Raw genomic sequence first — 141800 nt, forward strand, 5'->3', positions numbered from 1 at the left:
CAGCCTCCTGAGCTGTTGGATTACAGGTGTGCACCACCATATCCAGCTAATAAACACAAGCTCTTAATGAATAAAATAATAACATTCTAATGAAGAATATAAAAGAAGATCAATAATATAATACTGTATATTACTCAAATATATAAACTCTATGAGAGCAAGTTTTATTTATTTATTTATTGTATCCCCATTGCCCAGAACAGTGCTGGCAAATAGTAGGTGCTCAGTAAATATATGTTGAATGAATGAATATGTATGGATGGGAAGGCAATATCATACAGATGTCAATTGTTACCAAATTCATGCATAAATTCAATGCAATATCAATAAAATCTCAACAAAATTTCTCATGGAACTAGACAAACATTAAACAATCCTTAAGAAAGAATGTTTGAATGTTGAAGATTCTTTTGAAAAAGAAGAATGAGAAAGGGGAATTCAGCTTACCAGAAATCAAAACATATTAGAAGATTATAGAAATTACACGGATGAGGTATTGATGCAGAAATAAGTAAATAAATTAGTAGATTGGTAGACTAGAATAATCTAGAAATAGCAGTTTAAGGTAGGTGAAAAAAGTGGTGTCTCAAGTCTGTGGGAAAATGATGAATTATTCATTTAGAAGCATTGGGACAATTGATTTTCTGTTGGGGGATAAAAATTAAGGTAGCTCCCTATCTCATATTATTCATACACAAAAGAAATTCTAAACGGATTTAGCAAATTGCATATAAAAAATAAACTATTAAGGTCTTGTAAGAATGTGTAGGAGAAGTTTCATGATTTTGAAGAAGGGAAGATCTCCTTAAAGAAGTGAAAAAGGCAAAATCCATGAAGAAAAACATTGATGTTTGACTACCTCAAAATTAACACACTGTAAGCCAGGCACTGTGGTGCATGCCTGTAATCCCAGTGGCTCAGGAGGCTGAGGCTGGAGGATCGTGAGTTCAAAACCAACCTCAGCAATTTAGCAAGGCCCTAAGCAACTCAGTGAAACCCTGTCTCTAAAAAAGATACAAAAAAGGGTTAGGGATGTGAACTCAGTGATTGAACCCCTGAGTTCAATCCCTGGCACTAAAACAAAAAACAAACAAACAAAAAAAAACCCACACTGTAAAAAAATAGAAAGTGATAAAGAAAATATTTGCAACATACACTACTAAAGTTTTAGTGTTTATTCAGAATATAAGATAACTTTTATAAATCTATAAAAGAATGACAATCCAATAGAAAAATGGACAAAACACAGGAAATTCCATAAGTTGTAATAAAATAAAATAACATCCAAGCCAGGCACAGTGGTGCATGCCTATAATTTCAGCAACTTGGGAGGCTGAGACAGGAGGATCACAAGTTCAAGGCCAGCTTGGGCAACTTAGCAAGGCCCTGTCTCAAAAATGAAAAATAATAAAAGAGTTAGGGATGTGTCTCAGAGGTTAAGCAGTAGCCCTGCTACCAAAACAACACAACCCCCCCAAAAAAATCCTCAAAAAACATAACAAAAATCAGATACAACCTCATTTTTCATCAAAGAAATAAAAATTGAGAATTGAGCAAACTCTGTGATATTCTTCTTCTTCTTCTTCTTCTTCTTCTTCTTCTTCTTCTTCTTCTTCTTCTTCTTCTTCTTCTTCTTCTTCTTCTTCTTCTTCTTCTTCTCCTTCCTTCCTTCCTTTCTTTTTCTTTTCTTTTTTTTTTTTGTTACTGAGAATTGAACTCAGGGGCACTTGACCAATGAGCCACATCCCCAGCCCTATTTTGTATTTTATGTAGAGACAGGATCTCACTGAGTTGCTTAGCACTTTGCGATTGCTGAGACTGGCTTTGAACTCCACCTGCTTCAGCCTCCCAAGCCGCTGGGATTACAGGCATGTGCCACTGAGCCTGGCTGGTATCTCTCTTCACCCATGGGACTTTGACAAAGTTTGGAGAGCAGTTTGACAATATCTAGCTACTCAAATTTTAAATGCACAAAACCTGTGGCCTACTTTCCAGTTTTTACCCTGGAGAGCATTCGTGTGTGTGCATGTGCAAGGAGGCTTCCTGCTGCATTGCTTTTAGTAATAAAAAAAAAAAAAAGAAAAATGTCAACTTTCATTAAGAGAGGAATGATGACATAATGGAGGGAGAGCCCAACTAAAGAACATTATATAATTGTTAAAAAGTGAGATTGTTTTTTAAGTAGTTCACCAAACATCTGCAAGATGTATTTTTTTAAATTAATTAATTAATTATTTATTTATTTATTTATTTTTAAAGAGAGAGAGAGAAAGAGAGAGATAGAGAATTTTTTAATATTTCTTTTTTAGTTTTTGGTGGACACAACATCTTTATTTTATTTTTATGTGGTGCTGAGGATCGAACCCAGCACCCAGCGCATGCCAGGCGAGCGTGCTACTGCTACTGCTACTGCTACTGCTACTGCTACTGCTACTGCTACATCCCCAGCCCATTTTTTAAATTATTTTTGAACTCTAGGTGGACACGATATTTTTATTTTATTTCTATGTAGTGCTGAGGACCGAACCCAGTGCCTCACGGGTGCTAGGCGAGCGCTCTACCTCTGAGCCACATCCCCAGCTCTTGCAAGATGTATTGTTGAGTGAAAGAAGCACGTAGCAGAACAATACATACAAGGTGATACTATTTATGAAAAACTAAAGGCAGCAGAATATTTCCCACATGTCCAGACACATGAATGAATAGAAAGCAAAAAGTTTGGAAGGACAAACCCCAAAATGACAATAGTGTTTATGTCTACAGGGGGGGGGGAGGGGAGTGGAATTGGGGATGATGTAATAACCTAATTTAAAGGGAGCTTTAATCGGATCTTTAATTTTACATTTTGTTCAATATTCATCGTGTGTAGAACTCAAAATTAATTTTAAAAAGATTTTAAAGAGAGACCAGCAATTGGGGTGTCTAAATAGCCACTGTTCTGTCTCATCCTCAGCTTCCACAGCCTTCTGGAGATACCTCCTTCTCTCCAACCACATGCATGTCTCTCTCACTCTCTTCCTCTCCCTCCCTCTCTCTCTCTCTAACACACACACATACACACAGGAAATCTGGCATAATCTCAACTGACTTTCTTTCTTAAACAGCATTAAGAAAGAACAAGCTGTTTTTGCAAGCAGTAGCCTTGAGGGCTGTTATCCCACTGGCCGTTGGGCTAACCCCTGGGTGGGGGGATGGGGGTGTTTGAGAAAGCTGCGTGGGGAGCAGGGAAGACAGAGTGTGCTCCCTCCAATGACTCAAGTCATAACATGTGGCGGTTCCAGCAGTGCTCTCCAGAGGCCACCCCTCAAGGTGGAGAGCTGGAGTGTGACTGATGGCACAAGGCTTGCTTGAGACCTCTTCCCAGGGAGCAATATTTCTTGGTTACTCTTTTTTTTTTTTTTTTTTTTTTTAGTTGTAGATGGACATCATACCTTTATTTTATTTGATTGATTGACTGTGGTGCTGGGGATTGAACCCAGGGCCTTATGTATGCGAGGCAAGCACTTTGCCAACTGAGCTATATCCCCAGCCCCTTTTTCTATTTATTATGTGGTGCTGAGGCTTGAACCCAGTGCCTCATACATGCTAGGCAAGTACTCTACCACTGAGCCACAACCCCAGCCCCTCCTGGTTACTCTTCATGCTGAGAAATCTTTGAGTGTCAAACATACCTGGGCCAAATAGGCCCCTGGTGAGGGATCAACAGAGGTACCGGCAAGGGAAGATGCTGGCCTTGCAGGGACCACAGTTGGGTTATTTTTAACTGTTTGGAAACAATTTTAAGTCTCAGAGCATCTCCAGCCCCTGCCTTTGTGGCTCCCGCAGGATATGAACTTCTCAGCAGGTTGTCAAGTGTGTTGGGTCCCAAGCCCCTGTCTGCCTCCCCAGCCTCCTTCCTGCCTGTTCTTTGAACTTGCAGTAGAACAGTCTGAATGAAGCTTTATTGTGTCAAGGCCTTTGCTGTATCATTCTCTGGACCCAGAATGCCCTTTCAACCTGGGTCTACTTGGTCAACTTGGAAACAGTCTTAAGAAGCAACTCTTCGAGGAAGAGTTGATCAAAGTGAATTTTGTTATTGTTTTTTGTTTGTTGTGGTGTTGGGAATTGAATCCAGGGGTGCTCTAACACTGAGCTACATCCCCAGCCCTGTGTGTGTGCGTGAGTGCTCGTGTATATATACATATATTTAATTTTGAGACAGGGTCTCATTAAGTTACCCAGGCTGGTCTTGAGCTTATGATCCTTCTGTCATAGCCTCCTGAGTAGTTAGGATTATAGGCTACCATGCTGGCTGATCTAGGTGCCTTGACATTTCCTAAGTACCGTGCACAAGCTCATGCTGTGCCATTTGTTTGCCACTGTGAGTTCCTTGAGGACAGGCTCATGCTTTGCTCGGTGGAATATGCCCACTGCCCAACACAGTACTTGGCTCGTGCAAGGTAGGTTTAACCAATAAAGCATATAAAATATGTAAACCCTGGGAATGATATTGACCAAATTCTATTATTTTGTTGTGTGCATATATGAATATATAATCATGAATTCCATCATTATTGTAATTATAAGGCACTAATAAAAATACAGGGAAAAAGTCCCTTCCACAAATATATGCAGACATAAAAATGAAGTACACCTGCAACTTTTTAATAAGTACTAGGGATTGAACTGAGGGGTGTTCTACCACCGAGTAGACCTTTTTATTTTTTACAGAGTCTCAGTAAGTTGTTCAGGCTGGCCTCAAACTTGTGACCCTCTTGTCTCAGTCTCCCTAGTCACTGGGATTACAGGTGTGGGCCACCACACCCATCTATAAACCTGTTTATTGATGTAGGTGTTCAGGCTAAAACTGTTAAGTACTAAAAGTAGGTTGCAAAATAATAGTTAAAGTTGTTCTTATCACTGTTTAAAAATACATCTAAACATGATATATTGAATTACTGAGTATTGGTGACTGGTGGGATTATGGGAAATTTCTATGGTTTATTTATATGAAAAACAACAACAAACTTTGAAAGAAAATGGCCCACACTCTAACGTGGGTGGTTATAAACTTAATTTACTTTTACTTTTTATTGATTTGTATTCTCTAACTTCTCATCCATGAAAATATATTACTTCTAGCCAGGCATGGTGCCCCACACCTATAATTTTAGCAGCTCTGGAGGCTGAGACAGGAGGATCTTGAGTTCAGCAATTTAGCAAGCCAGGCTCAGCAATTTATCAAGGCCCTAAGCAACTCAGCAACTTAGTGAGACCCTGTCTTTAAATAAAATGTGATAAAGGGCTGAAGATGTGGTTCAGTGAGTAAGCGTCCCTGGATTCAATCCTTGGCCAAAAAGAAAAAAATATTATTTGTAGGCAAAGAAAAAGTATTTCCAAAGTCTATTAGAATTCTAGAACCTGATTCACACAGAGCCACTTGACCAAGTTACATACAAAAAAAAAAAAAAAATCACTGGCAAAGCAAGACTGGAAAATTGGTCTCCTCTCTCATAAGCCTTGGGCTCAGTTTCTGGGCAGGTGACCGAATCCCTGGGCACTTTGGGAAGATGTTCTGGGTTTGTTGTTGTCCCTTGTTCCTTGCTCAAGATGTTGTCTGGTCCTAGAAGAAAAGAAAAAGCAGCAGGAAGGTGGCTGAAGGTAGGAGGCGTGGACAGACCAAAACAGGACCTGGGGGCCATGGTTGTTGGCAGGAGCTCAGCCAGAGGAAGGCTCAGAGGGTGGACAAACACAGATAGAAGTTACAGGTGCTCTTATCCCTGAGAATGGCAGCCCCTCTGCCAGTTTTTCTCAAGGGAGAAACTCCCTCCTCTTCTATTTCAGAAGAATCTTGAATCATTAACCCAGTTCCTCCCAACTACACTGATCTTGTCCCAGAGAGGCTCTGGCCGTGTCATCCAACTGACCCACTAACCACAATTAGCTTGTTCTTTCCTGGTTCTTGAAATCCAGGAGCAGATGGCCAGGGTGTTGGAGACAGCCCCTCACCATAAGCCAAAAAGAAAGCAGAGGGAAGAGGGATAGAGGAAGTTAACTTGTCTGAGCCTGTAGCTCCCAGAGTCCTTCTGGTGAAACCCAACGGTCTCTAGCCAGACTTCCTGTCCCCTTGGCCCCACCAAGAACTGGGGGCTGCCTCCTAGGCTGCCCACAAGGCCAGGTGACTGTTGGGATGGGAGTGGCCCCCGGAGGCTGACTTGGTCAGCATCACTCCAGGTTTCCCCTTCACCCTCCCTTGGGGGTCACTGCATCCTCTATAATCCCTTAGGCTGTTGTTCCTGAATTTTGTTTCTTTCAAAGGAATCCTGGATACTGCTTAGCCAGAATTTTGGAGGATTTAGCCATTAGTTTCTCTCTGGGACAGCTGTGGTATAGGCATACAGTTAGGGAGCTGAGAAACCCTGGGATGAGGGTGGTAAGTTCAAGAACTGGGACAGTCCAACGACATGGCCTACACCTGTAGTCTTCTGCTAGGAAGAAGAATCACAAGTTCAAAGCCAGCCTGGGAAACTTAGCAAGAGCCTATCTTTTTAAAAACTATTATTTAAAAAAAAAAAATATATATATATATATATATATATATATATATATATATATATATATTTAGTTACACACACACACCTATATATATATATAGTTGTTGATTGATCTTTAATTAATTAATTAATTATTTTTTCAAAATAATTTTTAGTTGTTGATGTACTTTATTTTTTATTTATTATTTATATGGGGTGCTGAGGTTCAAACCAGTGCCTCACACGTGCTAGGCAAGCACTCTGCCACTGAGCCACACACCAGCCCTTAATTTATTTATTTATATGCGGTGCTGAGAATCAAACTCACATGTGCTAGGCAAGCACTCTACCACTGAGCCACAACCCCAGCCCAAGAGTCTATCTTAAAATAAAAAATAAAATAAAAGTGGGCTGGGGGTACAGCTGAGTGATAGAGTGCTTACCTAACATGTACGAGGCTCTCACTCCCAACACTATAGGGGAAAAAAAATCTGGGGGCAACTCTGGTCCCTTCTTTTGTCCTTCTCCCCCATTTCAAGGGCTTCTGAGGGAGGAGAGAGTTCAGTCTCTTGGGATAGACCTCCCTCTGCCCTGCCCCGCCTCCACCTTAGAGAACATAAAGGCCAAGATTCAGTGAGAGGAGTTACCAATGTCAGATCAACTGTGGAGTTGAGGTCCTTGGGGGCTGGTGACTACAGCTGGCAAGGGGGTGAAGGTGCTGTGGACCCTCTCTCAAGGAGGCCTGGCTTTGCCCATACCAGGCCCTTTGAGATGGGGCTGGAGGGTGAAGGTGGGATGAGGGGCCTGGGAGTGGAGGTGGGGCTCTTATTGGTTGGGGGTCTCATTGCAGAGATGAAGCTGCTCCTGACTCTAGCAGGGCTCCTGGCCATTCTGCCCATGTCCCAAGCCTCTGACAATGCCACTTCAGGTAACAGTTCAAAAAGAAGGGTAAGGTGTTCCAGGGGTGAGTCCCAGGGACTCCTTGTTCTCAGCACATGCCTCCTAGGTTCTGAGGCCTGATGGGGCCTCCATTCCTGACTTTGTGATCCTTGCTCTGGTCAGTCCTCCTGGGAGAGGTGGAGACCTCAGTGGTGCTGACCTGCATGGAAGAGGCCAAGCGGCTTGTGGACAAAGCCTACAAGGAGCGGCGGGAAAGGTGGGATGTGCAGCACTGCTCAGCTCTGAGCAAAGTTGTCCCAGGCCTTTCAGGGAAGGAGTGGGCAGCAGGGAGTTTGTGCAGGGAGGTGGGGAGCATGGGGGGGGGGCGGAGCTGGGCTGTCTGTCCCAGGGTCTCTGGGAGCAAGAACATCTTGAAAGCCACCCTTCCCATGGACTTGTTACCATCTGGACACCCACATCCATATCATTTTTATCAAAAGAAACCTCTTCCTGCCTGCAAGTCTATCTACATTGTCCTGCCTATCCACCCCCGGGGAAAGGGCTCTGCTGAGTGTCTCTGTACCCCTTCTTTGGTCCCCCCTTTTCCATGCAGCATCAAGCAGAGGCTTCGCAGTGGCTCTGCCAGTCCCATGGAACTCTTATCCTACTTCAAGCAGCCAGTAGCAGGCACCAGGACGGCTGTGAGGGCTGCAGACTACCTGCATGTGGCTCTAGACCTGTTGAAGAGGAAGCTTCAGCCCCTGTGTCCAGGGCCTTTCAATGTCACAGGTACTGCCCCCTCTCCCACCTCCACTAGGATCTCTCCTAGTAACCCTGGCCAGGTCCTGTGATCCCCACAAATCCTCCCTCTAAGGAGTCTCAGAGGTGTCTGAGCATCCCCTTCACTTCTCAGCCTGTGCCCCACTAGGGTATTCAGGGCTCCTCCGCCTCAGAAGAGGAAATGGGGGCTTGGTTCCCACATCCTGCTTCTCCCTTGCAGATGTGCTGACACCTGCTCAACTGAATCTGCTGTCCAAGTCAAGCGGCTGTGCTTACCAGGACGTGAGGGTGACATGCCCTGAACAGGACACATATCGCACCATCACCGGGCAGTGCAACAACAGGTGCAGCCCCAGGGCGGGACTCGGGGAGGGTTGGGTCAGGCCAGCGGAGCCACTTGGCTTTAGCGACCCTGCGCTTTTCTGCAGACGCAGCCCGACGCTTGGGGCCTCCAACCGCGCCTTTGCACGCTGGCTGCCAGCGGAGTACGAGGACGGCTTTTCGCTGCCTTTCGGCTGGACTCCAGGGGTCAAGCGCGGTGGCTTCCCCGTGCCCCTGGTGAGCACCTGGTGGGCAGAGGGAGAGGCCCAGCCTGGTGCGGCGCCCCCTAACGCCCCGGTGTCCTGCAGGCTCGCGCAGTCTCCAACGCCATCGTGCGCTTCCCCACAGAGCAGCTGACCAGGGACCAGCAGCGGTCGCTCATGTTCATGCAGTGGGGCCAGTTTCTGGACCACGACCTTGACTTCACCCCAGAGCCTGCAGCACGGGCCTCCTTCATTACTGGCCTCAACTGTGAGACCAGCTGCCTGCAGCAGCCACCCTGCTTCCCGCTCAAGGTGCTGCTTCCTCCCACCCACTGTTGGGCTGTGGGTGGAGAGGGGACATTGCTCCTGGAAGCGGCCACCTTCTGTGTCCAGCTTTCTTTTCTCAGCCCCTGAGGAGGGCAAGGGCTGCTTCCTTGTGTCGTCCAGAGCCTGTGCCTGTCCTGGCTCTGACCAGTCCCCTCCTCAGGACCAACTGTCAGCCAGGGCATCTCCTTTGTTTACTGACTCCCCCAGGCCAAGGGAGAGAGCAGTGGTTCTGCCCTAGCTAACAGAAATTACTGCCCATTTGTGAGGCTGCAAAAGAGTTCTGGGATGAGGACCTCTGGTGTCTCTCAGACCTCCCAGCATAGATGCCCTGTGCACAGTCTTGTTTTTTCCCCCTCCTCCTGGGCCATTCCCCATCCCCACATCACAGAGAGCAGAGAGCTGGGGGGGGGGGAGCTCCCAGAGAAGTCCCATGGAGTCACAGGCTGAATAGGGAGGGAAGAGGAGAGAAAGAAGAGAGTCTGAGAGGGAAGGAGGGAGAGGGATGGGGCCAGAGTGACAGGAAAGGGACAAGGAAAAGGGGAAAGGAAAGAAAGAGGAGACAGAGTAAGAGTGAAGGGACCAAGTCCAGAGAAGAGGAGGGGAGGAGAGAGAGGGGAGATTTAGTGAGAAGGGGTCAGAGGACTGGCACTGCCTACCCCTGGGGGGTGTCCCACATTCCCAGTTCAGTGTTCCGGGCCACTCCTGAACCTCAGAGGCACTCTGCTGGTGGAACCTCAGACTGATCCCGCTGGGGCCTTGAGAGACCCACCTGAAGATTCAGGGGGCCAGAGGTCCAAAGGTTAGTTTCTCTTGCACGGTCCCTCATGAACCCACCTAGCCTTTCTGTGCTGCAGATTCCACCTAATGACCCCCGCATCAAGAACCAACGTGACTGCATCCCTTTCTTCCGCTCCTGCCCGGCTTGTCCTGGGAGCAACATCACCATCCGCAACCAGATCAATGCGCTCACCTCCTTTGTGGACGCCAGCATGGTGTACGGCAGCGAGGACCCCTTGGCCATGAAGCTGCGCAACCTGACCAACCAGATGGGGCTGCTGGCCGTCAACACCCGCTTCCAAGATAATGGCAGGGCCCTGCTGCCCTTCGACAACTTGCATGATGACCCCTGTCTCCTCACCAACCGCTCTGTGCAAATCCCTTGCTTCCTGGCAGGTCAGCTCTGGGGTGGCATAAGAGGTGTTCCCTGCAGGAGCTATAGTCAGCCTGCTTGTGAGCAGCGGGTGGATCTGTAGTGGGAGACACTGTCTTCACCAACTTCAGAGTCATTAGTCCAGCTGCCTTGGTCACAAGTTGGATGGAGACACAGGGATGTCCAAGGAGCCTCTATCACTTTCTCTGTTTCTCTTTTCTCCTCTGGACTCTGGAAGAGAGGAGAGTTGATTCCCTTAAGGACAGAGAGCACAGTGGTGTCCATATCCTGTCCAATATGAAGCCGATAGCCACAGGTGGCTATTTTAATTTTAATTATTTTAAATTCAATGAAATTAAAAAAAAAAAAAAAAAAAAAAAAAGCTTCTCGGCTGCACTAGCCACATATCAAGTACTCAGTAGCCTCATGGGCTAGTGGCTCCCCTAACTGGGCAGCACAGAGGTAGATGTTTTTCATCATCTCAGAAAGTTCTAGTTGAAAGTGCTACTGCCCACCTTGATTACCCATAATTATAGAGGGTGGGATTTCAACTTTAAACACCTGAGGGTTTGTAGGTAGGGTTGAGACAGTGATGGAAGAAATTTTCCAGTGTGTTTTTTTAAAAAAAATATATATTAGTTGGAGTTGGATACAATACCTTTATTTATTTGTTTATTTTTATGTGGTGTTGAGGATGGAACCCAGCACCTTGTACATGCTAGGTGAGCACTCTACCACTGAGCCACAACCCCAGCCCCATCCAGTGTGTTTTAATGAAAATCCAATGGTGGGTTGAAGGCCCTTTCCTCCTGTTGCTTCCCCCTTCTCCTGGTGGCTCCTGGTGATCTCTTCCTGGGCTCCTGGAAGAAGAATCAAGGTCAGTGCCCAAGTGATCTTTCTCCTGAGGAAGGGGCCACCCTTCTTGCTACTGAAGCAAGAGCAATGATCCTCAGGAATGACAAGCTGTATGTCCCAGTCCTGGATCACCATGACCTCTCACTGCTCATGGGATGGAGAAATCACTCTCAGAGAATATCCTTTCCTCCTAGAATTTCCTTTCTAGAGTTGGCCAGGGCAGAAGCCTGTGTCCTGCTGAAATGGCCCTGACCTTAGCCCTTCCAGAGAAAGTTTTGGGGCAGACTAGTGGAACCAGGGGGTCTTGCTTAGTTTTCTTGAACAGAATCCCAGGCTACACCAGTCTACACTCCGCCCATCCCGTGCCCTAGCCCACCCTGAAGCAGGCTGCAAAATTGGCATGTCACGGGGTGATGCTGTCAACTCTGTTCCAATGGTAGTGTTCCTCTGGGGTTCTGTGTTCAGGAGGCTTCTGAGGTTGCTTGCATTCAGTGTTAGCAAGAGTGCTGTAATCGTTAGTGGTGTCTGACACAAGCATGGAAACAGTTTGTGCCAATATGCACGTTACTTTTTGACTTTCCTTGAATCAGGAGAACCAGCTAACTAGGAAGCATCATGGATCTTACACTTGGTACCAGGCACGGTGCTACACCCCAGAACACCTCTTATGCCAGGGGTTGATGGGAGGGAGGATGAGATGCAAAAAGGCACAAGCCTTGGGCCCAGTCTTGGAAGAGCTCCCAGTTTCAGCTAGGGTAGTCACGTGTTGGATCCGAGGTCTTACTAAGCATCTCTGGCTAGCCATGTCCCTAACAGGAGAAAAAGCTATTATGGTGAACAAGGGCATCAGAGGAGGACCCATATAGAAGTATAAACTCAGCCTCCGGGGGAAGAGATGGGTGGAGAGGAGGGTAGGCAGGAGACAGGGAGTTTCAGTGGAGCAAATCTTTTCTGGGATGAAGGTCTCAGGAATGACAGTGGCTTTTGCCTCCTTAAGGGGACACCCGTTCCAGTGAGATGCCTGAACTCACCTCCATGCACACCCTCTTTGTTCGAGAGCATAACCGGCTGGCCACACAGCTCAAGAGCCTCAATCCCAGGTGGAATGGAGAGAAGCTCTACCAGGAAGCCCGGAAAATCGTGGGGGCCATGGTCCAGGTAGGCTGTCCTGAGTGTCACACTGACTTGGGATCCAGGTTTACCTCTGTGACAGCCTAGCTGTGTGATCTTGGGCAAGTTGCTAACTCTCCTAAGCTTTGAATTCTTCATCCATGATGCCATTTGGATTAATGGACCTACTGCAAACACCTGGCAGATGTGAAATGCTTGGCAAAGGCTACTTCCCTTCCCCCACTTCCTGCCTTGTTTCCCTCTTTGCTGTGGGCCTGGCAATGGTGTTGGGAGAATCCACCAGGGGGGTCTCTGATGCCCAGCAGCAGTTCAGTGGACATTTCTCTCTTCCTCTGTTTCATTGTCACTCTTGGCTCCTTTATCTACTTGCCTCTTCTTTTTGGCCACTGTCACCCAACCAAACTCCTTGGCCTCATTTAACAGCAGCCCCAGCAAACTTCTAGCTGCCAACTGATTGGCTCCTCTGTGGTGATGCTCATTGGGCTGTTTCCCCGCCCTTTCAGACCATGGAGCTGCTCCTTGGGGAACTTTTTTTGGCTCCGCCCAGGAGACCTAGCCAATTGGCCTTAAGAGCAGGAGGAGTGGGGGAGGTGGAGTGGCTTGTGGGAAGCCGGTGGTGGCAGTTGGGCTCTGAAGGTTTTCCTGAAGAGCTGTGTGGTTTGGCGAGTGTGTTCTAAAAATAAAGTTTGTTTCTTTTGACAAGTGGCTCCTGAATTGTGCCCAGCCAGACTGTGGCATTCACACACATACATACACACACACACACACACATATATAATTATCCTATATAATTATCTCTAATTTACAATTGAGGCTCAAAGAAGTAAGTAAATGGCCCAAGGTCATAGAGCCAGCAAACAGCAGAGCTCTGCTTATGCTCCTTAGTGCCACTCTGAGGTGTTGGATATGTGCAGCCTTCTTTTCTAACACCCTTTCCCCACCTGGACTGAATCAGTACTGTGGGATTCATTGCACTGACCTAGATGGATAGGAGCGATCACCCAAGCCTGAAGCAGGTGGACACTGCAGTGACCAGTGAGTGGAGAGACTGTTCCAAGTGACTTTTTTTTTTTAGATCATCACTTACCGAGATTACCTGCCCCTGGTGCTGGGGCCAGCGGCCATGAGGAAGTACCTACCCAGATATCGCTGCTACAACGACTCGGTGGACCCGCGCATCTCCAACGTCTTCACCAATGCCTTCCGCTATGGCCACACCCTCATCCAACCCTTCATGTTCCGCCTGGACAGTCAGTACCGGCCCATGGAGCCCAATCCTCGAGTTCCACTCAGCAGGGTCTTTTTTGCCAGTTGGAGGGTGGTGCTGGAAGGTGAGTGGGACTTGGACCAGCAGAGAGGGCGCTGGCAGCTGCGGGTGGGAGAGGTGGGCTGGGGTGCAGGGAGCTAGGGTAAGGGGAGCTCTTTCTTTCCTTTTTTGGGGATCTAGTCTGATCTTCCATTCTCAGTGCACCTGACTCTACCTCCAGATCCAAGAATAAAGAGTGAGGGTGGAGATAGTTCTCAGATAGAGCTGGCTCCTTCCTATGTGTTGGGACTCTGTGAGTCAGGAGGCCAGGGAAGGGATGCATCCCAACCTTGCAAACCTGAATGACATCATCTCCTGAGCCCTATATGCCCCTGGGATCATGTAGTGCCCAGTGAGAACCTGCCCAGTGGGGCCACCTTGGCACCAAGTGTTGCCTATGGCTGTCCCTCTTCTCCAATCCCCTGACCCCACCTGGCCTTGCTCTGGCTCCAGTCTGATCTTTGATACTGAGCTAATCCTTGTCTCTCAACCTTGCTCCTCTTGCCTTCAGGTGGCATTGACCCCATCCTCCGGGGCCTCATGGCCACCCCCGCCAAGCTGAATCGCCAGAACCAAATTGTGGTGGATGAAATTCGGGAACGACTGTTTGAGCAGGTCATGAGGATCGGGCTGGACCTGCCCGCTCTGAACATGCAGCGCAGCAGGGACCACGGCCTCCCAGGTGAGGGGCTGCAGGAGTCTCCCTGGCCACCTGCAGCCCCCATCCTACCATCCAGGGAGCCCACAGCTCCCCTTCCCACTTGGGGCCCTGCCCTTTCCATGCCCTGAGCTGACCAAAGCTTCCCTCACCCTAGCACTTTGTCCTCAGGAAGTCATCTGAGGTCAGGCACCTCCCTTTCCCTGGACCCCTCTGATCAAACTCTAGCTTCTCTCAGGCTCCTTTGCACGTTCCAACCTGCAGGAGCAGCGGCAGCAACAGTCACCCACAGGGTGGAAATGTGTCTCTACCATCATTTCATTTTGACCTGTTGTTCGTGAACTTGGAGGGGAAGAGATTGTTACTTCCGCTTGACTGATGAGGAAACTGAGGCATAGAGACAGTCAAAATCTGGCTAGGTTCTCTAGCCAAATCAGTGACAGATCACAAACTTGGACCCAGATCAGCCTGACCCCAAAGTCTGTGCATGGGTTATGGGTGGCCTGTGTGGCTGAGCCTTTGAGACGCCCTTTACCCATCATGGGTCAGAGATAGACACAGTGGGTTGCTCCAGGGGACAATGAGATGCCCCGTTCTTGGACCTGGCAGGAGTTATGGCAGTTTAGTGTTTGCCTTAGGGTGGGAGAGCAAAGGAGAGACAATGAGGGTCTGGGGAGGCCTAGCTGTCCCTCTTGTCCTGAGTCAAGGGGTCAGGGCTCCCTCTATGGCCTTGGGATGTGGAGAAGTTGGGTTTTCTGGGTTAATGGCATACATCTGAATCTTCCCTGCTGTCCCAGTGTCCTCCCCACCTTGTAGCAGGTGGACCATCCAGAGCTCACTGCCCCCTCTCCCATGCAGGGTACAATGCCTGGAGGCGCTTCTGTGGGCTCCCACAGCCCAGCACAGTGGGTGAGCTGGGCACGGTGATGAAGAACCTGGACCTGGCAAGGAAGCTGATGGCACAGTATGGCACGCCCAATAACATTGACATCTGGATGGGTGGCGTGGCTGAGCCCCTGGAGCCCAACGGCCGTGTGGGCCAGCTCCTCGCCTGCCTCATTGGCACCCAGTTCAGGAAGCTCCGCGATGGAGATCGGTGAGGAAGTGTTGCAGCAGCTCAGGCTGGCTGGGTGGGTGGCCACGGGCCTATCTTTGAACCTGTCAGGGGCCTCAATTTCCTCCTGTCAAGTTAAGGGCTGCAAAGAGTCATTGATTTCCCTCTGTGTCTCAGGGAGCCTCCAGGTCATCTTTAATGTGTCCTGAGCCTGTAGGGGTACAGCAGGGAGGAAACTGGAGTCCTGATTTCAAAAGAAGGAAGACAGAAAAAAAATGCCATTCTTACTACTTCTTTGGGTTTCTCTGTGCAACTATGGAGATGTCAATCACCATCAAATAGTCCCAGCATAGCTTTCCCATGGCTTCCCTTTGTGTCATTTCATCGTGGTCATGACACCTTCATGTCCAGTTCTTACCTGGTCCATATTGCACCTTTGGGAATATTAGAAAGTGTCCCCATTCCCCCTTCCTGTGGATGCAGCCCTGGGCACAGGACTTCATGAAGGAGGGTGGGCTCTGCTCCCTCCTTTCTAGTATGAATGGTGTCCTGGAGGCTGATGGGCTGGGGCCAGAGCAGGTAACCAGAAAGCTGGGCTTTACTCTGTTTTGTGAGTGGGAGACCCCTAGTCTTCCCTGTACTGAAAATCCCTGTATTTCTCAAGGGCCTGGAGCTCTCCTGAGCTTCAGAGTGGAGTCTTGCATCCAGGGAGCACTTCAAGCTAGGTGACACCCTCCAGCCCAGAACATGCCAGCCTCAGGCACAATGTCTATGGATGCCCCCGTGTAGGTTTTGGTGGGAGAACAAGAATGTGTTCAGCACGAGGCAACGGCAGGCCCTGGCCAGGATCTCCTTGCCCCGTATCATCTGCGACAACACAGGCATCACCACCGTGTCCAGGAACAACATCTTCATGTCCAACTCATTCCCCCGTGACTTTGTCAACTGCAGTTCTCTCCCTGCGTTGGACCTGACTTCCTGGAGGGAGGCCTAGAGCTGGGTAAGAGTCTACTCCAGTGAGGGGTAAACCTGGGCTGGCTGATTGGAATGACAGAGAGCTCCCTTCCCTAGGTGAGCCCAACCCCGTTCTGGGTGCCAGTTGAGAAAATGACTGAATATTCACTCCTATGTGTTTGTGTGTGTACATGTGTGCAATGTATGTAAATCCAAATGTCAAATATTTGTGTTGTCTGTGAACATGGGCAGTGTTGTATGTGTATCATTCATGTGAGTGTGCTTGCTGCTTATAAGAGTATTAAGTATATGGAAGAAGCAGAGCACAGCCCAGGAGCCAAGCCACCTGGATTTAAATCCTGGCTCTGCAGCTTGTTAGCTTCATGATCTTGGGCAAACCACTGAATCTCCTTAAGCCTGAGTCTTCTTTCTTGTAAATGACAGCTCCACAGGGAGCCTGTTTGCATTCTCTAATTCTTTTTCTTGTTGTTTGTTTGTTTGTTCTAATCAGTTATACATGACAGCAGAATGCTCTTTGATTCATTGTTCACAAATGGAGCACAATTTTTCACTTCTTTGATTGTACAAGAAATAGGGTCACACCATTTGTGTACTCACACATGTATCTAGGGTAATGATATCCGTCTCATTCCATTATTTTTCCTAACCCCATACTTCCTACTCTCCTCTCCCTCCCCTTTGCCCAATCTGAAATTCTTCTACTCATCCCATACCCCCCACCACCACATTATGGATTAGTATCTACTTATCAGAGAAAACATTCAACCTTTGGTTTTGGGGGATTGGCTTGCTTCGCTTAGCATGGTATTCTCCAACTCTATCCATTTACCACAAATGCTCTAATTCTTCATTCATTGAGCACCTGCTATATGCCAAGCACTGTACTAGGCATGCGAAACAGAGTCAAGAAAGGCAGATACCATTTTTGCCCTCAAGAAGTTTTGTCCTCCATAGCAGAGGTGAACCAGCCTCTTCTGGAGGACCAAGCCTTTAGCAGTTGAGTGATGACTCAGGGCAGCTAGGATCAGTCCATAGCTCTCCTTTTCCTATCTTACTCTGTTCTCTTGCTTATTCACAGGAGCCTGCCTGGAGAGGAAGGAGGGGCTGTTGACCTTTCTGTACCATTTGTTTATACCTGATGTTTATAATAATAAACTGTCACTGCTGGTGATCTCCCCTCTGTTTGTGTCTGGGAAGGAGCTGGAGCCCCAGCAGGAGGCCCATTCTGGGCCCTAAATTGGAGCCAGTGTGGTTGGTGCCTCGGGGCCTGGTTTTCTGATCAGCTGGGAGGGCACCAGGGAGTCCTCTGGCCAATCCATACCTGGAGGGCAGTCAGTTCTTAGAAGTCTTGGGGCCAGGCAAGGCTGAGCAGGTCCTCGTCCCTCACCTTCCACCTCTGCCACCTGTGGAACAGGAACACGGTCCCCAAGCCCTGATGTTCATTCATTATTCCGGCAAATGTTTACTACATGATCTGACTGTGTCAGGTGCTGGGAAACAGAGGGAACACAACCCTGTCCTGTCGGGGAGAAGGATCAGAGGGCTGGCAGGAAGACCCTCCCCAGATGACAGGGCACCTCCGGGTCCTGCATCCTTCAACCTGGGACAGTGATTCAGAGGCCATCGAGATGGTGGAATCCTCTTTCCAGATTTCAAATCACCAGGCCCCTAGAGCAAGGACAGCAGATGGCTGTGTCTGGAGGACAGGGCCAGTGCTGAGGGAGAGGAGGCATCCCCCACCCCAGGATCTGGACCCCTGTATCCAACTGGTGGAGCCCCTCTCCTGCCCTTCTGTCTTTCCACATATAGGGAGGGGCACCTGCTGCTGGAAGCAGCCTAGTGTACTTGAGGGCCCCCCAAGTGAAGCTAGGCCCTCACTGTGGTGAGTGGCAGGATGAATACCAGTCACCCCCATGTCACTGATGAAGAGAGGGCTGTGTGGAGAGGGGAAGTGGGCATCAGTCAGGACCTCAGCCCAGGTCTTCTGCCCTGGGCTCTTCCTACAGGACAGCTGAGTGTCTCATACTCCTACCTGTCAGTCACCTGGGCTGACCTTCCTTTGGAGGGCCATTTTTTTTTTTTTTAAAGGATGTATGAATATCCACTGGGTAGCAGCTCAAGGGATGTTCTGGAATTGCCCCTTCAGAGGCTTGACAGGCTCTTAGGACTGCACAGGAAGAAGAGGGTATTTCCCATAAGGTAACGAGAAATTAATTCTAGCTGTAGGGAAACCCAGGCTTGGTTTCCCTTCCTGTTTTGTCCCTGTAACCCCTCCCCCACACATCCCCATCCTGAGGCCTTCTTCTGCTACTCCGTGGCCATTGCTTCATGTCCCCAGGAGCCCCCTGCGGCCTCCCTTCTTTGAGAGTTCTTGGAAATCCCACCCAATCACTCCTCTCACCCCACACATCCATGCACAAGACAGTGTAGGGCCAGCCACTCTGGACTATAAGCATCTAGTTACTTATCTGGCAATGTTCCAAGGCCTGCCTTCAGAAAGGAGCAGTGCCTTTGCTAGTGCCTTTCATCCACTATCAGATGTTTATTGAGCACATAAGTGAGCTGAACACCATGCTGAGTGCCTTGGGCTCTGCGTAGTAGCAAGAGGAAGTCCCTGGCTTGGGAAGTTCACAATCTAGTCTGGGAGGAAGGAGGAAGGATCAGAGTCCAAGGCCCCAGCCCCAGCCCCAGCAATGATTGTTCAGGGGAGAGGATGGGTGACATCAGGCAAGCTGGACTGGCAGGCCATCATGGGGGTCTGAGTCTTGATAGAAAGACAATTTCCTGGGGCTGAGGGAATGGGCGTGGAAGTGGTGGGAGCCAAGTGGATGAGCTCCGGAGGCTGAAATGGCGCCCTTGGGCTTGAGTGAGCTATTCATCTGCAAGAGAGGCCTGGCTAAAGGAAAGGGCAGGGACTGGGGTGTGGAGTTCTAAGGACCCAGGACATTGAACTTGCTTGAAATGGCAACATGGGCCAACGGGAGAGTTACTGGGCAATGCGGGAGGCCATGGCCCCGGGCCACCTAATTCTCCACTGAGGCCCAGGGTGAGAGGTCCAGCGTATCAATGGCTGAGCAGTTTACAAAGTCTTGGGGGTAGCTGTTGGCCTGGAATGGGTTCGGTGGGACTGTGGTGATGTGAGTGTTGTCACAGACAAGGCGTGAGAAGGACATTTTTCGCAGAGAGTCTTGCTGCTTCTCTGTGAAGACCCCAGGGTTTTCCCACCAGAACCTGCAGAGACAGAAGCAGGGTCACTCCAGGGTCACGTCCACCTGCTGGCCTCTCCCCACTCTGCCAAAGGAGGTCACTGGGCACATGAAAAGCTCCACCTGTGCTGGAGCTGGAGTTAGTCCTCCCACAGGATGGTGGCCCAGTCACCTCAGAGAAGGGCTCCATCCAGGCCTCCCTGGGTGGAGGTGTCACTTGCCTGTCTCCATCGCGGATCCGCTGGAACTGCTGGCCCAGGAGGCAGGCCAGGAGAGGCCCCACTCGGCCTCCTTCTACCAGGGGCTCAGCAATGGCCCCTATCCAGATGTCGATGTTGTCAGGGGTCTTGTAGAGATCTAGTAAGCTTCTGGCCAGCCTCTCGTTCCTCAGCACAGCACTCAGCTCCTCTAGCGTCCGCGGCTGTGAGAGGTCACAATAGCCTCTCCAGGAGTTGTACCCTGGGGTGGAGAAGCTGGGGCTGTTTCATCCCAGGGACTTCCTGCTCATTTCCCCTTGGGAATAGACCCACTCCAGCTCCCTAAGCCTCCAAAGTCTAGACTCACAGTCTTTGGGACAGGGGAAGTAGTGAGCTGTGGTTTTCTGTGTGTGGCACTGCAGTTGGGGAATAACTAGCAGCTTCCCTGGTGATTGCTATGGGTCCAGGCCCTAAGCTAAGCACTGTACAAATGTGTAAACTGAAGGAGAGAAATGGCCCAGAACTAGTAAATGGCACAGCTGGGATTTGAACTTGGGCAGTTTGATTCTTAACTACATTAAATTGCCATTATGGGTATCAAAAAAAGTTCCAGTGGTCATTGGCTTCTCTCTATTGTTTTCTGGGATTCTAAGCTCATTTACAAGTTAGTTGTTGATCTCCTTTACAGCAGAGGAACTCCAAGATGGTATCAGGTATGTGCTCCTGTCTCTGCATTAGGGAAAATGAAAGATTCCATTTCAGGGATGAGCAACATGGGTTTTAAAAAACTGGCCTGCCTTCTGTTTCAGAATCGATCAGATGCTCAGGGTTACAGAGGAGAATCTCCAGGGACCCTAGAAAGTAGCTACAAGTGCTCCAGGCTGGGCCAGACCCTTGGCCCACTTACCAGGCTGCCCGTGGTCCCGGCAGCGCTGGATGTTGATGGCAGCCAGGTCGAAGCCATGGATGGTGTGTGTCGGCTGGAAGAGCTTGTTGCGTACTTCTCCTGTCATCATTTTATTCTGATTCATCAACTTGGCCTTCTTGGCCAGCAGGCCCCGAACCAGAGGATCAATTCCACCTGCAAAGGGAGACCTAGAGGTCATCCTTAGGATGGAAGAGGAAGAGGACGTCTCCCACAGCCAGCCCCTCCCTCCACCAGACAAATTACCTGTCTAAAATAGGGCCAACTAAACATCCCTGGCTGGAAACAGCAAGAGAAGAAGACAACACAGGTGAGCTCAGGGAAAGGGGAGTCCAGATTGCCCACTCCTGGGGTGGTAGGAAGGGCCATTCATGGGACAGTGGCATGAATATAAATATCAAGACTGTTTTCAAGTTCTAGTTCATTGGGTCAGCTCCTTCTCTTTCCATATATTGCCCTGAAGAACACTGCAGCACAGGAAGACGGGGGTGGGGGGGGGTGGGGGAGGGGGGGGGAGGGTGGGGGTCGGGGGGTGCACATCTTTAATAAATGGCCCTGGCTTGCTAGGCCCTTACTAAGCTAGTTTCAGCACAGAACAGACAGGGGTAAAGGACAGTTGCATGTAACCTCTGGCACCTCATGGGGTGGAAGGTTCTAGAAGAGAGCAGAGAAGAGCTATTTGAGAAGACCATGAACTCTGTCTTCAGAGGGCAGAGAAGCCCTAGGTCATAGAGAAGAGGTAAGGAAATCCCAGGCAGCTTACAAGTTAGAAGGAGGAAAGGAATAACTGATAACCTTTTGTGTGTTAGGAATCATTTCAGGGTTCTCTACACATCTATTTCCTTTAACTTTTTGGATATCCTCACGAGATGGGTACTATTATTGTCCCTATTTTACAAACAAAGAAAATGAGGCTCAGTTAAGATGAATTCACTTGCCCAAGGCCCCACAGGAAGTGCTTGCAGTCTGACTTCCAGGCCAGGTGTCCCTAACAGCAAGCTGCAACGAGGGGGAGTCAGGAGAGGGAGGGCACTTTCCTGATTGGACATACCATCTTTGACCATCCTCCAGGTGTTGAAGAAGAGCGTGTGCAGGGGGAGTTCCGGTTCTGGACCCCATGGCTGATAATTCTCATCCAGGCGGGACACAGTAGGGGGGATCTCCAAATGACCAAAGCGGAACGCAAATGTAAAGACGTTGGAAATTCGGGGATCTACAGATTCATTGTAGCCTTGGTATGGGGGGATCCACTTCTGCATCTCAGCACCTAACACGATGGGTAGGTAGTCCCTAAAGGTGATAATCTAGGGGGAGAGGCAAATTAGGAAGAAAGAATGTGAGAAGGCTTAAGTCTCTACAGAGGGAGGCTGAAGAGGAGCTGCCACCAAGGGGCATGAGCAGTCAAGGGTGGCAAACAGCCTTTGTACCTTGTTTCAATTCCTATGACCGTGGCAGACATTGTTAATCAAACATGACATTCTTTCTGTGATCTCACATGATTTGTTTCCACATAGGCAAATCAGTCATTTGAATTTGGCATTTGATATATACTCTCTATGCATCTTTGCTCTAAGTTTATGACCTTGGTGCGAAAATGGCAGTGCCTATATGTCATTTAAATGTAACAATGTCATATTATTAAACTTTTCCTCACAGGCCAGCGTAAGAGGGATGATGAACCACAGAAGTGAGTCAGGGACCACCAAGGGAACTTCATTCCATCCCCAGTTTTGAAAGAAGTGCTGCACCATAGAGAGGCTGATTCCTGGTTTGGTTTTACTCAAATACAATGAATTACTACAAAAAAAAAAAAAAAAACTCAATATTTATCCTTTCTTTCTTTGTTTATATGATGCATATTTTGACACAGTTTTACTCCTAGAGAGCATTTCCTCTTTGTCAATTAACATTTTCCACATTTCGACCTAGTTTTCACAATTATTTTAAATGTGTGCAATATTCTAATGCATTCATTGAGATTTACCCTCAGGTTGGCTTCCAGTCTGTCCATGGCTTAGCCTGTGGGGATATCATCCATCCAGCAGGCACTCTGCTCCCCAGGCTGTAGAGGATGCAGGAGACAGAGCCCTGCCTCTGGCCACAGTGACTGGCCCATCTGTGGCTCCAGAACAAGCTGGTATGATTCTGTCTCAAGAATTTAGGTTCTGGATATAGCTATTTCAGATGGTGCTTAATTTGAGAGGACAGATGAGATCACATGGGTGGTTATTTTTTTTACCATCTGCTGGAAAGCAGAGAAAACCCATCTGCATTGAGAGTGGAGAAGTAGAGAGAGGAGCAGGGAGGAGGGAGCTAGCAAGAGTAGTTGTCCTACTTCCAGATGATTTCCATTGTCTGATTCAACCCTGGATGAGGCTTTAACCACTCTACTGACTATGGGGGTCCCAGGAGAAACCTTTCTCATCTTCCATTTGACACTTGGATGGGGTTGAACCTAACTGAACATCTGAACTAGACTGAGTTGTTTTCTTGTAGGCCCAAAAGCCTTGTTATGGATGAACTTGTGTCCCCTGCTCATCCATATGTCAAAGCTTCCAATGTGTGCATATTTGAAGGTGGAGTCTTTAAGGAGGAAACTGAGGTCATAAGGATGGCACCCTAATCCAGTAGGGCTGGTATCCCTATAAAGAGGGGAGAGGGAGACAGAGAGGCAGAACAGGAATGAGAATGAACAGAGAAAAGACCAAGAGAGGACATGGGGGAAAGATGACTATAAGCTAAGGAGAAAGATCTGAGGAGAAACCAGACTTGCCAACACCTTGATCTTGAACTTGGCCTCCAGAACTGTGAGAAAATTCTGTTGTATAAGCCATCCTAAAATATTGACACTCCAGTGGCAACCCTAGCAAACTAATACAATATTTAACTCATGCAATCTTTAGGCAGACATTTTTTTTTATTCTCTTGGATGATTTCCTACAAACATCTCCAGCAGCATGATTTTGGGTCCTTTTTCTTTTCTTTTTTTTTTTTTTTAAATATGAGAATAGATCTCTTTGATAACAAAAAAATAGGTGCATGAGACGTCTGGTTTTAGAGTGGAATAGACTCATTTTACCTTACTCTGCTCCATTGAATATAATTAAAAACCCTGGAAATTATTCATCAGGCAATAGTAAGAGGGCTCTAAAAGCTGACAAAAAAGAAGATGGACTGGTTGGGAACCTCAGGACTTGAGGAATGTCATACCCACAGACTGGGAGCAGAAGAGGCTGTTGGAGAACAGGAACAGGTAGAGAGAAGCCAAGAAAAGCCTCCTGTCTCCTTCTAAAGCACTAGGATGGGGGAGAGCCAGTACAGACTCAGAGGAAAGCTGCAGTCCCCACTTCACACCTTGAGTCCTGGGGAAGCCCTGCCATCCCAGCCTTCCATCCACAATCCAGGCTGGCGGGTGGTCTGATCAGCCTGCAGCCGTGGCAGCAGTGAACACTGTGCCCCTTTGCTCTTTACCTTTGATTTTCACCAGGGATACCCAAGTATGTGGCTTCTGCTTCCCCAGAAGGTTGCTTAGCAACGGCTGACAGCCAGGAAAGAACCTTCTTGCACTGTAGACAGGACCAGCTGGGGCTAAGTGGGGAGCTCAGAAGCACCAGAAGAATGAAGCAGACCAGATCAGCATAGGAAGGGCTCAAGAAACTAAGCTGTCACTGGAACTAAAACTCTGAAAGTAGATCAGAACCTACGTGCTAAACCTAAACAAGGTACCTGCATGCTAAAACAGATTTTTTAAAAAATATATATATTTTTTAAATTGTAGGTGGACACAATACCTTTATATTATTTATTTTTATGTGGTGCTGAGGATCGAACCCAGGGCCTCACATGTGCTAAGCAAGCACTCTACTGCTGAGCCACAACTCCAGCCCCTAAAACAGATTTTAAACAGGATCAAGCGTCTCCTAATAGAAAAGCCAAAATGCCTTAAGGTACAACTGAAAGTCATTCATAACACCAAGAACCAGGAAAACCACACTGGTGAGCAAAGACAATCAACTGATGCCTCTAGCGACATGAATGTTGGAATTATCTGATAAAGATTTTTAAAGCAGCCACTTTAAAAATGTCTCAATAACTAATTATCGATTCTCCTCAAGAAAAGAAATGAAGGACAGAATATCTCAGCAAAAAGCAGAAGATGAAATAGAATGAAATGATGGGACTGAAAACATACTACCTGAAAAAAAAAAATCCAAAATACTTGAATAGACTCAATAATAGTAGAGTGGACATAACCAAGAATAGAAATGAAGACAGATTAGTAGAATTTACTCAATCTGTACATCAGAGAGAAAATACACTGATTAAAAAAAGGAAAAAAATAAATAAACCTCCAGCAAGACAGAGTCACTGGTTCTGTAGGACAATAACAAACTATCTAACCTTCATATCAGTGGAGTCCCAGAAGCAGAGGAGAAAGGGAGTGAAACTGAAAAAGGATTTAAGAAAAAAATGCCTGAAATTTTCTCCAAATTGGTGAAGGACATACATTTACACATACAAGAAGAGGAATGAACCCAAAACAAGATAAACCAAAAAGAAGTTCACTCCAAGACACACAACAATTAGATTTATGAAAACTAAACACACAGAAAAAGTTTTAAAAACTGTCAAAGAGAAGCGACACATTACCTAAAAAGAAATATCAATTCATATAATAGCAAAATTCTCATCTGAAACCACAGAGGTCAGAATGAAGTGGAACATTTTTTATGTGCTGAAAGAAAAGAATTGTCAACCCCAAATCTAACATCTGGTGAAACTGTTCCTCTGGAACAAGAGGAAAATAAAGACATTCTCAAATAGAGGAAAGCTAAGAGAATTTACTGCTAGTCCATTTACCCTTAAAGAATGGCTACAAAGCTGGGTGTGGTGGTGCATGTCTGTAATCCAAGTGGCTTGGGAGCCTGAGGCAGGAGGATCACAGGTTCGAAGCCAGCCTCAGCATCTTAGCCAGGATATAAGCAACCTAGTGAGACCCCATCTCAAATAAAAAATAACAAGGGCTGGGGATGTAGCTCAGTGGTAGAGCACTTGTCTAGCATGCACAAGGCCCTGAGTTTAGACTTCACAATCACACAATACACAATGGCAAAAAAAAAAAAAAAAGTAAACATAATCAATTATTTTCTATCCTATAGGTTTCTTTAATAATATTTTATGACTGAAGCTCTATATGAGGTGGTGCTAAATCTATATAGAGAAAATACTTAAGAAGAATTAAACTTAAAAAGTGGGTCAAGTAAAAGGAAAGCATTCTGACATTTGCTACCATAAGCACAATCCATAAGAAGAAAAACTGACAAAAATGAGCCTCATTCAATTTAAAATTAAAAGTTCTTGGTTTGCAAAAGACCTGTTAAGAGGATGAAACCCCTCTCAATAAAACCAAAACCAAACCAAACAAATTACCGCGCAGGTGGAAGAAAAAATACTTGCAAGTCATATGTCTGACAAAGGACTCGTGTCTAGAATATATAGAGAAAACTCTCAAAACTCAACATTAAAAGACAACAGCCCAAGAATACATGAACAGAACATTGAAGAGGCTATACAAATGGCAAACAAGCACATGAAAATATGTTTAACACCACTAGCCAATAAGGAAATGCAAATTAAAACCACAATGAGATATCACTACAGACCTATCAGTAAGGGTAGAATAAAAGATAATAAGGATATCAAATGTTGAGCAGGATGCAGAGAAACTGGATCATGCATACATTGCTGGTGGGAATGTAAAATGGTACAGCCAGTCTGGAAAATAGTCTGGCAGTTCCTTTTAAAGGTAAAAATGGACTTACCATATGACCCAGTAATGGTAATCTCAGGCATATATTCCCTCAAAAAAAAAAAAAAAACTTAGTTTCACACAGAAACTTATACATGAATGTTCATAGCAGCTTCATTCATAGTAACCTTAAACTGGAAGCTATCTAGATATCCTTCAATAGCTGAATGGTTAAAAAAAAAATGGTGGTGGGTCTGGGGTTGTGGCTCAGTGGTATAGCGCTTGCCTAGCAGGCATGAGGCACTGGGTTTGATCTTCAGCACCACAAAAATGTAAAATAAAGATATTGTGTCCAATTAAACCTAAAAAATAAATATTAAAAAAATGGTGGTAATACACACCATGCAGAAGGAAGAGCTATTGATATGCACAACCATTAGAATGAACTTCACAGAAATTATGCTAAATAAAAAAGCCTATCTCAAAAGGATATATACTGCATCATTCCATTTATATAAAATTTGTGAAATAGCATAATTATTGAGATGGAGGATAGATTAGAATTTTGCTGGGGTTATGGACATAGGGGTGAGGGCGGAGATAGTTCTAAAGGAGTAGCATGAGATGGTGCAGTATCTTTATTGTGGCAGTAGTCACATAAAGCTATACCTGTGCTAAAATTGCATGGAGCTTCACACACACACACACACACACACACACACACACACACACACACACACGATTCCATTTATGACTCGTAAAACCTGAACAATGTTAACTTCCTGGTTTTGCTACTGTACCATGGCTATGTAAGATGTCAGCACTGGGAGAGGCTGGGTTAAGGGCACATGGGCCTCTCTGTACATTTTTGTTGGTTTGTTGGCTTGCTTTGCAACTTCTCAAGAAGCTATAATTATTTGAAAGTAAAATGTTTAAAAAGTTTATATAGGGTAAATATCAACCCATCATTCCAAGTCTTTCTAGTTAGATGATCAAATCTGCAATACCAGCTGAGTGTGCCCATGACACGTGGATTAGGTGTAGACAATTAAAAAGGAAGAGAATCAAATCAAAAGAGTCCAAGTCACTGCTCTATAGCAGTCCCAAGAGGAATGGCGCCTACAGTCCCAATGCTGGCACCAGGGCAGGCATGCTGAGGCACCAAGGTATGAACAACTCTCTGACACTCTGAACCCAGGGTTTCATTTTGGGACAGAGAAGCTGAAGAAACAAAAGGGGGAGGATTTTAAAGAGCAAGACAATGGAAGAGAAGCAGTAGTGGAGAGGAAGGGGCAGGGAGGTGTGGAGAACAGCAGAGGTGGCTTGGGGTACCACAGTGAGCAGAGGACAGAGCCTGGAGTAGGAACCGGGTGCCTGGCAGTGGGTTCCTGCACTTCTGTACCTGCATGAAGGCTCCCAGGATTTTTCGGGCTTCCTGGTACAGCTTCTCTCCATCCCATTGAGGGTTGAGTGTCTTCAGTTCCCTGGCCAGCCGGTTGTGCTCTCGAAGAAACAGGGTATGGGAAGTGGCCAGCAGGATCTGCTCTGAGGCTCGGGCATCTCCTGAAAGCCCAGAAGGCAGGAAGATAGGTTCTCCCTGAGCAGAACTCGGTGACCAGCACGAAGATATGATAGTGCCCCAAGGTGCTCTCCTGGGGGCCCTCCATCCAAGGGAAGCCAGGTGGAGAGGGATAGGAGAGGGTGGAATCATAGCTTTGCATCTGAATTCTATACACATATTCTTTAGCTGGGTGATCTTGGGCAGATTACTTGACATTTCTGAGCCTCAGTCTCATAATTTAGGTGGGAAATTTTTTAATAAATTATTACCCAACTTTCCAAGAAGGGCAGTTCAAATAAACAAAGCTAGGGGCTTTTTACTTTGCAGAGTATCTTTGAAAATTTTATGAAAGCAGGTTTGAGGGCAGGAGCCTGGGTAAGGCTGAATTCCTCTGGGTAGTAGAGGGAGAAGAATCTGGAGATGGGGCCTGTTGGGGAGAAGGAGAGAAGCAAGGAGGGGGAGACAGTCAAAATGGTGAAGATCAGGTGTCTCACCAGGGGATTTCTCTCTGTGTTCTTTAGGCTTAAGAAAGGCCTGTTAAGGGGCTGGGATTGTGGCTCATCAGTAGAGCGCTCGCCTACACGGGTGGGACCCAGGTTCAATCCTCAGCACCACGTAAAAATAAAGGCATTGTGTTGTGTCCATATATACCAGAAAATAAATATTAAAAAAAGAAAGGCCTCTTAAATTTGCTAATGCTTGGCATTAGTGGCTATTTTTATGAAAAACAGGAAAGCACTTGGTTCCATGTCTGGATTGGTGTCGGGTGTATGTGGGCACACAATTAAAAAGATCTACCAAAAGTCCTTGGCCTACGGGCTGGCCTTCTGCTTTGTTAGGGTGGCCAGAGGTTTGTCCTGGGAGAGTAAATTCTGGAGGGTATGTTTCCAGAAGCCAGAGACACAGAGGACCAGGAGAGCATGAACCCCTGGAAAGAACAGAATCAGGAGGGCTCTGGTTGTGCACAGATTGTATGGAGTGGTAGGTTTGGGCTAAGGTTCTTCTTAATCTAGAACTTTCTCGTTGAGGAAAATGCCTTAATAAATGTATTAAAGATGAGACCAAAGATTCATCAACAAGACTGTTCACTGCCTAAACACTAAGAAAACAAAGAGAAACTAGAATCGCCTCCAAAGAGGATCCAAAAAAAAAAAATTTTTTTTTGGTTAAGATATACCACAGAATATCAGGCAGCCATTAAAAATCATGTTGTAGAAGAACAGATAATGATGTGGGATATGTTAGGTGAAGACATCAGATTATAGAGCATAATTTATTTATTTATTTTTTAATTTTTTTTAAATTGTTTTTTTTAAAGAGAGAGAGAGAATTTTTTAATATTTATTTTTTTAGTTTTCGGCAGACACAACATCTTTGTTTGTATGTGGTGCTGAGGATCGAACCCGGGCCGCATGCATGCCAGGCGAGCGCGCTACCGCTTGAGCCACATCCCCAGCCCCTAGAGCATAATTTATAGTGTGACACATAGAACGATGCAGAACTATGTGAGAGAAAAAACTGGAATGATTGGCATTAAAATATTAATGATTGTTGGTAGGTGGTGGAATTATATGGATTTTGTTTATGCTTTTCTGGACTTTCGTACTTGTTATACAGTGAACACATGTTCCTAGATTTTTTTTTTTTTCATCTGGGCCCCTCTGCCAGTCCTGGATCAGTGCCACAGACATTGGTGCCTTCTTGTGCATTTTCCCAAAAGGATGTTGAGAAGGGAGCAGTGGTAAAGCTTCCCTGGATAATCCCTTGTCCACAGGCCCATCATTCTCTTCCCAGCCTAGACTCACCTGCCAGGAAGCAGGGCACGCCGGCTGTCTTGTTGATTAACTCGCAGGGGCTAGGCTTCTTGGTGACAAAGGGCAGGTAGGGTAGCCCGTGGTCTGAGAACTCCTCGTTGACAACCATGAGGCCCACGGGGCTACTGAGGTTGCGCAGATTACTGGCCAGGCTTGGCTCAGAGCCATACACGAAGCTGGCATCCAGAAAGGAGGTTAGAGCATTGATTTGCTCTCGGGCTAGTGACTGGTAGGGCGGAGTGGGGCAGATGAACCCGGCTCGGAAGAAAGGCATGCACTTCCCTTGAGTCTCCAACTTGGGGTCATTGGGTGGGAACTGCAGAGACATTGGGAGTGGGTGACTAAGCAGGAACAGCACACTAGACTGACAACCTCTCCCTAGGGTCAGACTGGATGCAAAGATGTGATGGTACCCTCCTGGAACCCTGGTGCCAGACACTGACCCCAGATGTCTCCTCAGGGACTTTTCACATCCCTGGCCCAACATGTCATGAAGTTCATTACATCCTGTTGTGTAAAGAGCTGAGAGCAATAATTCATTATTTCACAGCAAGGGCTCTGAATTTCTGGTGGGAAGGATGTCCTGGAATCCCTAGACAGGGAAGCAGCACATGAGATGGGAAAGGGTTTTGTTAACAATTACTACCAACAAAAGTAACCCTTTGTTTATTCTGGACCTACCAGATGCCAGGCATTAGGCATACTTTATCTCACTTCAGTTCTCATAAAGTAGACCATTCAGACCCTTTTTATGCATAAGAAAAGTGAGACTCAGAAAGGTTAAGTAACTTGCCTAGGCACTTACAAACTGGAAGGGAAAGATGTGAAATTCAGATCCAGATTGACCTCATTCCACAGCTCCTGTCCTTTATACCACAGCATGGAGCCTTGATTTGTTGTCTGAGTGAATAAATAACACTCTAACTGCAAAGCCCACAAATAAGAAGAAAGGACACCATTACAAGCTCGTCTCCCTGTCTGCTGGACATTGTCACCAATCCTTGCTGCTCACTGACTCATACATCAAGTTTCAGTTCTTTCTGGGAGATAAAATCATCCTTCAGGATTCCACTAACTTTAAATACAGGATGAACCTCCTGGGATGTTGGGAAAATGTAGAATCTATTTTCCAGTGTTTGGAGGAGCCTTGAGATTTTGCATTTCTAATAAACCCTCAGGTGATACTGATGCTGTTGGGTAGGGGATATAACCCCCCACCCAGCTTCCCAATTTTGCAATTAGTAGTTTACTTGTCCATTTCCCACACTGGGCCTTTGTCCTTGAGAGCAGGAACAGTGTCTTATTCACCTTCAAATCCCAGTGCTTGGTGCATTGTCTGGCACAGGGTAGACGGTTAATGTCTACTGAATAAATGAATGCATGAGGGAGGCTTGGAAAGCTATTAAATCAGCATCCAAGATCCATCATGAGACCCTGGCCGTTAGGCTGGGAATGTCTGTTACATGGGGTCAGTACGGGGCTTGTCAAGGACGTTCACCTGCTGGGGCTTACCATGATGGGGAAGCAGTTGTCTCCCTGGATACAGTACTCATCACACTGGGTTTTGGAGTACTCGCTACTCCCCATCTCTGTATCAGGGGCAAAGTCCAGATCGTGGTCCACAACTTGACCCCACTGCATGAAGAGCAGGGACCTGTTTTGGTCCAGAACACCATCCTCGTTCAGATAACCAGCAATCTGATTGGATACCTCCCGGGCCTACAGATGCAGAGAGAAAGGGAGGGCAGATTGAAGGAAAAAGTGCTTTGAGGATTCAGAGTCAATTTATTGAGCACAGTGAGCTTGTGAGGTGGGTAGCATTAGTCCACTTTGTAAATAAGGAGAGTAAATCCTAGAGAGGTGAAGTCAATGCTCTCAGGTCCTGGCAGGCATGGTGCTGAATCCAGGTCTGTATCCCTTGACCATGCACAAGGTCAGTGCTTTCTCCACTACTGAGAGGGGAAACAAAAGCAGGCTGCCTCTGAAGTAAGTGCCACAGAGGGGCCAGGTGTCTGGGCGTAGGACGGGGGCTCTGGGGAGGTGCTGCCAACTCAGTTGAGGCCAAGAGATAGGACCCCCCCCAGGCAAATGACAGCTGATGCACCCCAGGGGCTGGGGCAGGGTAGGCAGGAGCAGGATGGGGCAGGGAAGCCATCTGCCTGGAGACCCCAGGGTATCTGGCCTGTGGCAGCTGGGACGTGACCATCACGTGGCTGGACCCCAGGCTCTGCTGCCCTCTAGTGACATTTTGGGGAACAACCCAAATCATCTCTACTGGTGACTCCGCCGCGCATCCCTCTAGCCCCCCACCTATTTCTTTTCGTTTCCCTTGCGTGTTTGAGGGGGTGCATCGGTCCCCCTCCGACTCCCATCCTTCACCCGCATCCTCGAGGGCGCGCCCCACCCTGCCCGTCGGCGCTCACCAGCGGGAGCGGGAAGCCGTTCCGCGTCCTCCCCGGCGTCCACCCGTAGGGCAGGGAAAGCCCGTCCTGGTACTCGGCGGGCAGCCAGCGAGCCAGAGCCCTGTTGGCGGCGCCCAGCGCTGGCTTCCTCCTGGAACCCAGCAAAACGGTCTCAGCCCTGGCCTTCGGTTCTGTAGCACTGAGTCCCTGAGGCCTGGGGTTCCAGGACGCACGACCCCGATGGGGACGAAGCCGGGAGCTCTGACTCAAAAAGGGGACGCGGAGGAGATGCCTCTTAAATGTGGGGCCCTGAATCCCCACCCCCAAGGTGCGGTCCTCCTATGACCTGGTGAAAGGGGACACTTCCCGAGGGATACCGTGGCTCACTGGAGACATGCAATCTTTAGAAGGATCCAGAAGGACAAGGCAGTGGGAGTTCTGCCTGGCTTGGCGGGGCTGGGCAGGTGGGCTGGGCGTGGTGGTTGGAAGGCTCTGTCCCCCACACCCACCCCCGCCCAGTCACCTGTTGTTACAGTCTCCCGTGATGGTGCGGTAAGGACTGTCCATGTCGCATTTCTCTACAGGAGCAGGGGCTTCACAGCCCACCTCCCAAGAGAGCAAAGTCAAATTCAGGCTGGAGCCTAAAACAGAAGGGACACCAAAGGGACAGGGTTCTTTTTCCATTCTGAGGCAGGAAACAGGGTGTCAGCTCCCTGTTACCCAGAACAAGATAGAGATCTCATCACTTGCTAGATAATACCAGTAAATCCACCTGACACAGGAGGCTTAAATGTTGCCTCCACTGACAGAAGTGGTGACACCGGGGTTTGGAACAGGGAGCCTGTGTTTATTGACCTTAGCACTTCCTCTAAGTAGAGGCCTCACAGATGGTATTATACAAAGATCGCCCACACCCCCTCATTAGGAGCTGGCAATGTGACCTTGGTAGGTCTGAGTTCATTCATCTGCAAAAACAGCAGTGGTCTAGCTGTCCTCTAAGCACCTCCTCGCTCTGCCAGTCTGGCCTATAGCTCTCAGGGGGAAAGGAATGCCAGCTTCTAGCAGGAAGTGCAACTCTTGGCAGCCTCTGCTATTTTCTGTGGGGAGATGATTCCTCCTGACCCCAGAGGGCTAGTGAGTTTTTTGTACCTGTGACGTTGGTCAAGGACGACTCCTGTCTCAGTCTCTTTAAGGACTCCTCCCACACCTGCCCACTGCGAATAGCTACTCGGGTTCGGCCTTTGGCTTGCTTGAGGTACTGTGAGAGATGTCGGGTGGTGGGAGTCTCAGAGCTCAGGGAGGACTTCAGCCTACAATGGAGAGCAACAGGGGATCATGTAGAAGGAAGTTGGTGGCCCATTGGAGGAGCATGGAGATGGTGTGTGCACAGGGAGGAGCCCCCCGGGTGTGGGCAGCACATAGGAGACAAATATTCTGTGCTCTTAGGATCTTTTCTTTATTTTTCTTCTAACACCTCTGGAAAACCTCTTCAGAGAGGAGGAAGCTACTGTGGTCTTTAGGTATGTGTCAAGCTCTGAGGGAAGGTGGGGAAATGGATGAGAGCAGTCCCAGAGGGTAGCACTGGGCTGGCCTGAAAACTACCTAGGACCTATGACATAGACCTGAGGAACCCCTTGTTTTTAATTAGGTGTATATGACAGCAGAATGCATTTTGATTCATTGTAAACAGCTGCAGCACAACTTTTCATTTTTCTGGTTGTACACAATGTAGCATTGCTCCATATGCGCAGTCATACATGTACCTTGGGTAATGATGTCCATCTCATTCCACCATCTTTCCTGCCCCCATGCCCCAGCCCCAACCCTCCCTCCCCTTTGCCCAATCAAAGTTCCTCCATTTTTTCTATGCGCCCCTCTCCCATTATGGGTCAGCATCCACTTATCATAGAGAACATTCGGCCTTTGTTTTTTGGGATTGGATTACTTTGCTTAGCATGATATTCTCCAACTCCATCCATTTATCTGCAAATGCCATAATTTTATTCTTTTTAAATACTGAGTAATATTCCATTGTATATTTATGCCACAGTTTCTTTATCCATTCATCTATTGAAGGGCACCTAGGTTGGTTCCACAGTTTAGCTATTGTGAATTGAGCTGCTGTAAACACTGTTGTGGCTATTACTATAGTATACTGATTTTAAGTCTTTTGGGTATAGACCGAGGAATGGGATAGCTGGGTCAAATGGTGGTTCCATTCCAAGTTTTCTAAGGAATCTTCACATTGATTTTTAGATTGTGAACTTGCCCTCCCTTCCCCCAGCTCAGCCACCAAGGAGGAGGAAGAGGGTAAGTCCAGGAAAGAGGGAGAAGGTCACTGAGCTCCCTCCCCAAGGGATTGTGGGCTGAGGGAAGTGAGCAGCCTGGGGCTTTGTCTCATGCTGACCTTTTAATTCCTGAAATGGTACTGTTCTGGGACCAGAAGTGACTAGAAAACATTTCATCATCAAAAAGTCACCCAAAGAGTTATGGGACTGCTTCAGAGTTCATTCAAGGGCAAGGAGGAAAGAAGCCCTAGATATAGTATTAGGGACAGATTAAGAGGAAAGAATAAGGGTATTTCTGCTGGGTGCATGGTCCCTCTTTTTCTCTTGTTAGCTCTCAATGGAATGTGGGTGTCCTGAGTGCAGGAACCCAGTCTGCCTTGTATATGTCATGAGTCTCAGTTCCTTCATGGGTGGAGGGTGGCTGATTGTGCTGGTGCCCTGGGGGATCCCAGGCTCTCTTGAGTGTGTTCTTTCCCTAGTTATTGTCAGTGCAGCCACTAATAGCTGACCCTGTGACCTCGTTGGGCACTTTTTTCTGAGCCACTGGAGCTCCCTGGCTGGAGGTCCCCAGGAGTAACACGAGTATGTTCCAGTACCTCCCTGTAGCCCCTAGCCTGCAGCCACACCTGCATGATGTGAGTAGGCAAAAGCCTTGCTCCTATTCTCCAAGCTGGGACAGGCTTTGGGGTACACCTTATACTCCAGGTTTCCCTGTGGGTCAGGCTGAAGTCAGACCTGAACCCACATCCTCACTTAACTTCTTCCTTTTACTTCTCTTCCCTTCTCTTTTCATTGCAGCCTCCCTGAGAGACCTCCCCTTCAGAATTACCTACAAGCAAATCCAGGCCTTGGTTCTGCTCCTGGGGAACCTGACCCAAATTAGTCCATATTCATTAAATGAATGAAGATCTTCTGGCTAGGCCCAGTGGCTCTAGCCAGGCATGGTGGCACGTGCTTATAATCCCAGCTACTCAGGAGGCTGAGGCAGGAGGACTGCAAGTTAGAGGCCCACCTGGGCAATTTAGCAAGACCCTGTCTCAAAGTAAAATGAAAAGCATTGGGGATGTAGCTCAGAGGTAGACTGCTCCTGGATTCTATCTTCAGTACTGCAAATAAAACAAAGCAACAAAAAGACCTTCTACTTGGAGTCTTTCTGAGATGAGCACACATGACCCAAGAGCAGTCCCAGAGGGTAGCACTTAGGCCACACAGAAGGAAGTCTCTATAGGACTAGATGAGATGTCCCTTCAAGATACCTTAGAGGCTGAGGATTTTAGGAGATGGGAGCTATTGTTCCTCCTTGACACCTGCTGCAGTCTGGCTGGGCACAATCAGGAGCCACTTGTCAAAAGAAACTAACTTTATTTTTAGAACCACACACGCCAAACAAAACAGCCTCTCAGGAAAAACCCTCAGAGCCCCAACTGCCACCACCGGCTTTCCACAAGCCTCTCTCTCTAACACAAGCCTCTCTCCACCTCCCACAATCCTCCTGCTCTTGAGGTCCATTGGCTGGGTCATGTGGGCGGAGCCAAAAAAGTCCCCCAATGAGCAGCTCTGTGGTCTGAAAGGGCAGGGAAACAGCCCAATGAGCATCACCCAGAGGAGCCAATCAGCTAGATGTTGCTGGGGCCGCTGTGAGCCAATCATCAGCCGGCAGCTGGAAGTTTGCTGGGGCCCCTTCAGCTGTGGCTCTCAACAGACACCTACTTGGGGGTGAGGGGCAGGCGGAAGGACAAGCTTTATAATTGCTTTGGCTCACTGGCTTGTCAGAGCTGACCTAGATACGCTGGTTGTTACCAGGAATCCTTGAGGGGAAGTACACATATGCATCTCATACACATACCTGGTTCGGGAATCCAGGAAGGCCTTGTTGACTTGGACCTTGACCTGACTCACAGCATCAGAGATGGAAGCAGTGCTGTTGAACTGAGCTTGGGGGTGGGGAGGAAGGAAGAAGCAGAGCATCAGATACCACTCACTGGAGAACCTCTCGCTTCTGTCTCCCTCTTTCTCAGTCATTATCTCCACCAATCAAATCTGAGCAGTCAGAAGACCAAGACTAAGAAACTTTGAGAAGACCCTTTAAAGGATGGAAGCACAGAATGGGATGAGTACTCTCTAATCTTCAACAAGATGTCAAAATTACTCTTCCAAATTCTTCTTGAACACCCAGTGATGAGATTATTGAGTATCTGGTGTAACCACCCAAGTTGTCTTGGGCTCCCAGGCTAGGCGGATTTTTTTCTGGCTCCTGGGGTGATGGTCCCATGGACCATTAAATAAGTCTGTCAAAAAATTGACTGAGCTGACATGGTGGCACTGTAATGCCAGATTTGTGGGACCCCAGTAGACCTCTGGGAGCCGAATCCAATGCAGTCACACAAGAGTCTTTATTGCAAGCTCGAGCCTGGACTCACAACCGTTTCTGACACAGCCGTCCCAGGGAGTGAGTCCCAGTCCTTTATCCAGTGAGATCTTACAGGTTTGGGGGGATACTCTATGCATCACAACATCACACAGCAAATCATTCCATACCGCGGGAAAGTCAAACAACAACTCTTAACATTGATTAGCACATTCACTGGGGGGAACAAGTTGGGTAGGGGTGATTGGTTAGTACAAGATGGGGATTCCTTTGAACTGATTGGTTTAGGCCACGAGGGGTGTACGTGCTAAACTACATGGTTTCACAACATGTTATCAACCACCATAAACTACTTGGGGGTCATCTGGCATCCCAGGTATTTTCCCTGTCTCATGCTGATTGGAGGTGGCTAGGGGGGTTGCTCTGAGTCCTCACCTAGCCTTACTGAGTCAGGGACACCTGGAACAGGCAGAGCTCTCTTGTTATTTACAGACAAATAACTCAGCAGGGTGGGTATGTGCTTAGGAGTACTCTGTGGGTTTTTCCCAGAACAAGGGTCACACCCTCTTCCTTAGGACAGGCCTTGAGCTAGAAGCTGCTGTTATTTATTTATTTTCAAAAATGGAGTCACATCAGTTTCTCAGCACACACAGTAATCCCAGGGACTTGAGAGGTGGAGGCAGGAGTATTGCAATTTCAAAGCTAGCCTCAGCAATTTAGTGAGGCCCTAAGCAACTTAGCAAGACCCTATCTCAAAAGAAAAAATAAAAGGGCTGGGGATGTGTCTCAGTGGTAAAATACCCCTGGGTTCAATTCTTAGAACAACAACAACAACAAAAATTAACTGATCACCAAGACTCTGAAGTAGGGAAGGGAATGGCATGAAGGTAGAGGCAGGATTCCTTGTTTTCATTCCTTTTGGGGTCTGAGTGTAAGGGGTAGTCTCCATTCTCTGAACAAGGAGAATATGGTGGATTGAAGATCCGTCCAAAACTCATGGCCACTTGGAACCTCAGAATGTGATCTTACATTTGCAAATAATCTTTGCAGATATAAAATGAGGTCAAACTGGAAAAAAGGTGAACCCTAAATCCAGCAACTGGTGGGTTTTGTGAGTAGAGAAGTGGACACACAGAGCAGGCCATGAGAAGGCTGAGGCAGAGACTGGAGTCATGCAGCTGTGACTGGAGGACATCAAGGATGCCTAGAGCCACTGGAAGCTGCGAGAGGCAAGCTAGAATCCTCCTTTAGACTCTTTAGAGGGAGCATGACCTTGCCATCACCTTGATTTTGAATTTCCAGCCTCCTGGATTGTAAGAGTATAAATTTCTGTTGTCCTCAGTCACCCATGTTTGCTGCTGTATTACAGCAGCCCCAGGAAACAAATACAATGTGGCACTTACCACTTGTGTTAGATGCTGCAGCCTGGAGCAAGATCAGGAAAGTCAGGAAGGCTGGGAGCCAGAGAAGGACCCTCATCACTAAAAGAGATTCAGGAATATAGTGAGTCTCTCTGGAGCTCTAGTAGTGGGGACCGAACTGCAGAAAGGAGAGAAAGCTCTGGGGAACACCAGACACCCTATCATGGGAACAGGAAAGAGAGAACCACACGAACTCATTAAGCATCTATTGTAGACACAGGCTCATTGTAGGTACTGAGAGAGATGAAAGAGGCCACGGTGGGATTCAGACTTAAGGCCCTGAGTTGTAGTTCTACATTTGATCTGTGATCTTGCCCAGTTACTTAAACATCTCTGGGCCCCTGACCTGCCCAGTAAAGGGTGAGACCGAGTGATCCAGGATGTCTGATTCTGCCCCGACATCTGTGATTTGAGATCCTATACCTGTTTTGTGCTTGATCCTATATGAGAAATGTTGTTACAAACCTCCTAGAGAGCTCTCTCCTTCCCTCTAGGACATTTTCTTTCCTTCCAGTTAGTTTCCTCTGGTATAGCACCAGAGAGGTGTGCCTAAGAGGCAAACACTCCATGCCCCTCTTCAGAAACCCCACAGGGCTTTCTCCTCCTGCAAAGAGTCAATTTGATGGGAAGGGTCCCCTGAGCCCACAGCTGTGTCCCAGGCTTCTTGGAGAGATTCTAGTTCCTGAACTAACCCCTTCATCATGACATTTAAATCTGAACCTAAAGCACCAGAGTAAAAATTTGACAAACTTTTTCTTTTTTTTTTTTTTTTCAGTGCTGGGGATCGAAGCCAGGACTATAAGCTAGGCAAGCACTCTGTCACTGAGCTACATCCCCAGCTGTATCCCTAGCCCTGGGCAGCCTTGTCTTCTAATGAGGGCCTTCATTGGGCTGAGTGAAATTGACCTAAAAGGTCTTTTGAGGAGATTCTGGCTGCACCCTGGGGTGGAGGGTGCCATGGTGTGCAGATGGGATATGGTGTCAATATACCAGGCTCTTGACAGGATCCTCAGCCTTCACAAGAGAGTCTGGCTTTTCTCTTCATCATGGTGTTCCCTGGTTGGACTCCAGAAACTGTCCAGGAGAACAACCTCAGATGGGCCACCCCCTCCATATCTGTGCAAAGCTCCCTGCAGTTCTGAAGCTTTGCCTCAGAGCAGCCCAGCCCACCTCCCAGACACTCCCCAAAGCGCCTGCCTGTGGGCCAGCCCGGACCAGAGAAGGAGAACCATGTCCCTGGACCATGTAATTTTGGCCTCCTTCACATACCTCAATCTTCCCCTCTGCCCTTGTCTCCCCAACCCCTGAGTGATCTTTATTTGTTGAATATATTTTTTTGTAAACAAACTTTAGAAAGAAGGCAAGATAGGAGAAAATACCTCTCTGGCCAAGAACTCCCCCCACCCCCCAGGGTGAATTCTCCAACCAACCCCTCAGTGGGCTCTTGTCTTTAGATGTGTATGGCCCTGAGTTGGAAAAGCTGACTCTGTGACCTTCTCTCCCTGTTTCCCTTTCTTTGTGGGTGGGAGGACCACTTGAGGGTTCGCTGAGTCAACAGAAATCTGCCCTTTTAGGCAAACAAAGATGGTGGTTTGGAAGTAAAAGGTTTGGTTGGCTTTCAGAAGAAAAAAGGTATGATTAAAACACACACACACACACCACACAGCAGGGCTGTGGTTGTGGCTCAGTGGCAGAGCACTTGTCTAGCACATGTGAGACACTGGGTTCCATCCTCAGCACCACATAAAAATAAATAAATAAAATAAAGGGTATTGTGTCCATCTACAATTAAAAATTTTAAAAATATTTCTGACATTAAATTATTTAAAAAGAATCACACAGCATAAAATTTACTATCTTACCCACTCAGGACAGTTCAGAGCTCTAGAATATTTATTTATTTATTTACTTACTTATTATGATACTGGATTGAACCCGATGCCTCATGCTTGCTAGGTAAGTGTTCTACCACTGAGCTTCATCCCAGCCTTTTACAATTTTAATTTGAGACAGTTTTGCTAAGTTGTCCTGGCTAACCTTGAACTTGCAATCCTCCTGCCTCAGCATTCCAGAGTAGCTGGGATTACAGGTGTGCATCCTTGCACGTGGCTAGAACCTTTTCATTCTGCAAAACTGAAACTCTACTCATTGAAACCAACTCCCCATCTGTCCCCACTCCAGTCTCTGGCAACCACCATATCACTGAACAAGGACTGATGGTCACGTGAGCATTTGTTATATTACTCTTTGAGTGACTAAAGGACACGAATTATGATTAAAACATCAAACTATGAAAAATGGCCTCATCAGAGACTGAGGAAGAAAAAAAATAATCACAGTTGAAAGATGAAATTTGAGAAATCTGAGCAGGAAACAAAATTGAGATACTTGTTTCTCCACTCCTTTTCTTTGAGACATTTTTCATGCTTTCCTCACTGGAAAATTAGGGAGGGAGGAATTCGAGGTCAAAGCTGAATAATTTTCTGTGTTTTGGCCATGTTCCTGATTGGTATGAAGGAAGGGTGTGGAACAGAAAACAGAACCAGGCAATTTGGGATCATGCCACTGAAAGATGGGTATGCAGGAAAAATTATGGAAAGACACTGTCAGCAGCCAAAACCAAGCAGGGCAAATGGCAGGGGCCACAGGGTTTCAGAGTATACAAGGCCAACAAGAGGCTTCTGTGATGTTTGGATCACATTCTTATCCTCACGGTCAAGGCAGAAAGCTTTTCTCAAGTCCCTGGGTTTTTGCCAAAGCCCGCAGCCTTTCTAGTGCCCCAGTCTCTGCCCCTCAAACGTCAAGTTGGTCCACAATCCCATGACTTGACTTATTCAATGTCCTCCATGCCTCATAAACTCTGATCATTCTTTAAAACCCACACCAAATGCCTCTGTGAAGTTTACCAAATTCTCCAAACAAGGTCATACTTGTTTCTGCACCTCCTGGTACTTTCTCTTACACTACTGTTTTCATGCCTGTGCCCCTATCAGCCCATAGCTCCTTAGGGCAATATCATGTGTGTTTCCTTTTCCAGTGCCTAAGCATAGTGTGGGTACATAATAGGGGCCAGGTTGGTGCTGAATGAATGACAGAGCAGAGAAGTCTTCCATCTGGACATTACCAAGGGAGACAGTGGTGTGTTCTCTTAGCAGGCTTATCACACCCTAGTGTACCTCAGAATCACCTGGGGATCTTGGTAAATGCACATCAGCAAGCTCCCAGGGGAAGCTGCTGGTCTGTAGAACACACTCTGAGAACCATGCCTTTTGAGAGTTAGGCTCCCACACTACTGAGCATTCACCAAAAAGACTGGAGGAAGGCCCGAGAAGGGAAGGAACTGGTGGGATTCTTTTTCATGAAGGGTTATAACTCTGTTGAAGGTGGTAAATGAGCAACAGGAAAGCCAAAAAATACCAACTTGCCCTTTCCCCGCAAAACACTCTATTTGATCCTTTGAGCAGCTCCAGAATCAAGAGGAGGCTGAAGAGGAGATAGCTGTGATATGATGCATGCTTTTTGGTTTTCATCCATACTTCCTGGCTCAAAATGCCCTTCCTAGGTTAGGCCATATAGAACTTATTAGAACATATGAGAACATACTAGAACTTTTTTTTCCCCCAAGGCAAGTCACAGAAGCTCTGATCTTCTGCCTTTTTTGTCTTAGAGCTTGTGATAATAAAATTCTCCAACCTGCTTTGTCTGATAGATAACAGTCCCATGTCAGAAGGGGTCCTGCCCCATGTTTGGGAGGGTGGAATGCTGCCCAGAGAGGTCAAGAAGAATCTGGACAGGCTTGCTGGGTTTACCCACTCAGCCTATCAGCATTAGATCTATATGGTTGTCTGGGCTTCTGATATGCTTATCTAATAAATATCCATTAAAAAAACCCCAAAAGGACAGAATTCAGAAAGTTTCTAGTAGTTGAACCTATGGAGGTTTCTGGAAGGTAGTTTGCCCTGAGAGGGCATGGAAATTCCATGTTTCTTTCCTTATTTCTTGCCCTATTGCACCTCTTCATCTGTATCCTGTCCAATATATTTTATCATAAATTGGTTAAACATAAATGATTGTTTCCCTGAGTTTTGTGAACAACTTTAGCAAATTAATCAAACCTGAAGAAGGTGCTGTGGGAACTGATTTTATCATAAATTGGTTAAACATAAATGATTGTTTCCCTGAGTTTTGTGAACAATTTTAGCAAATTAATGAAACCTGGAGAAGGAGCTGTGGGAACTGATTTATAGGCTTGTTGTTGGCACATGGAGCAGCTAGGGGTGCGGTCCTGGGGCTGAGCTTTCAACCTGTGAGATCTGATGCTATCTCCAGGTATACAGTGTCAGATATGAATGGGATCAAAGGGTATACAGCTGATGTCCACTACTACTGCACTGTCTGCTTGGTCAGTGGAGAAAACTCACACACACCTGGTGCCAGAAACATGTTGTCAGAGTATAGTAGAAGAAACTGAATTTGAGTTTGAATTTGTTTTCCTTCTATAGATCAATGGCTCTCATCAAGCCCTGTAGAGCAGAAATAATCTTCTACTTCTGCTGAAAGTGCTGGTTACATGCATCTGATTGCATAAAAAACAATATGGCTTAATCATCCAGTCTCCAAAAGTGAATCCCAACTAGCACTGCCACAGGTCCTGCACCTGATCATTTAAGGTCATTTAAGGCACTAGGGACTATTCAGGGATAATTAGATGTTCAGATCTGCTGCAGATTGCAGGCAAGAGATGCTGTAGAAGATATGAAGGTCTGCAAGCCCTGGTTTAGGGAGCCCCTTAAAACATTGCGGAATTTTCACTATAGCGAAGGGTCATACTATTTTACACTTATCTCAAGAACACCACATGGACCACCATTCTGTTACTATCCCCCCAACTTTCTGGGTGATCCTGCATACCAATCTTAAGCCTCAGTTCCTAAGCAGGATGGGTTCTAGGAGGTATACGGTACCTTCTAGCCCTGAGAGTTTATGATTCTATGACTTAGTTTTCAGGAGCAGAAAAACTTCCTTGCTCTGTAGATTTAGACACATTTTCTCTCACACCAAACAGGGACGATAGCCAAATCTGGCGCACACACACAAAACCCCCAGGAAGACAGATCTAAATTCTGCACTAAGCTTTCTGAAAAGTCTTTAGGAAATTTCACCAGCAGCTTTGCAGAAATCAGGAAAGATTAATGTGAACAGGTCTTACCTGCCAGTGCCTTGGCCTCCTGTGGCAGCCAGGAGAGTTGCTGTGCTCTGAGGAGCTGGTCTTTTATACTTTCTTGCGGGAATTTATTTCTGGGAAAGGCCCAGAAGGAAAGATTTTGAGGGGCTGAGGTGGCTTGAAGGAGACGCTCAGGTTGGACAGGAAACACCCTTGTGACTCCAGGCAGGTGCACGAGGAAACTGCAGAAATGGTAGGATTGGCTGGTACAATATTGTTGACTCTGAGTGAAGCAACTCCTCTTCTTCCCATTTTCCAGTTTAAATATACCTGGTGTAGTCATGGAAGGCAAAACTCCAAGACGGAGCATACTCGTCTCTTAACCCCTAAGGTTCCGAATAATTCTTTAAATTGCAAATAATTAAATGGCACTCTTTTCCCATTCATTTTTTTTTTTTTTTACTGCTTTTTGATTCCTCCTTTGCCTTTCATCCAATCTATTGTACAATCAATGGATTTAGTTCTGGGGATTTAAAGTGATTAAAAAACATTAACTTTTGATGGTCAAAATGGTAGACAGCTGATATTTTGGAGGAAGCCACTGTCTGTCGAGGTGAAAAGAGACCTAGGGTTGTCATCAGGCTGGTGGATTTCAGTTCCTACCTTTGTCACCATATGGCTCTGAACAAATCACTTCACCTTTTGATGTCTTCAATTTGCTAGTAGTAAAATCAATGGATGTTTAGATTTTTATTCTGATTATAATTCTATGGCTTTATGCCTTCTACAGTTTGCCCCATTAAAAAAATACCAGCATCCTAGAAATTAACGATCTAATGCCTGGGTATTAATGTTATATATGTCTTCTACCTCAATGGCTTTAAAAATTCAAATTCATTAGATCCATACCAAATGAAAACAGGAAGAGTTAAAAAAATGTCATGAAAGTATATTTTACAGACAGACATTTTAAAACATAAGCCTCTTTATGAAATGATACTTTGAATTGGAAATACTCTGGGCATCTAGACATTCAGAAACTTGTCTAGCTGAACCCAGACCCTTTGGCTTACCTTAAAAAAAACTGATGTCCCTTTTCCAGGAGATGGGCTGTATCTAAAGACAGTTTCTCTTGCTATGAAGCCAGGCAAATGAGGTGGGCATCTCAGAAGGCAGCTATCCAGGGAAGGTGAATGAGACCTCAAGCTCTTCTTTGAAATATGTTTCAGTTCCTTGGGCAAGCATTGTTTATCTAATCATTCCCTGAATGTTGGAATCTGCTTCTGGGTTTCTTAGGGTCCAGGAATCAATATCTTTAGATGACTTGGGTTTGTTTGTTTGGCTGTTTGGTTTTGGTGGTGCTTGGAATCTCACCCAGAGCCTGACACATGTTAGGCAAATGCTCTACTACTGAGCTATATCCCCTGCCCCTATAGAGGGATTTTGATCTCATTGAGTCTGGATTATTTCAAGACGGAACTTCCTTCTAGAAGATCCCATAATACGACTTCCTGTGGGCAATGTACTATGAGCTACCAGAGTTAGGGTTACAGCAAAATGAGGGTCTGACTGTCTCTGGGTCTTTGTTATGTTATGACATCATGTGGTATGTCCTAGCTTGGACTTTTACGTAATGCTAGAGAAGGAGCAGGTCAGCTCCAGCCTAGTATGGTTCATCCAATGATCTTGGCATGAAGTATACTAGTGGACATGTTGCCATCTTACAGTTTATTTGTATTTTCATAAATGTGCTGACACGACATGGATGACATGTTTTTGTGGGCTTCTCTCAGTCTAGTTAAATCTGCTCAGCACAGGTATTAGATGTCTTCCCAGTAGGGAATGGCAAATTAGTCTGGTAAAGGAGATTGGGAGACAGAACAGAAAAACTAAAAAAAATCAGCAACTTCTCATAAGGCAGCACAGAGATTCCAAGGTATTTTAGCAATAGCAGCAGTGGTGTCAATGGAGAGTGCCCAGTGAAGATAATGTACACACACAAAACATACACCCAAGACTGTACACACACACACACACACACACACACACACACACTTTCCAGAAATTCAGACATAGTTGGTTTACCTCTGTTGCCTTTCAGAATTAGAATGTGACAGGCTGTACACATGCCTTCAGCTGATCAAGGGACACTCATGGTCAGTGATAGAGTGACCCATCTGTTTGCTTGAGGTGATCGTAGCATTCACAATGGCTCATGGCCTCCCAGCCATCCCCACCACCACAGGTACCATCTCCCTTGGCAGCCCAGCCAGTCTCTTCCTTAGCTGCCTGTTGGGCAGTTATTCATCACTGGGCAGGTTATTTTTTCTTTCTGAGCTAAAATACATTTCCTCTTGTTGATTTCCTAGAATACCAAACAAACAGACTTCTTATCCTGAGTACCGCTCCATATGCCAATGTAACCTCTTTGGAAATCATCTACTTGTTCAACCTACACCAGAGAATGGAGAAACCCAGATGTCGTGGCTTATGCCATCCCGGGCCTCTGGAGGGGTTTGCAGATGACAAAGTGTCTCTGAATGACAGCTCTGAGCAGTGCAGGCTCTGGAGAGGGATGGGGACACTTCCAGGCAGCCTCCTTCAGAGTGAGAAAAGATTCATGGATAAGAAAAATTAATGCCTGGGGTAGATTGTGTTTCCTTTGGGACACAGGAAGAGGCGCTGCTATTTTGCTAACTTTTTTTTTTAAATTTTTTTACTGGGATGATTGATCTGGTATCTAGTGGCTTCTGAGATTGGCATAGCATAAGGGTTTTGAGGGCAAACCTAGTGTTCAATTAGCCATAGCATATAGGGCCTGAAGAGCTTATCTCATACAGGTGCTCCCTGGGAACCAGCCGAATGGGGAGGAGGGTGAATTCCCAAGAACCACCCTGGTGGGTAGGTAGAATGCTGTTCCTCTCTGCTCTTCATTAACGGAAAACATCTTTTTCTAGTCAAGGCCATTCTCCCATTTCCCATCAGTGTTCTGTCTCTCCTTTCTTCCTCTTTTCCTCTTTCCCTTAAATATTCATTAAGCACTCAATATTATGTACTTCTTATTTTTTTCTTACTTTCATTCCTCTTTCTTCCCAATTAGCTTGAAAATTATGAATTTTAATAAGTTTGCTTCAAACGAAAAAGGTGTCAGATCTGTTCCTTGTCTTGGCAGGGTAATACAGAGATATGGCTGGGAAAAGTGACAGATCTCAGAGCTCATCCAAGACAACTCGGCCCAAAATAAATCCTGAAATGGCTGGGCTGGAGATGGGGTGATAAACGAACTAATCAAATAAGTCACAAATAAACTTAGGATTTTAAACCAAAACCAATCTCGAATTATTATTGCTACTCTCTAGGAGTCTGAGGAAGCAGGCTTCATGGTAAATTCATAGAGAAAATGTCACCTCAATAAAATGTCAGGTTTCTCAAGCAAGCACATGTGTGCACACCCCCTCCCCGAGATATGACAATGAGCAACTAGTAGAAATGCACGGAACACTGAAGTATTAAAGCTCCACAAGCCAGGTTCTAACCCTAGCTTGCTGATCACTGGTGGGAAGTCACCCTTCATTCAAAGGCCTCAATCTCCTTATCTATGAAGAGATGTGGGTCCACTCAATAATAGTGGTGGTTCTCTTGGGCCCTAGTGGATAGAATTCTTTCATGAACCATCAACTAGATCTGTGAGGTCCTAACTCCAATCTGCCTCTGTTCCATTGTACCATCTTGTACATGTCACACATCCTCAGGCTGCCTTTACACAAGAGGGATCAGAATCCTGTTATTACTGCTTGGACCAGCTAGGATGTGGTAAGAGGACCATTTTCCCAAAGACCATTCTCCTTAATTCCAAGGGCAGCCAGAAACAGAACAACAGGAGAAATCTTGTTGAGAAAGAGGAAGAAAAAATTCATGTGTGGTCATCCTCTGAGTGGCTGGAGTTGGAAACCTGGGAATGATCCTGGGCTATCCACTTTTCTTTTCTCTTTCCTTTTTCTCATATCTCCCCAGTCACCAAGTGCTGCCTATTTTTCCTGCATAAATCTCTTGCCTCGGTTGCTCTACCTTCCCCCTCATTTGGGTTCTGCCCAGAATCATCTCTATCTCACTCCAAATCCCATCCCCTTCTCACTGGTCTCCCTGCCAGGCTTCATTTCCACCCCATCCCACTACACTAAAGTTTTTCCTATACAGCCTTCTACTACCCACAGAACAAATCTCAAGTGTTAGCCAGAGGCTTCTACACTGCCTAAGCTGTTATCTCTCTAGCCGGTCACATGTCACTCTTCTTCCTTTCAGCCAAACCAGCCTGTCCATTAGCCATGACATGGCACACGCTATCCTCCATCTGTGTCTTTCCCTCTGCCAGCCCCCATGCTCGAATCGTTCCTTCTTGTTCAAGTCTAATATCTAGCTCAAGTGTCCATGAATCCTGTTTGCCAAGCTCCAGATAGTTTTGTATATTGCTTCTCTTTCTCTTCCCTTTGCTTTTCTTCTTTATTTTCTCGTGTCTTTCCTCTTGCCCAAATTAGATTAGAAACTCCTCAGAAGCTCTAATTTGTGTTGGGCCATCAATAATACTTGTTTTGATAATTAAGATGATGACACTGGTGTAACCCAGTTTTTCAAGTCTTGACTGGCAGTTCTAAAGTTTGTCCCAGAAACCATGTTCTAGTTTGATTGAGACACTGCAGCTATTTGAAGTATAGCTAGAAAGTATAATCTCTGCATATTTCTCTTCTCTCTTCCTTTTTCCCTGACTGAGAGTCCCCCTGGCCCATCAAACTGGACAGAATCAGGGAAAGCCAAGTGATCACGAAGAACATCTGAATATTGGTTCTCTTACAGTTGAGAGAAAATTGTGTTTAAAGCCCCATTTTTTTCAACCTTAAGAGGATCTGTAATGCCTGTTCCCCAGATGCCCGAAGAATCTTCCAGAAGTAATAGAATCCATGTGCCCCCAGTCTTGTACAGTTGTGTTCTTAGATCTCTGTGTCAGATGGAGGCTGGAGTCCTGAATGGACATTCCTAAGAAGGCTTCGTTCTTCCCTGCTGAGTAACCCATGATGGTGACACTAGGGTGTGTGCTTACTGGGACCTACAATAAAAGGCTGAGTTCTCTCTCCTTTCCTGGAGCTTACGGGGTGATGTAGAGGGCACCAGAGTAAAAGATGCTGTGGAAGAATGGGGTGGAGGCTGAAAAAGGATCAAGTGCTGGGACAGATGCTGTGGTGGCATTCCTTCTACTCTGGTGGGAACCTGGGGAGGAGTAAGGGATTATTTGTCTGTCATTTTTCTTACAGTGCTAAGAGGTAGGCAGAAACCAGGAGAAGGGAAGGGTAGAAACTTTACTGTCTTGCTCTTTTGTCTTTTGTTTCATGAATACTATAAGCATGCACTGGGGAAGGTCCTCCTACTCAGCAAGCAACCAGGTGGGGATGGTGATTTTCAAACATGGCCCCTGCTGCGCCATGAACAAAAGAGGACAGTAACCATGTTCCTTTGGAGAAAGCTGTCATTTTAAATTTCTTTAATATATCATATTTTTGAAAGAAAAAATTTATTTTAGTACAGTTTTAGATTTACAATATTATTAAAAAGCACATAGTTCCCATATACCCCACATCCAGTTTCCATTATCATTAACATCTTACATTAATATGGTATATCTGTCACAATTAATGAACCAATATTGCTACATTATTCACCAAAAAGTCAATATTTCTCATTATTTAAAATATTTTATTTTTTGGTTGTAGTTGGACACAATACTTTATTTCACTTATTTATTTTTTTAATGGAGTCCTGAGGATCAAACCCAGTGCTTAGCCGCTGAGCCACAACCCCAGCCCAATATTTCACATTTTAACTTTAAAAAAATTCATGTATTGTGTTCCACTCAAGAACTTATCTGTTTGGTTTTATGTAAAAATTTAAAATTTTCTTTACACTGAGCTAAAATATATGTTTGGGAAATACGAACTGTTTAGACCATGCTTTGTGTTCTCTGGGCCACAGCTGCAGTCCCCAGGGGAAGTTTCTAACCAGCGTGGACAGCAGGAGTCACTGAGCTCAGAGTGGGTTCAGGAAAAGGTCTCACAGGTCCCTGTCAACCCTGCTCCATTGCTGTGGAAGCCCAGAAGAGTCACTCCATCTCTGAGCCTTGGCATCCTCCTTGGCGAGCAGGAATAACAGCAGCCTGCATCCCAGGGTGCTGTGAGGATAGGCTGAGATACATATGCAGACATGTAAAGTGTGATTCAAACGTGAGAGATTTTTATCAAGATGATTTCTGAGTCATGGGAAGTGAGCAGCTACTTCAGTGTGAACTGGTCCTTGAGATGTCACCTTGTTGCTCTCTCAGCCTCATCTGACTCTCCATTTAGCATCCTGATGAGGGCCGGAAGCTGAAACTAAGAAAGGAAATGGCTGCAACCTCACATCCTTAATGCTAGGTTGCATGTCACAGACAAGGGAGACAGAAATGGAAGGTTTGTTTTCTGCCTTCTGCTGCTGGATTTCCTGTGTCTGTCCTGATGACTTGTGGCTTCCCTAAGGCCTGCTTGCTGGCTGATGAGGATCGCCCCCTGCCCCGGAGGAGCCAGATCTAGGTTTCCTCTGTCCTGGGCATGTGGGTGTGAAGTACACCATCGCCAGTCTCAGCACAGCAGCTGGCCCAGCCAGGATTTCTGCTCTTGAGCTCAGGAGCCCATGCTAGTTGCTTGCACTTCTCAGAAGTCCCCGTGGACCTGGTTGCTGCATCATTGGTGACACCGACCTGAGAATAAAGCCTAGACATCTCAGCCTTACATCTGAACACCAGCCCTCCCTGCTTATAGGGACCCATGTTTTTTTTTTTCCTCTTTGTGATGCAGACTTTATGAGTTTATCTTAATCTAAAGGACCCAGAGTTAATGCCCTCACTGTTAACTTTTCCTGTCTAAACCTTGGAATTTTTCCCTGAGTCCCAGCCTGGGGCACTCCTGCTACTAATAATTTAATTAAGTTCAGTACCCATTCAAATAATTATGCATTGAGTAATTGTTTGGGTAACCTGAGGATACAAAGATAGATTGAGCCTGGTTCTTCCTCTTAGAAAGCTCACTGGTTAGTGGAGCAGAAAGACGTAAAAGACAATTGTTTAGTTATTAGACAAATGTCTGCCACATGCTAGGCTTTTAAGTTCTGGGGATGACTTGGGATTGAAGATAGACAGGATTTCTGACTTCATGGAGCTTAGAGTGGATAGTAATTAAAAATAAATATGTACATTGTGTAACTATAAACTGTAAGTATGCTGGGAAATCAGGGTACCTAAAATCCGAGGACATATAGCAAGGGGCCTAACACAGCCAGAGGTGGGGAGACTGCCCTGGACAAGGGGCATTTGAGGTAAGAAAGAAATGTAGGCTTAAGTGGGAGAGTAAGAGGGAAGGAAGAACAATAGGCAGGAGAGACATGTGGTGCTTGCACTGTGATGGAAACACCCTGAGTGTTGGGAGGCCCCTGGAGGCTCCCTTACCTGGACTGGTTTGAGTGTGGTCAGATGGCTCAGATACAGTCTGCCTACACACCTACTTTCATCCCTTCATCCTGTGCCCATCCAGCCAGGACCCCTGCCAGGGCACATCTTCTGGGCTTTCCTGTATGTTTGCTTCTTTCCAGGCTACCACTTGAACTCCAACATAGTCCTCACTGGATTTCACATCTTACTTATTCAAATGGCTCTTCTCCTAACTCCCACTGCAGAACAGAAGTCCAGTCTCAAGATCTGGAACCTGGCCCCTGCTTGTCTCCATGAACCCTTCCGCGTGTGGCTAATTTGGAATAGAGAACAAGGATGATGAGTGGATAAAGAACAAAACAAAACAGAAATTTCTCAAACCTGTCTGTGATTCTGCGGCATTAAGATTCTACTGATCTGAATTCTCTGCTCACAGCTGCACAGGAGCAAGAGACCATGACTCCTACAAGCTCACTTTGGATGATTCCTGTTTGTAAGATGTTTTCAATGTGTCACAAAACCCTAGACTTCCTTGCTATTTTTTTCCTGTGAAAAAAAAAATCTTCAAGAAACCCAGTGTGAAAGTTCCTTTTTTAAACACAATTATGTTGAATCACCAAGGGCTGATGGAGCTCAAAAAATCATTAATTTGGTTATTTTGAGAGTACAGTGTAAATCTGATCTTCACAAGGATAGAAAATGCCAATTCTCTAAAGGGTTTAGGAGTCATAAATAATAGGGACGTGTTTTGACCATGATCCTATTCATGTAATATAGCAGGAGAAATTTAGTCAGCCTGACTTTGCCCCATCCTGATTGATATTCTTGGAAGCCTAGAGTTTATAATAAATTCAGGAAGCCTGGAGCTCAGTGGTTCTCAAATGCTATGTCTGAATTTGTAGAAAGTTTGTTTAAAATATGTGTTCAGACCCTGCTCTTAATCTATGGAATTAAAATCTCTAGCATTGGAGCTAAAGAACCTTGATTTTCAATAAATTCTCGGGTGAGTCTGACATGCAGGCAGGTTTGAAGATTACGAACCTAACTGAACTTTCGACCTATTGGAGAATTTTCTATTACATCCTTACTATTCAAAGTATGTCCAAGGACCTGCAGGAAAACAATCTTCTGGAAGCTATGTAGAAATTCAGAATCCCAAGTCCCATCCTAGACCTACTGAATCAAGAATCTGCATCTTCACAAGATCCCCAGGTAGTATCTATTCACATTTAACTTGTCAGAAGGTCACTGAGACACTACTTGAACATTCCTCGGTTGGGAAGTTCATTGTGTAACAACTTGCTTCATGTCTGGGTGGCTTTAATTATTGAGCTCTTTCTTTTGGGGGAAGGGGATACTGTGGACTGAACTCAGGGGTACTCAACCACTGAGTCTCATCTCCAGCCCCATTTTGTATTTTATTTAGAGACAGGGTCTCACTGAGTTGCTTAGCATCTTGCTTTTGCTGAGGCTGGCTTTGAACTTGTGATCCTCTGGCCTCAGCTTCCTGAGTCATCGGGATTACAGGCATTTGCCACCATGCCCGGCTCAAGCTCTTTCTTATAATTTACTCACTCGCCCATTTATGCATTCACTCTACAAATATGGGTAGACTTTAGAAAGTTGACCAAGATGGGCAGAATCCCATTATCACAATTCAGCCTTTGTGTGTGTGTGTGTGTGTGTGTGTGTGTGTGTGTGTGGTGCTGGGGCTCAAACCCAGGGCCTTGGCATGTGAGGCAAGCACTCTATCAACTGACTATATCCCCAACCCCTCAGCCATTTTTAAAAATTGCAGTTCACAGGCCGAGAGAACCTCTGTCATGTCCACAGCCCAGTTGTACCAGGGCAGAGGGGTAGGTTGCTGAAAGGCCAAATAAAGATCCTGGAGACAGCATGCAAGTCATAAGGTTTACTGGTGAGACGTACAAGAGGTCAGTGACTGCTCCAGGAACGGTTCATTGGTGGGATGCTAAAGAGACAGCACCTCTGTCCCTCATGTGCTTCACCAAGCAGTACTTCCTCTCCCTTGTGGTGTTTTATCCAGTGACAACTGGATGAACAAATAGCCCCTATCCTTTCCACAGTGCCTCAGTTCTGTGTCAGTCACCACTGATAGAGGAGTTTTACATGTTGGGCTGCAGAGGCAGTGACATCATCAACATTAGCTTGCTTGGTTAGCTTTGTTTGCTTGCATGACCAGCCACCCAAGAAGCAACTGCCCTGGCCTGCGTGCCAAAAGCAACTCGCTACAGATAACGCTAACTTGCCCTAGTTCTCAATGCACTTAAAAGAAAGCCAGTGTCCAGATAACACGTATCTGGACGTTCCAACACAGGCTTGCTCTCCTTTTTCTTTTAACATGGCTGGGTTTTTGGGAACAGAAAGAGGACACTCAAGGACATGATGTTTTACTGCCCCCCTTTTCTTTAGAAATGGTATACCTCTCTTTATAGAGATACATTTTGTTCTTTGTTTTTACACAGATAACCATGTCTCTTTCTGTTAGTGCCTTACTGAGGGCTCTATGAAGCTGCTAATAATCCAACATCCTGAATTTCCCCCACCATCCTCCTAATGCGATGATCCCAATTTCACAGTATGCCAGTTTAACTCCTTGCTACCCAAAGTGTGGCCCATGGTTCAGAAACATTGGCATCACCTGGGAGCTTGTTAGAAATACAGAATCTCCAGTCCCACCCTAGACCTACAGAATTAGAATCTGCATTTGAACAAGATCCCCCAGGTGATTCTTTTTTTACACACTAACTTCAAGAGGCAGACAAACTACCTGTTTCACAATCATTCAATTATGATTGCTAATTTTGTAGCTCAGGATCAAGCCCTATCTCCTTAGCTTAGCCAAGTCCATCAATTTAAGAGGTGTTAATTATGGTGTTCCTTCTTCCTGGAATCATATTCTACACTACTTAGCATTTATTAGCTGGGTCCAACTTAAAAAAAAAAACAAAAACCTGCTCAAATTGGTTTATCTAATAAGGAAAAAAAATCAAGTTCAATGTTGAATACATATGTGGTGTTCCATATTTTTGTTGTTCTTATAATGGTTTCTTTCTCTAAAATTTACCATCTTAACCAATTTTAAAATGTGTGTTTCATGTTAAGTGTATCACGTTGTTGTGCAACCACAACAATGTTTCATAGTTCGATCCTCTGAAATAAAACAAAACAAAACAACTCTTACAAGAATCTGCAAGTAGGGAAGACTTCAGTGTTAACTTGATACCCTACAGTTCTCCTGGCTTTTCCTCCATCCTTCCTTTGGGTCCAAGATGGCAGACAACTACATCCAGGGGAGATCCAATCCCAAAAAGAAATAATTGATTGTCCAGAGATCTTGGCAAGCTTTTCTCACATCTCACTGGTATGATCTTGATCATGTTCCTGTTCCTTAATTGGCAAAGAGATTTTAAGGGCCATCAAATTATAGCTTTAAGATCACTTTGGCTTTGGCCCAGGAAGAGCTGGAGAAAATAAGACTAGAAACAGAGAAGTCAGTCAGAACCTGCTGCAGCATCTAGGCAAGAACTAATGTAGCCTGGGACAAAAAAGTGGTTTGGCGGTACTGGACATGGAGGGCTGGAAGGGCTCCCTGAGATGCTCATGTGATTGTTTTTTGTTTTTTTTTTTGTACCAGGAATTGAACTCAGGGCACTCGGCCACTAAGCCACATCCCCAGCCCTATTTTATATTTTACAGAAAGGGTCTCACTGAGTTGCATGGCACCTTGCTTTTGCTGGGGCTGGCTTTGAATTCACAATCCTTCCGCCTCAGCCTCCCAAGCTGCTGGGCTTACAGGCATGCGCCACTGCATCCAGCATGATTGAGATTTTTAACTCCATTTTCTTCTTCTATTGAAAAAATAGAAATGCTTTTCCCCCTAGCCCCACTCAAGAAAGCAATTTAAGTTTTGTGTCCTGGGTGAAGCTGAGTTTTTCCTTGCTTTCTGGGAAATTATAACAAACCACTGTTTTGAAAAAAGCAAAACAAAATAAAACAGGCAAATGAACAATAAACAACTTAACCAACTGACTAACCACCACCACCACCAGCAATAACAAATAATAGTGAGCTCTACTGAGGCACGGCAGGAAGGCAGGAGAATGAGAGGAGAGTTGGGGATTTCCTATACCTACAGCGATGACAAGGGTTGCTGGTTACCCTGGAGATCAGAACCAAGAAACAGGGAGCTTCTGCTCATGGAGCAGGACCAGAGTGGCACATGTATATCTAACACTGGACCCTAATGACTCTGGTCACAGGGATGGGGGCAAGTTGGTCATGAGGAAGTTAAACATGTGAGCAGAGAGCAGCCCACTCAGTCACAGACTTGAGGCCTCCAGGTGGACACAGGGCTGGCTCCCTTGCCATCTTTAGGTATTTGCTTAAAGAGCACAGTCTTAATGAGTGTTTCCTGATTTCCCTTTTTAAAACTTTCAAACTCTTTTCCAACAATTCTTAATATCTTTCCTTGTTTTATTTTTCTTTATGGGACTCACTGCCATATATTTTACTGTTTTACATCTTTGTTTATCTACTCCAGCCATAATGTAAATTCCATGAGATAGAGATTGTTTAGTGTACTACATAGCCCCACACCATCAATTAATAAGTAGTTGTTGAATGAACTAATTTATGAATTGTGGGACAAACTCTTAACCACCACATCTTACAGTCTAGATAGGATTGCTGAGAAGCCTCGGTCAAAGCAATTTGCATCACTACCAAATTTCAACTCTAATAGCTGCAACCAAATATTCTTTTGACCCAAAAGGCAAAACTTTGTACGTGGGAGGCCATCACGTCATGTGATCAGAGTTTTTCCTCTCCTGATCAGTGGAGGCACTGTCCGTCATCCCCCTGATGATCTGGCTACTCTTAAGTTGCTGAAGACGGTAGCCTGGATCTTGAGGGTAGAAATAATGCAACCAAATGTGTCTTCATGCATAGGCATGCCTTCCTGCAGCCCCATGGGTCGAGCTAAGCTCACCTGTTCCTTTGTGATATTAACCCCTTGCCCTGTTTGGGATAAAATGTTCCATGGAAATGCCCTTTGTGAGTCCCCTTCTCTTACTCTGCCCTTGGGTGAGGCCTTCCTAGCTGTCAGTCAAGCTGCTGACAGTGGACATCATGAAGATAGATTCAGCCCCCTGAAACCTGCCCCCTTGCCTCATTTGAATGGCTTCTCCTCAATAAAAGGGGTCAGCACACGCTCATTCTTTTTCTGTGGACCCTTAAGGTGAGAGGAGCCGTCACAGGACCCCCAAAGAAAAAGGTATCTTTGTCTCTTATGTGATTATGTTGTGCAGCTCAGTTTCCCTGGAGTGACCCTGAATGTTTTAGGCACCAGCAATACGACACTTTGACTCAAAATTATGGTGTGGATATAAATGTATCCACTGAAGGGTACGTTTCAAAAGATAATTTAGGCTTTGCATAAAGTCAGAGGGTTATAATGAGACTGAACTTGAAAAAAAATCCTGTACTTGGCAGAAAATTCTGGAAATAAAAAAAAAAAGGAGAAAGCTGACTTACTAGAATTTGTTGAAGAGATTAATTTCCTTGTGATCTCCAGGAAAATACCAAGAAATGGAGGAAAATGGGAGGTGAATTTTAAAAAATTTAAAAATTTAAATAAAAATTTAAAAAATTGACACTTTAGGGTTGGGGGTGCAACTCAATGGTAAGGTGGTTACCTAGCATGTGTGAGTCTCTGGATTTGATCCCTATTACTACAAAAAAAAATTACACCTCTTTTCAGAGTGGAGTGTATAGGAACCAATATCATTAAAGAAATCTACTATTTAGGTCTACCTACTATTTAGAACACTCCTATTTCTCCGAGTCTTGACATGTCACTGGAGAACTGGGCTAACCTGTGGGGACACTCTGTAGGGGAAAAATGGGACTGCCCAAGATAAAAGCAATCAATTATCAGAAGCTTAGTATGTTTCTTGGGAAAAGGCATTTGAGATCTGGCTAGGGCTAGTTTAAAATTCACAGCAAACTGCTTCAGAGGCTGAGCTTCTGGGTCTTGCTGAGCTATTTTATTCACCCAGAGACTCTGGTGCTGTCAGTGCTAATATCCCTGTAGTCTCATCTGTCCTGTAGGCACACTGTCTGGAAGGGAACTGGGAAAGGTGGGGTGCTCACCCTCTTGGTGCATTAGCAGGTTGACCTGGGTTTAGCCCCACTCTCATTCAGCTTCCTAGAGTCACCTCCCCCAAAAGTACTTGTAGCAGATGTTGTTGGTGCCCTCCGCAGGTCCCCTTTACTAGCTCTGAGCATGTTGACTATTAATGGTGCACACCATAATCAGGATTGTCTTGGTTGATGGGAGCCACCAAGCCAAGAGGTATCTAAGAGGTTCCATTTTGCTTCTTCCCTGGGAATCAATCATTTCTCCAAGGAACCCTGATTCTTTTATAATGGAGAGTGGTATCTAGAAAAACTAAGGTCTGGGTGCTAAGTGTGCTCATTTCTACTGAGGTGTGACTGCTTTTATGCCCTGCAGTGGACAGAGCTAGGTACTATATGTATGGATACTCACACATGCATACAACTATACACAGCTATACTTCTTTCTGACCATTTGTACATGTTTTAGAAAACATCTATCAGTTTTTATTCCTAACTCCAACTTGGATCCAGCATCACTGGGTATGCTCTTGCCTTTGCTTTCCTGTAATTTCTATCTTAGAGGAATGGTTCTCATTATCTACAATATATTTACTTATTTATTAAATATACATATATAACAGTTTCAGAATTGTTAACCCAGCCCCACTGAGAAAGAAATTTAATAAGTGGAGTAGTGTTTGGACAATTTGCTCTGTCTTTAGTCTTCAGTTTCCTGTCAAAACACTGTTTTCAAAAGTTACTTAGGTTGGCTCCTTTCTTCCTCACCCCTTCAGTGTGGTTATGATTCATTTGTGACACAATTAGATTCATCTGTCATAGTTTGCATTCCATTTAAATACCTCTTGCCACTGGTAAAAAGTTTAAAATTCACATACAGTAAAATTCACTCATCGTGGTACATATTTCTATAGGTTTTAACAGATGCCATGATCTGTGTACCACCACCATTGATCCATATAAAACAATCCCATTATCCCCCAAATTCCTCCACATTACTCCTTTATAGTCAATCCCTATCCCCAAATCCAATCCCTGACAACACTGATCTATTTTCTATCTTTATGGTTTTTTTACTTTTTTAGAATGTCAAGTAAAAGATATTTCACGGTATAAAGTCTTTTGTGTCTGGTTTCTTTCATTTAGCCTATGATTTTGAGATTCATTCATGTGGTTTTATGTATCAGTACTTTGTTTTTTTAAATTATGGAGTAGTATTCCATTGTATAGAAACAATACAATCTGTTTAAGCATTTACATGTTGATGGGTATTAGAGCTTTTCTCATTTTTACTATAATGAATAATGTTGCTGAGCACACTCACGTACACTGTCATTTCTCTTGAGTGAATACTTATGAGTGGGAGTGCTAGATCACATGAGCAATCTCATGAAAGATCCATTAAACATGAGGAACTACTTCTTTCTTGCTGTTTTCCAGATTCTCCTTTTATCATTTGCCATTTCGATTACAATGCGCCTCGATATGTATTCTTTGAGTTTAACCCTAATTATGAGGTGTTGAACTTTTTTTTTTTAAGAGAGAGAGAGAATTTTTAAATATTTATTTTTTAGTTTTCGGCGGACACAACATCTTTGTTTGTATGTGGTGCTGAGGATCGAACCCGGGCCACATGCATGCCAGGCCAGCGCGCTACCGCTTGAGCCACATCCCCAGCCCCAAAGTGTTGAACTTTTGCCTATAGAGATAAATGTTTTAATCAGATTGGGAGAATTTTCAGCCATTCAGCTTTCTGACCCTTTCTTCCAATATTCTTTCTGCCCCTTGCTTTCTTGAATTTTCATTATTCATATGTTACTATGCTTGATGGTGTCCTACAGGCTTATAAAGAGCTGTTCCTTTTTATTCAATCTTTTTTTTCTCTGTTCCTCAGAATAGATTATCTCAATTGACTGATCTTAAAGTGTGCTGATTCTGTCTTCTGCTTGCTAATCATTAGAACTTGTTTCATATTCCAGAAGTGGTCTAGTTCAGTCATTGTCCTACATGCACTTGAAAAGACTGTGCATTCTGTTGTCGGGTGGTGCGTTCTACAAATGTCAATTAATTCAGATTGGTTGATGATGTTGTTCAAGTCTTCCATACACTTACTGATTTTCTATCTACATGTTTTTCATTAACTTGAGGGAAAAGTATGGATATATTCAACAGTAATTATGGATTTGTCTACTTCTCCTTTATGTCCATAAATTTTTGCTTCACGTATTTTGAAGTTCTATTAGTAAGTATATAAACATTCAAGTTTCTTATGTCCTCTTGGTGAGTTTATGCTTTTATTATTTAAAAATATACTTCTTTAGCCCTGCAGTACTCTATGTTCTGAAATTTATTTTGTCTGCTATTAATATTGCAATTTCAGCCTTCTTTTGATTAGTATTTGTATGGTATGTCTTTTCCCATCCTTTAACTTTCAAGCAATCTGTTTCTTCATATTTAAAGTGAGGTCTTTATGCTGGTAGACAGCATATGGTTGAGTCTTACTTTCTCATTCAGTCTGATAATCTCTGCTTTATAATTGGAATGTTTATAATTCATATAGCCCCTTCTTCCATCTTCAAAGAGGAATAGAGAAAAAAGCATGAATCAGGTCTGTTATTCCTTGTAAGATTGTTTCATTTAAAAACATCTGTTCCTAAGGCCAAGGTGAGTACCAGGGATCATGACTAGGCAAAAATATGGACATTCTGAGACCCAATAGAGTCTTATCTTCTGCTCTCATAGGTTCTTATAATCAGCATAGCCCAGGTGTTACCAGGCAGTATAAGATCCTGCCCACCTGGAGAGAAAAGAGGTTAAGCCAGAGTACTCACTGCTCTAGAAATATAAAAATTCAGTTTGATAGAAAAATAGGGTTTTTTTTCAGTTTTGAAGGAAGATAGAAGAAATTTAATTGTTTCAAAAGCTTCATCTCTGAAATCCCTGAAAATTAGCAGAACTTTTAAAGAAGAGACAAGAAAGTGACAGAGGGCAGGAAACCCATGTGCAGATTTATCTTGTGTAAGACAAGCCTGAGTGGGCAATCTCTCCTCCCACCTTCTTTGGTGCCTGACAGGGTTGGGGATTGCAACCCAACCTTTAGCTGCTTTCTATCAGCAAGAGAAATGTGTTCCCTGTTTTTTGGGGGAGGGTGGATAGTCCCCAAATTTAGTCTGCTTTACAGGTACCAAGTAGGGAGGGAGAAGAGAGACTGGAGGGCTGTTCAGACGTTGCTCAGATGGGCCCAATTTAGGAAAGAAAAATTGGCAGAGGAGCTGGGGATGGGCACAGAGATAAGGAGGCAGCACAGTTTAAAGGATTCATATGTTTGAGTCAGACCATGTTTTTTTAAACTTTAAACACAGCTTATCGAGGAGTCATTGACATTGCATGTGGCTAAGTATGTGCGGATAGTGCAGATAGGTTTTGACACAGGTATGCATTGGCGAAAACTGCACACAGTCAAGAAAATGAACAAATCCATCATCCCGTAAAGTTCCCCTGTTTTCCTTTGGAATTTCTTCCTGCTGACTCCCACCCTCCCTCGCCTCCCAGACCTCAGGCAACCACACTAGTCTGCTTTCTGTCACTATAGCTTTGCATGTGTTTTCTAGAATTTCAGGTCAATATAATCATATATGTATCCATTTGTCTTGTTCCATTCAGCATAATTATTTTAAGATTAATTCTTGTTGTTAAGTGTACCATTACAGTCTGAAAGAACTTGACCCAGGTAATGCCATTTTGAAACATATCCTCCATCTTAAAATAAGAGCCACCTCATGGTCACTGTGACTCTGCCTGACCTAAACTCCAGACAATACTCCATCATCATACAAAGAAAGGAAATTGTTATCTGGGACTGGAATCCTGAAAATACCTGGTTCGACATGGATCAGTGACCACCTCAAAGAATGGAGGTGACAACCACAAGGACCCTTCCCTGACAACCTCTTAGCAACCGTCTAACCACAAAAATTCCCCCACTCCTTCACTCCCCTGTGACTTCCCCAGGCTGTAAGTGGAAGGGGGATCTCAGTTTCTGCGAGGCCTCCCTCTGCAGGTTTGTACCAAATAAACCTGTGTTGCTGTTAAGCTCCTCTCCTCTCTGTTTCCTTCATTTGGTTCTTTTCTTACAGTTAGCCCATTCCTCAGGAGCACTCTATTATCAGAACACTTGGAATATAAATTCAGGCTCTATGCTTCCTAGTCATTTGACCATAAGCAATTCAATTAGTGTCTTGATTTACAAATATGTTGTGCAAGTCAGTTTTCTTTTCTTTTCTTCCTTCCTTTTTTTTTTTTTTGGCATTGTGATCAAAATACCCAACAAGAACAACTTAGAGGAGGAAAGGTTTATTTGGGGCTTATAGTTTCAGAGGGTTCGGTTCATGTTGAGCTGATTCCATTGCTGTGGACCCCAAAAGAGGCAGAACATCATGGTGAAAGGGCACAGGGGAGCAAAGCCACTCAGCTCATGGCAGCTGGGAAGCAGACTGACAGCAGGAGGAGCTAGAGACAAGATAGATCAACACTAAGACAGGCCTCCAGTGACCTCCATCCTCCAGTCATGCTCCACCTGCCTACAGGTACAACCCAGTGCAGTGGTCCTTTCAAATTATTATTCTATGAAATGGATTAATCCACTGCTTAGGTTACAATCTAATCCTTTTATAATCTAATCATTTCACATCTGAACACAATTGCATTAATACGGGAGCTTTTGAGAGATTGAGACATACTTCATATCAAAACCCTAACAGATGTGAAATGGAGATAATAATATTTAGCCTTTAGGATGGTTTATGCAAGTGTTTCTTAAACTAAAAATTTTCTCCAAATAATGTTTATTTTAGAGAGAATACAATAAATGTCAACTCTGAACCATCCTGGTTGGGAGGAGGGGTAGAAGGGCTACCACTGATGTCACAGAAAGTTTGGCCCATTGTGCTGTGTGATCTAAAACTATGCCTTTCAATGAGATGTTGGAAATGAGTCTAGTGGAGAATCAGGCCATTCTTGATATCAGGGTATAAACTCTTTCTAGAATCTGATAAAAACGATGAACTTTTTCCAGAAAATGCCCTATACAGAATGCTAGAAAAGATCCCACTCATGGACCTCAATTTTAAGAATCCCAATTTATAGAATCAGTAAGCAAAGAGAAAGCATAAAAATCCCAAGGGGGCTGTGGCTGTGTTTCAGTGGCAGAGTGTTTGTCTTGAATGTGTGAGGCACTAGGTTCCATCCTCAGCACCACATAGAAATAAATAAACAGAATAAAGACATTGTGTCCATGAATAACTAAAAAAAATAAAAATAAAATAAAAATCTTGAGTCACCCAGGGCTTCTAAAGCCATATAATCAAACTGGCATGAGATTCCTGAATTTAGGGGACAATTGCTTACTCTGTTAGGGAGTAACAGATGTCAAAGGCTTACAGCTGTTTACATCCCCACAGTGCTGGGGAGCCAGACTTATGTTGTATTCTTTCTTTGATTGATACCCCAACAAACCATGACCTCTAAATAGCACTTTGTTGGTGTTTCAGGGGGCCAGTGTAGTATCTAAATTGGCTTAATAGCCCAGAATAAATACACCCAGGAGAAGAACCAATTCATAGAAACACCTTTTCCTTCATTACTGCTGGTTTTCTTTTTTCTTACTGTCAACTTCCTTGGTTCAGTGAGTACCAACACAATGACTAATAAATCTGACACATTTTTTTCTTCCAAAAAATATATTTTCGTGACTGCGTAATTGACCTAACCTTCTGACTCCTTTAAGAAGAATGAGTCCATTCTTTCAGTCACGTCCACCGATTTTCAGGCCAAAGTTTTTATGCATTCAATGGAAGGCAGTATGGTATAGTGGGAAAAGAGGACCGCGAAGATCTCCCGGGTCTGGTCCCCATCACCATTTCCCCATATATATGAAGCGGGCTGGTGGTTGTGCCTATGTCCTCATCTGAACAGCGCCTCAAGTCCTGTCTTGGGCCGCAGAACCCCAGGAATAAGCGCTCTAGAACGTGGCAGAACGCTCCGCCTGGGCTGCAGCGCCAGGAGCAGTGCAGCGGAGGTAGCAGCGGGTTGCGCGCGCAGCTCCTCCACCTCCGACCCAGCGTCTCGGTTGCTAGGGGAACTGGACCAGGCGCGCTTTCCGGCGTCGTCGCGGCGGTCATGGCGGAGGCTGTCTGGAATACCGACACTGGGGAGGCAGTGTATCGCTCCCGGGACCCCGTGTGCAACTTGCGCCTCCGGTAGTTACACCCTAGCCCCGGGGTTGCATGCTTTTATGCCTTCAGATAATTCGAACGTAGACTTTTCCTTGTTCTGAGGCCCACTTCTGCCTACAGTCCTAATCAGTTGCTTCTCGATCTCTGCACAACTCGTACTACCCGGACCCTTCTCCACTCACAGCCTTCACCCAAGTCCTTTCAAATCTTTGCGGTCCCCAAATCCCTCAGGATTCGTGTCCCCAAACTCCTCTCATCCTAACTTCCCGGTAGTGCCCCGCTCCCCACCCTCTGAGTTGTCTGCAATCTGCACGCCTTTGCAACTCCACCTCCTCAGTTTTGTTTCCTAATCCTCGCTGTGTTCATCTTCTGGTTGAATGTCTTGTAATGCAAATTTTGGGCTTCTTTTTCCTTGACAGAGTTCATCTGCAAAGAATCACAGCAAGCAACTTTCTTCATTACCAGCCTGCTACCCAGTCTGGGAAGGACATCATAGACTTAGGCACTTTTAGGCCTCATCCAACTGCCAGTGGGTGTTATGGTGGTGATGCCACCTTTTGGGGGTCTGTGAAAGTGTCTGGGGCAGTAGAGGTACCTCTTAAAACAAACCCAGGCAATCTTAATGACTATACTTTAGATATGTTGTAAATTTCTCTGGCAACCTGAATACCATTGTGACTTTTTTTTTTTTTTTTTTTTTTGTCCAAGAGAAACTGTGCTTCAAATTCTAAATATACACATAAGCACTTTTAAGAACAATTTTAAAATTGACGACTACTTGAAAAACATGCACTTGAACGTCCAGCTCCTTCTAGCTTTAGCATTCTTGGATTCCCTGAGAGTTGGTTATGAAACATGTCAAATAATATCAGCCCTATAGAAGTGATTTGATTAGCAGCTACAGGAACAAAAGATTAAGTATTCTCAGTAGATCTGTTTCCTTGTGGTGACCTGTTTGAATTGTTCTCTTGATTTTCCTTATCCAGGAAGCCAAAAGAGTGAGGAAGAGAGGGCAGAGTGCTTACATAAGGTCACTAGTCTTTCTGCTTTTGTTGTTTCTATTTAGAAGTGTTTCTGGGAAGAAGTATAAGCTGATGTGTTGTGAAACATGTGTCTCTGAAAAAGGCAAACTCATCCAGGAGTGTATTAGATTTGGTTCTTTAAAAAATCATTTGCTTGCCTTCCCTGTCCTCTCCTGATGCTTGTCTCCTAAATGACAGTGTGATTCTAGATATGGCTTCAGGAAAAGGGTAGGGTTCTTATCTAGCAAATGCAGACAGTTAGGACTAAGGAAGGACTGGCTCTTCGGCATATATCTAAATTTCATTTCCTGACACTGAATTAGATAAAGTATTTTCTATAAAACAAGACCTTTTATTCAGATTAGAATAATTAAGACTTCAGGTTCTAATCTTGGCTTCTACTCATACTCTTTGGAGTTGATCCACAGCCTCTCTAGCCTTTGTTTAGATCAAATGCTTTACAAATTACTGAACTCCAACTGGTTTTGTAGCAAATACAAGAATAGGGACTTTAGTTATAATCAATTTCAAGAGCAAGAAGTGCTGGTTTGGCTCAAACATTTAACTCTGTTGTCTTTGGAGGTGGACACCGCCCAGATGAAGATGAAGAAGAAGAGATTGTGATTGGATGGCAGGAGAAGCTCTTCAGCCAGGTGAGCCATTGTCACTCATCTGCTCATTCTATATCTACCTGGCTGGTGACACATATTGCCATCTGATTTCCAGAAAAACTGTAATGATTTATACTGTCCCCTGTTGTGTTTATGTTGACTGACTGTACTGACTACCATTACTCAAATTTATGATCCTGGGTAAGGCACTTCTTACCTCTGAGCTGTATGCCATCTCTAACAGCAGAGTTGGATTAGACCATCACTATAGCTCCTTCTAGCTTCTAACATTCTTGTATTCCCTGTCCTCCATCATTTAAATAAATAAGAGTTGATTATGGTATGTCAAATAGTATCAACTCTGTAATAATGATTTGATGAAACAGTTATAGAAACAAAAGTTTGAAGTATTCTCAGCAGATCTCTTTCACTATGATGACCTCAGTTTGAAATGGATCTGTACCAAAATGAAGCAGCATGTCAGAGTCCTTTGGATTATCAATACCGCCAAGAAATTCTGAAGTTGGAGAATTCTGGTGGCAGGAAGAACCAACGAATTTTTACCTACACTGACTCTGACAGATACACCAACTTGGAGGAGGTATTGTTCTTTATTCAGGTGTCATAACTTCCTTCTTTGTCTTCCCTAGTTTTGTGGCCTTACCAGTTCTGTTTATTAAAGCAGAAGCCTGGTAAGTAAGGGAAAATCCAGTAGCCTGTCTAGCAACTTCTATGAGCTTCTGGCAGCCAGGCTGAACTGGAATGAGCACAGACTGCAAGTTATGTGGCTGCTATGTGGCTGCTGTTCCCCTCTCTACCTGCTGTAGGGCCTGGGGAATCAGGCAGTGTGCAGACTAATAAGACAGTCTGTGAGGTCTAGAAATGTCTAGATGAAATTCATCCCAAACTCTGAGGGTATACATTTGAAGAGGAATTCAATATGCTATAGGGAATGGCTTGTCATCATTTTGCCTGTTCCAACATACCCTGTAGACCTATTTTACATTTTCTTCATTGTATATGTTCTGTTCTGTCTTGTCAGGGAGATTTTAAAATCATTGATTTAAATCATTGATTTTCTGATTTCTTTCCTTTTTTAATCTATGACCCTTTAGGTCTCTATAAGGAGAAGGTGTTAAATAAAGTTTTTGAAAAATTGACATGGTTTTTTCAGGATTTCTGTGGGTTGGGAACAGGTAAAATTTGGGTTGACTGTTTTGGAAAAGCAAATAAAAATATGATTGGTACTCAGTTATCCATGAGAGGATTTTCCATCAAACATTTAAATCCCATTTGGTATTTTCCCAGCCACCTAGTTAACTTCAGTGTATACCATAGAAACTAATCCAATTTTTTATTGGTGTGTGCTCAGAGAATGCAGACCAATTTTAATATTAGCATAAATAACTCATTTGTAAAATTCGAGGGCAAACGAAGACATGATAGGAGTCTTCTTTGGGTTGTCCGTGCCTCTTTCCTGTTCATTATTGTGTATAACTGAGGTGGCTGTGCCTGTTACGTTCAGGTCCTAGAGGAGGTTTTAGAAGAAAGGCTTCCCTTCAGGTGCCTGGCCCCATGTGGCCCTGATCAGATGGCTTTCACAGGGCTACTCTCTTTTCCCAGCACTGTCAGAAAATGACCACTGCAGCCAGCGAGGTGCCGTCATTTTTGGTTGAGCGAATGGCAAATGTCAGGCGGCGACGGCAGGACAAGCGAGGGATGTGAGTGCGAGTTTGTGTGTTGGGGGATGGCTACAGGGCTCCTCGTGGTCCTCCTTTGCCAATGTTCTCAGTATTTCCATCCACTCGAGCTTCCCATTCTGCTATGGACCTCCCCTAGGTTCCCCTTCAGACTTTTCAGGGGGGTTCCAGGGAAGTCACCCTTTCTGTGGTCCCTCCCAGGGAAGGTGGCATCCTCAAGTCACGCATGGTCACCTGGGAACCCTCAGAAGAGTTCGTCAAGAACAACCATGTCATTAACACCTCTCTTCAAACAATGTATATCATGGCAGATCTGGGGCCTTATGGAAAGTAAGTGAAGTTCTCACTGCCAGCTCAGATCCTTGCCCTCTTCTATCACTAACCATCCTTTCCTGTAATGGGCACCTGGCGTATATGGGAGGGAGGATCTTTTGTGTGTGTGTGTGTGTACTCAGAAGAAAGTCTTTTACCACACTACTCCTCATTATATCCTCTGTCCTTTCCCCTGCAGAGGGCTCATTTCTTCTCTTCTTTCCCTGGAGGAGGCCCTGTGATCCTGAATCTTGATGTTAATTTCCTGGTTTCTAGGCTTGGCTATAAGACCTATGAACATGTCCTCTGTACCCTGAAAGTGGACAGCAATGGTGTGATCACAGTAAAACCTGACTTCACTGGTCTCAAAGGACCCTACAGGTGAGGGGAGGGAGGAAGGGGTTGTGAAGTCTGACATGCCTTCCCTGGCTTCCCTTCTTACCCCAAGTTGAGGAGATTCCCAGAAAGTCCTACATATGTTCCAGCTTTCAAATTCCCAAACAATGGTTCACATTTTGTTGTGAGTAATAGGCCATTAGGAAATTGTCAGAAAATGTGCAACTAGCTTGAAAGGGATCTTTTCATTAGCGTAGTTACCTGAAAATGATTCTCCGCACTGCTGAATATAAACAGACCAACCAGAACATGGAGGCGTAAACTCAGTCAGGCCGGGCTGAATTTGCTCATCTCTAGCTGAAGCAACAGAACCACAAGTTATAAACTACCTGGGCCATCCTGTTTGCTTTCTAGTGAGAGGACTGGGTGCCAATGATGTTGTGCTTTAGGATTTCACTGTGACTTTGAGATGGAAATAGGCCCAGAACCTGTACTCTCTAGTCTGGTGTAAGGCCCTTTCTGCTCTGCCACTTTGTACCCCTCTCCTAGTCATCACTAAGGCCACTTTCATCATCATGAATTGACGTGATGTGTGTGGCCTGTGACAGCTCATCCCTGGGCTGGATCTGGAGGGCACCTTATCTCTATCATCAGAGGTGGTCCTTTTGTGGTCTTGACCTTACAGAATCGAGACAAATGGGGAGAAGCAGGAGTTATGGAAGTATACGATCCACAATGTGTCCTCCCTCGCACAGCCGGAGGAGGAGGAGCGGGAACAGCGCGTGTTCAAGGACGTAAGAGCCAGTTCATTCCAAGTCCCTGTGTCTGGGAGATAAGGCTGCCTCTGAGGGGATGTCAGCAGTTGTTTGGGAAGAGCCTTGCCCTTCACAGCCCTCTTCTGACCTGGAAGCTGACATATCAGACAGAACTTCTGATCTTATCATAATATAGTTAAGAATAACAGTGGCCATTCATTTGAGTATTTATCATGCTCTGTGCCAGGCACTTCATATGCATCAGTTAGGCCTTATCACAGCCCTTTGAGGTGAACAGGTGAACACTTTTATTATTACCATTTTAGAAATGGGGAAGCTGAGGTTGAAAAGCTAAGTTGACTTAGAGCTTTTAGGTGTGAGAGCCAGGTTGCAGCCTCAGACCAGCTGACCCGAGAGCCTCTGTGCTTCACTTTAAAAAGTGTCAGTGGCTGGGATGCTTGGCCCTGCAGCTCTCACTGCCTTGCCCATTATTGTTTCTTTTCTCCCTTCCATTCAGAAGGGAACCCTGGTTTGCTTTGAGCTGCATCTTGAAGTGTGGTTTGGTTTTTTTCCTCAGCTTTACAGCCGACACAAGGAATATCTCAGCAGCCTCGTGGGCACTGACTTTGAGATGGTGGGTAGCATGGCTTCCTGCAATTTTGTAAGAATTGTCTGACTGTGAATAGTAATAGTACCTCTCTTGAAGGTCTCAAAAATATGCTATGCATTATAAAAGAAGGCCAAAAGAGCAGCAGAGAGGGTGTAGTCCTTATTATGTGTTTGAAAACATTGACACAGAACCGTTAATACCTTTTTAATAAGGTCTGAAGGGGTGCACATGTGCTGAGGGTGACTTTCTCTGGGATGAGATGAGGTTGGGAGGTGGCAGACGGGTATTGGGTGGTAAGAAGAATATGTCAGGGATTGTTGCTTTTTAATTCTACAAATTCAGGTGTTTGGGGTTTTTATCAGTGGTAACACATTCATGTATTGTTTATAGCTAATTTAAAAAATAAATATTAATATGAAAAATGTCTTTTTCACTCTTCATGTGATATTTTTCCAAACTTCCTCATAGAAAAGGGGTTTCAAATATTTTGGCTCTTAAAAAACAAAAGCAAAACAGCTTGGAGAGGTTATTCTAGAGTCCTTGTATGCCTTCCTCATCCCAGGAGCAACACTGCTGTCCCCCCACATGCACACTATAGTGTTGCTCCATCCCAGGGGTTCCACTACTAGATTTGGAAACAAGGAGAACTATTCACTGTTCTCTCCCCACCCCCATAAAAATTTACTTTTATTATTTCATATTGTGCAAGCAACAGATATCCTTGTTAAAGAGTTAGGTAAGACAGAGCTGATTGTAGTGGTGCATGCCTGTAATCCCAATGATTTAGGGCAGGAGCATGGCAAGTTTGAGGCCAGCCTGGGCAACTAAGCAAGACCATGGCTCAAAAAAAAAAAAAAAAAATAGAAAAGAAAAAAAAAAAAAACATCAAATAAACAGGGAGTGCTGGGTTGTAGCTCAATGGTAGAGCACCCTTGAGTACTGTTAAAGAAAGTTCAACAAGACAGATATACAACTAATTGAAAAAGAAAACTCAATTTCTTGATGTCAGTCATCTAAAGGGTTTCTGCTTCCTATTGCTACTATTGCTTATCTTGGTAACTTCCCATACTACATTGCCCTCCCTGCCATTTAAATTATGTACCTTTCTCCTATGAGTTTTAGAAATGAAGAAAACATTTCTGTGGAGAAATGTCAGGGAGAAAGTGCAGTCGAAAGTGCAGTAGAAAGTGCAGTAGTACATCTAGTGTCTGGTCTTTTGCAGATTTGGGGACAGGGCTGGAGAAGTGCCGGTTCCCTCCACCCCTCCTGATCTTTTCCCTCTTTTCTCCACCTTAGACCGCCCCAGGTGCCCTCCGGCTCTTTGTAAATGGAGAGGTGGGTAAGTGAGATCTTTTGATGCTTGGGCAAGAGTCCATTGGAGGGGTGGGTTATCTATGCCACCCTGGGCTACCTCATACCTTATGATATCTGCAGTACTTGGGAAACTTGATGGGTCTTTCCTGGACATACAGAGGGTTCCTGGCCCTCTGAAGGTCTGCTTTCAGAACTTACAGGCCTCTGAGTGCTGAGGGCTGAGGGTGGTAGCACAATAAGCTGAAACAATTTCCTCTTTTCTCTCTTAGTTTCCGCCCAAGGCTACGAGTATGACAATCTCTACGTGCACTTCTTTGTGGAATTGCCAACTACTAGTAAGTGATGTTCCTAAGTCTCTCCTTCTGTACCTAGTCTGACAGTTCTAGAGGCATTCGACCAGGCTTCTTTCCCCACTCCTCATTCAAGTTCATGGATCACTTCTATATTGCCAAATCCAGTGGTGACTTTCTCCTTACTTAACCTCCCTGAAGAATTTGACACAGCTCACTTTTCTTTGTTTGGCACTAGGGTTTGCACCCAGGAGTGCTTTACAATTAAGCTACATCCTTGGCTCTTTTTTGTTTTGAGACAGTCTTGCTAAGTTGTCGAAGGCCTCGCTAAGTTGCTGAGGTTGGCTCTAACACTCTTCACACACCACTGCCATCTCTTGCCTAGTCAATGCATCGTTCCTGACTTATCCTCTTGCTTCCTCTCTTGCTCCCCTTTGGAGTTCCTTTGCCACATACACCATGGCCACACTGAGCTTTTAAAAATGCAAACCACCTGTGTCTCATTTGAGTGGAAAACCCAAGCAGCTTCCTCACTCACTCAGTATAAAACCCAGTCCTCATACCGTGAAAGAGCTGGTTCCTGCTTATCTCTCCCCTATAACAGTCCAGTTTTTCTTCCTTTTCTTAAACATTGCCAACCTCATTCCACCTTAGGCCTTTTTAGGACCATTTCCTTTGTCTGAAACTTTGAGCCATGTCTTCACTTGGATGGTTTCTCTAGAGTTTAAGACTCATCCTGTCTCTTCTGAGGCTTTTTCTCACCCCCACTCTAAATAGGCCTCCAAGTCACCCTGTGCCTTCACTGTGTTCTATTTGTAGCGTAGTGCTCATCACCTGATGGTCTCTTAGGTCTGGTCTGCTCTCCTGCCACATGCACACTGGAGTGTTGCTCCGTGAGAGAGAGGGCTCTTTTCTATCTGGACAGCAGGACAGTCCCAGGATACATTAGCACATAGCAGGCACTCAGCAAATAGTAATGGGTGATTGAATAAGTGAATGAGTAAAGCAGCTACTTTCTTTTTTCTGAAGGGCTTGCTCTCCTCCTGGGTGAGCTTACTGTGTCTGGTCTTTGGCTTTCAGACTGGTCAAGCCCAGCATTCCAGCAGCTCTCAGGAGTCACACAGACCTGTGCCACCAAGTCCCTGGGATTGGTATGGAGGATGAAGGAGGGTATATGGAAGGGAAAAACAGTTTGCTTCTGAGGTGACGTTTGAAGCTATTTCAAGCCAACAACACAGGAGGAGTCTGAAGTTAGGCCTCTCCCTTCTGTGTGAACTGTGCAGGGGCTGCCTGGCCTCTATTGGTCTTTTTGAAAATGGCAGAGGCTTTGTTTGGCTGTCTCTTAGCCTCTTATTTCCCACTGGGGTGATAATTTTTCTTTTTCCTATGCCAAGTTAACCTTGTCATTAGCCACAGGGAGAACATATTCCAAGTGAGGCCTTGCATACCCTCTGACACTCTTTTTTAGGACAAGGTGGCTTACTTCTCCTACCCGTTCACATTTGAAGCCCTCTTCCTCCATGAGGATGAATCTGCTGGTGAGTAGCTCAGCAGTTGATCCTGGGCCTTGGTTCTCCAGGCCTGTGCTCTCTTGGTGAGGGCCTATGACCTGGACGCTTCCCTTGCTTGTTCCCAGATGCACTCCCAGAGTGGCCTGTGCTCTACTGTGAGGTCCTCTCACTGGACTTCTGGCAGCGGTATCGTGTGGAAGGCTATGGGGCTGCGATGCTGCCTGCCACCCCAGGTAACCTCTTGTCCCTGCCCTTCAGATGGCCCATATGCCCCAGGTCCTGGGAACAAGTCTAACATTCCTGAATGGTCTGAATGCTACTGGTGAGAAGTAAGAATAATTAGGAATCAGAAGCATCTAATCTGAAAGAGTCCTTGTTCCTTTGAGGAATTTCTTCCCCTTCCATTAGAGACAGCTAAGTGAAATTAGAACTAGCTTTCCTGAGACCAAGCAATCTGGTGATCTCTGTTATGTGCTCTGGGCTCCTCTGGTTGGATTTACAGCCTCTAGGGAGAAGCCGTGTGGTAAGTGGGCTCTGGGCATTTGTTTAGCCAATGACTCAGCATTTGTTTTCAAATAAAAACCATGGTTTGTTAATGAATGCCAGACATCATGCTAAATGCTTCTCATTCTCCCAACCACTCAGTAAGGTGTAGGTGTTGACATTATTTCCATTATACTGAATGAGGAGAAAAGGCTCAGGAAGGTTAAAAAACTTGTCCTGGCCACACAGGTGAGCCCCTACAGAGCTAAGATTTGAATTTCTGTCTGATTGGTTTCCAAGTACATGCTGTTAACCACTGTGATATCATACATCAAAGGTCAGGTTCTCATTGACCAGGAGTGTGAGCAGCATCAAGGCCTGTGTCATTGCTGGGGAGCCATTGAGGGGCCACATGCCCTTCACAGACCTGGCCCCGTTCTCTTCCTTTGCCCAGGCTCACACACCCTGAGAGTCTCCACTTGGAGGCCTATGGACCTTGGCCCTGTGGCTGAGCTGAGGAGATTCTTCATCGGTGGTTCTTTGGAGCTAGAAGACCTGTCCTATGTGCGGATACCAGGAACCTTCAAGGTGACTTGCCTCAGGGAGACTTTATGTTGGGAAGTTCTGTTCTATTTCTATTCCGTAGAAGGTGGGTTCTGGATTAAGGTCACTCTCTTAGTTGTTCATCACTTCAGTATTACTTTGACCCTTCTTCCCGTGGCTTAAACTGGAAATCATGGCCACATTTTGAATGAGGTACAGATATGTACACTGCCATCCTAGCAGGTCTCTGAGAAATAGTGTACTTAGAGATTTCCTCCGGTCCCTGTCGGAAGACCTGGCCCCTTCTTCCTCCTATTACTGAAGGATTCAGTGATCATATGTGATAAGGAGTCAAAAGAGACATGTAACCTGCTATTCTCAACAAGGTTGTAACACTCCCTGAGTTACCTTTGGGAGCATGGTGCTAGCCTTGCAGTATGTGAATTTGGGGGGGGGGGGGGTCTGAATGATGGAATGAGGTTTCCCAACAGCTGCTCTCCCCAAGAATGGGGATAAGAATGGCAATGAGGTTAGCAAGGCTCTCAGGGTCTACAGTCTACTGAAACTGATGCTGTCTCCACTGTGTGCCCCAGGGGGAGCGCCTGAGCCGCTTTGGATTCCGCACAGAGACCACAGGCACTGTTACCTTCCGCTTGCACTGTCTGCAGCAGTCCAGGTGAGTGACCCTGGACCTCTGCCTCGGGCACCTCATCCCTGAAGGCTGGAGAGCAATGTAGCCATATGATGGGCTTCCCTGCAGGGCCTTCATGGAGTCGAGCTCCCTCAGGAAAAGAATGCGGAGTGTGTTGGACCGTCTGGAAGGATTCAGCCAGCAAAGTTCCATTCACAATGTGTTGGGTAGGTTCCTCCCTCCTCAGCTGCCACCTAGAGTCAGTGGGGCCCTGTTCCTTCCCACACCTCACTATATGCAACATCTCCTTTCCTTGCAGAGGCCTTCCATCGAGCCCGGCGCCGCATGCAGGAGGCCAGAGAAAGCCTCCCCCAGGATCTTGTGAGCCCCTCAGAAACCTTGGTCACCTAGCTCACTGCTGCTGTGGCCTCTGGCGCAAGAGGACAAGACAAGGGATATCTGAGGCTGGCATTCTCCTGTCTCTTCATCTTTCTTAAGAGACCACATTGGCCTGCCAAGAACTGGAAGAGCCTGGAAATTCCTAGGCTGGCCCCTCTGCCTAGTCTTCAGGAAGAGGGTCCTCTTCCTGCCATGTAGAAAGAAAGCAGGAGCCCTATGTGGCCCCCTCTTTATATTTTAGCTCCTATAAATGGACATCACAACAAGGCAGGCTTTTTGGTCAGAAACTGGTTTGGGTTGACCCCATAACCTAACCTTGACACAGCCTCTTTTCTGGCTTGTCACATAGTCTCACTAGCAGAGGGTTGCAGAGATTTCTGGTTTCACAGCCTTTAAAAATGAAGGCTTCTTTCTTTCCAGAAAGGAGGCGGGTAAGAGAGATCTCAAATCCCTGGCTGCTGAGTTTCAGGGCAGCTTCATTCTGTTGCTTGGGGCTTGCTGAGTTTAGGATATGACTTATTTATGGAATAAATGAAGGCTGAAGGCAGTTCCTAATCCTTTCTACTAGATGGGTGGTATCTATTATTATAGTTTTTGCACATAAAAATTATTTATATTGACTGAAGTTCTGTGGCTATTTCTCTGCTCAGGTTGCCGGCCTGATTGAGATATTTGTAATGTTGGGGCCTTAATGCCTCCACCCTTCCCCTTTATCTTCTTTCCCTGATCCATAGTGTTTCATTCAGCTCTCTTAATTCAGCCTCTAGGAGTGACTTCAAGGTGAGTGCCAGCTTGCATCTTAGGAGTGCTCCTCTTCAACATCTGGGCAAAGCTTAGGACTGAGTCCTCACCCTCCCCAGCCCAACACAGAGACAGCAGCCCCTGCCCTCAGCAGTTTTATTGGTTGAAGCAGAGCAGAGCCTGTAGCACACAGGGGATTGTGGGGTGGCTAGATGCTGGAACTATGTGGTCTCCAAGCCATGGTGGTAGTGGTGGGGAAAATAGAAGAAAACTCTGGAACCCTCCAGCTGACTCTTGCCAGGACCTCAGGGTCTCCTGGCTTGGCCCATAAGTCCTAGCTTGTGGCACTGATTCATAATACTTAAGAGGCTCCCAAGGTGAGTCGGTGCATTACCACTAAGAACACCAACCCACTCCCAGCCAATGAAGCCAGCTCTGAGCTGTAGCCATCAAAAGCACCAGCAGGAAATAGTTGCTCCAGGGTGGAAAGAATCATGATCGTCCCCTTCCCCTTGTCTCTGAGGTTTGGGGGCTTGTCATAAACTCCTGTGGAAACAGCAGAATTGGATAAGTGAGGAATTTACTGGGCATCCAGGAATGTGCCATTTTAGAGCATTAGTGACCAAGCTGAGGGACACTTCATAATTAACCCCCAAAGTCCTAAGCTCTGAGATTGACCATCGGTGCAGAAACTACCACATTGGGAAGCCACTAGGAAAAAGTCCCCTGTCCCTAATGACAAGTTTTGTTATCTGTGCTTAAAGGCCTGAAAGGACTCAGCTATCCATCCAGGGATGGACATGAGGGCCTCACCCTTCCCAGACCTCCCCTTACCTGCAGAAGCCTCATTTGCCTCGCCAGGCTGAGAGGTTCAACTTGGGGATTTGTCTGCAGCTCACAAAGCCCCGGGGGTAGATGTTGGCCCTGAAGATGTCCCTCGAAACGGTGGTGATACCAGTATTGTCACATATAATTCGAGATAAGGAAATCCGGCTCAGGGCCCTGCGCTGTCTCTTGGTGAAAACACCCCATTTCTGCCACCAGAACCTACCAGGAGGTCAAGAGATATGGGAGAATGAGCACCTGTCTGTGCTGGGTATTTTATATACAGCATTTCCTGCACTTCTCACAACTTTTTGCAAGTTTTATAAGTGAAGAAACAGACTCAGTGATTAAATAAATTGCCCAGTATTAAGAGCACAGTAACTTATGTGGCCGGGGCTGGATATGAACCCCGGGCAGATGCCACATCCAAATATGGAGTTGGCTATTAAGCCATAGCTTATCGCAAGGAAACCAGATTTTGCTCCTTTCCCCTCATGTCTCTAGGATCTGCTACCCAGGACAGTAAGGCTGACAAATCTCTCCTAGGATTAAGGAGAGACTTAGGCAATGTCAGCCTTGCTAGGTCAGGGTCTCTGTCCCTTGGACCCAGCTTTCTAGGGAGGAGCCTCGTAGTCTTAGATCTCTTGAACTTGAGTGAAATGCAGCTAAAAAGAAGCCTCTTTCCTCTGTTGTTAGTCTTGGAATTCTAATGTTTTTCTGCTCTGCCTCTGGTGCTGATGTCTTGTAGTGTGGGTCACTTACCTGTCTCCATCTCGGGCTCTTCTGAACTGGTTCTCAAAAAGACAAGCCAGAAGAGGCCCCACTCGGGCCCCCGGCAAAAGAGGCTCTGCAATGGCCCCGATCCAGATGTCAATGTTGTCAGGCGTCCCGTACAAATTTAGAAATTTCCTTGCCAAATCATGGTTTTTCAGCACCCGGCCTAGCTGTGCCAGGTTCCGGGGCTGGGAGAGCCCACAGAAACGCCTCCACGCATTGTACCCTGTGTGGGAGAGGGGAGAATCGGCCTCAGCTGTGTTGATCTCCCATTAACCTTTTTCCCCACAAGTTCTCCAGAGACAGCTGTGGTCACTCAATATTGGGCCAAACAAGAAGATCCATGCTGGTCTAAACACCAGGTCAGTGTCCTTTAATTTAAAATGCAAGTGGACAGCAGGGCTTTGTAAGCATCAGACTGAGGGATGTGTCTAAATGTAAAAAGCTGTTGTAACCAAAAACAACCACAAATCTGACATTTATTGATATTATTGGGTGGATGTACATTAGTTAGGTACAGTACCCCAAACATAAAAATTCATGTTTGTAGAATGAATGAGTGAATGAATGAGCAAATAAATGAATGAACAAACCAACAAATGAAAAGCATGGATAAAATTCACCTACTCAGAAAAGGACCACACACTGAGTAGCCATTATTACAAAGTGCATTTTGAGGGTGATAAAAATGTCATGATGTTAGATCATGGTGGTGACTGAACAACTCAACATACTAAAATCACTGAATTATGTACCTTATGAGAGTGAATTTTATGGTGTGCTAATTATATCTCAATTGATTCTTAAAAAGGGTTTTATGTAAGAACCTTCCAGAAACTAGTGACATTGATTTCTCAGCTATCAGGATCCTACACCAGGATCAAGCCATGTGATATGCTGTGGACAATCAAGTTGAGAGGTAACTTTGCCATGACCTGAAGAAACACCAGCTCCATATCATCAGTTGAACTACAACTCACAAACACTGTTCCCCAGCCAAACAAAGGACAACTGTACAGTGTTTATCATCACTAAGCACTGTTGCTTGAATATTTCTTGGGAGCCCCCAAAACTGTGAGGTGCTTTTATGATGTGTTAATTATATCCAGTATATTTAAAGTCAAACAATCATGACTTGTCCAAAGTCCCTTCACTATCAAGATCATTCAGTTCCAAATTTGGTGTTGGACTTAGGAGGAGACTGCAAGAGCTGCCATCTAGGTAATATTTCTGGGATGTCATGGAAGGAACCAGTGTCAGAGGGGAACAGAAAGTCACTGTGGGACAATTTATGTGGCTAGCAATCTCAGGCCTCCAGCAGGGGGCGCCCACAGCTCCTTAGTTGTCAGGAGCACCCAAGTTTAAGGAGGCAAGAAACTACTGAGTGCCTGCTGAGGTGAGTGCAGTAGACAGTAGCAAGTTCCCTGACTCCTTTATGCATGAGAAGATCTTCTGGGGTGATGGGGTTCTATCTAGACAGGAGGTAGGAGACAGGGAAGGAGGGAGGGGCAAGACAGTGGCTGAAGGCCCCCCTAAAGGAATTGAATGGGGTTGACACTGGGAAGAAGGGGGGACATTTCAGATTTTTATTACTTCTTACTTGTATTATCTCGGACAAATCCCTAGCTGTCTCTGAGCTTATTTTCTCCTCTATAACGTGGCAGTTATAGCTGCTTGTCAAGGTCGTTAGAGAGACTAAATGAGTTATATATGAACGTGCTTATTCTTTCTTTTTTCCTGGTATAGTCTTTTATCAAATAACTAATGCGGCCTTAATTTTATTCCATTTGTTCCTTGCCTCTAGACTCTTTGACTTTTACCCCACCGGAGCAAGAAGCCAGTTTCCATAGCCTTGATTGTAGCCTTTCTCCTTGGAACTTGCCAGGGAGGTGGCGATTGAAGCAGTTCTCTGCCTTTTATATCTACCACTTTTCTCTACTTGGAAAGTCCTTATCTCCTTTTTTCCAGCTCCTGCACTCAAATCCTTGTCCTGTGGTGAACCTAAAGCTGGAGGCCCTACAGCATATGGGGAGGACTTGGCAGGATGGCTTTCAAAGGCTCCCAGGGGTGCTTTGGTACATCAGCCTCAGCCTTGAGTGCTCTGCACCCCTGCACATCCTGTAGACAGTTCCTATCAGAAAGAGGCTCCCAGGTCTTCTCTGAACCCCATGAGCAGCCCACACCCGAGTGAAGCCTGTGAGGAGAGACAGGCATTCCCTTACCTGGAAGGCCGTGGTCTCGGCTGCGTTGCATGTTGAGAGCCGCCAGGTCCAGCCCAATCCGTCTTACTTGCCTAAACAGTCGGTCCCGGAGCTCATCCACCAGCATAGAATCTTGACGGTTCAGCTTTGCTGGAGTAGCCATGAGGCCTCGGAGAATGGGGTCAATGCCACCTGGTGGCAGGGAGTGAGAGCAGCACTGATTGGACCAACCTCTGAGAAGCCCCTGATGCCAAGCTAGCTAGACCTGCACAAGCCAGCTGCATATTTTCTAATGTTTGTTAGAACCTCTGTGGGTGGACATGAGGGAGCTGGAGCTGGGAGGGATTAACCCACTTCTTAAAAGAGGGAAGGTGAGCTCCTTGCAGGTCCACAACGTGCCAGGCTAACACAGGTCTCAATCCCCTCATCCCTCAGGGCCTGGGAGGTCCATGCTTGAGGGTCTTGCTGGCCCTGCCTTTTCTCTACAGTCCTGGGGAGACATTAGCAGCAGCCTTCGACACAGCCTGGCCTCCTGGCAGTCAGCTGGACCCACCTGGGGGAGGGAGTGCTTCCCACCCTCTCTTGCTTTGCCTGTGGAAAGCCTCACCCTCATGCACAATTCTCCAACTGGCAAAGAATGCAGAGCTTAGTGGAACACGGGAGTTGGGTGCTGAGGCCTGGTATCGGCTGTCCAAGCGGAACATGAAGGGCTGCAGCATGGTGTGGCCAAAGCGGAAGGCCAAGGTGAAGACATTGGCCACACGTGGGTCCACGTTGGAGCAATACCCTCTGTAGGACCCCAGGGTTCTTCTGGCCCGGGCCTTTCCCAGAACTAAGGGCAGAAAATCCCTGTAGGTGATGATCTGTCAGAGAAGACATACAAAGAATGTGTCCTGAATGGCTGCCCAACCCACATCTGGCCTTCAGATGGACTCATGCCTTCAAAGGGTTGCTCAGACATAGCAAGTCATTATGATTATCATGTCAAATTTGGCAATGTTAATTTCCCATTGATAGGTGAGATACGGAAGGCCAGAGAGGTTGAGTGTCAAGTGTCAAGGGCAATTAGTTGTGACTAATTAGCAGCAGAACCCATGGTAGAGGTACCCCCCACCCCCACCCCCTGTCAAGGCACATCCCCAAGCATGTGCTGAGAAAGGTGGAAGCCACTCCCTCAGATTGTTCCTCAGGCCAGGTTGTTTTCTGGGGGATGCTGGGACCCAGGGTCCCTACCTGGACCATGGCCCCCACGATCTTCCGAGCCTCATTATACAGCTTATCTCCACTCCAGCGAGGATTGAGGCGTCTCAGTTCAGTGGCCAGCCGGTTGTGCTCTCGCACAAAGAGGGTGTGCATGGACGCCAGTTTGGGGGTTTCACTTGATCGAGAATCACCTTGAAAAACCCAAGTTCAGAGTTGCCAAAGCCCTGCCCAGAGAGAGTCTTTGTGCAAGGGCAGATGGAGGTCTGGGGTCTGGGGAGATGGAGTGAACCTAGCTCTACCCTCGCTCCATCTTCCTTGATTTGCCATGAGGCTCCTCACTGACCACCACCCTCCTCCCAATACTACAGCCCAGGAGGGGGAGCAGAGTGGGGTCTTGCGTCCCTAAGTGGCTGGAGAGGTTAGGGCCAGGTGAGGAGCACAAGGCAGCTACTTGTTCTCAAATGGAAAGACCTTTGCCTAATGATTCTATGTACAAAATGACCAGATTCATAGCCCAGGACAGCTATGGTGGGAGACCTGGAGGACTCTTGGAACCTTGATTTTGGGACTGCATGCCTGTCTATCTGCAGCTATTTGCATATGCTCTACCAAGGGCTGTATCTTTTCCCATCTTAGGACTTGGTTACATGTTGCTCTCCCCAGGAAGTCAGAGGGGAAAGTCAAAGAAAGGGAGAGTTGAGCAGAGCCCTACCCAGACCAGAGCAAGTAAATTCAGTCATCTGCTATCTTCAAACAAAGCCTTGTAGCACAAGTCTTGTTAGAGTAAGAAAGACTTCTCATGAATGTACACACTGCTTCTCAGAGGAAACAGATGTACAATTCTTACAAGGTGAGCTGGAGCCACTGGGCTTGAGGCAAGCAGTGGGCCAGAGGAGACGGCAGAGACATGGGAACTATACTGGCTTTACCGGTGGGGGCGCTGCCACTGGAAACTCTTGAGCTCTTTGCTTCTCCTCCCTAACTCTCAGCTTCATCTGTAACATGAGGGTGATAATTTCTGTGTTTCAGAGCTGCTGTGAGGTTTGGGGATGGCCCACTGGAATATCTTGAATAACTGGAAACAATTCCATGATCATTACAACCACACACGGGGGTGGGGGTGGGGGGGGCAAACACTTGGAGGAGAGTTCAAAGTATGCATCCAGAGGAAGGACCAGGGGACAGTGTCTAACAAGCATGTGGGTGGGTGGGGAACTAAAAAAAAATTAGCCTAGAAAAGAAAAATATGTGTAAGTAACAGGTACTTTCAGGTAAGTAAAGGGGTTCCATTTACCTTATCTGAGGTTCCAGAAGCAAGACAAAGAGCAACAGGTCTAGATATTGGATCAAAATAAGGGGAATCCTTCTTACAGCCAGTGGAGCTGCCTAGGAATAGGTTGTGGTGCCTTATAGAGAGTGAGTCCCTCATCTCTGGAAAGTCAATCAGGGATCTCTAGATACACACAGGGATTGGCAAAGGGACTCCTTCCAACTGACTGACTCTCTGATGACCATGCTCAGATATATACCTATGGTGTGAATACTGAGGTCCCCATCCAAGTCCCCTAATCCACTTCCCACCACGACTTCCCAAGACATCATCTTCCCCCAAATCCAACCTGCCAGGAAGCAAGGGATGCGCGCGGAGCGGTTGGTAAGGAGACAGGGGTCATCGTGCAGGTTGTCGAAGGGCAGCAGGGCCCTGCCATTGTCTTGGAAGCGCTGGTTGACCGCCAGCAGCCCCAGGTAGTTGGTCCGGTTGCGGAGCCGAAGGGCGAGGGAGACCTCGCTGCCATACACCATGCTGGCGTCCACAAAGGAGGTGAGCGCATTGATCTGGTTGCGAACTTTGTTCCTGTTTTGGGGGCATGAGGGTGCCGAGCGGAAGAAGGGGATGCAGTCGCGCTGGTTCTTGATGCGGGGATCATTGGGTGGGATCTGAGATGGAAGAGAAGTCAGTCACACCGGCTAGCTCCTCTTGGTCACCACCTCCCACCACACCTTGCTCGAAACTCCTCCCTCCAGGAAGCCCTCCTTGACTCCCCGAGACTCCCACTGCTCAGCCCTTCAGTTGGAGTGTCCTTAGCACTTTTTATCACAGTCACAAAAGGTTAGAAATGCATGAGGCTTTTGAAACTATTTAGGGCCTCCTCTTGCAGGTGGGGAAACTGAACCTCTTTGAGTGGGGATGTGACAACCATTTGGCAGGAGAGATGGGATTAGAATTTAGTTCTGACAGTTCAGCCTGTGCTCCTTTAATACCCAGCAGCTGGACAGACACTTCCTAAGCTCCTTTCTTTTCAGATGCTTTGGAGACAATGAAGGTCTAAAAACTCAGTATAGGCCTGGCACAGTGGCACATGCCTGTAATCCCAGCCACTGGAGAGGCGGAGGCAGGAAGATCACGAGTTCAAGGCCAGCCGCAGCAATTTAGTGAAGCCCTAAGCAACTTAGCAAGACCCTGTCTCAAAATAAAAAAATAAATAAATAAAATAAAAGGGGCTTGGGAAGCATCTCCATAGTTAAGTGCCTTTGGTTTCAATCTCTGGTACCGAAATAAACAAACAAAAACCTAGTGCAGGAGGCAGGAAACTGACAGTGCAGTGCAAACACGCACAACTAAGTGACCAAACTGAGGGGCATTTGCTATGCTTGATATAGACCTGAGAAAGCTCTGCAGAGGAGGTACCCTGCACCAGGAAGTACTGTGTGTCCCCCTCCACTCCAGCAGAGACTCTGTCTGCTCCTGGGATTCTAGATTCCTTTCTTTTCTTTTCTTTTTCTTTTTCTTTTTTTTTTTTTTTTTGTGTGTGTGTGTGTGCCTATGCCCCACACCTTCCTTGCCTTCTGGATTGAAGGGTACAATCCTGCTCCCAGCCCACATCAGGAGGTGCCCAGGGCTGCAGGACCCTTGGACCACCCTGAGGAGAGAAGGACAGGAGCCAAGAGACCCTAAGAGCTTCCAAAAGTAGAGGCTTTTGCTGTTGGAATCAGCCCCATGGCTGAGGCCTATTCCCAATCAGTCACTCCTCCATAGACCTCTAACTAAGCCTCTGGCAGGTTGCCCACTGCCACCCTGGTCTATGCCCAGCTATGTTTCTTGGTGTCTGGATTACACCCCAGCTCCTTCAGGATGGGGTTTCAGCCTCTCAGATCCCCACCCGCAGCCCACTGCCTGAGTTGGAGGCCTTCACAGGGGCCTGGGTACCTTGATGGGAAAGCATGGGGGCAGCTGGGCACAGGTCTTCTCACAGTCAACGCCTGCAGTGAAGGATACTCTGGCTGGAGACTCAGGGGAGAAGTCCAGGTCATGATCAATGAACTGGCCCCACTGCATGAACATGAGGGCCCGGCCCCGGTCAGAGGCCAGCCTCTCATTGGGGAAGCGGACAATCTGGTTGGAGACAGCCCGGACCTGTGGGGAAATAAGGTCAGCAAGGGGCTTGGACAGTTGATCTACAAGGTGCTGGAGCCAACCCAAGACTCAGGTGAGAGCAGCAGCGGCCCCTGCTGGAGCTGATGCAGCCTCTCCTCCTCTTCTGCCCTGAACTCTCCAGTCCTCCTGTGTCCCAGAAGATGTAGCCCTCCCTGTTGTGGCCATCATTCCTAGAATTCTGGTCTCTGGCCTAAATCCTGAGGAGCCCAGCAGTTAAGAGAAGGAGAGGGGCCGGGTCAGTGACTCAGACTCCCCAACTCTTACACAGTGGTAAATAGAATAAATTGTTAGATTGACGTATAGACCCGTAGATGATAGAACTGACTCACAGATGTGTGGAATGGTTTTAAAGGGGTAAATAAAAAAGAGAGAACTGGCTAGATAGATGGAAGGATCAATAGAAGAAAAATTTACAAAGATATTGACGGGGGGGAGATGACAAACTGTCATATTGACATATGAAGGGAAAATTGATAAACATGAAACTTATAGATTCAGCCAGATTAAGGTGTATAGTGCTTTATGCTTAACAAGATACTTTGCCACTAAGGCTTTCCGAAAAGAAACAATTAATATTGTTATGGCTAAGATTAAGAGACCATGTCCTTATATGACTTTATTTAATATTTGTGCTAACTCTATGAGGCAGCATTTTCTGCCATATTATAGATGAGGAAACTGAAACACAGGAAGTGATCTTTTTTGTCCAAAGCCCCCCCCCCCATGTGGTGAGCGGGAAACTCTGAGTTTGATTCCTGTCTGCCTCACTCTGGGCTGTTTTACTCCCTGTATTTAAAAGAGATGAAGCAACCTCCAGACCCTCCACCCTGACTCACAAGAGGGAGGAGGAAACCATTGCGCTTCTTGCCAGGGGTCCAGCCGAAAGGGAGCGACAGTCTGTCCTCATACTCAGCAGGCAGCCAGCGGGCCAGGGCCTGGTTGGAGGCCCCCAGCCAGGGTCTCTTCCTGTAGCCACGGATGGGTGGGATTAGTGGGGTTCAGGGACATGGAGGAAGGCAGCGGGGAAAGTGGCCCCTGGCACCCACTTGTTGTTACATCTCCCAGTGATGGTGCGGTACTTATCGCTGCACTTCTCAGCCTGGTCCTGAGGAGCGCAGCCAGTGGCCCGGGACAGCAGGTGCAGCTGATGCTCTGTTAGCACATCTGGAGGACAAGTGGGAGGGGTCCTGAGTCTGGAGTCCTAGCCCCTTCCTGAGCTGGCCTGCTCCATCCCTTTACCATCCCTCCTCCCCAGGGCTGTGCACCCGCCTCTAATCCTGGCTTCCTTCCACTTCCAGCCCAGCGCAGGCCCTGGGGGTTCAATGGGGAGCATAGTACCAGTGACATTGAAGGGTCTGGATGTCCAGGGTTGTAACTTCTCTTCCAGTAGCCCTAAGGCCACATGCATATAATCAGCTGCCCGAACAACTGTCCTGGTGGCTGCTATGGGTTGCTTGAAGTAGGACAGGAGGTCCATGGGGCTGGCAGAGCCGCTGCGAAGGCGCTGCTTGATGCTGCCCGGGAAATGAGGAGGGAGGGCTGGAAGAAGGTGCAGAGCCACCCACTAGAGCCCCAGCCCAGAGGGTGAGTCATCAGGACAGAGCAGGCAGACCAGGATGAAGGGAGGGAGGTTCTCTACCAACCGTGGCAGTCCCATGGCACCCAGGGGTGGGTGTTGGGTGAGATGACTGGCTGGAGCGACCCTGCCCCACTGACCCTCCCAGGCCCAGACAGCCCCCCAGACCCAGGTCCACCTCTTCTGGGTCCGATTGTAGGCAGCATCCACCAGCAACTTGGCTTCTGCTATGCAGTCCTGAAGGAGCGAGTTCTCTACCGCCCTGGGGGTGGCTGTTCAAAGGATGGGGACTGAAGGTCTAAGGGAGCCAGAAGACCCCCCAGATCCACCTGCTTCTCCGCCATTCCCCTCCCCTCAGACTGTCCCTCTTCCTTGGCTGTCCAAGGGGCTGTTACCTGAGACAGTGCTGTCACCGGGGTAGGGGAGGATGAGTGTGGCTAGGACCCCAGCCAGGCTCAGGAGCAGCCGCATCTCCACGGTAAGACCTCCAGCCACAGCTGGGTGAGAGACACCCTCAGCCTCAACAGGGTGGAGGTGGTGTCCCTTGATCCCTTCCTGCCCGGAGGACCCCCAGGTGACCTCTCACCCACTCCTGCTCTTCTCCAGAAGTAGCTGGGAAGGGGCTTTTATATTCCATCCTGGGGTCGGGGAGGGCAGCTCTGGGCCACGGGAGCCCCACCCCTTGGGTGGAGCTCTGCGCCCTCTGGTTGACATTGGTACACCCCACCCCACCCTGGCCTTTTTCAGCTTGGTGACATCCTCCCTCCTACCCACTTGCTCCACCTCCACCCTCTCCTAAGGAGTCAAGGGATGCATTTCTCCCAAGGCCAGGAGCAGTGCCTGGGACACAGGTCTTGCCTAATCCATATCTGCAGGATGCCTGAGGAGGAGTGTGCCTCAGAAGGTCCTCCCCAACACAGCACAAGTTCTGGAATTCAGTAGGTGCTCAGAAGTAGATGTTTGTTGAGTGAATGAATGATATATGATCAATGATTTGACTCCTCCCCTCGCCTCTCCAGTCCTACCAAGATGCCCGGGAGAGGTGAAATGATGACTGAGGCAAAGCTTGAAATACCTCTAGGGGCTATTTGGGGTCCCAGTAAAATGTCACAGGTAAGATACTGGGTGAGGGAACTGAGGACCTGCAGGGCTTTAGGCTTCTCCAGGTGTTTCCTCTGCGCCCAGCAGTTCTGGGTTATTCTGAGCAGGAGGTTTAGACTCTGGTCCTCTGGGCTGGACTAGAGGTAGCTTGTTGCTGTGGCTCAGACTGTCCTGAGTTTCAGTCTGGCTCCATCACTAGCAGTGTGGCTTTGGGGGAACCCCCATTTCCAAAGCTTAAATGTACATGTACTCCAGGCAGTCTGTCCCCGAGGGCCCATTCCTCTCACACCTCTGTCCTTGCCTGCCTTGCCTTTGCCCCTTCTTTGGGTGGACATGTCCATTCCTTACTCAGTGTGGACCTTGGACGCGCTCCAGAACCCCCACAAGGGTTCCCGTCATCCTTGTCTCCTCCGCCCTCCCCGTTCCACCTCAACCTGCCCAGTGCCCTCCCTGCCCCCTCCTCCCACAGCAACGACACCAGCCTCAGCAGTTGCTCTTGACACAGCCACTTGCTTTGGCAACTCCTTTCACAAGCTCCAGTTGATGGCCCAGGCCCCCCGATCTTATCTCCTGTTTTCAGCAGAAGCCCCTGACCTATGACACAAGGGCCTGCGTGGAAAGTCATAGTGTAGGTGCTGAAAGTACAGTGGGTTCCTTGCTGACCCACTGGGTGACTTTGGGTAAATCACCCACCCATACACACACCTGGACCTCAGTTTCCAAATTTGTGAGACAGAACAGTGATCCTAATGCAGGAGAGAGCTCTTTAAGATTGTAGCATGGTCCTCAACTGTGGGTCAGACCTCCCTTGTCCTCAGGAGACCAGATGCCTTGGGTTGGAGCCAGGTGGGGTGTATGAGGCCCAGGTCACCCTCTTCCCAGGGTCTCTGCACTCAGAGTGAGCTCTGCTTTTCTACTTATTCAGCAATATTGAGTTGTGCAAGGGTTTGGCCACAGCTATGAACCCAAGTCAGAACCCTGGGTCCTAGACACAGCCCTCCCTGCCAAGTTGGCCAATGTCTTGGGATTTTTTGACCTGTGGATTGCTTATGGTGGTGATGAGAGGCAAGCAGAAGGAAAGGGCCCACTGAGGAGCCCTGCACAAGCAGACTATGGAGGCAGGTTCTGGGGTGCTGCTGGGGCTGGGTCCTTGCATCAGGACTGGCAGACAGAGGTGCAGACAGGCAGGCTAAAGGAAAATCAAGTCTGCCGCCTGGTTGCCTGGCCCATGGGGACGAAGGATCCTTCATCCAATGCTCTGCTGCCATCTTACAGGACCTGATCCTAGGTCCTGGCCACCTTGACCTTCTACCTACAAAATTCACCTTTTTTGTAACAGAGCCCCCTTTGAAATTAAAAGCTTCAACTCCCCAACTTCCTGTAAAATTGTTTTTCAGCAAATGAATTTCCTTACGCTGAGCATGAAAACTGAGGAACCTGCCCGAAAGCCTGAGCAGACATCAGCAAAGTTTGAAAAACCAGAATTGTGCTGGGCTCAGTGGCGCATGCCTGTAATCCCAGCAGCTTGGGAAACTGAGGCAGGAGGATTGTGAGTTCAAAGCCAGCCTCAGCAACTTAGTGAAGCACTTAGCAACTCAGTGAGACCCTGTCTCTAAATAAAATACAAAAAAAGGGGGCTAGGGTTGTGGCTCAGTGGTTAAGCACCAGTGGGCTCAATTCTCAGTACAGAAAGAAACAAAGACCAGAATTGTAACAGACCTCTATCTAACACAGCCTGGCTGAATCTGCATATGTATATTTCTGGGCTATAAATTGTAACATTCCTGTAGGACAGGCAGAGGCAGAGTAGCTTCTTTCCCAGTTTGGGACAAACTGCAATTAAATTCACGTTTCCTTTTTTTTTTTTTTAATGGTGCTCGGGATTGAACCCAGGGCCTTTGCATGCGAGGCTAACGCTCTACCAGGTGAGCTATATCCCCAGCCCTCATGTTTTCTTTTAATAAGATCTCTCTGATTTCTAATGTGGGCAGGGTACTGACTAGGCCAGATGCTTGAGCTGCAGTACTCAGCACCCAGGAGCCTAATGAGGTCAGTATAGAGAGATGACTACGCTTTCAACACCTGAAGCAAGCCTGAGGCCACCTCCGTACTGGCAGATGGGGGTCTTTCTGTTGTCTACCTGGTAGAGTCCTTAGGAGAATCAGTGTGAATTGCTAACACCAGTGGTGCCTGGTCCAAAGCAGGTGCTCAACAGTGTTGCTGAATAAGCTTTGTTGTTTCCTTGATTGAGCTCATTTGAGGTTGTTGCTCAAGGGCAGAAATTTCCATCAGCTTGAAGGGAGGTAGGTGCAGTGAGTGCTAGGGCTTTGCAGACCCTTCAGGGCTGGTCACCTGGAAGGGAGGCCTCCAAAGCAAGGATTGTTGGTCCCTGTCTTTCTGGGGTAGGGCACTGGAAATTGACCACAAGGACAGTGATGGAGGCCCCCCTCTAGCCTTGGCATCCACTGTGTGGCCTTCACCAGGGAGCAAGGTCTTTATCGTGGTCTGCTTTGACATGTGCTTTTTAAGGACCAGTCACATGCAGGGACCAGAAGAGGGGCCATAGTCCCTCTGCCGTTCCCCATGGGCTTTTTATCATGCCAACTGGGACCTCAGTGAAAGTTTTCCCTAGGGGATTAGCTTTGCCCAGTGGCAACCTTTGCCCAGTATGACTCTGGAGGTGTATTATTTTTTGATCTCTCTCTCCTCTATATACTAAAATCATTATTAGTAATATTTATTAAATGAAATAAGTTATAGTTGGGGCTGGGGTTGTGACTCAGTGGTAGAGCGCTTACCTAGCATGTGCGAGGCGCTGGGTTCCATCCTCAGCACCACATAAAAATAAATAAATAGAATAAAGGTATTGTTCCTTGAGGACAATAGTTGTCCATCTACAACTAAAAAAAAAACAAACATATTTTTTAAAAAGTAATAATGGCCAGAAAATAAATGTGTGAATTTTCTTTTATTGGGCTTCGTTTATATAATCATGCCAATAAAAAAATACAACTAAAGATATTACACTATTAAAAAAAGAATAATGGGGCTGGGGTTGTGGCTGAGTGGTAGAGTGCTTGCCTAGCATGTATGAGGCACCGGGTTCAATTCTCAGCACCATATATAAATAAATGAATAAAATAAAGGTTAATCAACATCTAAAAAATATATTTTAAAAAATAGTGGAGTAACACTTTAATTATACAAATAGTTTTAAATAAAAGAAAAACACCTACATAGTGGTAGTTTTAATACTTAAGTCTATAATTACAGTTTCTATTTTCTTGATTTGTTTTTTTTTAGTTTTTAAATGAACAATTATAAAGAGGAGAATAAATTCAATCTTAGAGATATGATTAAAATTCAGGGTTCTGGGGTTATGGTTTTCCTCGCACGTGTAAGGCCCTCAGTGCGATCCTCAGCACCACATTAAAAAAAAAAATAAGAGTTATAAAAAAAAAACTCAATAAACATTTCATGAGTGAAATAAAATTGACACTTAAAAATACTCCACAGTTTGCACTCATTCACTGTTTTAAATACAATTTAAAACCACAGTGTTCATTACAACCTCTGTGTCATCGTTGTTTATATCAAATCAGCTGTTTAAACAGAATACACAGTGCTGTTGGCGGGACCTGGGACCTGTGGCTGAAGCCTGCCTGCCTGTTTTTGGACAATTAGCAGTTATTCTCAAAGCAAATACACGTAGCTGTGGAAGTCACTGAATTATTGGGAATCATCTGAATTAACTTCTATATAGAGGGCAGTGCTTATTAAGGATATGCAATAAAAATGCACTAACTTGAAGCTTGCGTGGTTTACCAATTGCAGCAATTTGGGGGACTATAGATCAACCCAAGCTCTTGTTGAGAAGGAGAATTTTTATTACTAAAATTATTTAGAATTGCCACCCCGTGGTGATCGTAGTAAGCAATCTGTCCTTCCGTCTGTGTTGTGTTGTGAGCAAATTCCCTACGGACAACACACACCTTGTTTTCTAAAAAAAATATTGCTTAATATTCTCTAAGTTGTAGATGGAAACAATACATTTATTTTATTTGTTTATTTCTATGTGGTGCTGGGGATCCAACCCAGTGCCTCACGCATGCTAGGCAAGTGCTCTACCACTGAGCCACAACACCGGCCCTTGCCCCTCTCTTTTACCTTCACTAAATGACAAGTCAGGAGGCTTTTAAGTCCTTCCATTCCCTCAAGCCCCCCCCCCACCACATACATAAACACACACACACACACACACACACACACACACACACACACACACTTTGGGTCCCTGGGGAGAGGGAGGAAGGGAGCACTGGACTCTGAGCACTTGGAGGGAGAACGGGCCGCTCATGCTGTACTGGAATCCGCCCTTGCAGGCCCCAGCTGGGCTGGGTCACTCTGTGGGATCCATGCACAATATCTCTTTGGCAGCTGTCAGGGATCCCCAGATCCTTCCACAGTTTCGCAGGCCTGCAGGACCTCTCCAGCCTCCACCCACTTCTCACCAGCCACCAGGCTCCAGCTTGATCTCCCTAAAGTTTCCTGATGCACTGTCTTCCCCTCACCTCTGGGTCCGTACATGTCCCCTTGTCAGACTAACTTCTACTCATCTTGTCGCCTGGGTTGGGTTGTCACCTCCTCCAGGAAGCCTTCCTCAGCCCTTTCCTATTCAGACCCCAAATTCGGTCTCAGCTGCAGGGCATCCCACACTGATGCCTCCTCAACATATATTGTGCTGTACCGAAGGAACGCTGTCACCTTGTCCATCCCTGGACATGTGCCGAGCACCTTGGGGACCTCAGGCCTGATCTTGCTGGCAGTTGTATATCTAGCACCCAGCACAAGGCTAGGCCCAGGGCCGGTGCTCAGGAATGTTGTAGGACAAACAGGAGAGTGTACTTAACTCCAGGAGTTCACATAAGCTTCCCACCTGGAAGGGAAAAAAAGTCACCTTATACAGCCACTGGGATTTCCCAAACCTCCAGGGGACAGTGGGGCCACGCCCAGGGTCTTGACCCCAATAGGCCAGGGGGATGGGGTGAGGAAGGGGGTGGAGGCCATAATGGAGGTGATGTAGAGATGGGAGGGCTTTAGGGTGGGCACTAGGTGGTCCCCCAGGGCAAGTTAAGAGGCAGGAGCCCCGAGCTCTGGGTGATTGGAGTGGGTGCTGCTCAAGGGCTGTGAGCATGAAGAACCCACTGAGCATGGAGGCCACATGCTGGGGACAGTGTGAGTGGGGCACCCCATGGGGTTGGGTGTTTGGGAGGCCTGTGTGAGCTTTTCCCTCAGCAAGTGGTATCCAGAACCCACTGCTGGGCCATGGGGACCTCAGAAGTTGGGGAGTCTCAGAGGTGAGCTCTTCCTCCAAAAGGGAAAAGGGTGAAGTAAAAAGCCAAGGACACCTACACAGACCCATGAAAAAAAGGCCACTCTTGGGATGCCAGGAGGTGGCAAGTCTGCTTGGAGACTGGGATAAGAGGGACAGAAGAAGCTGTGTGGTGTCCTCAGGGACTGGGACTGTGGCTAGAGACAGCCCCTCAACAGTTCCCCCTTCCTTCCAGGGTTGTGGGAGTGTGAGGCTCTGAGGGACTTGGCTCTACAAGCATCCAGTCCCCTCTGCTGGCTTCTCCTGTCCATCTGAACAGCTTTTTCTAGGAAAGGACTCTAAGGGGGTCACAATCTGGCTCCCACCCCGAATCCCATCTCCCCCTACACCCACTGGCTTTCAGCTCCTGAACGGGCCTACCCCTTCCTCCTCCGGTCTCAACCCCGAGGGCTCTTCCCCCTCTGCTGGTGACTCCTTCTGAGTGTCCAGGTCTCATTCACAGGGACCCTTTCCTGGTCCACCCCCCAGACACGATGCAGTTGGTGGGGTCTTCCTCTCCCTAGGCTTCCAACTCCTTTCCTCAAAGTTCACATCATTGTAATTATACTCGTGCCTGTGGTTGGATTTGGTTAAACTCCAGCTCCCTGCAGGTCTGTGGGTGTCCACACAGAATAGCTGTGCACCTGTTTTATGGCTCAGTAGCCCCAACACTTAACATAGTGCCTGGCAAGGAGCCAGATGCTGATTTGTGGAATGGACGCATGTCCTGTGACCTTGCCTGTCATAGTTCTGAAGTTGGGGAAGGGATTTGTGCCTGGACATCTGCCAGGACCAGGGGCATTGCTTTCTCTGGGCCATGCCAGACCTGGGTCAGTGGATGCAGTTGGTTGCAGGCCTGGCCCTGCTAGAATCACATCCAGAACTTGGACCATGAAGGAGGTCTCCCTCCTGGGCACCTTTCAGCTTCAGTACACTTGAACCTTCCCACCCAGCTTCCCTTGGCCAGCTGATAACCTCAAGTTTCTGCAATCACTTTCACAAGAACCGTCCACCAGCCACAGGGGAGCTGCCAGCCACAGGCCTGATTTGATCTCTTTATCTGCTCTGCTCCAACCGCCCCATCCAGACAGCGGGGTCTGAGCAGGGCTTGGGGCCTGGTAGGCCTGCCTCTGCTCCTGTTTTCAGGGGTTCTGGTGGTGGGGTCTTTGGCTTTATTCTAATGATGAGAACACTGACCTGCACAGCGGGAAAGGGCATGGCTCAAACTTCCAAGGCTCCACTTTAGGCCGAGTCCAGGATGGACCAGGAGTTTGTGCACATGTATGTGAATTTGTATATACTTGTGTTCCAGAGCTGAGGACTGACTCCTTTAGGGAGGCAGTTCTGAGTCTCTGCCTTTAGCAAGCCTGGAGGAAACAGGCTTTGGAGAGCTACCTGGTGGTCCAGCACCATCCTGCCTCTTGAGAAAGAGCATGACCTCTCGGATCTGCTAATCAATTCGCCAAAGGGCAGGAAGGTCCAGGAGGCAGAAGGGTCAAAACATGAGAGGTCATAGGTCTAGACTGGGGAGTCAGCCAAGGCAAGCGCCCCTCCCTTGTCTCCTCCCGACTGCCTTGGCCTTCTGTGAGAGGTTGTTACCCCACCTCCTCCATCAGACTGGGAATTCCCAGGAGCAGAGACTGGGGTACAGTAGGGGAATTGTGGCCTTGCAGACAAGGCAGATCCTGTGTCGATTCATGACGTCATGAGTGAGAAGGCTCAAAGGGCCATATGACTCGGAGGGTGCTGCTGTTTGTAGTAACTGGAGCCCTGGCAGCGCTGGAATCCAGCAGGAATGGCTGCAGCTGATGTGCATGATTTCTTGTCCTTGCTGTATGTCAGCCCAGGCCTCACATGTGCTAGGCGAGCGCTCTACCACTGAGCCACAACCCCAGCCCTGGGACCTCATTTTTAATGTTGAAATAAAGAAAAAACAATGCATCATGGTGCCCAGGAAAGGGCCCTCAGGAGGGGTCTGACTTACAAGCCAAGCTCCTAAGGGCACAGATGTGACCTGATCTAGAGAAGCCCCTCTGGTGGCTGGCAGGATGCCTGAGCCTGAGCAAGCAGAGCATGTAGAGTGGGGGCCTGGAGCCCCCTGTGCTTGAGAGGGTCTGGCAAGCCATGCGCTGCTTCCGTTGTGCTGACCCCCAACCCCCCCGCAGGGCTCCTGCGGGCTGACTGCCCCAGCTCTGGGGACAGAAGCCACTCTGAAGCAGGGGCTGGTGGGAGTCTGAGAAGGAGGGCAGCATCCTCCTTCAGTCCCCCATGGCCACACACTGTAAATAAAAACATAACATAGTCTCTCTACAAGAAAGGGCCCACAGAGCCATGTGTGGTACTGCATGCCTATAATTCCAATGATTGGGGGAGGCCGAGGTAGGAGGATTGCAAGTTTGAGGCCAATGTGGGCCTCAAAATAAAAATAAGGACTGGAGATATATCTCTTGTAAAATGCCCCTAGGCTTAATGCCTCACAGTATTAAAAAGAGAGAGAAGAAGAAGAAGAAGGAGAAGGAGAAGGAGAAGAAGGAGAAGGAGAAGGAGAAGGAGAAGGAGAAGGAGAAGGAGAAGGAGAAGGAGAAGGAGAAGGAGAAGAAGAAGAAGAAGAAGAAGAAGAAGAAGAAGAAGAAGAAGAAGAAGAAGAAGAAGAAGAAGAGAAGGGGGAAGGGCCCCGCAGTGACTTGGTCTTGTAGGCTAATCCCCATACACCCAGGAAGAACAGATGCCTGAAGGCTGTCAGGATTCAGACACCCACTTAAGTGAAACAATCTCTTGTCTGGGACATTAAAATGTAGAAGACTAAAAAATGCCAAGAAAGAAGCTGGCCTGGTGGCCCACGCCTGTGATCCCAACCACTCCAGAAACTGAGGCAGGAGGAACATGAGTTTGAGGCCTGGGTTTGATCCCACAAAACAAAAAACAAAATAAGGATTCACTTTCCAGCCACAGCCTTGTGCATCTCTCTGGGAGTGGTAGTGAGCATGGGGGTGGTGATCTTGGACTCCCAGTCCCTGGGCAGCACCGGAGGTGGCAGGAGCCAATGCCCAATATCCAGGCTCCCTCTGTTCTCACTCATGGATCCTATTGGGTCAGTCACAGCTACTGCCACATTTGTCCCCTAGAGGTGCCTTTCTTCTTCAGGCTCTTGATCAAGGGTAGACATGGATTTTCTTCCCTGACATGAGCCAAAACAAAGTCAGGAACCTATGGATCAACAGGACAAAATTGGGCTGGGCACAGTGGTGCACGTCGATGATCCCAGCAACTCTGGAGGCTGAGACAGGAGGGTCACAAGTTCAAAGCCAGCCTCAGCAATTTAGCAAGGTTCTAAGCAACCTAGCAAAACCCTGTCTCAAAATTAAAAATAAAAAGTTTCGGGAGATGAAGCTCAGTGGTAAAGCTCCCCTGGGTTCAATCCCAAGTTCCAAAAAAAAAAAAAGACAAAATAGGACTGAAAAAGTAAACTGTAGGCAATTAATATTTGTTTAATGAATGAATAAAAACATGACTATTCAGATGTAACTAAAGACAACCCAAACCCAATTAGGTTATGCTACTTAAGGAGTGACCTTCCTGTTGATTTCATGGTAGACATTGCTGGGGGACATTGCTGTCCACTCACACCTTCCTTCTCTGGGAACACCCTTACCCACAACCCCTGGTGGAGGGGGACTGGCTGGTCACGCTTAAGTCACAGGACCTGTATATCCCCCAGCCACAGGGAAGACATGGCCCAACCTCAGCCAATCAGATTGTTTTCACAGGACTTTGGAATTTGAACCCTAACAGACTCAGCCAGTCAGCGGCAGTAAGCAAAATGGATGGGTCAGGTTTAGGGGGCTGAGACCCCTGTTTGGGCCACATGCAAGATGACTGTATTGGCAAGGAGGGATGCAGGAAGAAAGGAAGAAAAGGGAACCAGCTATGTCATTCCCGACAGTACCTGACCCCACTCTCCACCCTAAAATAACCCCCTCTGTTTAGCTAAGGTTGTCTGGGCTGTGACACTCAGCAACTTAACCATAACCTGTTTGTTTCTCTGCCCGATAACTTGATCTCAACCCCTAACTTTGGTAGTGGAGGAGAGATACAATGGTGTGTGGCAAAGAGCTCCAGGCAGGGAGGAAGCAAGGCACACCAGAGAAATGGAGAAAGAACAGGCCCAGATGGAGGTAAAGAAACTGAAATAACAGCAATTGATGTAGGGAGAGAGGCAGAGAACGAAGGAGGAGTGAGAGGAGAGAGAGAGAGACCAAGGAAGTTAGAGCCCCAAACCCACCATTTATAGACACACACACACACACACACACACACACACACACAGAGTATGGATCAAATAAGTGCTGCATCAGATCTGAAATGCATATTTGCAAATGGGAAGGGAAATAAAAGGATGAGAGATCAAGTGAACAGATCTTCTGATTCGTATTTGTAAGAAGTGTTGAGTCTGCAGCAGGAAGCAGTCGGACTATAACAGACACGGCCCTGAATGTCTACGCCCTATTGGGCATGTTGCATGACCCTCTGGAGTTCAGCCCTCATCCTCTCTGTGCCTCGCTCACCTCCAAAACACGATTCAACTCATAGAAGAAGAAATGTCAAGGATAAGAATAACAATAATTCTCACAAAGTTTCTATGATTTACAAAATACTTTCTCATGCATTTTAAACTTTTAAATTGTATCGACAATCTGTGGCATTATTGGGACTGGTCTTGTTTTTCATACTTTGAGGAGACCAAGAGAGGTTAGGTAGCTCATCCAGAGTCACCAGTTTGAAAAGTGAAAGGTCACACAGCTCCCAATCGGAGGATTAAGATGACAAGTCTCTTAATTGGTCTTGCCAATACTCTGGACTCAGAATAGAAGGAGATGCCGCGAAAAGAAGCAATTTAGAGAAATTAGAAAATGTTCTAGGGGCAATTCTGCCATCATAAAAAGAAACTTCAATCAGGAAAGGGTCAAAGGAAAGTGTCTTCTCCAGGGACACGCCAACATTTCTCATTGTTTCAGGAACACAAACCCACAAAGAGAAAGCATCTATTATTCCTAAAAAACTGAGTAAGTTGTTCAGTGTCAAAGTCCATAAAGACACACACACACACACACACACACACACACACATCACTACAAAGATGATTCTCCCAACACAGGCTATGAGTTGAGCAGATATAGTATCTCTCTCTCCATTTTACAAAGGGAACGGGTCAAAGAGAAGTGATTGACCCACAGTCACACCTTTTTACAAACCAGCCAGTGCATCCCTAATCTCTTCACTGCTGCCTGCATCTCCTGGTTCCTCAGGGTGTAGATCACAGGGTTGAGCATGGGAGTCATGACCGTGTGGCTGATGGACACAGCCTTGTCCATGGGGAAGGGGGTGAAGGGCCGGGCATAGAGGTAAATGCTCGGAATGAAAATCATAGACACCACAATGATGTGGGTGGTGCAGGTGGAAGCTGCCTTCCTTCTCGCCTGCCCCGGGTGGGACCTCAGCATCACCAGGATGCCCAAGTAGGAGGTCAGAAGGATAAAGAACCAGATGACATCCAGCATCCCACTGTTGGAGATCATGAGGAATTCCAAGAGGGAAATGTCCGTGCAGGCCAGTCTCAATACCTGGGGAACATCACAGTAGAAGTTATCCAGGATGTTGGGGCCACAGAAGGGCAGGGGGAGCATCAGGGACAACTGGATAATGGAATGGAGGAAGCCTCCTATCCAGGCTGCCCCCACCAGTCCCACGCAGAGCTGAGTGTTCATGATGGTGACATAGTGGAGAGGCCGGGAGATGGCCACGAGACGGTCATAGGCCATCACTGAGAGGAAGAAGACCATGGCACCTCCCAGAAAGTGGAAGAAGAAGATCTGAGCCATGCACCCCTGGAAGGAGATGGTCTTCTTCTCAGAGAGGAAGTCCACCAGCATCTTGGGGGCAGTGACTGAGGAGAAGCAGAGGTCTATGACAGCTAGATTTCGGAGCAGGAAGTACATGGGTGTGTGGAGCTTGGAGTCTGAGGTCACTGTGACAATGATGAGGAGGTTTCCCACAACGGTAGTGACATACACAAATAGGAACAGCAGAAACAGGAGAGGCTGCAGCTCCTGAGTTTGTGAGAGCCCCAGGAAGACAAAATCTGACACCCAGGTGAGGTTCTGTGGTTCCATGGTGTCTTCTCCATGCAGCTAAAGAAAATGAAACCCAGACATGGATGTTCGAAGTCACTACTTGCCCTGTGAATGCTCAAGGACTCAGAAGAAGTCGTTGGGGTCTATCTGATGGGCATTCTCATATGCAGATCATGATACCTGGCGCTGCTCTGTCCCTGAAGGGTTCACACGTGGGTGCTGGGATACAGATTCCTGAGATATCTTAGAGTCATCCAGAATTATACATAACTTGCCTTTCAAAGATGGAAATAGTCATAGGAAAACACTTGGAGTGAGGCAGATCTGGAGTCCGGTTCAGGTCTTCCATTTCCTTGAGATCAGACTGAACATCTTACCTGTTCTGTCAGGATCTGAGCTTGCACATCTATAAGGTGGGAACAAAAAGGCTTTCTTTGTAGAATTTTCTGTGTGCTAACATGGAAGGACACATATAAAGTCTCTAGAATGATGCCTGGCATAATAAGCAGTAATTCCTCTCCTCTGCTAAGACTCCTAGTTTGAAGTTATCCCCTCCTTCCAGTCTCTAAAGATTTGGACACAACATTTAACACATCAAAATGTTAAGAGCTGGGGCTGGGATTGTGGCTTAAGAGGTAGAGCGCTCACCTAGCATGTGTGAGGCACTGGGTTTGATCCTCAGCACCACATCGAAATAAAATAAAGATATTGTGTCCACCTATAACTAAAAAATAAATATATTTTTTAAAATGTTAAGAGCTTTCACACCCCTGCTTTTCCTCCACAGTTCAATCATAAGGTCCTAGAGACAAGGGTCTTAATTTCACAATTTATTTGTACCCTTATGTGTCCATTCTTGTCATAGTCAGTACTCAATGAGGATAATGATGAATAATTATAGGACGTCCAAGTCCTTGTGGAGGAACCTCTGGACCCAGCTGGATTCCTGGGTTACCCAGTTTCTTCCCAGCCCCCAACATAGGTATGCCTTCCTTTGTAAGGTTCCACAGGACATTTGTGGAGGCAAAGAGAGAGATGGGGGAGAGAATTCACTACATTAAGAAACAGATGATGGCTATTGCCTGAAAATGATTGAGTTCTTCTGAAAGGACAGCAACTTTAGAAGATTTACTAAATCTAAGAGTAGAAGAAAAAGGAAGAAGTTAAATGAAGAGAAATGGGAATAGATGCAGTAAAGGAGATTACAAGGGTGGAAAATGGAGTGATATAGGATAGGCAAAGGGTGGGGAAGGGGAAATACTGGCGCTGGGGAGAGAATGGGCCCATTTGGAGAAGCACATGGAGGGGAAGAGACATTGACAGGGCATGGAGAAGGAGATGCTAGGAAAAGAAGCAATTTAGAGAAACTAGAAATGTTCTGGGGGCAATTCTGCCATCATTAAAAGAAACTTCAATCAGGAAAGGGACAAAGGAAAGTGGTCTCCCCACCCCGTGTCCTGTCTCCATCTCCCCCATCCTCTCTCTCCTGGCCCATCACAATCTATTTTCTACTGGAGGTAATTCTCTTCTCATCCTTCACTTCCATGTGCTCCCTTCCATTCCAGTTCTCCTTTTACACAGCTGCCCAGGAGACATTTCAGTGCCGATTGGGTCATGCTCCTTTCTTGTTGTAATCTTTAATGATTATCTTGTGCTCACAGCATAAAACTCAAACTCTTTGAGTCATCTCAAATGCTCTATAGATAGAACCAGGGGAGAAAAACATACATTAACATGTGCATGCAGCTCTCTCTCAGAGTTCCATACAAAGCAATAAAATATTCCCTCCATATACCTTTCGAATCAGTATTCCTGTCACCAATTACTGCTTAAGGAATTCATATTTTCTACATGTGCCATCTATTTGGTTATTACCATATCTTTGGTAATAATTCCTGTTCCTTTAAGTACCTTTTGCTGTCTTTTCAACCTAAAAGCCCTCAGATATCACCTTCTTCTCTTTGACTCCTTCTCCCATTTCTCCCATACAGAATTAATTATTCCTTTCTCTGACTTCCAATAATGTTTTTCAAGTACCTCCATTTTAGCACTTACCATTTTTTTCCTGTTGTCTGTCTTAATTATATTAGAAATTCAATAACATAGTGGGTCCAACAACTCTCACTTAGTAATTCCTCAGAAAATTTACCAACGTAATGTATTAGTAATTACTTATGTGACATTGTTACATGTGGCTAGGTGGAGACTTTCATAGTTGATTTTCTTCATCTCTTTTTTGTCCATTTCTCTTTGCATCTTCCCTTAAAACCACAGGGCCAAATCTACATTGGGTTGTTTTTGTGGTAACCTGGAGCATCTGTTTTTAACAACATATTCTACCTGTTGTACTTCCTGGATCTCTCCTGACACATTAGACTCACTCACATCAAGTCTATGCCACTTGTTTCTTATTCCCGGCCTCCAGCAGATGTTGCAGGTGAGCAAACTCTGTCCTCGCACCTTCCTTCAGCCCAGAATGGGACTTGTGGTCTTACATCTTCTTGGAGATCTTGTCCATTTCCCATGTGTACGCTCAACCATGGGGCCCTAGAGGAAGTGGTAATAACCTTGGGAAAAACTATTGGACAGGGCTCAGGAATCAGAGCTGGGCTAATTACCACTGGGACCAAGGGAGAAATGGGAGTTGTTAAAAAGTTTCTATACGTCTCAAAACACATACTCTTTGAGAGGTCTTCCTTAGGGACCCAGAGTACCAGGAACACTGGAAATTTTAGAGACTTTTGGAATGTGGAATTTGCAGGAAAACATCCAGAAGGATGAGACCATCTTCCAAAGGAATGGATTCTCTAGTAGTTTTAGAAGAAACTATTTCTTAAATCATTGATTCTTACTCTTGAAAGAATCACCTGAAGGTTTGTTAAAAGACTGGCATGCCCAGCCCAGACTTTCTCATTTGGCAAGTCAGTGGTAAGCCTAAGAATCTTACTAACCCAAGGCATTTGTAACGAGTTTTCTGTAAGTACTGGTGCATCTGTTCCAGGGACTGGACATTGAGAACCTCTAACTTGCTCATCAGCATGATGGACAGTTCTCCTGTGGCTTCATCAAGCTAAATGATTTGATTTTCCTTTCTTGTCTTTCTTCTTCTTTTAAACTGAAGTGATCTTAGGCAGTCATAGGTAGGAAATTGTTTGTACACTACAACAGAAACTTAATACCCCATAAACCATGTTCTTCTTTTTTGCCAACAAGACCACCACAGTTAATTCACCACTCATATCCAATAATATTTGCACCAGCAATAAGGTGCTTACATTCTTCACATGTTAATTATTACCCTCATTAATATAGTAGTTGGTACAGGAAACCCATAGATGCTCTCATTTTGAGGAATTGATTTTAAAAACTCAATTTAACTAGAATTATAAACTTGATGTGATGTAAAAATGGTGTAACTTCTTAAGTAGAGTTCTCTTCCAAGTGAGGAAATGAAGATTCCACCTCTAAATGAAACGAATGAGAGCATCATATTGTGAGGAAGAGCTTGCTGAATGGAAGGTGCAAATGTGGATATCTTGGAAAAATACAGAATGGCACAAACCAGATTTTTAATTTCCAAGAATTTTTTCTCATTCCCTGATTGTACCTGTATGAAATGCAATCTTATTTCGTGAATCTTGTTTTGTTAAAGCTTTTTCAAAGTGTCCCTTTCTCTGTCTTGATTATATTTATGTTAATCACCTGGTTGAGATATGATACTATAGTTTTGCAAGATATATATCTGTCTCAGCCTGTTTGGACTGCTACAATGGCACACCATACACTCAGTGGCAACAGAAATTTATCTCTTATGGTTCTAAAGCCTGGGATATCTGAAATCAAGGCACTGACATATCAGGCATCTCATGAAGGTTCTGGCTTACAGAGCTGACTTCTCCTTGTGTCCTCATGTGGTGGAAGGAAGAGGGAATTCTCCAGGGTCTCTCTTATAAGGGCGCTAATCCCATTCATGAGGGCTCCACCCTCATGTCTTAATCACCAACCAGGATACCATTACATGGGCTATTAATGTTTCAACATTTAGATTTGGTGGGGCACAGACAGTAGTTACTATCAGAGGAAACTGGATCAAGGGTACATGAGAGCTCTGTTATTTTTCACAACTTCAGGTGAATCTACAATTAATTTTAAATGAAAGTTAATTAAAATCTTTTTTTAAAGTTTTCTTCTTTTACTTAAATTATTTTTATTTTCTTATAGTTCATTTTTTTTCAGTTTTTTGGCTTTTAAATTTTGTTTTAGTGTCTATCTTTGATGTTTATGTTAGTGTCTATCTTTTATCTTTTATATTGTTATTCATGGGTCTGACAGGCTCTGGTTAACATTTAAAATTAAACCTGAAAATACTGACTGGAAGCACTGCATGCATGATCAGGGTTGAGAACCTGTGGGTCTCGCAAAGGCTGATCAGTTCCGTTGTTTTACCAAATGATCCCTGAATGCCAATTTGTAAAGATGTCCTGGAACTGATTTAGTAATCTCTAAATAGAATCCTTCTGTTTTTTCTGTAAGGGCTCAGATATTGGAGTTCTGCATTAGGGTGATGGAGAGAACTAGGAGTGGGGTTTCCTTTTGCCTGCATAATTCTAGCCCCTGAGCCTACTAATCTTATTCATGCTACTTGTTGGCTTCATTAGGCTTTTGGTTTTATTACCCCTGTACATGACAGAATTTTCTCATTGTCAAGATTTTCTCTTCCAGCCCATTGTGTCTATTCCTGCTGCCAAAGGCTTAAAACTACCTGGAAGACTCTGTTTGCCATTCTCAATCCTTTATTTTCTTTTTCATCCTGGCTAAAATAACCAGATATTCACCTTTGTATTCCCCTTTATAGACTGGGATGACCATATGATGATGCTGGCCAACTTAGTCATGTGAGAATTCTACTGAGGTGGTCTAGGAAAGTTTTCTTTCCCAATAAAAAAGAAAAAGTATATAAGTGCTTTCCTTCTTCTTTTTTGCTGTGTTAATTTAATTTAATTTTAATTTTTGTGAAACTGGGGATTGAACCAAAGGCCTTGTGTATGCTAGGCAAGCACTTTACCACTGAGTTATATCCTCAGCTCTCTGGATTAATTTTAATATAAATATATGATTCCTGAGCTTTGGAGGCATATTGCCATCATGTGGGGAAAAGCAAGGAATTGTAGAACAGCCCACTAGAAGCCCTAACATTTTTGAGCTACTAAATAACCAACTTGAAATTTCCTGTTTATTAGCATGAAATGATAACTTTCTCATTATCAAATCTGCTGTCATTTGATTATCCTGTTATTTGCAGCCCAAACATCTTATTTATCTATATTTCAAAGGATGTAGCTATTGTTTTCTAAAGAATGCACACACCCATTTCAGCTGCATCATATTGTAAGCATCACATTTTAAGAGGGAGATGTTGCTGTACAAGAGTGAATGACCTAAGACTTGACCAGGATGGTGGAGTCAGGAAACTAACACCAATGGGACAATCAAGGAAGTGCAGATATTTTATCTTGAGAACAGATCATTTGGAGAAGGTGAAAAATATCATCAGATATTTTAGTGCAAAAAAGTGAAAAACCAACTCCCACCTTCTGTCCCTGAACAGTATAGGTTGCTCCATCATGGTCCACTTTGAGAAAAAGGAAACTGAATTCAGGAAAGTCGAAACAATTTTGGGCATTTGCATGATCCCCGCCCTATGTCTGCCTTGTCCACTCACCTGCCATCTGCCACTGTGGACCTCTGGACGGCTCTGATGCTGAATGCCCTCAACTGTCCACACCCCACCCGATAGAGAAGAAGGACTTTGGTTTACTTCCCCCAGCTTCACCCCCTTTCAGCAGGAAGCAGTTTGGAGATGTCATTACCCATTTTTCCATAGAAATGGAAAATAGGAATTGACAGTGAGGAAATGTAACAGTGGTCCTCTTTATGCTTTGAATATGATCCTTGCTACTCTGCCACTGCAACTTATTTTTTAAATAGATGTGTTTCTTTTTCTTCCTCTCTCCATGCTCCTCCCTAATCTCAGGGGAAACAGGATTACCTTTCTTCCCCATCCTAGGCAGAGTTACCCGTCTCTGAGCACACACCCACCACAGGATGGTGGGGATGGTACCAGAAGATCTCAGAAATGACTATCTCCCAAATTAACAAACAAATTACAACTCCAACAGAACATGTGGAATGTAGCCTTCACATCACCTCTTTAAAAGCCCCCTGCTGATGGGAGAAGCACAGCATTTGGGACAGGACTCCTGTGTGTTTTTCTTTTGCTAGAAAAACAATGGACCTTCTTTTTACTTTTTCTCAGAATAAAAATAAAATAAAATAAAAGGGTGAAAAGCCTGTTCCCAGGGATCACACAGCTCAAATAAGACACAAAATCCACTTCCATTTCCCTCAGTGCTCATTTCCAAAGTTTGGCTATGAATATGGGGAAATGTATGAAATGGAAAAGGAATAGAAGTGAAGGAAGATAGTAAACTCATTTATGGCTTAGAGAGAAACCAAGAAGAGCCTAAGACTTTTATTTCTTGGATGAAATGATTGCCGGGAAGGAAATAGAAACACAAAAACTTCCGTAGTATCTTCTTAACTTTGGATCAATATTTGTTTGTTTGTTTTGGCTTAAACCAACACAACTTTATTATTTTTTGATTCAGGGGATGGAGTTCAGAGCTAACAATGGATCTCACTGGCTAAAAGCAAATTGCCAACACAACTGTGTTCTTTCTGGAAGTTATGGGACAGCCCCTTACCTTGCCATTTCTAGCTCCTGTGTTCCTGTATTTCATCTGTATTCCTCATTTCTTTTTTGTTTTGTTTGTATTCTTTTTAAATTTTAATTTGTTATATATGACAACAGGATGAATTACAATTCATATTACACATATAGAGCACAATTTTTCATATCTCTGGTTGTATACAAAGTAACCTACCAACCAAGAAAAGACCAGGACTGGACAGATACACAGCTGAATTCTACAAGATCTTTAAAGAAGAATTACTAGCATTTCTCTTCAACTTATTTCAGGAAATAGAAAAAGAGGCAGCACTTCCAAACTCATTCTAGGAAGCCAATATCACCCTGATTCCAAAACCAGGCAAAGACACATCCAAAAAGAAAAAGAAAAAGAAAGAAAGGAAAAGAAGAGAAGAAAGAAAGAAAGAAAACTTCAGACCAATATCTCTAATGAGCATAGATGAAAAAAATTCTCAATAAAATTCTGGAAAATCAAATACAAAAACATATCAAAAAGATAGTACACCATGATCAAGTGGGGTTCATTCCATGGATCAATATTATACAGAGACTTTCATGAAATGATGCATACCCCACAGGACACAGAATAAATACACAGAAATAGAGAGAAATTAAAAATAGATTTTGAAATTGACAGAAGGAAAGAAAGCAGTAGAGAGGAAAAAGTGAAATGGTCAAGGTACTTGGAAAATTTTAAATGAATCATGTATATATTATGGTTTAGATATGAAGTGTTCTTCAAAACTCAGGTGTGAGATGATACAAGAATTTGCAAGGGCAAAACGATCAGATTATGAGAGGTATAACCGAATCAGTGGATTAACTCACTGATATGGATTAACTGGGTGATAACTATAGGCAGGTAGGGTATGGCTGGAGCAAGTAGGTCACTGAGGTGTGCCTTTGGGATTTCTGTTTCGTCCTTAGTGTGCTTGCTCACTCGCTCTCTCGCTCTCTCTCTCTCTCCCTCCCTCTCTCCCTCTCTCCTCTGTTTCCTGGTTCCCATGTCCTGGGCTGCTTTGCTCCACCATGCCCTTCCATCATGATGTTCTGCTTCATCTTGATCCCAGAGCTGTGAAGTCACCTGACCATGGACCGAATCTCTGCAGTCATGAGCCAAAATAAACTTTCCCTTCTCTAAGTTATTCTTGTTGAATATTTTGGTCACAGCAATGCAAAAACTGACTAAAACAGCGATTGGTGCTGAGAAGTGGGGATGTTGCTGTGACTAACTTGACAATGTAGTTCAGAAGCCTTTGGAACTGGTTTTCACCAGGAGAGGAATTTTTGAAAAGCTTAGAAATACAAGGTGGAAGATCTTTAGAATATTGTAAGTGGAGCTTAAGGAACAATTCTTGTGGGGGCTCAGAAGACCAGAATGCTGATAAGACTGTGGACAATAAACTCTGAACATATGAAGCTTCAGAGGTCGACTCTGTTGAAAATTGGACTAGAGGACATTCATGTTCTGGCAAAGAATTGTCCACATTTTCCCCATGTTCTGAGATTTTTCTGTGATGCTAAACTTAAAGGTGATGGACTAACTAACCTAGTGGAGGAAATTTCATGGAAGAACAACGTTCAAGTGGTAGCATGGATGTTGCTGTCATAATTAGGAGCAGAAAGCAAAAGCAGAAAGATTTGAAAACCTTGCTGTTTGGCCAGAAAAGTACACGTAAAACTGGGGCTAAGGAAGGTGTGGTTATTAAAGAGAGTATAGCCATTAAAGAGGTGCTAAGTACGTTGAAGAGAACAATTGGAAAGATGGCTTGAGGGCATCTCAGGAATTGGCATGACCACACTCAACACAGGTTCAAGACTGTAGAAGTAAAAATTCCTTTGAGAAAAGACTGTAATGGTAAATTTGAATTGTTAATTTTGTTGTATTAAAAAATGCCAAGGATTAAGAGGCTTATGGGTGTGTCAATGAGGGTGTATGTAGGAATGACTGGCATTCCTGAAATGGAGGTCCTCTCTAAGTGTGGTCAGCACTGTCTAATAGGATGATGGCTTGGATGGAATAAAAATTGGAAAAACAAGAAAGCAGCAGCATGTAGGGCATATCACAGCATGTAGGAGCATGCTGCAACATGTGGCATCAGGAAAGAGAAAGTCTTACTTGCTGGCTGCTATCTGCTTCTCAATCCTGGGGCCACATGTAGTTAAGATGGCACCTGGCAATCACCCAAGAGGCAGTGCTATGGGTTGTGATGAAAAATCAGACCACCTCCAGGATAGGTCCAGGACTCTTCTGCCCTCGTGGACAGCTCATGCCTTCCCTTACAAACCATGGGATGGGTGTACATGTGGACTCTCCCCGCCCCTCCGATCTTTATCCTGATTGGCTCCTGTGCATTATATTAGCTGTGTGTGCTTCCTCAATAAACGAGCTCCTGCCTTGACTGGTCTCCCTGACGCGTCTGATTGTCCTCCAGCGAGGGAGGGTTGGCTGTCGGTTGGGTGCAGGGTTGGGTGCAGGCGTCAGTCGGGCCCTCTCCTTTCTCTGCTCGTCCTTGATTGCTGCTGTGATTGTCTGAGGATATTGAATTCTCACTTCTTCCCTCTTCCAAAGCAGACTCTGCCAGTGATTCTCAGAAGCTTTTGGTATCATACTTGGGTAGCACCGTTGATCTCTCTGGTTCTGAGGCTTCAGCCTCTTGGACTGTGCAGCTACTGGTTCTTCCAGCTCTCCAGCCTACAGAAGGCCACTGTGGATTATCCAGCTTCTGGTTGAGAAAGCCAACTTAATAAGTCCCCTTTTTATAATTATACTTCCTGTTGATTGTGTTCCTCTAGAGAACCCTGAGTAATACAGAGACCATGGGGGCACCCTTCTTGCACAAGGTGAAGGATGAGGGCAGGGAAGACCTAGGATATTGTTTTACTGTACTTAGTCATTCAGACACTCAGAGGCTGCTACAGCCATGTTCCCAGGAGTCTCAATTAGTGCTCAAGATCGTGGCAAGTTTTGGCTTCAACAACATAGTGCTAATTCTGCAAGAGCAGGATGCTGGAGTTAAGGGGTCATGGATTTCCACCAAGATTTCAAAGGTAGTTCTGGGAATCCAGGCAAAGTATAACAGGGTTGAAATCCCTGATACATGAAGATGTGAGAAGATAGCTGAAGCTACAGTGGAGACCGCTGAGATTAACAGAGGACAGTACTATGGAACATCTGCTGATGAAAGCTGCAGGAATCAAATACAGATAAGACAATATAGAGGCCACGTGTGCTGCAACCAACAAGACCACAGGGTCAGAGCCACACAAGAACCTTGGAGAGAATATCACTTTGTCATGTGCCCCAGATGCTGGATGTGAAGCAGCAGAACTTGTTTGCCCAGTTGGATTCTGGTCTTCTTTTGGTCCCATCCATTCTTTCTATACCACTATTTATCCCTTTTGGAATGGAAATACTTACTCTGTGCCATTGTATATTGGGTATATGCAACTTGCTTTTGATCTTTACAGGGGAAAACATCCAAGGGTTTGCCTGGAGTCTCAGATGAGATTTTGGCCTTGGAATTTTGGTAATACCGGGACTGTAAGACTATGGAAACTCTTAGAAATGGACTAATTTGTTAGTCCATTGTGAGATGGGTGTGAATTATTGGGGGCTTGGGCAGAAGGCTATGGTTTATATGTGAGGTGACCCCCAAAAGCTCATGTGTGAGACAGTGCAAGGAAGTTTAGACAGGAAACAACAGGTTAATGAGAGCCTTCACCTAACCTGTGCATTAATCCACTGATATGGATTAACATGGTGGTAACTTCAGGCCATCGGGGTATGGCTAGAAGAAGTAGGTCACTGGAGGCTTTTGTGGTATTTTGTCCTTGGTGAGCAGCATGCTCCCCCACTCCTTCCTGGTTCCATCTTCTGAGCTGATTTTCTCTGCCGTGCCCTTTTCCCATGACATTCAGTTTCACCTCTGGCCCAGAGTTATGGAATCTGCCAAAAACCTTGGACTGAGCCTTGGAAACCAGGAGCTGAAATATACTTTCCCTCCTCTGAATTATTCTTGTTGAATATTTTGGTCATGTGAACGCAAGGCTGACTAAAACAGTATGCCCCCTATCCTCAATAAGATCTCATTCTAGAGTGGAAAGTTCAGGATAAAGGCAAAGCAAAGCATACATGGGGTACAGCCTTGGAACTAAAATCATTAACTCAAAGTTTGAACTTTAATAGCCATGGTCCTGTACTCTTTGGCCTTTGTTCCCCAACCATATTATGCCATCCTTCTCTCAGCCACACTATCACTATCCAAATGAAGGGAATATTATGTTGGATAATGTCTTGGTTTGTTATACTGCCACCAAAAATACCTGAGGCTCAGTAATTTATTAAGTACAGAAATTTATTTTCTCATAGCCCTGGAGGGTGAGAAGATCAAGATCAAATCCCTGGCAGGTTTGGTTGTCTGGAGAGGATTTCTCTTTGCTTCCAAAATGGTGCCTTCTTGCTGAAGCCTCTGGAGGGAAGAAATGCTGTGTCCTCGCATGGTTAAAAATGAAGGACAATCCCATTCACAAGGGAGGAACCCTAATGGCCTAATCTCCTCCAGAGTCCCCACCTCTTAATATTGGCCAGTTGTCTTAAACCCATTTCTGCTGCCATAACAAACACCACAGATGGAGTAAATTATAAAGGAAAAAATGTATTCCTCACAGCTCTGGAGGCCGGGAAGTTTTATATCAAGTTGCCAGTATTGTATGAGGGTTTTCTGGCTGTGGGATGACATGGCAGAGGGCATCACCTGGAGAAAAGTGGTAGCGTTAGAGTTCAGGTAACTCTTCCTGATTTTATAAAGCCATTAATGCCACCATGGGGGTGTCTTCCCTCATCTAAGTACCAAAAAAGCTCTTCTTCCAAATACCATCAACATATGAATTTGGATATTAAATTTCCAAGTCATGAAATTTGGGGAAACACCATAGCAGTTAAGTAACATGTTTTGAAGGCTGTCCAGGAAGTGTTTAGCAGAGAAGGCACAAAACCAAAGGGAAAATGCCATTACAGGAAACACCTGGACAATGTTAAGAGTCAGAGCACTAAAAAAAAAAAAAAAAAGTCAGAGCACTGCCAGGTGTGGTAGTGCACACCCACAATTTCAGCATCTTGGGAGGCTAAGACAGGTAGATCACAAGGTCAGAGCTAGTCTCAGTGACTTAGCAAGGCACTGAGCAACTTAGTGAGACTTTGTCTCCAAAGAAAAAAATAAAAAAGGGCTGGGGATGTGGCTCAGTGGTTAGGCACTCCTGGATTCAATCCCTGGCACCAAAAAAAAAAAAAAAAAAGAAATGAAAAAAGAGCCGGACTATTTCCTAAATACCACAGTGGAGAATGAGGTGAGGAGACAAGAAGCAGAAAAGAACATGATTGACCTGGAGTTGACACAAAGCGGTTGATCATTCACCAGACATTCATCTATAGATGAGGAACTCTCTAGGTTTTCCTTTGTGGTCCTGGGAGAGTCTGAGTTTCAGATACCATCCATATCTTCTGGCCCTAAACTTGAAGTCAGAGGAACAAACCTTTTCCCCTTACTTGCTGCTTACCTTTGAACAAGTCACCACTCCCTGAATTTTCTCATTCGTAAAACTCTTTAATAATGATATATCCACCACCGATTTTGTGGGGGGAAAAAAAAAACAAGAATAAAGTGTGAAAGTGCCTGACCTAGTACGTGACCCAGGAGGAAGTTTTTAAGAAATAGTGGTGTAATCTGATTTGTTGTATTTTATAAAGACTTGCTGCCGTCTTTTCACATGAGATAGCACAAGTTCAGAGTGAAGATTTGTCTTGGAAATCAACCTATTTAAAGTTCACTCCCTGCTGCAAATCACTAGGCGTTTGCCTAGTCTCTTCATGGCTGCCTGCATCTCCTGGTTCCTCAGGGTATAGATCATGGGGTTGAGCATGGGAGTCATGACGGTGTAGCTGATGGACACAGCCTTGTCCAAGGGGAAGGGAGTGAAGGGCCGGGAGTAGATATAGATACAGGGAATGAAGATCATGGAAACCACAATAATGTGGGTGGTACACGTGGAAGCTGCCTTCCTCCTCGCCTGCCCCGAGTGGGACCTTAGCATCACCAGGATGACAGTGTAAGAGACAAGAAGGAGGAGGAACCAGAGGAGAACCAGCATCCCACTGTTGGAGATCATGAGGAGCTCCAGGAGGGATGTATCTGTGCATGCGAGTCTCAATACTTGGGGAACATCACAGTAGAAGTTATCCAGGACATTGGGGCCACAGTAAGGCAATGGGAGCATTAGAATAAGCTGGACAATGGAGTGGACAAAGCCCCCTGCCCAGGCAGCCACCACCAACACCACACACAATCGAGTGTTCATGATGGTGACGTAGTGGAGGGGCCGGGAGATGGCTATGTATCGGTCGTAGGCCATCACGGAAAGAAAGAAGACGGTCCCACCTCCCAAGAGGTGGAAGAAAAAGATCTGGGCCATGCATCCCTGGTAGGAGATGGTCTTGGTCTCATGAAAGAAGTCCACCAGCATCTTTGGGCAGGTGACTGTGGAATAGCAGAGGTCGATGACGGCCAGATTTCGGAGCAGAAAATACATAGGCATGTGGAGCCGGGGGTCGAAAGTCACTGTAACCATGATAAGAATGTTTCCCACGACAGTGGTGATGTAGACAAATAGGAACACCAGGAACAGGAATTTCTGGAGTTCCCGGGTTTGTGAGAACCCTAAAAGGACAAACTCTGACACCCATGTGATGTTCTGTGGTTCCATGGGGTCTTCCCCATGTGCCTAGAGAGGAGCAAAGAAAAAAAAAATCAAGATAATTCAATTATTTTTCTTTTGAGTTGATCAAAGTCACCTCTGAGTGCCATTCTAGATGCAGCTTAGGGGAGCCTTCCTTCCATGAGGATAAATACATATTTAAAGCACCAAGGGAAGTGTTGGTGTGTGGCAGCTTCAACAGCATGGCTTGGCCTCTCTGAGATAGCCCCTATCCTCGGACCCTACACTCCCAACCCTCACTCTCCCACTTGATCCCTGACTTCTGAAATGCCAAGAGCATACTTCCTTATTTTATCTTATGACCTTTATCCCCACTAAGAGTACGATTTCCAGGTGCAGTGACACATATCTGTAATCCTAGCAACTTCCAAGTCTGAGGCAGGAGGATCGCAAGTTACAGGCCAGCCCCAGCAATGTAATAAGGCCTGTCTCAAAATTAAAAATTAAAAAAGGGCTTGGGATGTAGTTCAGTGGTAAAGAACTCTTGGATTCGATCTTCAGAATGAAAAAAGGAGGGGTATCTGTGAAAAGGGAGAAGACTGTGTGCAGCAAGATTGCAAACTGCTAGAAATGCCTGGAAAATGGTGATGCATACATTAAAATCCAGTACAATAGCAAGGCATTGTGGCATGTGCCATGATCCCAGAGACTTGGGAGGCTAAGGCAGTAGGATCACAAGTTCAAGCCAGCCTCGGCCACTTAGTAAATCCCTAAATTACTTAGCAAGACCCTGTCTCAAAGTTTTAAAAATTAAAAATAAGAGCTGGGAATGTGGTTCAGTGGTTAAGTGCCCCTGGGTTCAATCCTTGATACCAAAAAAAAAAAAAAAAAGTAAAAAGAAAACTCAGTACACTACTCTCTCTATTTGGTACACTACTCTTTCTACCGGTGGGTGTATAAATATTTCCATGGTAAACATAAGATGAAAAGTCAAGGATACACTCATTTTGATCCCGATGTCTTTGTGTTACTTGAATATTTTTACTTTGAACAATGCACAAGACATGGTGGAAAGAATGGATATGAAAATAATACATGCATGGATTTTATCACCTTGAAGTGTAGGTGATATAAAAAATGATTTTGTAATTCTTATAATTGTACATAAAATTTATATATAATATGCCTGATATAAATTTCACAAAACAAATAAAAAAATCATACCATCTTTACCATCAGCCCACTCCCAAGTACCAGGTAGCATTCTCAACTCTCTCAGCAATTTACCTGTTAGTATAAATGCATTTCCATTCATTCATGAGAGCCAATTATGATCTTGAGAGATGTGATAGACATGCGCCTGATAGTAGAAGATGCTTGTGAAATGTTGAATGATTCAAAACTTATCTTTTAAAAATATTCATGGTTTATTATTACCTATGGAGAAAGAATTCAAACTTATCTCAAATTCATCAGTCATTGAAGATGTTCAATTAAAATATAACAAGGGGCAATTTATTTCTTGAATTATCACATTGATAAATAATTTTTAAGACTTGTAAACTCAGCACTATTGAGAGTTTGGAGAAATAGCAAATCACTGGTAATGTAATCATTCTGAAGACAATTTGAAAATATGTATTAAATCCATAAATGATTTGTACTCTCTGACCATTAATTTCTCTCTTGGGCATCCGCTTTTAAGAGAACAAAAGTTAATTTTTTAAATGTATGGTTAAAGTTGTTCATCACAGCAGTAAAATATCAGTATAATATCAATAAGAAACAATGCAAATGCACAACTCTAAGACATCGGTTAAATTAAATGTGGTACTTGTGAAATACTAGTTAGCAATAAATACATTTAATTATATGGGATTTTGTTTTGCCATGTAGTGCTGTTGTTTTATTTTTTTATTTTTTTTTTGGAGAGAGAAATTTTTAATATTTATTTTTAGTTTTCGGTGGACACAACATCTTTATTTTATTTTTATGTGGTTCTGAGGATCGAACCCAGTGCCCCGAGCATGCCAGGCGAGCACATTACCACTTGAGCCACATCCCCAGCCCAGTGCTGTTGTTTTAAATGGAGAATTACAAAACATTTTATTAAAATATGTTATGTTTTATATGCTCTATGTATTTTATATATGTTATAAAGGCAAAGGGAAAAAAGAAGATCAAAATGTAACAATGTCAACAGTCATTACATCTGGTTGGTGGAACTGACTGAATACATATTTTTCTCCTTTATAATTTTTTTTTATTTCTCATATTTTATAGTCATAAAATTTTAATAAAACCCCAAAGAAGTACTACAATAAAACCAAAAGGGAAACAAGATAAAGACGGAGCGGCTTCTCAGGGTTACCCGGCACCAGCACTGTCAAGGGCTAAGACAACCCAGGTGTGGAAGGTGTGGATTTCAGGGAACAGGAAACCGCAGAGCCCTGAGGAAAGTCAAGAGGAAAGAGAGAAGAAGAGAGGTGCAAGTGGTGGGGAGAGGAAATATCCTCCCCCCACCCCATGGACAGAAGGAGCCATTGCAGAACCTCCTTCTCCTTCACAGTTCCCAGGGTCTCTTCAATGGGCACATCCTGTTGGCAGCCACGGGTCCTTTCTCCTTCACATCCCTGTGCCATGTGGACCAGTGAGCTGTCATTATCGTTCTGTAATCATCCTTTTTTTTGGATGGTGCTGGGGATTGAACCCAGGGCCTTATATGCATGTGAGGCAAGTACTCTACCAACTGAGCTATAGCCCAGCCCTCTGTAATCGTTCTTATTCCTTCTCTACCCCAACATCACCTTCCTTTCTGGCTCTATTTCTGCCTCTTATGCCGCGGCCCAGCTAGATTTCTCCCTTGCATTCTGCATGCGTTGTCACCAAGGCTCATTAGTTCTTCCTCTGCCTGACTCATTGCTATGGGCTTCCAAGTGCCTGCTTGCTTCTAGGTTGAGCTCCGTTTTAATCCACACTGTGCAATACAGCACATATGGAAACTTCCTAAAGGACATCTTCCCCCTTTAGTTCAAAGTGCTTTCAAAAATTTCCATGGCTATTTATTGTCAGTGGAACAGGGCTCACATTTAGATGGGTCTTAGGGGCTTCCTCACCACTCGCCTCCTCCCTTTCTTTCTAGACCTATCTTTCACTCACTGGAAACCGTCTATTGTTTGTAGTAGACGTGATTGTCATCAGAGTAAACGGTTATTCAGTGTTTACTATGTGCCATGGTGAACATTTTAAGTATTATCCTATTTAATCCTCATATATTGGTCTGATGCTTATAAAGTATAGTTCATGAATAATTCATATATATTTATACATAAAAGACCTGGGGCTTGAAGAGAGTAAATAACTGCCCCAGATCACACTGAAAATGAGTAGCAGAGCAGGAATTCTAAGCCATGTCTGACTGGCCCCAGAATCCGCATTCCTACCACCAATCTCTTATTCCTTTCTCCCCTCTAAGACTCCTCCACTCCAACCAAGCTGATCTCCTCCTGGGTTCCTCTGTCTTAGTGCTTTTCACTGGGTCAGGGCCTTGCGCCACCAGAACTGCCTTTCAGAATTCTACCCGTTTTTTAAAAATTTATTTTGTGGTTTCTTCTTAGTTAGACATGACAGTAGAATCCATTCTGATAAAATTATACAAGCATAGGATATATCTTATTCTAATTAAGACCCCATTCTTGTGGGTAGGCATGATGGGGGTTCACTTAGGAATTCCATGTGTGTACATAGGAAGATTATGTTACATTTATGCTACTGTCTTTCCTATTGAAATCTACCCCTCTTTGAAGGTTCACTGACAGTTAGCTCTTCTATAACATTGCATGTGTTGGCATTTTTCCATGAGGACAGCCCTGTCCCGTCATATGGATTGTAATTTCACTGCAAGTCCAGGAAGTTGAGTACACTGCGGCACCTAGAGCCCACAGAGCCTTTCTACAAGTGGTTCCCAAATGAATGCTTGATTGCCTGATGGTGGATGGAGTGCTGTGATGGGCCAAACCACTGAGAGTTGAGAGGAGAGGAGACACTGGAAGACAGAGTGCAGTTTGAGAAATCTTGAAGGAAATCCAAGAATCCTACTTCCTAACTTGACCAGATTTGTGAACCTACAAGCATCATCTCAGCACAGTCAGCATTCTTTCTGCAAACTTGCAAGAATCTTTGGGAATGCTTCTCCCACCTACCTGCGCAGAGAGTACATTTAGAGGGATTCTAGACAGGAAAGGAAATAATGAGATATAGGGGAGGGACACAAATGCACGGGGAAAGGGAAGGATTCCATGCATCTTTCTGTTGTTCCTCAGTCATGTCTTCCACAGGTCTCTGCTTTTAGGAAATCAGTCCACGTGGTACAAAGAGGGAGCAGGGGAGGAGGAATACGTGGGCTCCAAAAATAAGAGAGAATCTACTCTGTGTCAATTTGGTAACAACAATAGTTTTCAATAAATACAAGTTTTAAGAACAGGGAGGCTAAGGTGAAAGGGTGGAAGCAGGAAGGAATGAAACTCAGGAGTGAGTGGGAGAGGTGGTAGGCAGGAGAAGGAGGAAGGTGGAGAAAGAGAGGAGAACTAAAAAGGAAACACTAGAGGGTGGGAAGTGTAAGAATAAGACCTGGTTGTATTTTCTCCTAGGGGTGGGAAGAAGCTGCATGGTGGATGTGGGAGGTGGGGGAAAGAACAGTGCATGTCTATATTCTGCTCTCTCTCCCAACTTCTGTCCTAAATTCCACCCAACACATAAACCAATGTAGACAAAAGTCTTAGTTCTAGATACACGTAGCTGTTCTTCCAAATGTCATTGCTCCAGAATTCTTGCCCAATGGCTTCTTCATACCTTCCCCTCCCCACACTTGTCTCACCATAGGCTTTGGCAGGAGACTCCTCAGTGTTGACTTGACCACAGGAAGGACACTGGAGCCTCACCTACCTCCAGCCCAAAGTGGCCAAGGAGATTTAGAGCCTCCCATCTTCTTGGTCAGCCTTGTCCTTCAGCTGTATTCTCCTGTCCTCTCTCAGACCAGGAACACATATAGGATTGGCCTTAAGGGAAGGGATATTCCTTAGAGGACAAAACTTAGGCTTAATTCTTGAAGTGAAGCTGAGCTCAGATTGCTGAAGGCAAAGGAGCAATGGGAGTTATTAAAAAGTCTGTGAGCTGTTGCATCAGATGCACACAATCATTGAGAGACTGTCTTGGGGCCAACACTTCAGGAGTATAGATCATAGGACCAAGATGAAGAATGAAAGCCCTGAAGGCATGTGAATTGCCAGCGAGGTGATTAGAACCAAAGTCCTTATGGTCAGCACCATGGACAGGGAGATGTGTTCACCTTCTATTGCCCTTGTAGTTGGAAAAGCCATCTCTAAATCCTAGAACAGTCCAGGTCACCCCATCCAGAGAAGCTCTGAAGCCTTTCTCACATATTCTTCTCATCCCAACTTTTGAAATGCTCTCTTCACAGGCAGAGGGACCTTCTCAATATAAACTAAGTACATTTATTCACATACCTTAAAAACCATTGTTTCAAGTCATGCATGGTGTCACAAGCCTGTAACTCCATTGACTCAAGAAGCTGAGGATCACAAGTTCAAAGTCAGCCTCAGCAATTTTGTGATACTCTAAGCAACTTAGTGAGACCATGTCTCAAAATGAAAAGTGTGAACTGTGATGAAGCTCAGTGCTTCATGAAATACCCAGTGCCCCTGAATGCAATACCCAGTACCAATAAAAATCATTTAAAATGTACAATTCAGTGAGTTTCAGTATTTTCACAAGCTTGCATATTGCCACTGCTATTTAATTCCAGAATACTTTCACCACTCCTAAAAGAAACCTTGTATCCTTTAGTAGTCACTTTTCATTGGGTTCTCTCCCCAGTTCCTGGCAATCAGTAATTTTTTTTGTCTCTATGGATTAACCTTTCCTGGACATTTTATATAAGTGGAAATGGGTTTTTATGTATGTCTTATTTCTTTCACTTGTGATTTCAAATTTCATCTATGTTGTAGCATATATCAATACTTCATTCCTTTTTTTCCACATTTTATTGGTGCATAATAGTTGTACATAATGATGGAATTCATTGTTACATATTCATGCATGCACATGATATAACAATATAATTTGACCAATGTCATTCCCCATAATTTCCCCTGGTCCCTTTCCTCTCCTCTACTGATCTCTCTTTCATTTTCATGGAGTGCCGCAGTCTGGCTGGGCACAAATAACTGGGAGGTCACGAGCCACTTGTAGGTTCAAAACAGGAACTACTTTATTGCCTAAGCCCCACGGAAACTCCGAGAGAACCAACGGGAACTCAATGAGAACTCCGCAAGAACCCAAAAGTAGTGGGCACCCAGGGTAGCAGGAGCCGCCCCATTGCCGGACAGCAGAGGTCCACATACACAACTGAATACACAGCTTGTTTCAATTCAGCATCATCCAGTTACAGCAATCAGTCATTATCTTAATAATTATACACAGCTTAACTTAATTATCATCATCTTAATGGCTCGCTGGCATTACTTCTCAACCACTCCTTCTGGGAAAATGCCAGGCGCCATCCTGATTTGGTTGTGGCTCTCAACAATGGAGTTCCCCCTTTTCTTTCTTCTCTAGCTTTAAATGTATGAGAGAAAACATATGACCCTTGACATTCTGAGTTTGGTTTAATTGGCTTAACATTTTCCTAACATCATTCTTCTTTATGGCTGAATAAAACTCCATTGTGTATATATACTACACTTTCTTTACCCATTCATCCATTAACCGACACCGAGGCTGGTTACATAGGTTGACTATTGTGAATTGTACTGCTATGTGTATTTATCACTATAGTCTGCTGACTTTGGGTCATGTGGTGGTTCTATCCCTAGTCTTTTGAGGAACCTTCATATTTATTTCCATAGTAGTTGTACTAATTTAAAATCCCATCAACAATGTAAAAGGTTCCTTTTTCTCCACATCCTCTCCAGCATTTATTATTATTTGTGTCCTTGATGGCTGCCATTCTTACTGGAATGAGATGAAATATCAGTGTAGTTTTGATTTGCATTTTCCTAATTGCTAATAATGTTGAACATTTCTTCATATATTTGTTGGTCATTTGTATTTCTTCTTTTGAGAACTCTCTATTCAGTTTATTTTCCCATTAATTAATTGAGTTATTGATGGGGTTAGTATTGAGTACTTTTTTTAGTTCTTTATATATTTATATATTCTGGATAGTGTCTGCTTGATGCAATCACAGCACCAAAGTTAGGGGCATAAATATTTATATATCTTCTTAGTGGATTGTTCCCTTTATCAGTATGAAGTGACCTTCTTTGTCTCTTCTGATTAATTTTAACTTGAAGTCTGCTTTGTCACCTATGAGAATAGTACTCCTGCTTGTTTGGGGGCTCCATTTGCATGGTATATCAATTTCATCTTTTTCACTTTCAGCCTGTGGCTATCTTTGTCTATAAGTTTAGTCTCTTGAAAGGAACATATAGCTGTGTCTTGTTTTCTAATCCATTCTGCCAGCCTATGTTTTTTAATTGGAGAATTGAGATCATTTACATTCAGTGTTATTTTAGGTACATGTTTATTAATTACTGCCATTTTATTTATTTCTAATGTTTGATTGGTCTTTTTCTCATTTGCTTAGTTGCTCTTCAAATTAGATTAATTAATTTATGAACTCTGGGATTTGTTTTTTATTTCTTCTATGTGAATTATTTATTTAAGTATTTTCAATAATGCTGGCTTAGTAGTCATGAATTCTTTCAGTTTCTGCTTATCTTGGAAGATTTTTTTTTTTGGTTGTTCAAAACATTACAAAGCTCTTGACATATCATATTTCATACATTAGATTCAAGTTGGTTATGAACTCCCATTTTTACCCCAAATACAGATTGCAGAATCACATCAGTTACACATCCACATTTTTACATAATGCCCTATTAGTAACTGTTGTTTTCTGCTACCTTTCCTATCCTCTACTATCCCCCCTCCCCTCCCCTCCCATCTTCTCTCTCTACCCCATCTACTGTAATTCATTTCTCTCCTTGTTTATTTTCCCATTCCCCTCACAACCTCTTATATGTAATTTTGCATAACAATGAGGGTCTCCCTCCATTACCATGCAATTTCCCTTTTCTCTCCCTTTCCCTCCCACCTCATGTATCTGTTTAATGTTAATCTTTTCTTCCTGCTCTTCCTCCCAGCTCTGTTCTTAGTTGCTCTCATTATATCAAAGAAGACATTTGGTATTTGTTTTTTAGGGATTGGCTAGCTTCACTAAGCATAATCTGCTCTAGTGCCATCCATTTCCCTGCAAATTCCATGATTTTGTCATTTTTTAGTGCTGCGTAATAATCCATGGTGTATAGATGCCACATTTTTTTTATCCATTCATCTATTGAAGGGCATCTGGGTTGGTTCCATAGTCTAGCAATTGTGAATTGTGCTGCTATGAACATCGATGTGGCAGTATCCCTGTAGTACGCTCTTTTAAGGTCTTCAGGGAATAGTCCGAGAAGGGCAATAGCTGGGTCAAATGGTGGTTCCATTCCCAGCTTTCCCAGGAATCTCCATACTGCTTTCCAAATTGGCCGCACCAGTTTGCAGTCCCACCAGCAATGTACAAGAGTACCCTTTTCCCCACATCCTCTTGTTGTTGTTTGACTTCATAATGGCTGCCAATCTTACTGGAGTGAGATGGTATCTTAGGGTGGTTTTGATTTGCATTTCTCTGACTGCTAGAGATGGTGAGCATTTTTTCATGTACTTGTTGATTGATTGTATGTCCTCCTCTGAGAAGTGTCTGTTCAGGTCCTTGGCCCATTTGTTGATTGGGTTATTTGTTATCTTATTGTCTAATTTTTTGAGTTCTTTGTATACTCTGGATATTAGGGCTCTATCTGAAGTGTGAGGAGTAAAAATTTGTTCCCATGATGTAGGCTCCCTATTTACCTCTCTTATTGTTTCTCTTGATGAGAAAAAACTTTTCAGTTTAAGTAAGTCCCATTTGTTGATTCTTGTTATTAACTCTTGTGCTATGGGTGTCCTATTAAGGAATTTGGAGCCCGACCCCACAATATGTAGATCGGAGCCAACTTTTTCTTCTATCAAACGCAGAGTCTCTGATTTGATGTCTAGCTCCTTGATCCACTTTGAGTTAACTTTTGTGCATGGTGAGAGGGGGGGATTCAGTTTCATTTTGTTGCAAATTGTTCCCAGGGCATGTGCATACTAGGCAAGTGCTCTACTGCTGAGCTAACCTTCCCCCAAGCCATCTAATGTGGATGCTTGTGATTTGTTTTTCTTGCTTAATTGCTCTGGCTAGGAGTTTCAGTATAATGGAGAATGACAATGACACAAGTGAGTATCCTTGTCTTATTCCTAATCTTAGAGAGAAAGGAGAAAACTTTTAATCTTTTACCATTGAGTATAATGTCAGCTGTAGGGTTTTTTAATATTTTTTTTAGTTGTAGTTGGACATAATACCTTTATTTTATTCATTCACTTTTTTTTTTAACATGGTACTGAGGATTGAACCCAGGGTCTTGCACGTGCGAGGCAAGTGCTCTACTGTTGAGCCACAACTCCAGCCCAGCTGTAGGTTTTTCATAAAAGCTCCTCTTCTGTTTCTAATATATTTAAAGTGTTTTTAGTAACTAAAGATTGTTGAATTTTTTTTATTCTTTTGTTTCTGTTGAGATGATTATGTGATTTTTTTCTTCATTTTATTAATGTAGTGTATAACACTGAATGCTTTTTGTTTGTTAAACCACTGTATAATTTCTGGAAATAAATCCCATCTATCATGGAGTAATAATTATTTTAACATGATGTTGGGTTTGGTTTGCCAGTATTTTGTGGAGAACTTTCTGCTTTTATATTTGTAAGAAATATAGTCTACAGTTCTTTTCTCATGAAATCATTTTTTTATATATTGATCATGGACCCAGAAATTTTGTTATTGGGGTAATGTTGGTCTCATAGAATGTGTTAGAATGTATTCTCTTTACTTCTCTTTTGTGGAAGAGTTTGAATAGTTTTGATGTTAATTTTCTTTTAAATGTTTGATGGAATTCACCAGAGAAGATTTTGGGTCCTGGTCTTTTCTCGATTGAGAGATTTTTGAAGACTTATTTAATATTTACTTTTGGTAAATCTGTTGAGATTTTCTATTTCTTCTTAATCAGTTTTGGCAGTTTATTTATTTCTTTAAATTTTTGATGGGAAGAAAATTTTATTTTCATCTAATATTTTATACAAGACATATTCCTACATCATTAAATGTTTTTTTCACATTTTTATTGGTACATTACAGTTGTACATAATGGTGGAATTTGTTGTTACACATGCACACAATATAACTATATAATTTGGCCAATATCCCTCTTTAGCACTTCCCCCAATTAGTTCATTTCTAAGAATTTCTCTACCTAATCTAAATTATCTAATCTGTTAGTATAAAACTACTTAAACTTTCTTATAATCTTTTCAGTTTTTCTAGCGTTGGTAGTATTGTCCCTGTTTTCATTATGGTTTCATTTATTGACTCTTTTCTCTTTTTCATCTTAGTGTATCTAAAGGTCTGTAAATGCTGTTGATTATTTCAAAGAATAAAATTTGTTTACATGATAATTTCTATCGTTTTGTGTTCTTTATTTTATTTATCCCTGATCTAATTTTTATTATTTCTTTTTTTCTGGCTTTGATTTTAGTTTATGCTTCTTTTTTCAGGCTCTTAACATACAATGTTAGATAGTTGATTTTAGGGTTTTGTGTGAGTATGTGGTGGGGGGCACTGGGCATTAAGTCAGTGACACTCTACCACTGAACTGTATGCCAAGCCTTTTTTTCATTTTTTATTTTGAGACAGGATCTCTCTGTATTGCCCAGGCTAGTCTCAAACTTGTGATTCTCCTGCTTTCACATTGCTGGGATTTCACATGTGTACCACCATGTCTGGCTTCTTTCTTCTTTTTATTTTTAATTTTTTAAAAAATCTTATTTCTTCTTTTTAAAGTATGTTTTTACAACTACAAATTATCCTCTAAGTACTGCTCTCACTGCTTCCTATAAATGTTGAGTGTGTGTGTGTGGGTGTGTGTGGGTGTGTGTGTGTGTGTTTGCATTCATATTAAGGTATTTTCTAATTTCATTAGTGAATTTTTATTTGGTGCATCTGTTATGAAAGAGTGTTTAATTTCCATACATTTGTGAAATTTCCATTTTCCCATTTTATTATTGAAATCTAGCTTTGTTTCATTGTGTTCAGAGGAGACACTTTGTCGGATTTCAATCTCCTAACATTTGTTAAGCTGGGTTTAGTGGCATACACCTGTAATCCCAGGGAGGCTGTAATCCCAGGGGCACACATCTGTAATACTAGGGAGGTTGAGGCAGGAGGAACAAGAGTTCAAGACCAGCCTAGGCAACATAGGGAGACCCTGTCTCAAATTTTTTAAAAATGGTGGGGGGGTTTCTACTGGAGATGAAGCTCAGTGGTAGACACCACTGGGTTCAATCCCTAGTTCTGCAAATTAAAAAAAAAAAAAAAACGTTTAGGGCCTATCACGGTCTGGAGATTGTTCCACATGAACTTAAGAAGAAAAATATATTTTCTGCTGTTTTTAGATGGTCTGTATCATGTCTTTTTTTTTTTTCTAATTGATTTGTAATATTGTTCAAGTCCCCTGTTTTTATATTGATCTCATTCTATCTTTCTTTTCATGGAGTATCTTTTTCATAACCTTTCGTGTTAAACCTGTTTTTGAAATTAGATTTCAAGTGAATCTCTTATAAGCATCACATAGTTGAATTACAGTGTTTTAATTCATTCTTCTAACCTCTTCATTGGTGAGTATAACTCATTTGTATTTAAAGTGATTACTGATTTGAAGAATGTATTTCTTGAGCTGGGGTTGTAGCTCAGTGGTGGAGTGTTTGCCTAGCATGTGTGAGGCCCTGGACTCAGTTCTGAGCACACATATAAATAAATACAAATGAAGTTCTATCAACAACTAAATATATATCATATATATATATATATATATATATATATATATATATATATATATCACACACACACACACACACACACATATGAATTTACTTCTGCCATTGTGCTATTTTTGTATTCTGTATGTCTTACATTGTTTTCCCCCTTGATTTCTCCAACACCGCCTTTGTGGTGTTTGGTTGTGATGCTTGCTTGTTTGTTTTTTCCCCAGTGATCACTTTGATTTCCTCTTTATTTTTTTCTGTATATAATTAAGTTACCATAGAGATCACAGTTAACATCCTAAATGCATAACTATCTAGTTTAAATTTAGTCCAAATCTAGTTTGATACCAACTATCTAGTTTAAATTTAGTCCAAATCTAGTTTGATACCAACTTAACTTCAATAACATGCATTAACACTGCTTATATCCCATCACTTTCCTTACATTTATGTTATTTCCACAAGTTACTTCTTTATACGTGTGTAACTGTTGCATAGATTTATGATTATTTTATGTATTTGTCTTTAAACCATTTAGGAAACAAAAAAAAAAAGACTTTCATACCAAAATACAGTAATACTAGATTTTATTCTTACCTATGTAGTTACCTTTATCAGCGATCATCGTTTTTGTATGATCTGTTCTTTTACAGAAACCGGAAAGCCTCCCTTTAGCATTTCTGATAGGGCAGTCCTAGCAATGAGTTCCTTTAGCTCTTGTATATCTGTTAATATCTTTACTACTACTTCATTTTTGAAAGGAAAGGTAGAATTCCTAGTTGATAGGGGTTTTCCACAACATTTAAAACATGTTATCCCACCACATTTCAGAATTCTGTCTCCATAATTTCTGGCATGAAACTGGGTTTTCATGCTATTGAGAATTCCTGGAATTTTTTGTTGCTGTTTATAAGAGTCTCTTTGGGCTGGGCATGGTGGTATACACCTATAATTCCAGTGGCTAAGGAGGCTGAGGCAAGGAGGATCACAAGTTCAAAGTCAATTATCAAAAGTTCAAAACTCAGCAATTTATCAAAGCCCTAAGCAACTCAGTGAGACCTGTCTCTAAAGAAAATATACAGAAAGGGCTGGGGATGTAGTTCAGTGGTTAAGTGTTGAGAGCCACAGCCGAAGCGGCCCCAGCAAACTTCCAGCTGATTGGCTCCACTGCAATGATGCTCATTGGGCTGTTTCCCCACCCTTTCAGACCACGGAGCTGCTCATTGGGGGACTCTTTTGGCTCTGCCCACGCGACCCTGCCAATTGGCCTCAAGAGTGGGAGGAGTGGGTGTTGAGGGGCTCACCAAAAGCCGGTGGTGGCATTTGGGCTCTGAGGGAATTCGTGAAGAGCTCGTGTGGTGTGGCATGTGTGTTCTAAAAATAAAGTTCGTTTGTGCTTGACAAGTGGCTCGTGAATTGTGCCCAGACAGACTGCGGCATTTGGTGGCCCGCACGGGACCAGACCGACTGAGGGTAAGTGATAAGATAAACTGCTCGCCCCTGAGGGCAGGGCGAGAGGATGGGTAGCCATTTTAAGATTCTTCTTTCCTTTTGTTTCGCTTTTGTTTTAAGTTGCCTGTCCCTGGAGATGGGTGAGACGGAAGAAAAACCGCTCACATCTGAGGAAAAACTATTTGCATCTGAGGAACAGATAGGGAGAAAGGACGGATGGACATTTCAGGAGGATAGAAAGGCTGATACAATGAATTTTTGTTCCATTTTTTGTTTCATTCTGTTTCGGTTATGTTTGGTGTTATCTTGTTGTGTTGTGTTATCTTTATAGTAGAAATATGGGATCAGAAATTAGTAAAAAACAAACCGAAAGAGTGTTAAGTAAATTGTTAGAGGAAGGGGGCACCCCAGTAAAATCAAGAACAGTTAGGGCATACATCGATACAATACAAAAATGTAGCCCATGGCTTTTTAAGGAGGAGCTGTTGAATATATCACAATGGGACCATCATGGTGAAGATTTAAGGGAGAGGGAAAAGAAAAACTCAGGAATTCTGCCAGTTGGCACATTGCCATTGTGGGCATTGGTACAATTTTGTTTGCCTAATCCAAAGCCTTCAGTTCAGACTATGATAGAAGACATGTTAGATCAAGTAAAAGAGAAGGTCTCTTGAGCTAGTCAGACAGAGGAAGAAAATTTAAAGGAGGAAAAGCCATCAGGGGAGAAGTTAAGAATTTGGAAAATTAAAATATTTGCATGTACAGTTGATACTTCTTCCAGATTTTTGATGGGCTCCCTTCATGCCGGAGAAAAAACTAAAGATATTATAGCTCATTGCTTACAAAATTTTGCCACTGTGGGCGTTCCAAAACAGTTAAAAACAGATAATGCCCCTGGTTATACTTTTACCTCTTTTAAACAATTTTGCTCATCATTTGGCATTACTCATATAACAGGAATCCCATACAATCCACAGGGACAAGGCATAGTTGAAAGAGCTCATCAAACTATTAAAATGTACTTATTAAAGCAAAAAGAGGGAATTGGGAAGGGGTATATATTCCCCAAAGATAAACTTAAAATAACCCTTTTTACTCTAAACTTTTAAAATTTGGATTCATCAGGGCTTAGTGCTGCGGAAAGGCATATGCATCCAAAAAATGTACATAAGCCCAAGGTACTTTGGAAGGATATTCTAACAGGACAATGGAAAGGTCCTGACCCAGTGATTGTCTGGAGTCGGAGGTCTGTTTGTGTGTTTCCACAGGGAGAACAGCAGCTGATTTGGATTCCAGAGAGACTAACTAAAGTGATTTCTACAGACCAAAAAGAAGATGATTTGGCTCAAATCCATAACAGCTGATATCCAGAACTCCAGTTTGGCTATTCTTACATCTGCGACAGTGGTTCTCCCATACCTGGAGGCTAATGAAACCAGGATGCTTTTTTCAATATCTATTTTATTATTGCCCTTTCCCACATCATGAAGTTCTATTTTGTTTTTTGAGCTCATACAGACCTAGGTTAATGTTTTACTGATCAGTTCTATTTTTTGACTATGGAGTTTTTAAACATTGCAATGGAGATTTCACATGTAAAAAGTTACAAGGCCTTTACTATTATGTTATGTGTTGTATATATTATATTATGTGTGCACACTTGTGTTTTGTGTTGTATGTTTGTATGTGCGTATGTCCATATATCATATATGACGAGCGCTCATGAAAAAAAATGGATCCAAATATTTTTTTTCTTATTCACGTGATTTAAATGGTTTAATTTAAATTGGGTAAACAGCTGTTGAGGATTGTTTTAATATGTGAACAAAAAAGGAGGTTAACAGATCTGGATAATGTAAATTATTCAGAAAATTGCTTTCTTTTAGTGCCTGCTGAAATATTACATAATTTTTTCTTTAGCCATCATTGCCAGAATTCCTATCTTCATCCCAATGCCAGTGAAGACAAAGATAAAACCAAACTACAGCTTCTGCAATAGCTATCACTGAACTGCTTGCAGAACTTGCCTCGACTATGTATCACTTGTATGCATTGTGAACTATCTGTTGGTGCAGCCAACCCCAGGTAGTGCCAGGGTATTTTTGCTGATGGTGTCATCAGTGGTACAATTTTTCCAAAAGGAGCCGTCAATTGGCTTGGTGTATCCTCCTCCCTTCTGCTTGTGATGGTCATTCAGCTAAAATTTGGGGGCCAACAGAGGTGAGGCAAAGAACCTCACCCCCCCCCCCACTAGTACAAAGGCCTATCCACAGGTGTGGCTGTATGCTGGACTGGTAGTCAATGACGGGTAAGATCCAATTGCAGTGGTACCAACCTAAGACAGGAGGCTGACGCCTTGAGGTCAGCTCATCTGATGACGGGTAAGGATCATATGTAGTATTGGACAACCTAAGGCAGGCACAGTCCCTAAGCCACATGCTTGTTGTTTAAACAGAGAGGGGGAGATGTTGAGAGCCACAGCGAAGGGGCCCCAGCAAACTTCCAGCTGCCAGCAAACTTCCAGCTGCCAGCTGATGATTGACTCACAGTGGCCCCAGCAAACTTCCAGCTGCCAGCTGATGATTGGCTCACAGCGGCCCCAGCAAACTTTTAGCTGCCAACTGATTGGCTCCTCTGCGATGATGCTCATTGGGCTGTTTCCCTGCCCTTTCAGACCACGGAGCTGCTCATTGGGGGACTCTTTTGGCTCCACCCACACAACCCAGCCAATCGGCCTCAAGAGCGGGAGGAGTGGGGGTTGAGGGGCTCACCAGAAGCCAGTGGTGGCAGTTGGGCTCTGAGGGAATTCCTGAAGAGCTTGTGTGGTGCGTGTGTGTTCTAAAAATAAAGTTCGTTTGTGCTTGACAAGTGGCTCGTGAATTGTGCCCAGCCAGACTGCGGCAGTTAAGCACCCCCAGCTTCAATCCCCAGTATCCCCTCTAAAAAAAAGACTGTCTTTGGCAGTTTGATTACAATGAGCATCAAGGTGAATCTCTTTAAATTGATCCTGTTTGGAGTTCATCAGTCTTTTGGAACATGTAAATTCACATCTTTCGTTAAGTTGGGAAAGTTTTTTTATCCATTATTTCTTTAAATATCTTTTTTCTTCTCCCTTTTCTCTCTTATTCCTTGTGAAACTCCCACAATGGGTATTAGTCAGCTTGGTGGTTTTTGATGGGACCCTGTTTATTTTTCTTTATTTCTTTTTTTATTCTCTTCAGTCTGGGTAGTTTCATTTGCCCTATCTTCAGGTTCACTAATTTTCTTCTTCTTCTGATCCAATTTCCTGATAAACTCTCTAGTAATTTTTTTATTATACCTTTCAGCTCCAGAATCTCTATTTGTTTTCTTTTTAATGTCTTTTTAGCCAATTTTCCCTTAATAATAAAGGTATTGTGTCCATCTACAACAAATAAATAAATAAATCACTATAGAAACCAAAATGTCTTTTGTGACCTAAAATCACATGCCATCAGATCTGCAATGTTCTTTTGGCTACACAGGTCAGCTCTATTCAAGATGACAGGGAACTAGCCAGGAGCAGTAGTATCACATGATTATAATATCAGCTACTCAGGAAGCTAAGGCAGGAGGATCACAAGTTTGAGGCCAGCCTCAGCAATTTAGAGCCCTTATCTGAAAATAAAAATTTTGGATGTAAAAAAAGGATGTAATTCAGTGGTAGAGCACCCCTGGGTTTAATCCCTAAGACCACCAAGGGGGAGGCAGATTATTTCCAATTTACGATAATTCCACCCACATTTTTTAACTTTACATGGCACAAAAGGAACACACATTCAGAATAAGCCATATTTCAAATTTTGAATTTTGATCTTTTCTTGGACTAGGGATATGTGCTCTGATGCCCTTTATTGATACTGGGCTGTAATCGCAAATCCCAGCTCCCAGTCAGCCACACAATGTTAGAAACCCATGGTATGAATGCAGTCCAAGTGCTACCTGTTAATTAGACAACGTCAACCTGCAGATTCTCAGAAGAACTAGACCACTGTGACCTGCTCCATGCACCACAATCAAGAGAATTGAGCTTATTAAGCTGAATCCACCCCATGTACCTCTCACGCTTGCCCTTTACAAAGTTTCCTGTAAAAGAAGCCTTAGAAAGTTGCCCTAAGCATCAGAAAGAAAGAAAGAAGCCTGAGACACCAAAAGCACGTGTCATTCTAGAGCATCTGGACTCCCTCTCCTTTGTGTGAATGTGGATCCTGCTCTATTGTTTGCTCTCCTGAATACATTTTTGCCTGTGCCTCTTTTGATGCATCCTGAAATTCTTTTCTGCAATGTAAGTCAAGAAACCACCAGAGCTGACTTGAGATTCCCTTTTCCTTTTTTGGGGTCTTCTCGGACCCCATGTGGTGACAGCCTGAATTCATACCTGGGAAGAATCTCCAGAACCCCCTCCGTGTAGGTTGGAAGTGTCACCTCCTTGCTGTAGGGAGTGGGAGTTAAGGAGCTGGACAGCTCTGGTGGTCTCTCATCTTCCCTGGCCAATTGCCCTGGATTATTTTTCCTCATCCAAAGCCTCATCTTGTTCCTGCTTTAACTTTGAGACAGTCTGACAGATTCACAAAGCTCTCACAACATACCTTGATTAGGTGCCTTGCCCGTCTTGCCATACATTACCTTCCAGAACTTGTCTCTCTGTTTATGGAATCAGACTTACTTTCATCTTACGCTCTTAAGAGCTGCCTTAGTGGAGGTTGAGGATCAGGGACCGAGTTTCATTCTCTTCTTTCGGAAATTGCTCCAAAAAGTACCTCGGCCAACTTTCCACTTATGACCCAGATCATTCTTCCTTGTGGCCCAGATTTAAGTGCAAAATGTTTTGCCATGTTTCTTTGCCTAGTCTTTCTCTCTGGCCAAATCTTTCTATCCCAACAATGGACAAGGGAGAAAGAGGTAGAAGCCACATCACACACTTGATCTGGAAGAAAGAGTTCTCTTAGAGGATCTCATGGATTATTTGTGGTATGATGTAAGCCTTGGGCTGGGCCCCAAAACCCTAGATCCTGGCTGTGGTTCTGCCACAAATAAGCCATGAAACCTTGAGCAAGACATAAAATCATAAAATTTTGAGTCTCTGTGGAGGATTAAGAGGTCATCTAATCAACTTTCTTCTTTTACATATACTGGAACTGAGGCCTAGAGACAGAACATAACTTGTTCCCAGTCATGGATTTTACATGCAAGACTATGCTACCAATGCCCTCTCCATTACCTCATGCCAAGGACCTCCGTTTCCTTGCCTGCACAAGCACAGCAAGGATTATGGATAAATGTGCTCATGGTGATGAAGGAGTTTGGAAAACAGAAAATATTATTCAAATGAGAGGTTATTAACTTCACTGGCAATCTCCCCTGGGAACTGGCTCACTGCTGTGTCCCAGTGGAAGGTCAAAGCCTAAGGGAGGGCTAAGCTGGCTCCTCCACTCTCCTGGGGCTGGTGAACTTTTAATGGCCGCTCTGAACTGAGAGCCAGGGCTGTATAAGCTAATAAGGCTCACTGGAACCACTTTAAAAGTTGTTCTGCTCAAAAATGCTGGCAGTAAACACCAGATCTCAACAACAAATATGTTAAGGGATGTGGAGTTATAGATTGTTTCTCTTCTTTCTCTATTTTATAAATGATTACAAAGTCATGTATTGTTTTGTCATATCATACCTGGTCCATTGTGGATAATTGGCAATTTTTTTTTTTTTTTTTTTTGGTACTTGGTATTGAACTCAGGGGCACTCAACCACTGAGCCACATCCCCAGCCCTATTTTATATTTTATTTAGAGACAGGGACTCACCAAGTTGCTTAGCACCCCACTTTTGCTGAGGCTGGCCTTGAACTTAAATCCTCCTGCCTCAGCCTCCAGAGCCACTGGGATTACAGGCATGTGCCACTGCTCTGGGGTGATATTTAGCAAATTTTTTATAAAGATGGAATTCATAATTTAAGATCAAATTTCTTGAGGAGCAGGAGAGGTAGGTCTGGGTATACCTCTATGCTAAATACTGGTTATTTTTTATGAAATGCACTCTGTTCTCAGAAGCTCACAGTTTGATTAAGAGAGAGAGGCCCAGAAACAGACGTGCACTGAAGAGTGAAGGCAGCTCCACTGGAGAAAAGGCCAAAGGTTAAGGGGCTGGGCCATTAGCCATGATCTGGGAGGGAGGAGGAGCTGGTGTTAAGGAGAGAGAAGTGTGTTTCTGGCAGAAGAGCAGGACCCCAGAGTGAAATGGCAACAGCATAAATCCCAGAAACCCCAAGTGCTTCAGCAAGGCTGGAGCCCAGGGGAGATGGTGGGAGAGGAGGGTGGGAGAAGATTCTAAAGAGCTTCGAGGGACCAGCTGGATAAATTTAGATTTTATCCTTAGGACATAAGAAACCAATGGAGGATATTATGCAGGCAAATGACCCACCGATGAAGGTCACCATGGCAACGAGGAGGAGGCGATGGGAGGGCTGAGACTGGACATATGGGGAGCAGCTTGTTTGTTGATTCATAGCCCATCTTGTTTCAAAAAAGACTTAATGAAGCCAGCAAAGGGCCTATAACTTTACCTGTGTCCCTGACTCATCCTGCTCCACTTCAGTCCCTTTAAAGATAGAAAGGAATGAGAGGATAAAAGTGGTGAGAAAGAAAAGGAGATGGGATTTTTTTTTTAAGGAAGACATAAAGGTAACTAAGAAAAATCAGGGGATCAAAGTCGATGAGTCAGCTGTGGCTCCCTGGCTCTAAGCTATCAAGATATTGACTGGTTTCCTGAACGTGGGATGCTCTGGGTCTTTCCCTCATGGGCCAAGGTGGTTTCCTTGGCTTGCATCATCGTGCATGACCCCACGCAATCTCATTCAAAGGCTGGAAGTGAAGAAGGTCGTGGGGGCAGTTTCTCTCTCCTGTTGCATCTCGTGCCTTTAATCATGAAGAGAAGTCTCCAGCAACTCCCCAGTGACACCCCTCTGTCTTATGGGTCATTACTGGATATATCACATAAATACTCCCAGCTATTACATTATCTGAGAAAATGAATGCCTGAATTTTCCAGGTACTTTGGTATAAATCAGACAAGGGAATCATTGCTGGGTAGACAACTTGCTGTGTCCACCATGTCGTCATAAAGTACCCGACAAGAAGATCGAGCCTTATGGGTCAAAACAAGAGACTCTTGAAAATGATGACAAGCCTGCCTTGTACAGAAAAGTTCTTGTAATGTTAGGGGTCACAAACTCAAATGCAGGTAATGTAAATGGTAGGAGGACATAGGTAGGAACTTCTTTGACTAAAAGAGGACTAAAAGTGCATTTCATTCTCCTCCTTAACCTAGTGCAAAACTCTAGCAGATAACTTAACGAGAAGAAAAACAAGATTTTTTTTTTCCCTTTGTAGAAATAACCACCCTAGAAAAATAGTCCTCGATATATTGGCACTTGGTTCTCCAGAGAATTACTGATTTCCCATCTGATGCTCTAAAGTAAAATCCATCAGTATAAAAGCCCTGCCTGTATGTGAGGGTTCTAAGCAAACTCCTACACGGATACAGACAACCAGACATCACAGTAATTTAAAGAAGGCCTCCAACATGGAAAAGAAAAACAAAATAAATACAAAAATGAATAAAAGAAAGCTTAAAATGATGAAAGGAACATAAGACGCCTATTTTTTTTTAAATTGTGGTTTATTTGTTCTTGACTGTGTTTCTTTTTTTTAATATTTATTTTTTAGGTGTAGATGGACACAACACAGTGCCTTTATTTTTATGTGGTGCGGAGGATTGAACCCAGGCCCTGCCCGTGCTAGGCGAGCGCTCTACCGCTGAGCCACAATCCCAGCCCCAAGACGTCTATTTTTTTTTTTTAAAGTTCATTATTAGTTTCTTCAAAGGAAAGTAAGAAGATACAATATCTATAATATAAGTACATGATTGTATGAAAAAAAAACTAGAAAACAAAAAAAGAGCTCTGTTTGCTTGGGAATTAAAATATATTTACAGAAACTTTAACTTCAACCAAAGTATTGTAAGATCAAGTTGAGGAAATATCCTCTGACCACAGAATAAAAAAATTTTAAATGATAAAGAACTGGAGATAATATATGGGAGGCTTAGAAATTATTTCAGTAAGAATTTTCAAAAGAATGGCAACTACAGAGGTGAATTAACTACCAAAGAGCTTACACAAGAACTTTCCCAGATTGAAAGAGCAAACAAAACACTATCAGAAGAAATAAAATGCACACTAAACACTTTTGCATGAAATTAGAAAACACTAAGGACAAAAAAGAAAGCCCTAGAAACCTTCCGAGATGAGGAACAGATCACCCTCAAAAGAACAAGCAGCAGCAGAACAACTTCAGATTTCTCAAAAGCAAATTGGATGCTAGACGAAAAAATCAAGAAATACCTTCAACATTCTGAGGGAAAAGGTTTTCAATATATAATTCTAATCTCAGCCAAAATACCAATTAGGTATAAGAGGATGGTGAAAGGACTCCCAATTGTCTCTCTCTCTTTTTTTTTTTTTTAAGAGAGAGACAGAGAATTTTTTAATATTTATTTTTTAGTTTTCGGTGGACACAACACCTTTATTTTATTTTTTTATGTGGTGCTGAGGCTCGAAGCCAGTGCCCCGCGCATGCCAGGCGAGCCCACTACCGCTTGAGCCACCTCCCCAGCCCTCAATTGTCTCTTTCTTTCCTCAAATATCTAAATAGACACTCATGTGTAAGAATCTGTGAGAATTTTAAAAAAGCAAGGAAGGCCACTCTCACCATTCCTATGTAACATTGTAACAAAATTCCCAACCAGTGAATTAAGGCAATAAAAAGAAATAAGAGGTCTATAAAGTATCAGTATCCTCAGACAATATAATTGCCTATGTTGGAATTTCGAAGGAATTTGCAAAAATACTGCTAAAATTAGTAAGTGTGTTTATCAAGATGGCAGAATGCCAAGAAGGGACAATTAAAAATAAAACTATGAAGAAAATCATTTAATATCACTTTTAAAAGGAAGAACATAGGTATATAGCTAACAAAGTATGTATAGGATGTATGTGCTGAAAACTACAAAATGTTGATCAAAGAAATAAAAGAAGAACTTAATAAATGAGAAAGCATACCATGTTCCTGGACAGAAGATTTAATATTGTTAAGATGTGATTTATCTCCCAGTTAATGTATGTTTGGATACAATACACTGTCGGTAAAAAAAATCACAAGTTTTTTGGTTATTTTAAGATGTATGTGAAAAGGCAAAAGAACTAGAAGAGCCAAAACAATTTTGAAAAGAACAAAATGGGTATTGTGTCCATGTACATTAGGCATTAGGGAAATATAGTACCACACGCCTATCAAAAAGGCTAAAATTACAATAAAACAAAGCAAAATGCTGACAAGTGATGTGAAGCAACTGGAACTCCCAGACATTGCAGGTGGGAATATCAGATGATATTGCCACTCTGGAAAACAGTGAAGCAGCCTTACGTAGTTAAACATATACTTACCATGTGTCTTGGCAATTCCTTGATATTAACCCTAGAAAAATTAAAACATACATTCACACAACAACTTATACATGAATACTCATAGTAAGTTTATAATTAAAAAAAAAACTGGAAAATATCTCCTTGTTCTTGGGTGAATGGATGAACATACCATGGGACATCTGTGAAATGCGATCCTACTCAGTGCTATAAATCAATGGAGTGTTCACACCTGCAACCACTTGGATGAATCTCAAAGGCATCTGCTGAACAAAAGAAGCAAGTTTCCAAAAGTTATATATTGTCATTCTGTATGATACATAACCAATTGGTGCTTTCCAGGGCTTAGGGATCGGGAGGAGAGTGGCCACAAAGAAGTAAAATGAGGGAAATTCTTGAGGTGGTGAAACTGTTCATATTCTATGGAGATTACATGAGGGAAGATGTGTTAAAATTCACAAACTGTATGTCGAAGAAGTCAACTTTAGGGCTGGAGACGGGATTCAGTAGAAGAGCACTTGCCTAGCCTGTGCAAGGCCCTGGGTTCAATCCCTAGAACTGGACAAAGGACAAGGAAAAAGTCAACCTTACTGTGTAAAAGTTAATTTTACTCTATTAATTTAAAATTTAAAAATAAAAAACTGGGATAATAAAGATATTTTCGGATATGTCATGCTTAGAAGTTTACTCCCTACACACTGTTTCTCCAAAATATACTGAAAGATATGCTTTCATGATGTCATGATGAAGGGAATAAATAAGAGGAAAATGTTGATTCCTAAATGAGAATCAGCAAAAGAGAAAAACAGGAACATTCCAAAGACAGGGTGTGACAGCAGTCTGTTGAGTGCAGGCAAAAAGGGTTACATTACTGCAGATAGTTTAAAAAACAATAAGAAAACTTACTAAAAAAAAAAAAAAAAAAAGAAGAAGTCTTGTTTTCCTATCACTGTGCACTAGCAATTCTAAACAATGTCAATGATAAAATATTCCTTTCCCAAAAACAAATATTCCTTCCTCCCCTAAAGTCATTGTTTGTCCAAATTATAAATAATTTCTGAAGTAGCAAGGTGTAGGGGCACATACCTGTAATCCCAACAATTTGGGAGTCTGAGGCAGGAGGCTCACAAGTTCAAGGCCAGTCTCAGCAATTTAGCAATGCCCAAAGCAACGTAGCAAGACCCTGTCTCAAAATAAAAAATAAAAAGGGCTGGGGATGTGGCTCAGTGATTAAATGCCCCTGAGTTCAATTCTTGGTATCCAAAAAAAAAAAAAAAAAGATATCTTGAGACAAAAATGGAACAAAGAAGTTCTAAGAGGGAAATTTATTGTAAGAAATGCCTATATCAAAAAAAGAGAAAGATCTCAAATAAATAGTTTAATGTCACTCCTCAAGGAACTAGAAAAAGAAGACCAAACTAAGTCAAAAGTTAGCTAAAGGAAGGAAATAACAAAGAGCAGAAATAAGCGATATATAAACTATAAATACAATTGAAAAGATCCATGAAATTTAGAGTTGTTTTTGTAGAAAATTTCTAGAACAATAAAAAAGAGAGAAGAGCATAAAGTAAAATCAGAAATGAAAGACATTTTAAATAGTACCATAGCAATACAAAGGGTCTTAAGAGACTACTATAAATAATTATATGCCAACAAATTAAATCACCTAGAAGAAATGGATAAATTCCTAACTACATACAACCTACTAAAATGGAATCATGAAGTAATATGAACTATAAACTAATCAATAATGAAAAAAGATGTGAAATCAGTAATAGTTTTCCATCAAAGAAAAGCCCAGAACCAGATATTTCACTAGATATTTCTGCTACCAAACATTTTACAAATAAATAATATCAGTCTTTCTGAAACTCTTCCAAGAAATTGAATAGGAGGAAATACTTTCAAACTCATTCTAGAAGGCCGGCATCACCCCAATATCAACACCAATACACTAAAAGAAAACTACAGGCAAATATCACTGATGAGCATTGTGCAAAACTCCTCACAAAATACTACCAAACTGTATTCAACAGTACATTGAAAGGATCATCCACTGTGATCAGGTGGAAGTTATCCCTGGAATACAAGGTTGGTTCAACAAATGCAAATCAATAAAAATGAGTCACCATATTAACAAAAGGAAGAACAAAAACCTTAGGATGATCCCAATAGATGCAGAAAAAAAACATTTAACAAAATTCAATATCCTTTTATGATAAAAGCTCTCAACAAATTAGGTACAGAAGGAATGTTCCTCAATACACTAAGGGCTAGATATGGCAGACCCATTAACATCTAACATACTGAGTGGTGAAAAGTTCAAGGCTTCTCCTTTAAGATCAGGAACAAGACAAGGATGCCCTCTCCCACTGCTTAGCCAGAGCAATTAGGCAAGAGAGAGAAATAAGAGGCATGCAAATAAGAAAGGTTGAAGTAAAACTGTCTCTGTTTACTGATGACATTATGTTATATGTAAAGACTTACCCTAAAAAACTCTCAGAACTGATAAACAAAATTTAGTAAAGTTTCAGGGTACAAAATCAACTTTTAAAAATCATTAACATTGGGGCTGGGGCTGTGGTTCATTAGTATAAAATACGTCTCGCATGTGTGAGGCCCTAGATTCGATCCTCAGCACCACCTAAATAAAATAAAAAGATATTGTGTCCACCTACAACTAAAAAAATATTTTAAAAAATCATTAACATTTCTATCCACTAACAACCAACTGTCTGAAAAAGAAATTAATACACACATAATTTTTTAAAAAGAACATAATCCCACTTATAATAACAAATAATAATAATAAAATACATGGGAGTAAATTTAGACAAGGACGTGAAAGATCTTTTTACTGAAAACTATAGGACATAGATGAAATTGAAGATAACACAAATAAATGGAAAGATACCCCATGTTCTTGGATTGCTAAAATTAATATTGTGTTTTAATAATATTAATTAAATTAATCAACTTAATAAATTTGATTATTGACTTAAATTGATAGATTTAATTAATGGATTATTAATTAGATTGCATACCACCCAGAGAGATCTACAAATTAAATGCAATTTCTATCAAAACTTCAATGTCATTTTTTAACAGAGAGAGGAAAAAATTCAAAATCTGTATGGATCCCAAATAGATCCCAAATAGTCAAAGCAATTTTGACAAAAAAAAAAAAAGAATAAATCTGGAAGCATCATCCTACCATATTTCAAAATATATCACAAAGCTATGGTGCTGGCATTAAAAACAGACATACTGGGCTGAGGTTGTGGCTCAGTGGTAGAGCACTCGCCTAGCACATGTGAGGCACTAGGTTCAATTCTCAGCACTACATAAAAATAAATAAAATAAAGGCATTGTGTCCATCTACAACAAAAAAAATATTTAAAAACAACAACAAACAGACATACTGACCAATAGACTAAGACAGAGAGTCCAAAATAGCCCATACATCTATAGCCTGTTGATCTTGGACAAATGTGCCAAGAACACACAATAGAAAAAGAACAGTCCCTTCCATAAATGATACTGGGGAGACTGGAAAAAGAAAATATAGGGGGGAATCCCTGCAATATTGGTCTGGCAGTGAATGATTTCTTGGATATAACCCCAAAGGCACAGACAATGAAAGCAAAAATAGAAAAACGGGATTACCTCAAACTAAACAGTTTCAGCACAGGAAAGAAAACATCCAAGAGTAAAGAAATAAGCTCTTGTCTAGAGTCAGCCCTTCTCCCACCTCCCTAGGCCACTACTGTGGCAGATGGCAGCCACTCTCCGGCATCTTCCCTGTGGCAGTGAATCTGAATGCAGTGAGGGTGACCCTGGACGGGTTATCTACATCAGCCTCCACTTCTGGAGGAAGACAATCCTATGGAATTCTCACCAGTTCTGGAGGCTAGAAAGTGCAAAGTTGAGGGGCTTGCATTTCTTGCTACATCATCTCATGAAAGAACAAGAGCACGCTGCACAAGAAAGTTCTGCTTGAGATTTCAAGAATTTTAAATAGTGGGTGAGATATGGAAGCTGACTATTTGTGTACAGCTTTGTGAAGAAGGAATTAACCTAGAAGCTTTATCATCAGTTAATAAGGAAGTACACAAGACTATGACAAGCTGACTTTCTGAGAAATCCTGATGAGATTTGTCAAGCTCCTTGAGAGGATTTGAAGATTTCGTTGTTCAAGAATGTTCAGTGAAATTACTGCATGCAGCAATGTAGAATTTTTTGCTTTTTATTTTTAATTTTTGGAACTGTGGATTAAACCCAGCGGAGCTTAACCAGTAAGCCACATCCCCAGCCCTTTTTATTTTTTATTTTAAGACAGGATCTTGCTAAGTTGCTTAGGGCCTCACTAAGTTGTTGAGGCTGGCTTTGAACTTGGGATTCTCCTGCCTCAACCTCCTGAGCCACTAGGATTACAGACATGCACCACCATTCTGACCTGAAGGGGTTTTAATAAGTTTTAGTGATACTTAGATGGCCATTTTCAATGCTTTTTTTTTTTTAATCTCAACTTTTGACCATTTTGACTTTTTAAATGCATGGCATCTTCACCAAGTAAACTGAAAGGTCTATTATTAGCAGAACAAGTTGGGAGAAAATAAGAATTTGTGATAAGCCTTTGAATGATTCTAAACACTGCAAATTTTATCTGCTATTTAGAAGATCAAAGAGAATATTTTCTCAAACTCCAAAATTTGTATGTACTTCTAGACCATGAGAGTTGATAGTTTTATTTTTGGTTTTATAGAGTAAATGATTTATGTATGAAGCAAAGTAGAAAAATATATTGAGAAAGGATTATGTTTATAGAGAACTTCTCAATGTGTCTTATTTCTTCAAATTTTTTGGCAGTATTGGGGATTGAAACCAGAGGTGCTCCTCTGAGCCACATCTCTAGCCCTATTTATTTATTTAGAGACCAGATCTGGCTAGGTTGCCCAGAGTTGTCTTGGTTTCTTTCCTTTTTTTTTTTTTTTTTTTACCAGGAACTGAACCCAGGGATGCTTAACCCTGAGCCACATCCCCAGCCCTTTTTATATTTTATTTAGAGACAGGGTCTCATTGAGTTGCTTTAGAGCCTCGCTAGTTTACTGAGTGCTGGCTTTGAATTCGCCATCCTCCTGCGTTAGCCTCCCAAGCCTCTGGGATTACAGGTGTGTGCCACCATGCCTGGCTACCCAGAGTTTTCTTGAACTTGTGTTCCTCTTGCCTCAGCCTCTGGGTAGCAGGGATTACAGGTATGTGCCACTGATCCTGGGTTGTTTTTTTGTTTTGTTTTGTTTTGTTTTGTTTTACTTAGTTACACATGACAGTACAATGATCTTGACATATCATACATTTGAATCAGATGGGATATAATTTCTCATTTTTCTGATTATACAGGTTGCAGAATCACATTGGTCAGCAGTCACATATATACATACAGTAATAATAATGTCTGTTTCATTCTATTATTCTTCCTATCTCCCCAACTCCTCCCTTCCCTTCCCTCCACTTCTCTCTACCTAATCCTAGGGTAATGCTATTCTTTTTTTTTTCACATCTTCATACATGTATTTTGTATAACAATGAGGGTCTCCTTCCACCATCCATGCAATTCCCTTTCTCTCTCCCTTTCCCTCTTACCCCTCTTCCCTGTCTAGAGGTAATCTTCTTCCCATGCTCTTCCTCTCTTCCCCATTTTGAGTCACCCCCCTTATATCAGAGAAGACATTCGGCATTTTTTTTGGGGGGGGGATTGGCTAACTTCACTTAGCATAATCTGCCCTAATGCCATCCATTTCCCTGCAAATGCCATGATCTTATTATTTTTTAGTACTGAGTAATATTCCATTGTATATATATGCCACATTTATTTTTATCCATTCATCCATTGAAGAGCATCTAGGTTGGCTCCACAGTCTAGCTATTGTGAATTGTGCTGCTATAAACATTGATGTGGCTGTGTCTCTGTAGTATGCTGTTTTTAGGTCCTTTGGGTAGAGTCCGAGAAGAGGAATAGCTGGGTCAAATGGTGGTTCCATTCCCAACTTTCCAAGGAATTTCCATGTTGCTTTCCAAATTGGCTGCACCAATTTGCAGTCCCACCAGCAATGTATGAGTGTACCTTTTTCCCCGCATCCTCGCCAGCAGTTGTTGTTTGTCTTCATCATGGCTGCCATTCTTATTGAAGTGAGATGATATCTTAGAGTAGTTTTAATTTGCATTTCTCTGATTGCTACAGATGATGAGCATTTTTTTTGTATATTTGTTGATTGATTGTATATCCTCTTCTGAGGAGTATCTGTTCAGGTCCTTGGCCCATTTGTTGATTGGGTTATTTGTTGTTTTTTTTTGTTTGTTTGTTTGTTTGTTTTGGTGTATAGCTTTTTGAGTTCTTTGTATACCCTAGAGATTAGAGCTCTATCTGATGTGTAAGGGATAAAAATTTGTTCCCAGGATGTAGGCTCCCTATTCACCTCACATATTATTTCTCTTGCTGAAAAAAGACTTTTTAGTTTGAATTCATCCCATTTGTTGATTCTTGGTTTAATTCTTTTGCTATAGGTGTCTTACTAAGGAAATTGGGGCCTAACCCCATGTGATGGAGATTAGGGCCTACTTTTTCTTCGATTAGATGCAGAGTCTCTGGTTTAATTCCTAGATCATTGATCCATTTTGAGTTAACTTTTGTGCATGGTGAGAGATAAGGATTCAATTTCATTTTGTTGCTTATGGATTTCCAGTTTTCCCAGCACCATTTGTTGAAGATGCTATCCTTTCTCCAGTGCATGCTTTTAGCACTTTTGTCTAATATAAGGTAGTTGTAGTTTTGTGGGTTAGTTTCTGTGTCCTCTATCCTGTACCATTGGTCCCCCAGCCTGTTTTGGTGCCAGTACCATGCTGTTTTTGTTACTTTTGCTCTGTAGTATAGTTTAAGATCTGGTATAGCGATACCACCTGTTTCACTCTTCCTGCTTAGAATTGCTTTAGCTATTCTTATTTTTCCAGATGAATTTCATAATCGCGTATTCTATTTCTGTGAGGAATGCCATTGGGATTTTGATGGGAATTGCATTGAATCTGTATAGTGCTTTTGGTAATATGGTCATTTTAATAATATTAATTCTGCCTGATCCTGGTTTTAAACATACATTTTTAATGCATCCTTGATAACATTTAGGAAACCAAATGAAATGATAGAAATTCAGTGTTGTATGTGTCAACAATAACAAAAATAAAAATATTTTGGTGATTTAAAAAAATGAAGAAACAACCTACTAAGGGTGGGGGGAGGGGCTGGAGTTGTGGCTTAGTGGTAGAGCACTAGTCTAACATGAACGAGGCCCTGGGTACGAGGCCCTGGGTACAAGGCCCTGGGTTCGATCCTCAGCACCACATGAAAATAAATAAATAAAATAAAGGTATTGTGTCCAACTACAACTAAAAAATAAATATTAAAAAAAAGAGTGGGGGAGGGATAAATATTTGCAAATCATATATCAGCTAAGGGGCTAATATCCCAAATGTATAAGGAACTCAAACTTCTTAATAACAAGGATTCAAGCAGGGCATGGTGGTGCACACCTCTAATCTTAGCTACTCCATAGGCTTCGGCAGGAGGACTGCAAATTTGAGACCAGCCTGCGCAACTTAGCAAGACCCTGTCTCAAATAAATAAATAAATAGCAAGAACACAAACAACCCCATTACAATATGGGCAAAAGACTTAAATAGTTATTTCTCAGAAGAAAACATATGAATGGCCAACAGAAATATGAAAAAAAAAAGCCCAATATCTTCACTCATAAGAGCAATGCAAATCAAAACCATGAGATCTCATCTCATACCTGTTTGATTGGCTGTTATTTAAAAAAACAAAACATAAGTGCTGTATGTAGAGAAAAGGGAAGCTTTATGCCTTATTAATGGGATTGCAGATTAGTACAGCCATTTTGAAAAACTGTATGTAGTTCCTAAAAAGAAAAAAAAAGAAAAAATTACCATATTACCTACTAATCCTGAGTATATCTCTAAAGCCATCAAAGTCAGCAAGTCAAAGAGACGTCTGCATGGTCGTGTTTCGTGAAGAATTATTCACAATAGCCACGATATGGAAGTGACCTCAGTGCCCATCAACAAATAAACAGATTTTATGTATTTATTTATTTTGGTCCTGAAGATTGAAACGATGGGGGGCACTGTACCACTGAGTTTCCCCCAACCACTTCTTTTACTTTTTATTTTTTTGTAGTGACACTCCCTTTCTCCATAGAAAAGTATCAACTGGGCTTCTCCAGAAATCTTCACCATGGCTGATTTTAGGACTGTCAGCAA

The 141800-nt window shown here is 44.1% G+C and overlaps 6 protein-coding genes and 1 long non-coding RNA gene across 14 annotated transcripts; 3 read left to right on the plus strand and 4 right to left on the minus strand.

Moving 5' to 3' along the window:
• The first annotated feature begins 7176 nt into the window (after positions 1-7176).
• Positions 7177-20468, plus strand: Mpo (myeloperoxidase). Of its 3 annotated transcripts, none has more exons than XM_071603903.1 (14): positions 7177-7227; positions 7363-7440; positions 7575-7668; positions 8005-8180; positions 8392-8515; positions 8600-8729; positions 8801-9007; positions 9877-10195; positions 12025-12185; positions 13234-13489; positions 13976-14146; positions 14981-15218; positions 15966-16176; positions 20364-20468. In XM_071603903.1, the coding sequence occupies exons 2-13, from the start codon at positions 7365-7367 to the stop codon at positions 16168-16170; spliced, it is 2157 nt and encodes a 718-aa protein (XP_071460004.1). In that variant the 5' UTR covers positions 7177-7227; positions 7363-7364; the 3' UTR covers positions 16171-16176; positions 20364-20468. The 3 variants fall into 3 exon arrangements, with proteins under 3 accessions (XP_071460004.1, XP_027806114.1, XP_027806116.1); XM_027950313.2 differs by lacking the exon at positions 20364-20468 and adding an exon at positions 17230-17322; XM_027950315.2 differs by lacking the exons at positions 8801-9007; positions 20364-20468 and adding an exon at positions 17230-17322.
• Positions 18670-32110, minus strand: Lpo (lactoperoxidase). Of its 2 annotated transcripts, XM_034637274.2 has the most exons (8): positions 32027-32110; positions 31116-31322; positions 29595-29919; positions 27631-27791; positions 21531-21783; positions 20462-20635; positions 19579-19816; positions 18670-19382 (listed from the first exon to the last, which is right to left on the minus strand). In XM_034637274.2, exons 2-8 carry the CDS (start codon positions 31242-31244, stop codon positions 19175-19177), a joined length of 1488 nt encoding a protein of 495 aa, XP_034493165.2. In that variant the 5' UTR covers positions 31245-31322; positions 32027-32110; the 3' UTR covers positions 18670-19174. The 2 variants fall into 2 exon arrangements, with proteins under 2 accessions (XP_034493165.2, XP_071460005.1); XM_071603904.1 differs by lacking the exon at positions 32027-32110 and having other exon boundaries at positions 29595-29779; positions 31116-31201.
• A 989-nt stretch (positions 32111-33099) lies between these two features.
• Positions 33100-35425, plus strand: LOC139702525 (uncharacterized). 3 transcript variants are annotated; one of them, XR_011705142.1, is made up of 4 exons: positions 33100-33383; positions 33499-33525; positions 34262-34315; positions 35092-35425. It is a non-coding gene; the product is annotated as an uncharacterized lncRNA (long non-coding RNA). The 3 variants fall into 3 exon arrangements; XR_011705144.1 differs by having other exon boundaries at positions 33100-33260; XR_011705143.1 differs by lacking the exon at positions 33499-33525 and having other exon boundaries at positions 33100-33260.
• Positions 35426-63043: 27618 nt separating this feature from the next.
• Mks1 (MKS transition zone complex subunit 1) lies at positions 63044-74287 on the plus strand. 3 transcript variants are annotated; one of them, XM_027950288.2, is made up of 18 exons: positions 63045-63169; positions 63565-63674; positions 64750-64820; positions 65224-65379; positions 66402-66499; positions 66680-66808; positions 67067-67171; positions 67812-67920; positions 68459-68515; positions 69788-69830; positions 70075-70140; positions 71176-71246; positions 71564-71633; positions 71732-71839; positions 72544-72677; positions 73226-73308; positions 73393-73490; positions 73583-73760. In XM_027950288.2, exons 1-18 carry the CDS (start codon positions 63090-63092, stop codon positions 73672-73674), a joined length of 1680 nt encoding a protein of 559 aa, XP_027806089.1. In that variant the 5' UTR covers positions 63045-63089; the 3' UTR covers positions 73675-73760. The 3 variants fall into 3 exon arrangements, with proteins under 3 accessions (XP_027806090.1, XP_027806089.1, XP_071459112.1); XM_071603011.1 differs by lacking the exon at positions 63045-63169 and adding an exon at positions 64132-64175 and having other exon boundaries at positions 63590-63674; XM_027950289.3 differs by lacking the exon at positions 73226-73308 and having other exon boundaries at positions 63044-63169; positions 73583-74287.
• A 258-nt stretch (positions 74288-74545) lies between these two features.
• Positions 74546-85001, minus strand: Epx (eosinophil peroxidase). Its single transcript, XM_027950346.2, has 13 exons — positions 84814-85001; positions 84597-84690; positions 84181-84356; positions 83889-84006; positions 83679-83808; positions 82615-82821; positions 81026-81344; positions 79437-79597; positions 78811-79066; positions 78225-78395; positions 75991-76228; positions 75238-75450; positions 74546-74949 (listed from the first exon to the last, which is right to left on the minus strand). The coding sequence occupies exons 1-12, from the start codon at positions 84887-84889 to the stop codon at positions 75249-75251; spliced, it is 2148 nt and encodes a 715-aa protein (XP_027806147.2). The 5' UTR covers positions 84890-85001; the 3' UTR covers positions 74546-74949; positions 75238-75248.
• An 11123-nt stretch (positions 85002-96124) lies between these two features.
• On the minus strand, positions 96125-97060 carry Or4d2 (olfactory receptor family 4 subfamily D member 2). The gene has a single exon (XM_027950340.2). It carries the CDS (start codon positions 97058-97060, stop codon positions 96125-96127), a length of 936 nt encoding a protein of 311 aa, XP_027806141.2.
• Positions 97061-109616: 12556 nt separating this feature from the next.
• LOC114104276 (olfactory receptor 4D1) lies at positions 109617-110552 on the minus strand. The gene has a single exon (XM_027950341.2). It carries the CDS (start codon positions 110550-110552, stop codon positions 109617-109619), a length of 936 nt encoding a protein of 311 aa, XP_027806142.1.
• Between the last annotated feature and the right edge of the window lie 31248 nt (positions 110553-141800).

This window comes from Marmota flaviventris, chromosome 17 (genome assembly GCF_047511675.1).
Source record: "Marmota flaviventris isolate mMarFla1 chromosome 17, mMarFla1.hap1, whole genome shotgun sequence".
NCBI lineage: Eukaryota > Metazoa > Chordata > Mammalia > Rodentia > Sciuridae > Marmota > Marmota flaviventris.

Coding starts and splice junctions, on each gene's coding strand:
- LOC114104276 (XM_027950341.2), bottom strand. CDS start 110,552: ATGGAACCACAGAACATCACATGGGTGTCAGAGTTTGTCCTTTTAGGG.
- Mpo (XM_071603903.1), top strand. CDS start 7,365: ATGAAGCTGCTCCTGACTCTAGCAGGGCTCCTGGCCATTCTGCCCATG. Junction 10,196..12,024: donor AATCCCTTGCTTCCTGGCAG/GTCAGCTCTGGG, acceptor TGCCTCCTTAAG/GGGACACCCGTTCCAGTGAG. Junction 13,490..13,975: donor TTGGAGGGTGGTGCTGGAAG/GTGAGTGGGACT, acceptor TCTTGCCTTCAG/GTGGCATTGACCCCATCCTC.
- Epx (XM_027950346.2), bottom strand. CDS start 84,889: ATGCGGCTGCTCCTGAGCCTGGCTGGGGTCCTAGCCACACTCATCCTC. Junction 82,822..83,678: donor ATGGTTTCCTCCTCCCTCTT/GTGAGTCAGGGT, acceptor ATTTCCCCACAG/GTCCGGGCTGTCTCCAACCA. Junction 79,598..81,025: donor CATCCCTTGCTTCCTGGCAG/GTTGGATTTGGG, acceptor GGGTTTTTCAAG/GTGATTCTCGATCAAGTGAA.
- Mks1 (XM_027950289.3), top strand. CDS start 63,090: ATGGCGGAGGCTGTCTGGAATACCGACACTGGGGAGGCAGTGTATCGC. Junction 69,831..70,074: donor CTTTGTAAATGGAGAGGTGG/GTAAGTGAGATC, acceptor TTTCTCTCTTAG/TTTCCGCCCAAGGCTACGAG. Junction 71,634..71,731: donor CCATGAGGATGAATCTGCTG/GTGAGTAGCTCA, acceptor GCTTGTTCCCAG/ATGCACTCCCAGAGTGGCCT.
- Or4d2 (XM_027950340.2), bottom strand. CDS start 97,060: ATGGAACCACAGAACCTCACCTGGGTGTCAGATTTTGTCTTCCTGGGG.
- Lpo (XM_034637274.2), bottom strand. CDS start 31,244: ATGCAGTGGGGTCAAGTTGTGGACCACGATCTGGACTTTGCCCCTGAT. Junction 27,792..29,594: donor CGTGCCCTGCTTCCTGGCAG/GTGAGTCTAGGC, acceptor CTGGGCTTTCAG/GAGATGCCCGAGCCTCAGAG. Junction 19,817..20,461: donor CCGGGACCACGGGCAGCCTG/GTAAGTGGGCCA, acceptor TCTCCACCCCAG/GGTACAACTCCTGGAGAGGC.